General features: G+C 34.7%; 12 protein-coding genes across 17 annotated transcripts; 7 read left to right on the forward strand and 5 right to left on the reverse strand.

The window, feature by feature from the left end:
• The first annotated feature begins 22,118 nt into the window (after positions 1–22,118).
• On the forward strand, positions 22,119–27,445 carry LOC109013006 (abscisic acid 8'-hydroxylase 2). The gene is made up of 8 exons (XM_018994906.2): positions 22,119–22,434; positions 22,631–22,949; positions 23,056–23,205; positions 23,437–23,691; positions 24,059–24,148; positions 24,311–24,496; positions 25,022–25,140; positions 26,851–27,445. Exons 1-8 carry the CDS (start codon positions 22,190–22,192, stop codon positions 26,954–26,956), a joined length of 1,470 nt encoding a protein of 489 aa, XP_018850451.2. The 5' UTR covers positions 22,119–22,189; the 3' UTR covers positions 26,957–27,445.
• Positions 27,446–46,047: 18,602 nt separating this feature from the next.
• Positions 46,048–52,702, forward strand: LOC109013007 (ATP-dependent zinc metalloprotease FTSH 10, mitochondrial-like). Of its 2 annotated transcripts, none has more exons than XM_018994907.2 (9): positions 46,048–46,192; positions 46,286–46,433; positions 46,519–46,765; positions 46,937–47,008; positions 48,246–48,379; positions 49,357–49,839; positions 49,995–50,762; positions 51,504–51,731; positions 51,991–52,702. In XM_018994907.2, exons 2-9 carry the CDS (start codon positions 46,383–46,385, stop codon positions 52,471–52,473), a joined length of 2,466 nt encoding a protein of 821 aa, XP_018850452.1. In that variant the 5' UTR covers positions 46,048–46,192; positions 46,286–46,382; the 3' UTR covers positions 52,474–52,702. The 2 variants fall into 2 exon arrangements, with proteins under 2 accessions (XP_018850452.1, XP_018850454.1); XM_018994909.2 differs by having other exon boundaries at positions 49,360–49,839.
• A 421-nt stretch (positions 52,703–53,123) lies between these two features.
• On the forward strand, positions 53,124–57,196 carry LOC109013016. Its single transcript, XM_018994928.2, has 5 exons — positions 53,124–53,332; positions 54,375–55,032; positions 55,901–56,509; positions 56,602–56,660; positions 56,780–57,196. Exons 1-4 carry the CDS (start codon positions 53,327–53,329, stop codon positions 56,637–56,639), a joined length of 1,311 nt encoding a protein of 436 aa, XP_018850473.2. The 5' UTR covers positions 53,124–53,326; the 3' UTR covers positions 56,640–56,660; positions 56,780–57,196.
• Positions 57,197–65,431: 8,235 nt separating this feature from the next.
• Positions 65,432–68,058, forward strand: LOC109013008 (uncharacterized protein C24B11.05-like). The gene is made up of 9 exons (XM_018994910.2): positions 65,432–65,605; positions 65,722–65,799; positions 65,948–66,013; positions 66,140–66,237; positions 66,351–66,388; positions 66,690–66,777; positions 66,902–67,168; positions 67,573–67,638; positions 67,736–68,058. The coding sequence occupies exons 2-9, from the start codon at positions 65,739–65,741 to the stop codon at positions 67,904–67,906; spliced, it is 855 nt and encodes a 284-aa protein (XP_018850455.1). The 5' UTR covers positions 65,432–65,605; positions 65,722–65,738; the 3' UTR covers positions 67,907–68,058.
• Positions 68,059–70,667: 2,609 nt separating this feature from the next.
• On the forward strand, positions 70,668–73,579 carry LOC109013009. Its single transcript, XM_018994911.2, has 9 exons — positions 70,668–70,750; positions 71,482–71,556; positions 71,639–71,704; positions 71,855–71,952; positions 72,057–72,094; positions 72,173–72,260; positions 72,388–72,702; positions 73,054–73,119; positions 73,202–73,579. The coding sequence occupies exons 2-9, from the start codon at positions 71,496–71,498 to the stop codon at positions 73,355–73,357; spliced, it is 888 nt and encodes a 295-aa protein (XP_018850456.1). The 5' UTR covers positions 70,668–70,750; positions 71,482–71,495; the 3' UTR covers positions 73,358–73,579.
• Positions 73,580–75,168: 1,589 nt separating this feature from the next.
• Positions 75,169–78,515, reverse strand: LOC109013010 (ubiquitin fusion degradation protein 1 homolog). 3 transcript variants are annotated; one of them, XM_018994916.2, is made up of 10 exons: positions 78,408–78,515; positions 78,007–78,058; positions 77,560–77,631; positions 77,190–77,214; positions 76,779–76,811; positions 76,531–76,652; positions 76,307–76,437; positions 75,952–76,175; positions 75,616–75,860; positions 75,169–75,517 (listed from the first exon to the last, which is right to left on the reverse strand). In XM_018994916.2, the coding sequence occupies exons 2-10, from the start codon at positions 78,010–78,012 to the stop codon at positions 75,422–75,424; spliced, it is 954 nt and encodes a 317-aa protein (XP_018850461.1). In that variant the 5' UTR covers positions 78,013–78,058; positions 78,408–78,515; the 3' UTR covers positions 75,169–75,421. The 3 variants fall into 3 exon arrangements, with proteins under 3 accessions (XP_018850461.1, XP_018850458.1, XP_018850457.1); XM_018994913.2 differs by having other exon boundaries at positions 77,560–77,671; XM_018994912.2 differs by having other exon boundaries at positions 77,560–77,676.
• Positions 78,516–78,808: 293 nt separating this feature from the next.
• Positions 78,809–84,187, forward strand: LOC109013012. 2 transcript variants are annotated; one of them, XM_018994921.2, is made up of 5 exons: positions 78,809–78,962; positions 79,176–79,276; positions 82,541–82,622; positions 82,727–82,800; positions 83,816–84,187. In XM_018994921.2, exons 1-5 carry the CDS (start codon positions 78,921–78,923, stop codon positions 84,069–84,071), a joined length of 555 nt encoding a protein of 184 aa, XP_018850466.1. In that variant the 5' UTR covers positions 78,809–78,920; the 3' UTR covers positions 84,072–84,187. The 2 variants fall into 2 exon arrangements, with proteins under 2 accessions (XP_018850466.1, XP_018850467.1); XM_018994922.2 differs by having other exon boundaries at positions 78,817–78,962; positions 79,176–79,273.
• A 1,025-nt stretch (positions 84,188–85,212) lies between these two features.
• On the reverse strand, positions 85,213–88,067 carry LOC109013011 (scarecrow-like protein 14). Its single transcript, XM_018994920.2, has one exon. The coding sequence runs from the start codon at positions 87,592–87,594 to the stop codon at positions 85,477–85,479; it is 2,118 nt and encodes a 705-aa protein (XP_018850465.2). The 5' UTR covers positions 87,595–88,067; the 3' UTR covers positions 85,213–85,476.
• Positions 88,068–100,927: 12,860 nt separating this feature from the next.
• Positions 100,928–101,770, forward strand: LOC109013017. Its single transcript, XM_018994929.1, has one exon. It carries the CDS (start codon positions 100,928–100,930, stop codon positions 101,768–101,770), a length of 843 nt encoding a protein of 280 aa, XP_018850474.1.
• A 4,841-nt stretch (positions 101,771–106,611) lies between these two features.
• LOC109013019 (scarecrow-like protein 14) lies at positions 106,612–108,717 on the reverse strand. Its single transcript, XM_018994932.1, has one exon. The coding sequence runs from the start codon at positions 108,715–108,717 to the stop codon at positions 106,612–106,614; it is 2,106 nt and encodes a 701-aa protein (XP_018850477.1).
• Positions 108,718–130,157: 21,440 nt separating this feature from the next.
• On the reverse strand, positions 130,158–132,990 carry LOC109013013 (scarecrow-like protein 34). The gene has a single exon (XM_018994923.2). The coding sequence runs from the start codon at positions 132,647–132,649 to the stop codon at positions 130,364–130,366; it is 2,286 nt and encodes a 761-aa protein (XP_018850468.1). The 5' UTR covers positions 132,650–132,990; the 3' UTR covers positions 130,158–130,363.
• Positions 132,991–135,648: 2,658 nt separating this feature from the next.
• Positions 135,649–138,518, reverse strand: LOC109013014 (scarecrow-like protein 33). Of its 2 annotated transcripts, none has more exons than XM_018994926.2 (2): positions 138,400–138,518; positions 135,649–138,255 (listed from the first exon to the last, which is right to left on the reverse strand). In XM_018994926.2, exon 2 carries the CDS (start codon positions 138,193–138,195, stop codon positions 135,907–135,909), a length of 2,289 nt encoding a protein of 762 aa, XP_018850471.2. In that variant the 5' UTR covers positions 138,196–138,255; positions 138,400–138,518; the 3' UTR covers positions 135,649–135,906. The 2 variants fall into 2 exon arrangements, with proteins under 2 accessions (XP_018850471.2, XP_018850470.2); XM_018994925.2 differs by having other exon boundaries at positions 138,391–138,518.
• Between the last annotated feature and the right edge of the window lie 5,661 nt (positions 138,519–144,179).

Here is a 144,179-nt window from a genome sequence, read left to right on the forward strand (position 1 = left end):
CCCCTACTGCTTATGCCGCTTTGGGTGGCACTCCGATGTCCCTGGCCGACAGAAATGAGAAGGAGACGTCTAGTGGTCGGCTGGAAGGGTCTGGTTTTGAGAAAAGGGTCGAGTCTGAGAAGGGTGGTTTGCCGTCTGGGGTGGGGGGAGATAGGTTGTCATTTGCACAAGCTCTGCAGTGGCCACTGCCGCAGTCTAAGTTTCGGATTCCTCTGAGGAAGCCAAAGCAGATCAATGGTGAGTTGGGGTTTGTCTTCTCTGAGGTGGAGATGGACAGGGTTGCAGAGGACCTTAAGTTTGCTCTTGTGCTGAAATTTCTACTGGCAAGACCGTCGATTGATGTTTTACAGCTAAAGATTGTCAAGACTTGGGGTTTTTCTGAGGTTCTGATGGTTAGCTTTATTGATGATTACCACGTCTTATTACATTTGGCAAATGAGAAAGACTACCTTCATGCCTGGGTGAGAGAGGAGAGGATGGTGGCTGTCTGTCAATTCAGACTGTTCAATGGGATCGTGGACTTCGATGTGAAGAAGGAGCCTTCAATTGCTACTCAATGGATCTACCTACCAGGTTTGCCTCTTCATTTGTATAGGATTGATTGTCTACAAATTCTAGCTTCGAGATTTGGTAGATTTCTGAGTACAGATAATGCAACATTGTATAGAATAAGGGCTACGGGGGCGAGAATTTGTGTGGAGGTTGATCTTCAAGATGAACCGATTGGTGGGTTTCCGTTAGTGGTTGGGCAAAAACCCCCTTTATGGCGGGATGTGGTTTATGAGAAGGGGGGATTTTATTGCAATAAGTGTTTTAGGCAGGGGCATACGGCGGTCGTATGTAGGGCTAGGGTGATGAAGCCAAAGCCTTTCAAAAGATTGAGAATATGAAGTCAGGGAAGGAAGGAAAGGAAAAAACATGGAGGGAGGTTGGGTGTAAAGACATCCAAGTTAATTTGGTGGTTGTTGGGGATGGTGGTGAGAAAGGAAATGATGGCACACGAGGGGGTATGACAGAGGGTTTGCTGTTAATTGGGGAGGCAGATGGAGGTAGGGGTGGAGGGGGTTGTGAGTGTAATTCCTGAAGAACAAACGAGGGAGGCTTCCAGGGGAGATACTGAGGGGACTAGTTTGTTACTGGATGCTAGAGTTAGTGGAGGCTTTAAAGATAAGGTGATGGAGAGGGAGCACATGGAGGGTGAGGAGGAGGGGTGGAAGTGATGGGCCAAATGATAGAGTTGTTTGCAGTAACAAGTTTGAGATATTATCGAAAGGGGATATTGAGTTCGTGGAGGATAGTCTGAAAGATTATCACTCTGACCCTGGGTTGCAAATGCAGGAGGTTTCAGCAATGAGAAAGTCCAATAGGGTGAAAGCCTAACCTTAAAAATTGAATCTATGATTGATAAAATTTTAGTCTTGAGAATTTCTCAACATTATATTCACAGCCTTTTACAATTGATTTTACAATCTTTTAACGACAGGAACGCCAAATCATTTAAATTATTTCTTTCTTATTAGATATTTTTCACAAAAACATAAATTTCTATTTTTATTTCGATTGTAATTTTTTATTGATGAATTTAAAGGAAACGTAAATCTGGTTTATTGTAAATTCTTACTTTTTGAGATAACAAAAAATAATTCATCATGTCAAACTAACAGCAATGTCTTAATATGAATTTATAGATTTTTTTATTTGTTTTTGATTAATCATGTAGTTTCACTTACTGTAACATTCATAACATGAATGACACCCAACACTACGATGGTTTCATGACATGGGTATGTGAAGTTCACGTAATAACTGGTTAAGCGTGCAAGGTATGTGCTTGTAACCAATTATTACAACATTTCGGTATAAACTATAACGAGACAAAAAGGCTATCCCATTAGTTCTCAAGTTCCTTTGAGATCTTCGGACTAATCTTTGTAACAAATAGTGGCAAAGAGTCATCCATGGCCACATTAAGGAGCCGTTTAGATAATGAGTTGAAATGATATGTAAGTTAAAAATTGAATAAAATATTATTAGAATTTTATTTTTTAATATTATTATTATTTTGGGATTGAAAAATTTGAATTGTTATTATATTTCGAGTGGAAATTTAATAAAGTTGTGATGATAAGATGAGAAAAAATTAAATAATTTTTGTATCCAAACAGAACTTACAAAAGGAAGCATGATTAGCTTTCGCGAACTCGGGGATCGTGTATAGGCTAAGAAAAGAGAAATTTGTGTACGTAAATAAGCTACTCGGCTAGCTAGTGTATTTTGGACTCTATTATAGGGACTGATACATGGGACCAATAGTGTATTTTGCCTTTGTATTAAATTTAAAGTTTTTTTAAAAAAATGGACTATGGTTTAGATAAGCATTTTCCATCTTTTATTTAGTTTTTTTTTTTTATTTCCATCCAACAAAATACAAGAACAAAAGCATTTGACAATGAAATGCACGCTGAATGCTGATCAGTTAATTTAGAATAGCAGATACTTTTTATATTCTTTAAAAACTTAATAATAAAGTGTTAGTTGAAGCTACATTCTCAAGGAGTTAAATGCTACATCCAGAAACATCATTAATTTATAGTCTTTGCACCTCATTATAACAAGACATCCTTGCATGCAGAAAGTTCTAATTTTTAAACCACTGCAGCACTACTCTAACATCTTTTAACAAATGTGACAACTCTACAGCCATTTAACAAAGATAAATTGAATCAACCTTAGAAAGAACTACAACGAACATACCTCGCTCAACAAAAATGATTGCTCGAAAACCTTTTGTGTCCTGACACTTGAGAAATATTATAAACATTTGGAAATTTAAAAACTCATGGAACCAAGAAGATAAATAACAACATAAAATAAAGCCGTGTTTGCTAATGGTTGGCATAGTTCTGTTAGATGATCAGACATGCACTTAAGACACCTAAATGAGAGTTGACATTGCCTTAAATGCTTTCCGTCACAAGTAACTGCAAAGTTCTGTCCAAGTCCAATCACCTTTTACTATAGGATATAATTACCCAAAAGATGAAAAGATGAAGAGTTGGATGGGCTGGAAGCCTAGAAGTTGATGGGCCTAGGGAGTAAAGGGGAAAATTGAAGCTGAAGAGACTAGAGATTGAAGGGGTAGATGTGTAAAAGAGTGAGTAGTAGGTGGTCAAATCTTTTTTGTTTTATTTTTATTCAAATATGAGTCGATATTGGACTCTTTTTAAATTCACGAATAGTTTTTTTTAATATTTGAGTGAGTTCGAACTTGTGTTGCTTCTTTTAGATAAATAGATTATTTTATTTTATAATTTCATTTACTAATTTTGACTAAAATTTTGCTAACATCTTTATAAAGTTTCTATATACATATGTCAATCATTATATTTATAATGTGCTTAAAAAAACGATTATATTTATAATGATTTAAGTAGCATGTTTATTCAGCCTCCGAAGAGTTAATGGGTGATTCAGGTGAAATAACAATGAAAACGTTGGCGATCAGCCAATTGGAGTATCAGCTTTTGTCTTGAGATTTTCTTTTCACTCTTTTATCTCTTAAAAACAAGTATAAATCATCAACAACATTATATTCACAGCCTTTTACAATTGATTTTACAATATTTTAACGACATGAATGCCAAATCATTTAAATTATTTCTTTCTTATTAGATGTTTTTCACAAAATATAAATTTCTATTTTTATTTCTATTGTAAATTGATGAATTCAAAAGAAACGTAAATCTAGTTTATTGTAAATTCTTACTTTTTGAGATAAAAAATAATCCATCATGTCAAACTAACATCAATGCCTTAATATGAATTTATAGATTTTTTTTTATTTGTTGCCGATTAATCATGTAGTTTCACTTGCTGTAACGTTCATAACATGAATGACACCCGACACTACAATGGTTTCGTGACATGGGTACGTGAAGTTCATGTAATAAATGGTTAAGCGTGCAAGGTGTGTGCTTGTAACCAATTATTATGACCTTATGGTGTAAACTATAAAGAGAGAGAAAGGCTATCCCATTAGTCCTCAAGTTCCTTTGGGATCTTCGGACTAATCTTTGTAACAAATAGTGGTAGAGAGTCATGCATGGTCTAATATTAAGGTGTCATTTAGATAGTGAGTTGAAATGAGATGAAAGTTGAAAATTGAATAAAATATTGTTAGAATTTTATTTTTTAATATTATTATTATTTTGGGATTAAAAAAATTGAATTGTTATTATATTTCGAATGAAAATTTGAGAAAGTTATAATGATAAAATGAGATAAAATTAAATACTTTTTGTATCCAAACAGAACTTATAAAAGGAAGCATGATTAGCTTTAGCCTTTCTTTTTTAAACAGATTTGTTTATTGGGTCATTTACCTACAAGTTAACTACTCGTGAACCCGGGAATCGTGTAGCTTATTTGTGTACATAAGTAAGCTCCTCGGCTAGCTAGTGTATTTTGGACTCTATTACAACAACAACAACAACAAAAAAAAAAAAAAAAGACAGACAAAATGATAAGCATTTTCCATCTTTTTATTTAGTTTTTATTTTTTTTTCCATCCAGCAAAATACATGACCAAAAGCATTTGATAATGAAATGCATGCTAAATGCTAAGCAATTAATTTAGAAGAGCAGATACTTTTCATATTCTTTAAAAACTTAATAATAAAGTGTTAGTTGAAACTACATTCTCAAGGAGTTAAAAGCTACATCCAGAAACATCATTAATTTATAGTCTTTGCACCTCATTATAACGAGACATCCTTGTGTGCAGAAAGTTCCAATTTTTAAACCATTGCAGCACTACTCTAACATCTTTTAACAAATGTGACAACGCTATAGCCATTTAACAAAGATAAATTGAATCAACCTCATGAAGAACTACAAGGAACATACATCGATCAACAAAAATGATCGCTCGAAAATCTTTTGTGTACTGACACTTGAGAAGTATTATAAACATTTGGAAATTTAGAAACTCAGGGAACCAAGAAGATAAATAACAGCCTATGATAAAGGCGTGTTTGCTAATGGTTGGCATAGTTCAGTTAGATGATCAAACATGCACTTAAGACACCTAAATGAGAGTTGACATTGCCTTAAAGGCTTTCGGTCACAAGTGACCACAATGTTCTGTCCAAGTCCAATCACCATTTACTATAGGATATAATTACCTAAAAAAGGAAAAGATGAAGAGTTGCATGGGCTGCAAGCTAGAAGTTGATGGGCCTAGAGAGTAAAGGGGAAGATTGAAGTTGAAGGGACTAGGGATTAAAGGGATAAATGTGTAAAAGAGTGAGTAGTAGTGGTCAAATCTTATTCGTTTTATTTTTATTCGAATATGAGTTGAGATTGGACTCTCATCGAATTACATTTTTTATTCACAAATAATTTTTTTAAATATTTGAGTGAGTTCAAACGTGTGCTGCTTCATTTAGATAAATAGATTATTTTATTTTATAATTTCATTTACAAATTCTGCTAACATCTCTATAAAGTTTCTATATACATAAGTCAATCATTATATTTATAATGTGCTTCAAAAAAATGATTAAATTTATAATGATTTAAGTAGCATGTTTATGATTTGGAACTTGATTTCCTCTAATGTCTATCATTATTTAAAATATTTTTATTATAAAAATAATAAATATGAAGTTATTTGAGTTTATATAAGCTTGTATGAGTCCAATTGAATCTTATATAAATTGTATTATTTAATAATCGATCATAATTTTATACTAACGAACAACTCATGTAATAAACAAATCAAGTTAAATTCAAGTTTGACCGAATCAATCTCAAAGAACAGTACTATATATTTACAGCCTTAAGAAAATAAAGATGCAGAATGTAAATAAAAAGTAAAATTAGTGCCAGCTCCAAATATTCCTTTCTGGGACATGTAAAAAAAGAGACATATACACAATCAATGGTGTCCATTTTTTCAAACCCAGTGTTATACAAACTTCCCGCATTTTCTCCGATCTAGACTTGGCGCCAAATTTATAATTCGAAAGTAGCGGCTAAAAATTAGAAGGATAATGCTAGCAGGCCGACAGCATTTACCAGCTAGTTATAATTTTTTTATTTTTGATTATTTTTAAATATTTTTTAACATTTTAAATTATTAAAAAAATAAAAACATATATAATTTTACTAATAGTCACTTTTTTAACCATTAAATAAATTAATTAACTAAAATACATTAACAATAAATTTGAAAGACTTCACTAACATTTTCAAAGCACCTGCACCTCCACATAGATCAAAGCTTAGCATGCTTACAACACATAACCATGACACTTTTGCATAGCTGTCTTCGCAAGGACCACAAATCTGGTTTAAGGCAATAGCAACTTCCAGAACCAGCCACTGCACACATTCATCATCTTAAGGCTCTCTTTACGAAATATTGGCAAAGTTATGTATATCCTCAAACCACCATTAAAGCCAAGCTATCAGTTCTTCCCAATACTTTGAAGGACACACCTTCTCTGGGTGCACTTTTCTTGCTCTTTGGGTGTAGAGGGAGAGTGATTATTTGGCTGGAGATCATGAAGGAAGATCGGGAGGTATGTAGTGAGGCTGGTTGTTCAAAGCCCAAACACTTAGAATGTAGATACCGGTGGCAATGGTGCCACCACTACCTCTGAAGAAGAAGAGGGAACCGTCAAAGAATGGGTATTTCCAACCACCTGATACCTAGCTCTTCTTTTCCATGGCTCCTAGATGCCAAGCATGTGCTTTGTAGTGGCGAGTGGCTTTTATTCTTCTTCAATTTTCCCTTTTGTTGTATGAGTTGCTTGCTTACAACACTGTGTTGGCTTTGAATATTATTGTATGCTTTTTTTTTCTTTTCTTTTCTTTTCTGGTTTGAAGGAGTAAAGACAAGAAGAAGCACATATGTATATTTATTGAGATTCCAGGGTGTAGCTTGGTCTTATGGTGTTCTGTTGTTTGCATATAATCAATTCCAGAGTCTGTGTTAGCATGTTGAAACAGTGTTCAATCTTTTGTTGCCATTTCCTCCCTGGAAAATTTGAAACCGTGATCACATGAATGGAACCTTTTTTTTTTTTGAGTGAACCTTTTTTTTGTCACATCGTGAATGTTGGGATTGGTACAGGAAGAAGTCTATTGTACTGTTTAATTATTTTTTTATTACTATTTACTCTTTTTTATCTCATCGTCTTGTAGCTTAATAGATCGCTGGAGCAATTTTTTATCACATCCTAGCTATTGAGCAGTCCACTCTTTCCTCCAGCTCAAAGATGATACAACAAATGAACTTCACCTTAGAAGATAATCTTCCAGAAGAATCGGGTGTTACTTAGAATAGGATGTGTGCTACCTCTATGTAAATGTAATGCTTTGGCAAGATTCCCTTTGTAACAAACTTTGCCAATCTTTCCGTACAACAGTGCATATCAGCTGTATGACAATTTGTTCAAACGAATTATGTTGAGTCCAGATTGTATATATACCAACTTGTATTGCTCTGCTAATCAATGAGAATGAAATACATTTCTTCCTAAAACTCTATCATGGTACTAGAGTTGGAATACGACTAAAGTCTTCATTGGCTGGTGACCACTCCTCCACCACTTCCAACTTCTCAGTAATTTTTCCCACATAGTTTCAGTCAAACTTGGTTCCGACAACTTCCTCCTCTGGCGAGTACAAATTATCCCATATCTCCATGATCAAGAACTCTACAATTTCATTAATGGTTCTTCTCCTCCTCCCCCTCTGATCCTTCCTACCTCATCTCCCTCTCCATCACTCTCCTCCCCATCTCAAACTAATCCAACTCACCTTCAATGGTGTCGCACAGACCAGTTGCTTCTCACTGCCTTTCTTTCATCTCTCACCGAACCCATTCTTGCTCAAGTCATTACATCTCGCACATCTCGTGAGCTTTAGGTCACACTTGACACAATGTTCACTTCACAATCCCAGGCCAAAATTTTTCAAATCTGCCATCAACTCACCAACTTGAAAAAAGGTTCACTCTTGGTAACAGATTACAATCTCAAGGTTCGTTTACTTTCTGATACTATGACTGTTGTGGGGGAACCATTGAGGGATTCTGAGGTTGTTTCCTATCTTCTTGATGGCCTCACCTCTAAGTTTGAGGCCTTTGTCATTTTTGTCACCACACATCCCACGCCCATAACCTCTGCTAAACTCTTCAACCTACTTCTTACCTTTGAAAGTCGCATCTCACTCACATCTCTTCAGCCTGGTCTTCTCCCTAACCCTTCTACAAATATCACCACTGCTTCTTCCCCTCGTGGTGGTCGAGGTGACTATCGTGGTAGCCATAATGGCTATCGAGGTGGTCGTGGTTGAGGTGGCCGTCCCTTCTCATCCTCTCAACCACCTTCACATTTTGGTAAGAAGCCCACTTGTCAGGTTTGCCAAAAAGTTGGTCACGTTGCTTTACAGTGTTACCACAGATTTGATAAAGCATATCAATATGATCCTCCCTAAGCTTTGTTCACTCACTATACCAGTGCTCAATCCATCTTTCATTAGCAGTGGTACCTTGACTCAACTGCTACAAACCATCTTACTTCTGATCTGCATAACCTCAACCTCTCTGCAGAACCATATTCAGGACCTGAACAAATTAAAGTTGGTAATGTCACTAGTCTTCCCATGACCCACTTTGGTGACTCTCATTTCTCAACTTTCAATTCTAATTTTCTTATGTGCAATTTACTTTATGTTTCTCAGATTACAAAAAATCTTATCTCAGTTAATCAATTTTGTTGTGATAATTCAGTGTTTCTCGAATTTCATGACTCTCATTTATCTGCGAAGGACAAGCGGATGGGAACCCCTTTACTCAAAGGACTAACACATAATGGTCTCTATATATTTCCTTCTCCAAACACTCCCAAGTCAGATCGGGTTACCCTAGTTGGAGAAAAGACCATCGTCGCTCACTGGCATCATCGTCTTGGCCATTTATCTCTCCAGCCTGTTTCTCACATTTTGCACAACAAATGCTTTCCATTTATTCCTTCTCAACCTGGCTTGTTTCTCACATTTTGCACAACAAGTGCTTGCCATTTATTCCTTCTCAATCTAACTTTTTTTTTGCACTAGTTGTCCTCTTGCCAAGTGTCGGGAATTATCCTTTAAGAATTATGTCAATAGATCTCTTCAACCTTTGCATTTGATTTATGTAGATGTTTGGGGTCTATCCCCTCATTTATCAAGAGAAGGTTTTCGCTATTACATTTCTTTTGTTGATGACTATAGCCGTTATACGTGGTTTTATCCACTTGCCTCTAAAGGCGATGCTACCTCCACTTTCCTTCCTTTCCAAACACATGTTGAAAGGCTTTTAAGTGCTAAAATAAAAATTATTCAAAACAATTAGGGTGGCGAGTTTAACCCCTTACCCGAGTTCTCCAATATCAAGGAATTGTGCATAGACTTTCTTGCTCTCATACCCCACCAACAAAATGGTGTGGTAGAGAGAAAACACTGTCACATAGTTGAAACCGGACTTGCACTTTTAGCAACGGCTTCCCTACCTTACAAATTTTGGACGGATGCTTTTCAAACCGCTGCCTATCTCATTAATTTTCTTCCATCTCCCTCACTTAAAAATAAATCACTTTATCTTCTTCTTTTTAATCAGGAACCTGATTACTCATTTCTCAAAATTTTCGGTTCCAAATGTTAGCCAAATCTTCGTCCCTACAACAACCATAAAATGCATTTCCGTTCTCTCCCTTGTATTTTTCTTAGGTATAGTTCCATGCACAAAAGATACAAATGTCTTCATTTATCAACCAATCGCAAGTATATATCTCGAGATGTCTTCTTTAACAGAATTATTTTCCATATTCCACACTCTCCTTGTCGGCTTCTACTTCCCCTCAACAAACCTAATGTTATAGAAACTTCCTACGTTTATCTGACCTAGACTTGCCGCCAAATTTGTAATTCAAAAGTAGCAATTAAGGCCTCATTTACTTTTACAGATGAAATGAGATGAGATGAATTGAGATAAAAATTGAAAATTGAATAAAATATTATTAAAATATATTTATTTTAATATTATTATTGTTTTAGAATTTGAAAAAGTTGAATTGTTTATTTTGTTTTGTGTGAAAATTTAGAAAAGTTGTAATTATTAGATGAGATTATGGCTGTAAAAATAAACCAGCGAACCGGAAAACCGGCCTGGACCCGTTGGTTGGTCCGATTTTGGATTGGTTCGGTTCGAGACCGGTTCCTCCATTTTAAAACCTGTCATAACTAATATGGTCTCGATTTTATGTTTTCTAGGATCAGACCGGACCAGTTCGCATATTTATATATTTTTAATTAGTTTTTAATATTATATATAATTTTTATAAATTATAATTATATCTGAAATAATGTTATATTATAATTTATAACATAAAATTTTAATTTTAAACATGAACATTTATTTGATCATATGTTTTAAATATAAAATATATATTAATTACATTTTATGGCTTAATAAATTATCAACATATTCATTTTAATAAATATATTAATAATACTAATATACATTAGTATATTAATTAATATATTATCACTAAGTAATAGTATTACTATATACTAATAGTATTAGTGTATTACTAATATTTATATATATATATATATTAATATATATATAAGTATAAGAGATTAGATATTTAATATATATTACAAACCGGAAAATCAAACCGGACCAGAACTGGTAAAATCGAAAGTACCGATTTAGGAGAGTAACCGATGTGATATCGGTTCTTGAAAATGCAAAACTAGTGTATACTAGTTCATTCCCAAAATTTGTCCAAAATTGGACTGGTTACACCCCTAGATGAAATGTGTTGTGAAAATAAACGAAACCTAAAAACTAAAAGGATGATGCTAGCGGGCTGCCCAACATTTATCAGCTAGTTATAAATTTTTCTGTTTTTTATCTTTTGATTATTTTTAAATATTTTTTTAACAATTTTAATTACTACAAAAAAAATAAAAATAAAAATATACCATAAGTTTGAGAAACTTCACTAGTATTTTCAAAGCACCGTCGTACGTGCACCTCCACATAGATCAAAGCTTTAGCTGCTTACAAAACGTAGCAACGACACTTTTGATTAGTTATATTCACAAGGACCACAAATCTGGTTTAAGGCAATAGCAACTTCCAAAACCATTCATCATCTTAAGGCTCTCTTTACAAAATATTGGCAAATTTGTGTATACCCTCGAATCACCATTAAAGCCAAGCTCTCAGTTCTTCCGCCCACACACACCTTCTCTGGGTGCACTTTTCTTGTTGTTTGGGCGTAAAGGGAGAGTGATTATTTGGCTAGTGATCATGAAGGAGGATGTGGAGGGCTGTTGTGAGGTTGGTTGTTCGACGCCCAGACGCTTAGAGTGTAGGATAGCAGTGGCAATGGTATTGCCATCTCCTCTGAAGAAAAAGAAGGAGAAGAGGGAACCATAAAAAAATGGGTAGTTCCAACTCCCTGATATCAAGCTCTTCTTTGACATGGCTCCTACACACCAAGCATGTGCTTTGTAGTGGCGAGTGGCTTTTCTTCTTCAATTTCTCCTTTTGTTGTATGAGTTGCTTGCTTACAGCACTTTTTTGGCTTTGGATATTACTATATGCTTTCTACTTTTTTTTTTCTTTTCTGGTTTGAAGGAGTAAAGATAGGAAGAAGCACATATGTATATTTATTGAGATTTTAGGGTGTAGCTAACTAGTTAGAGATGCGCGGTGTGTAGCTTGGTTTTATAGTGTTCAGTTGTTTGCATATAATCAACTCCAGAGTCTGTGTTAGCAAGTTGAAACTGTTCACAGGCTTCGGGAGGGGATCTACTCTACATCTTTGCAGAAGATGGGCGACGGGGCCTTGGGAAGAGAATGGGCGATGTAGGGACTTTTGAAAGTCACTGCAATAAGTCAAAATTTTTTTAAAAAAATATAACACGCCCCAAACAAGTCTGGGGTATGTTTAAACATGCGAGATGTATTATTTCTCCCATTTGAGTTAAAGTGAGAGAGATTTAGAGTGAAAGAGAACGAGAGTGAGAGTAAGAGTGAGAGTGAGAGTGATTGTGTGTTGAAGAGAGGTAATGATTTGTTTATTTTTTATTGTGATTTTATTATTGTGTTTATTTAGATTTGTTCTTTTGTAAGGAATATTTGTTATTTATTTTTTAACTAACTAGTATTGTGTTTATTTTAAAAGAATATTTGTTGGAGCTTGTTTAATGTTGTAATTTGTGAAGGAAATTTGTGATTTTAGCTAGGTATATTTCTAAATTTGATTGTGTGTTGATATATACTAAATATTGTGATTTTTGTGATTATATTGTGATTTCTTGAAATCTATTGTGATTATTTTGTGAATATATTGTATTTTTTGTGAATATATTGTGAATTTTGTGAACATATTTTGAATATATTGTGAATTTTGCGAATATATTGTGATTTTTTGTGAATTTTTTGTGAATATATTGTCTATATATTGTGAATTTTGTGAATATATTGTGAATTTTGATAAGAAATGATAGGAAATGTAAAGAATGCATAATTAAATGATAAGAAATAATAGGAAATGTAAAGAATGCATAATTAATAAGATAATAAAATTAAAAAAGATAATAATTTTTTATATTGTGTAAGATTAAGGCAAATAACTTGTGTTATACCTTTATGTTATATATTGTAACTTCTATGTGTAACATTGCATGAATAACCTTAGATCCGCTTGGGAATTAGTGTAAACTCAGGTGTTTATTAATTCATGAATTGTCCGGTGTGAACAGTTTGAGATTATATTATCTATATTGCACATTTTTGTTACTCTTTCTTTACACATTCAAGATGGAAATTTCGGTGTCTTCTTCATTTGTTCTTCAAGTATATTATTCGCAGAGTAACAATTCCTCTATGTGACCATGTATAATTGGAGAACTATGGTATGTCGTTATGTGGGATGTCGACGAAAGCAATTAACATGGTATTTGACTTATTTAATGAAGTGCTCCTTGAAGGTTCTACACTACCGAATGATTTTTATGAAGCAAAACAATTGATAAATGGGTTAGGGTTTGAGTACAAGTTCATATATGCATGCAATAATGATTGTGTTGTTCGAAGGAGAATGAGGAAAAAAAGCTTGTCACGTATGTGGAGAGTTGAGATGGAAGGGTAAGAAAAATATTGTGTTTTTTCATCAGATGATGCTATTAGTGGTGTAATATGATACAATTTGTATGTTTTTAATTTTATAAAATTATTAGTTCTGATCAATATGTTCGAATGTAAAGAAAAAATGTTTGAACATGGCTATACGTTCGAAGTAATGTTCAAACATAATTACACGAACGTATACACTCCACAAACGTTCAAACTTATTCAGTTAATGTTCGAATGACTAAAAAAGATACATTCAAACAGACTGATTAACCATCCGAACATTAAGTCTTTAACATTCGAACAATTTTCCATTAACGTACAAATGCGACATTCAAACATCGCAACACAAATGTTTGAACATGTTCAACATTCATTAGCACGTAAAAATCAAACATGCTAATGAAAAATACCGAACGTTACTTTCTATGACGGAATTTACTGTCACAAAACTCTTCACGTTCAAACGTTATTTCTCACGTAAGACTTCAAACAATCACAAAAAAAAAAAAAAAAATAGTTGCTGGTTGCATAGTAAACCATCACAAAATATTTTCTATGATGCCTTTTTTTGTGACAGTTGTGGTGACGGTCTCAAACCGTCACAAAAAAGTTTTTGTGACCGTTTCATCCGTCACAATAGATCAAATATGTTGTGGTGACGGTTATGTCAAAGTATGTTGAGAATTGAGAATGGAATGGAAGTTTATGGGGAGTGTAATTTGTTACAAAATTTTCGATTGAAGCAATCGCATTTCATCAATAGTATGCGCAAACAGATAGGTTGAAAAAGTACTTTTATGGGTCGAAGAACCTAACTCCATTTTTTTGTTGCTCCAATTTGATTATCAGCAGTGGTGGTTTTTGAGAGAGGAAAGAAATTTCTCTAATCCTAGCAACAACCAAATGATTGAATCCAACGAACTGAGTATATTACTTTTAGGACGAGAGAAGGAACTTTCTCGTGTGTTCACTTTTGGCGTATCCCATTATAGATCCAAAACAGATAAAGAGATTATGTTACTCTACGACAAAGGATATAAATACAACATAACTTACCCAAAACAATGTATAATCTAATCCCACATGTTTCTAAGCTCCGTTTGAATAGTAAGATGAGATAGGATGGTTTTAGATAAAATATAAGAGTTGAATAAAATATTATTAGAATATTATTTTTTAATATTATTATTTTAGAATTTAAAAAAGTTGAATTGAAATTTGAAAAAATTAAATTATTTATTGTATTTTATGTGAAAATTTAAGAAAATTATAATAATGAGATAAGATGAATTGAAATGATTTTTCAATCAAAACGGGATTAAATGAAAAATATTTTTAATGTACTAGCCAAAAAAGCTTGATTTTCTTTTAAACAATAAATTGTTGATATTCAGTTATTTGATAAAATAAATGCTTTCAAGTCTCGACAAGACATTCTTGCACGGAGCTAATCTTATAGTTTGGGCCACATTCCACTCCAATGTGCCCATTGACGAAATCTGTAGGCCCAAATGAAGTTAGGTTAGAAATTAGAATTATACGAGTTTTGGGCCTGAGTTACGTACTGACCTAGAAAAACAGCATAGAGGGCATTATGATGTGGTGGGAAGGTTTTTTATTTCTCAATTATTTTTATAGAAACCAGGACTTTGTTCACAATTTTTCTCAATTCATTTCATTTTATCTCATCTAATTATTATATATTTTTTAAATTTTCAAACAAAATAAAATAAAAATTCAACTTTTTCAAATCTCAAAACAAAAATAATATTAAAAAAATATATTCTAACAATATTTTATTCAACTTTTAACTTTAGGCCTTGTTTGTTTTCACATTTCATCTCAACTCATCTCATCTAATTATTACAATTTTTTTAAATTTTCATACAAAATAAAATAAACAATTCAATTTTTTCAAATCTTAAAACAAAAATAATAATAAAAATATATATTCTAACAATATTTTATTTAGCTTTTTAATTTTAATCTCAACTCATCTCATGATTTCATCTCATGAACTCATCTCATCTACGAAAACAAACGAGACCTAAGAGTCATGCGGCACAGCATCAGGCACCAACGAGATTAAGAAATTCTTTTGGTAATAATAGAGGAATCATGAAATAAGACTATACTATAGAACTCAAGGATTTACTCGTTTGAGAACTTAAATAAAATTGTGCATTTTTGCATATATAGCTACTAGTTATGATTCATGGAATATTATATTGGGAATTTTTAGAATATGTGTTATGATCATATTGAGATTATGAGAAAAAAAAGTATTTTCATGGAAGAATTTATCATTCGTATTAAAAACTACTCTCTCCTTGTGTAGAGATGATTTGAGGAGGTCGTAGATAGGTAGATCCCCTCTCTCCATCTTATCCTAATAGCTGTACTAGATATGATCTAGTACAGCTATTAGGATGGCTCACTAGCCACACCTTTCACAGGGTGGTTCGGCCCCAACTATCTCCATGCAAAGTGATTTGTTAGCTATCTTATATACTTCCATGGCTTCGTAGGGGTCATGAGCTTTTTTCTTTTTTATTGTTTTTAATTTTTGAGTATTTCTTTCATAATTGACATGATATTTTTTTAGCCGATGTATCAAATTCTATATAAATATCATGTTTTTATTCGACATAACATGACTTTCGAGACACGTGACAATTAGCTAAAGGCCGTAGCAAAATGCATAATTTTCTAGAAGTTAAAATGAGAGCCTCAAGTAATGAGCAGATCAAGTACGTATTCTACATGGGGCAATATTAGCTAGAGGTACGTAGCAAAATACAAAAACATGATAATTCAGCTCCAAAAATATAATTCACTACAAGAAAAACAGGTATTTGTGACCATTCTTTTGCAATGAAATGAAAATAGACTCATTTTATTTGAAAATAATTATTTTGCTGAAAATAACTAGTTACAAATAAGTAATTTTCTTGTAGTAAATGCAAAAACACATTTGGTATGTGCATGGTGAGATTATAACATCCATGAATCAAGATTAGATTACTAAGTACGTTACTGAGAAGATTTATACATAAAACTATATAAATATATATATATATATATATATTAGAGAGTAGTACCCATTAATAGTCTATCTCTATCTCACATTAAACTTTAAAATTTGCATATAAACCCAAAAGAATTAATCCAAATCATCTTCAGATACTGAAAATTCTAATATATATATATATATATATATATATATATATATATATATATATATAGCTTCACTGCTTATTGAGTGATGATCTCTATGATCTTGTCTGTGTTGCATGCTTATAATTTGGATTTCACCGCGCGCTTTAATTCCCTAGTTAATTGTCGATCGGTATAGAAATCGTGCGTGCGAGAAGCCACGAGTACTACACATGAATGGAAGAAATCATTCATGTGTTCATATCCAATTTTATCAGTAATAAGCATATATATGTGTACATATATATGTATATATACAAGTATAGAACAAAGAAATGAACATATATATATATATATATATATACACAAACAACGTACGTACGTACGTACGTACGTCAGGCCAAACAACAGGCGGCCAGCCAAGTCCGGAAGACTTTCGCTCTCTATTTAATTTCTGCCATATGTTTCAGGGTTTCATAAGATCAGGTGAGGCTATCTGTCAATTAAGTATTACTTCTTTTATATTGACACTAAAAAGGAAAAAAAAATAATAATAACGACAAAATATCATCTCAAATGTCAAAAGCATGATTTGCTTAAAAAAGATTAAAAAAATTGTTTGATTGACTGGTTGCAATCGTATATATACATCTCAGCGTCGACATTTGGCATTCATAACTTTCACATGATTTGTTCCAAAAATCCAACTTGCACACTCTTATGTATATATTTATTATATAATAGATATTTACATGATATGATCTGGTGCAGCACGTCACAATTTAATAATATTATATCTCACGTTCAATTTGATGGGCTACGAACTAAAAAGTACTCTTTTTTATATGTACAATAAGGATCATCCCAATGATGAATCGATCGATGCTCAAAAGATAACTCAGCAATAATATCATCATGATTCATGATTATTGATCGATGAAATGTTATATGCATGCAATATTGCAATATTCCCTAGCTGTAAATGTCAGGGCCAGATCGATGGCACGAATGCTTGCAAATGTCTTTCGGTTTTCCTTTTTCCGTTACATGCAGGAGTTTATACTTGATATCCAAAGGAATCCTTACACGTCGACCCCGAACGCAATGAATGTCATGATCGATCGGTGATAGTCGGCGATCGATCCTCAGGGAGATTAAATTTGCTACGTGGGAAGATCATGGCCGTTACGTGTCTCGTAGGCCTTGGGAAAGTCTAACGTGTTGGGAGTTTGTAGGAGCCGCCTGATAATATAAAATTCATACGCACGTGTACTTTTGTACAAGTGTGTGGACAGCACAGCTTTAAGCTGTTCGATCGAGATAATAAATCCACTCAAGTAACGTCTCTTGCATGAGTACTTAATACGTTTCCGTCTCGTTGTAGATCAATTTTTTTTTAAGTAATCGAGGAGAGATTCGGTCGATATCATCTTTTAGTCAAAAATAAGATATATATATATATATATATTATAAATTATATAATTGGAATTTCGACTTATCTAAAAAAAATTAACTTTGGAATATAATTTATGTTGAGAGATGTTTAAATATGAATTAATAATATCAGCCGATTAATTATGAGATTATTGACTTTCATATAATTATGCGTACGTGGCAGGTAAAGTACTAGAGATCATGATGATCAGTAATATCATCATGATAGATATAAGTTCGCCAAATACATTAATGTAGGCCAGTATAGATAAAAAAAAAAAAAAAAAAAAAAACATGATAAAGATAATGGATCAAAGTCGTTATTTATATATAATCGGTACTATTTCTATCTAGCTACTGAAATGTATGACCCGTGATCACGTAGGAAGACACATCTCTCGAAAAAGGAATGTAGCAGGACACGTTTATATATAGTATGTATGGATATATTGCAAGTGTCGCGCGCAGGATCATTTATTTGTTTGTTCTTGGGAATACCCTAGCTAGGCAGAAAAGCTAGCTAGCCATATATATAAATATATATATATATATATCTGCCTATATCTAAAAGTTGTTGTTTATTACTATTGATATTACTGTTTATAAACAGTAATAAATAGTATAGAGTTTTTTTTTTTTTTTCCGCAAGTGTTTATATTACTTTTGTTACTGTTCATCAATAGTAATGAACAGTATAGAATTTTTTTTTCGCAAGTGTTTATATTACCTCTTTCTCTTTAAAGAGACTTTTTTTTGTATTCATCTAAAGAGTAAAATAAATTATTACTTCTGTCAAATGCTTGCTTTATAGTCGGATTGTTATGTAATTCTTATTTATAATTCTTAAATTTTTAGTGATTGTATTAGAATTTGTAAAAGTAATTATATATAATTGAATTTATTGGATCAAATTTGTGTGATAAGTATTTTTTAGATTTTTATTTAAGTTATTTAGACTTTTATAGAGTAACACTAAAAGTAATATATCATCTTTAATTTTTAGATTTAATCTAACGATAGAAGTTTAAATATTGATTTAAACTAACATAAAATAGATAATTAAAATATAAATATTCTATCATACACTTAAAATTAACTTCAATTTATATATATATATATACATCTGCCTATATCTTAAAAGAATCTATCATATTACTGTTCATCAACAGTAATGAACAGTAAAGAGGTTGTGTGGTTTTTTTTTTGCATATCCCTATACTGTTCATTACTGTTCATCAACAGTAATGAGCTGTAAAGATGTTTGTTTTTTTTTTTTTCACGTTTGTTTTGTTTTTCTGTTTCTTTTTGGGTTCGTCTGTGTGAATGTCAATGTGCGACGTAATACCACAATCGTGCGTGGGAAATGAGAGAGAGAGAAATGAAAAGTGGGGAAAAATATTGGTTTATAGGTTTTAAATTACAACTCTTTATCTTTAATTTTCAGATTTAATCCAACGATAGAAGTTTAAATATTGATTTAAACTAACATAAAATAGATAATTAAAATACTAATTTTTTATCGTAAAATAAATAATAAAATTTTACTGTACATTTTTAAGAAAAAAAATTATCTAATTAATTTAAATTTTTAATATAATTTAAATTTTATAATAAATGATGAATATAAATAAATAATAATTTTATTTTTATATATTAAATTATTTTAATATTCAAAGTTACATTTTATTTTTTTCTTCAATTTGATAGACGTGGTAAACGTGCACCACCGCTAATATATATATATACACGTGAAAGCGGAGTATCTAAGCGTTATGGGAAACCAAATTGACCAATATTTGATTGTAAACATGTGCAGTAAGGAAATCATTGGCAATCATCAGGCCGGCACGGATAGAATATGTATGTAAACAGTAAAAGATCATCAGACATTTCTTCCCATATATAATTTATAAACTGATAAGCTGATCAGCTCTGTATGCAGCCATGCATGCACTGCACTGCCCACTGGGTAGACGACGTGAAAAGAATGAAAACAAAAAACAGGCAATGAAGTTCGTGCACGAGGCCCTGCACCAGGATTGACGACAATAAGAGCGCGCGCTAGCTCTGCCATTCAGCCTCAAGTGGCTTACAAATAACATTATCTATATATAGCAAAAAGATGATCAGTAGTACTACTCTGTCTCAGTTAAAAGTTTTCTTCAGGTTTTGCCAAAAAACCAGAAAACTTCCATGTCTGCAGCAATGACGAGCCTGCCTTTGATTCTTACGTACACGTGTGGGGTGCGATTCCCGTTGATTTAGATCGAAAAATAATAACTTTTCCTCGGATTACCTAACATGCAGTATAGTAACATGCGCGCCCCACGCCCACGGGGCGCCAGTTGCGGGAATACAGGATTAGATCGGTGGCTTTGGATGGGTTGGGTTGGGCTGGGCTTGCCCACCATTTTTATTTTTATTTTTTTGTGCATTCACGTTAGAATGATTTCTTGCTCAATGAACAAATTTTGGACTTGAGCCATGCGTAGGATTCGACGTCGATTATTCTATACATAATAATAAATGTTTACACGTACGTATTTAAATACCTAATAGATTAAAAGATAAAACGGTGAACTTTATGATAAATTTATTGCTTATTTGTTCAAAAGATTCGAGATTCTTTTACCACGCAAGCAGTATCAGAGAGCCTTTTTTTTATTTTATTTTATTCGGCTTACAACATTTGAGATCTAACAACATTTTAGATGATAGGTTAAGTAAAATATAATAAATAGTTTCTAATCATTATCTAATGCTATATCATAGGATGATGAGATGATAATGAAAAATTAGATGATGAGTACCATTACTCGTATACATATACATATATAATAAACTAAGCAACAGTGGCAGATCTACATATTGGCCCCCTAAATTTTTTTCAAAACTCAAAATAGCTCCTAAATTTATTCATAATTCAACCCCCCTGCGCGAAATTTATAATTTTTTTATTCCCATATTCCCATATGCTTTCTAAAATTTTGTAAAATTTCAATAACAAATAAATGTCTCTCTCTAATTTTTTTTTCCCTATAACTCCTAGATTTTGTATATTATCTATATATTATCTATTTTCAAGGATTTGGCCATACTAAAATTAAATTAAAACTAAGATTAGGATAAATAATAAACTATTAACATTGACCCGCAAAGTTTTTTATTATACAATATTAAGTTTCTTAATATAGAATCCAAAGTGAAAATACCAAAAAAATCATTTAAGATTGATGATTTATATGAAAAATAATGGAGATGATTTATTCTCTAAAGTTATAGGAAAAAAGTTTATTTAAGGTCTCAGTTGTAGTACTATATACTTAATGTGACACCAAAATAGATAGATTTAACATAAATTTCATAAATTAGCTTAGATATTAGAATGAAAGATGACATTCTAAAAAATTACTTGATAGTTTATACGAAGAAAATAATTTCTAAATATTTCGTATTTACAAAAATAATAATTGATGAATATTATTCTATAAAATATTATTGTCAAAAATCTGAAATAGATATTAAGTTGTGATTTTAAAATTTTATTTCTACATTATTTGACAAATTATCGAGATTTAATTTTATATATGCTTAATTATGATTTTGCAATATTTTTCATTTTATATAACCATCTCATGCGATTGAAAAGTTGGCCCCCCAAAAAAAATTGCTGATTCCGCCACGACTAAGAGCATTCACATTGGCTTCTTCAAATAACATTTCATCTCTAAATTTAAATAACTTTATCAATAATTGGCCCACATTGAATTAGCCAAACACTTTTTATCCTAAATATCAGCTACAGTAAATTCATATTTTTCTTCAAATATGAAAAACACTATTTCACCTTCAAATACATTGTTTATTAATATTGGCTCTCTCTCTCCCCCATCTCCTTTTTCTTTCTTCTTCCCTCTTCCTCTCCCGAGTATTGAAGATTGATGAAATTATTTTGATAATATTGATATTGATTTTATTTATTAGATTGTGAAAATGAAAATGAATATGATTATTAGAAATTATAGGTGATTATAAGAAGTTATGAAAATAGAATTAATTATAAAATAAAAATTAATTATAAAATATAAAAATAAAAAATAATAATATTTTATTATTATAGAGAGTGTGATAACTAATCCAATGTAGGTTTTATATTTTGAATGATTAGTTAAAAGTGAAAAAGTTACATATTAGTCAAAATTTAAAGAGTAAAATAGTCAATCCAATACCAATGCTCTAAGCAAGGTGTTCCCATAAAAATGGTGATGTCTGTTTCAAACCCCCACCTATACAAGCCCCTCCCACTCTATAAAAGCCCCACCACCAAACCCTCCATCCTTCACTCATCACTTCTTTGTTTCAAGTTAGCCTCTGCCACCTCTCAAGGCTAAAAGCACCATGCAGCAGCTTTTCCCATTCTCAACCTTTTTTGCAAGCTTTCGTTCTCATGAGCCTGCTATTCTCATTATGCCATTGCTATTCTGCTCTTTGTTGCTGCTGCTACTGCTGCAAATGTTCCTCCGCTGGTGCCAACCCAGGCACAAACGCCTGCCCCCTGGTTCAATGGGTTGGCCCTACATAGGAGAGACCATCAAGCTCTACACTGAAAACCCAAATTCCTTCTTTTCGAACAGGCAAAAACGGTATTTCACCTCAAAATAGACACGAACCACCCTAGACCTCATTTCTCTATCGACCCCTTTTTTTGCTCAAGATTATTTCATTTCCGTACGTAATATGTAGATCGAAAGAGAGATTCTGGTTTTACTGGGAAGTTTTATATTTTGATTATATGTATAATCTTCATTTTATTTACTCAATATGGTTTATCTATTGCAGGTATGGGGATATCTTTAAGACCCACATATTAGGTTGCCCCTGTGTAATGATTTCCAGCCCAGAGGCAGCAAGAATTGTTCTAGTGAGTCAGGCTCATCTGTTCAAGCCAACTTATCCGCCAAGCAAGGAGAAAATGATAGGGCCAGAGGCTATATTCTTTCATCAGGGACCCTACCATTCAAGGCTCAAGAAGCTAGTTCAGGCTTCCTTTCTGCCCTCTGCAATTAGAGGATCAGTCTCGGAGATTGAGCGTATTGTTCTGAAACTTCTCCCCACTTGGAAGAATCGCACCATTAACACCTTGCAAGAGATGAAGAGGGTATGTTTCGATTTGCTAGCCTCTTCTTATCCTTTTCTTCATGACTCAGCACTTTCTAGGAATCTAAAAATTAAAGGATTATTCTTATTTTTGGTGTACGTCTCAGTATGCTTTTGAAGTGGCAATGATTTCGGCATTCGGAGACAAACTCGACTCAGAAATGGAAGGAATAAAAAGTTTGTATCTGTGCCTTGAGAAGGGCTACAATTCTATGCCTCTAAATCTACCGGGAACTCCCTTTCGCAAGGCAATGAAGGTAAAATATAAAATAAATAAATAAAAGGCTTCTTCTCCCCTGTAAAATTTTGGCTCTAGTAGTCTCACATTGTTTTAAGAACCTAATCATGAAGGCCTTTGTCTTCAAGTGTATACATGATTGTACAATCTTATTAATTAAGGTACTTATGTAAGATATGCTAATTAATTAATTAAGATTATGTTTTTTTTCACTTATAATAATGGATGATTATAATTAATTTTCAATTAGGCAAGGAAGCTTCTGAATGAGACATTGAGAAGATTAATCGAAAAGAGGAGAGCGGGATCAGGGAGAAATGGCGGTGGCTTGTTGGGAGTATTACTGGGAGCTGCCAAAGACGAGAAGCTCAATCAGCTTAGCGATTCTCAAATTGGAGACAATATAATTGGAGTAATCTTTGCTGCTCATGATACAACTGCAAGTGTCCTTACGTGGGTTCTTAAGTATTTGCTCGATAATGGCAACCTCCTAGATGCCGTGACGGTAATCATGATCTTATATTAATTCCTCCTTTAATTTAATTAATTAAATGAATATCCTTTTTAATCTCTGGACAGGTTTTCAAGCCAGAGCTAGCTAGCTCCTTAATTTGTTTTTATCTATCGGCTGAGACATTAAAGTTTATCCAGTCTGATCATGTATATATATTTTAATATTATTCTTGGTCAAGTATTTTTTGCTTTGTCCTTTACACAGCCAGCTTCCAAAGTCATCGTTTTAATTATTGAGTAATGCATGCAATGATTGGGGAAAATTCTGGCAGATTGAATTTCCAAAAGAAAATTATTGTTCTATATATATATATATATATATATATATCTATTAATCGGTATTCATTCGAATGTTTCAGAGGGAACAAGAAGGAATTCAACGCAAACTATTTGAGGCAAATCGTGGACTTACGTGGGAGGATACTCGGCAAATGCCGTTGACTGGCCGGGTAATATATACGTACGCTACACCATTGTTAAATAATTTAAAATACACTCGACATATAAATATATATATATGTATGTATGTATGTATGTATGTATGTATAATTGGATCAGTGCATGCATGTATTGATCAAATAATATTATTGATGAAAGCGATCGAATTTCAGGTGATTCAAGAAACACTGAGAGCTGCAAGCATACTCTCATTTACATTCAGAGAAGCTGTCCAAGATGTTGAATTTGGGGGCTACTTTATCCCCAAGGGTTGGAAGGTTCTACCTCTCTTCAGAACCATTCATCACTGTGCTGAGTTCTTCCCACAACCCGAAAAGTTTGACCCTTCAAGATTCGAGGTACCACTCGGTCCACTCCTATACAATTCCAAGCAGTACTGCATGCATGCATGCATCAAAAGTAAAAATAAAATAAAATAAATCTAAGGTTGGCTAGTTATATATATATATATATATATATATATAGAGCTAGTTTTCCTGGCCTGAAGTACCTCCTGATCCTGATGATCTGTAGCTGATCTAAACCCAAGATTCAAGAAGTGGGTCATGCACCAGTATAGTCTATCTTGTTTGGGCTGAAATATAAGGTTATCGATTGCTAGATTATCTTGGATGAAGTGTCGTTTTCAATTTTTATGTGAATCTTCTTCAACTTAGACGATCTGAGCGTGATATCTTTTAATTATCAGATCACGTGAGCTAGTTTTGTAGGGTAGTAAAAATTTTGTTGCACAATTAGTTTGGAAGTATACATCATAACACTACTGTCTGTAAAAACAGCGAATATTTTAGCTGGTGATGGAGATCAGAAGATTTTAAAAATATGTGGGTTAAGTTTGGGGGTTCGTTTATGTGATTGTGCAGGCGCCACCAAGACCTAACACGTACATGCCGTTCGGGAATGGAGTCCATGCCTGTCCAGGCAGTGAGCTGGCCAAGCTTGAGATGCTCATCCTTCTTCACCACCTCAGCACCTCTTACAGGCCAGTCTCTCTCTCTCTCTCTCTCTCTCTCTCTCCAAGTAAAAAATAGCTAACAATTTATGATAAAAACTTAAAAAAAAGGCAATTTTAAAAACAATTTTCTTGTTGTTTGTCTACTCTTAGTTGACCGGGGAGGAGTGATTGGTGGTCCTCTTGGGTGTTCCTAAGGCCGTGGAAGTGGTCCTTAGTCTCCTTGGAGGCGAGTGGACTGTGGGGGCATAGCTAGGGTTTCTCAGTGAATATAGAATAGAGGGTGCTTTTTTTATTCACTTTTTGGTAAGTTTGTGGTTGCCAACCTAACATCTAAAAATAGAATTTAATTATACACGTGGCACACATGCATCATATTATTGTCAAGCAGTACTGATCTCTACATGATGACCTACAAATCCTCACTTTATATGTCATCGATGATCATCAATTACCTCCTCACTAAGGAAAACTTGTCTCCATATAATATAATAATGCTTTACAAACTTGTGAAGATTTGTGTCCAAAAAACTGGAAGTTCCTTTTTTTTTTAAGTTTAGTCAAATCAATTTGAACAATTATAAGTACGTGAGATCAGAAATGTTCTGGAAGCTGTATCTGAAGCTCGAAGTCCTTAATTTTAATTATGAAAAATATAAATCAGCTATATATCCTTAACAGTTCTTTTTCTGCACAAAGGCGTAGGGGCTATCCGTCGTCTTTATCTTTTCCTGATCTCCTTGTGTCAAGAACCAGAGTACTGAGAATACATATATATAATATATTTCCAGGCTTAAAAAGTTATAGGATTCTAAGGATCTGGGTAGATCTTCTTTGATTCCATGGCCGTCCGAAGGTCCCTTTCATTTACTCAAAATATCAAATCCAATGCTTACGAGCATCTCCAAACTTGAACCAGATGGCTCATTTGGTATCTCTAGCTAGCTCTCTAGCCGTTGGATCTCTATGCGAGATCAGATGCTAATCACAGTAGTAGTACTATAGCAAGCGACACAATTTGCCAGCTGTTCTTTCTTTGATCAAATGGCTATGAGAGCTCTCTGAGTTGTGAGCTGTTAAGAAAACCAAGAGACAAATGTGATTATGTGTCGTGGCTGAATAAACACGTTTCGTGGCACCACAGCTTTGCTCACAGTCACAGCGTTTAACACATCAATGTTTCTTAATTTGTCCCCATCGAAAATACTAACAAAACTTCTTGTTCATCTTCTTTTGACTCGGTCCCGTTCGAGCTACTAGTAGTGTACCACTCTTTGTGTTTATGTGAATGGAAAAATGACACATTTTTCTTTAGATTCTTGTGATAGAGAAAAAAAAAAAGGGGGAAGGGTTGGGGGATATTATTTATTTAATTGCGAAGGTATATATCCTGTCAGTATGTGAGTGAGCTTCGTTTTAAACTAATCGGCCGCCTAGGTTGAAAAATGCGGTACTTATTTTTTTCTATGATTAGACTGCTAGCTCCACAAAGCAACAAGCTACTTGCTTGGATTTCCATATAAAAAATTGGTTCACGGCCATATATATACATATATTTTTTCATATAGTCAATGCTAAATATCATCTTCATGGTCAAAATTAGATCCTGCTTAATTCACAGGGAGCCATACAAGATTAGCAGAGCAACTTACTCTCTCTCTCTCTTTCTCTCTCTCTCTCTCTCTCTCTCTCTCTCTCTCTAAATTGTGATTTGGATGTTTTGGCTTTTGGCTAATTTAGGTGGGAAGCTATGGAACACGAGGATGGGATACAATATGGCCCTTTCCCGGTACCCAAACGGGGTTTACCTATAAAGGTAACCCTAAGGAACAAGAAGCAGCCATGAGTTTATCAAAAAAAAAAAAAAAAGAAGCAGCCATGAGCGTACGTGGTGTCTTAATTCTAAGTTGTTGACGACGACCGGATGTAATTGTCCAGTGGGGGACGAAAGCAACTTATCCCCATAGAGTACTTTTCCTCTTTGTGTTTTGTATATATATATATATTTTTTTTCCCAATCTTTGTCCTTTGGAATCCTGTGTTTGCAAGCTCTCTAGCTAGCTTGGACGTATTTCGTCCATGCATGCCAGTTAAACGCAGGATGATGATCAGTCGGTGTCAATGCCAATGCATTATTAATTAATAATGCATGTGTGTCGTAAGGTAAATATATATGTTTATAAATCTGCGAAGGAAAAAAAAAATGTTATCGCATTAATATATATATATATATATATGAAAGGTATATATAATATCATGATGTGTTTGCATGTGTGAATCGAAATGAACTGTCGTGGCTGGGTTTTGAGGATGAAATGTATGTGGCCTTGATTAATATGGTGGCTCAATGATTCAATTCATGTACTGCTTTCCCTGTTCCAAGATTTTATTTAAATTCCCACTATCTTTTATTCTGGTGTAGAACTTTCACAAATTAACCTGCCCTAAAATGAGGACCAGGTTAATTCTATATGCAAACTCACCGCATATTCTAAGAAGTGGTGCACAACAGATCGAGATAATCCACGTCGATCGAGCAGCATCTCATGAGCACGAGAGTAATGGCGTCCAATAATTCTCATGAGTGCTGTTGAGAGGAAGCTTGCTTTATCAAATCGATTCATGTGCAGGGAAAGAATTTGAAATTAACCACGTATTAAATGGTAAAAAAAAAAAGAGTAATGATATCTATACAACACATTGTATAACATATTACACAACAATGTTATAAAATGAGAATATTTTTATAAAATTATGTTACTTTTATAAGATGTTTTTACTAAAATATTCCTCATTTAAAACATAATTGTGTAAAGTGTTATAAAAAAATGTTGTGTAAATTGTTTTCCAAAAAGAAATAGTACTAGTCGTCTTTTTTTTAGTAATTAGATATTTATTTCATAGTAATACTAGATAAAATTATCAGTTGTGTAAGTATCATACCTCCTTTTTTTAAAAAAAATAAGATTTAGTATTAACAAATTAATTTTTTCTCATAATTTTATATTTATTTAAAAAAAAAATTAAGTGCACCCTATAATTATAAATATTATTATTTTTATTTAACGACTAGGGTATCGAGAGGAGATGATCAGAAAGTACACGAGGGAAAGAAAACTCTCATGAAGAGCATCACTTTATAAACAATTTTTCACATGTTTTTTTTTTCTTTTAAATGGAGTTTGTCAAAGACTCAAAATGAATTAAAAAAATTTAGTAATGAATATATATCACAACTGTTGTTAATATAAAGAAGTGATGGGTACGCATGATTACCAAACCGATGATAATTTAATTCACGTTTGTTTTCGCACGTAGATGAGATGAAATAAATTAAAACTGATAATTAAATAATATATTATTATAATATATTTTTTTAATATTATTATTTTAAAATTTAAAAAAATTAAATTATTTATTTTATTTTATATAAAAATTTGAAAAAATTGTAATAATTAAAATATGAGATGAGATAAAAAGTTTTGTGAAAATAAACAAGACTTAAAAGATATAAATAATTTTTTGGATAGAAATGACCATCATGATAATGCCACGTTTCGTTTGTATTTTTGTCCATCTTAATATAATATAGTACTATATATTAAATTATAGGACAAAAACTATTATTTTAAGAGTTTTACTACAATTCTAACGTTGGGAGTTTTAAAAATTACTTAAATAACCTTAAACTTAAAAAGCTCTCTAATGAAAAAATTAAGTTATTTTGATATTACATATTAAAATACTTTTTAATATCAAATAAGATAAAAATTAAGTACATTTGAAGAAAAATATTTATTAGAAGTTAAAAGCCATAAAAAAATTTTGATGTTTTTCCTCAAATATGTTTTTTCAAATAATGTGAAACGAAATTTTAATTTTAAAAACAAAATTGTCAATAGACAAAAATATTCATAAAACTTTTAAATAATTTACAACTTTCAACCTTTCAGGGATATGGTCGAAATTTTTAAAAAATCAAATAATCTTTTATGTCATTTCTACCTCAAAATGCATTTTTTTAATTTGTTTCAAAACATATATAATATATTTGAAAGTATTTTAAACGGTTATCAAACATTAATAAATAACTTAATTGCTAACAGCAAAACTTATTGTTTAAGCTATAAGTTTTAAAACTATAAGCTAAATTTTCTACCACAATCTCAAATATGCACATAAGCCAGTGTGTTGGATGTGGAAAAAAATGAGACTTGTAAATAGATTCTCTCTTCTCTCAATAGTGTAATATTAGGAGGGGGAGATGAATGCATCTTAAAAATTATTTTTGACAAGAAAAGGAAAATATATTTTTGTATTGAAAAATTCTTTTCTCAAGTTGGTGCGCAAGAGCTTGTGTGTGGAGCACACCTAATAAGATATTTATATGACATAATTTAATTTAGAAGATAAATTTTAAAATTTGAATATTATAAATTAAATCTTACTATTTAAGCGATGTGGATAATGTGTTCTACACATCGACTTAAGAATAGAATAAGTTTTATGTATTATCTCTTAAGATTCAATCATCAAAATAATTATGTTATGTCTCTATTTTTTATATTTTATGATTAAATAAGACAGCAAACACTCTATATTTTAATGTTGTATATGTCAAAGCGAAAGCTTAGGTACTAACATGTTAATTATGTGCGTAGGGATCATGTAAAGTTTATTTTCCTATTGATTCATTGAATACATGATCGTTGTCACGGGAAACAATATTGTCTGATTCCGATGTAAACATGTTGTACGATCTTGTTAACATGAAGGGACCACGATCCACACTTCGAAGCTTACCATAGGTCTTCTAAATTTTCCAGGATAAATGCGTTTTGTCACACATGACGTACGAGTACAATTACTATACACCATTCTTTTAAAATCTGTCATATCGAGAAATAATATATAAGGCAGTGCGAGTGCATGCATGCGAATAGCCATCCAATCAGAATGACATCTGCCAGCTTCTTGACGGTACTATTAATATTGGATTAATGTTCTTTTAAGTTTTTATTAATTGAATTCATGGTCTTGACTCTTGAACGAGAGAGAAATATATATATATATATATATAAGGGTTTGTATATATGGTCTTCAAATAGAGATTGTAAATAGAATTTTTTATATAAAAAATAAGTTTTACAATATTTATTGCTAGTTTAATATTATTCAAAACATATATATATATAGAAATAAATAATATAGGATCCATTTCATCTTCTATCCCTCTTGCATTTAAAATTCTTAAATTTTTATTGGGGATATTTTTCCATTAATCCCCTGATGTGTCAAATTGCAAATATTGATTCTTTTAAATTTATTCTCCTTCGGAAAATCAGAACTGTTTTCCACATGCATTCATCGTTGTCCCATTATTTGTATGTTTCCTCCTGCAGGAGGGTCCCTCTCTAAAAATGAGAGCTATGCATATGTTTTTCTCCATTTTTGTCCACTCTTTTCCTTTTGTGGATACCATCAGCTAGCCTCCTCGATCCCTTTCATATATATATATATATATATATATATATATATATATATATATACTCAGCCGTCTGACTAGCACCACTCGATGTTACTGTTAATTGTGTAAAAGTAATTTTTTTTTTAATTTTTCTATTCATATTTTTGTAATATATTTAAATATTTTTTAAATCTAAAAATAAATACATTAATACACTTAAAATTATTTCTTTCCTCGTTAAGTAAAAAAAAAAAAATTTACTGAACAGTCAAACCGAGCAGTCTTTTTCTATGGCAAAGTAGTCTTTTTCTATATATAATATTGCAATCTGCAGTTGTAAATAGTACTTTACCAAAATTTCTTCCTGACCCATCCATTATAACTTAAAAGGGCGATGCTACAGCGTCCGCTGGCTCCGTTGGGGTGTAGTGTTATTTTATATGTGTTTTATTTAAGTAATTTTTTAAATAAATTTTTTATTATTTTAAAATATTTTAAAAAAATAAAATAAATTTAAAACATCATTTAAAAAATATTTTTTTAATTAGAAAGTAAAAAAATATATATTAAAAAATACTTTCTTAATCATGAAGTAAAATAAAAAATTATAAAAAATATTTTTAAAAAAATAAAATAAATTTAGAACATCATTAAAAATACTTCCTTAATTAGAAAGTAAAAAAAATTCATTAAAATATACTTTCTTAATCACGAAGTAAAATAAAAAAATATTTAAAAAAATTTTTTTTATTTTACTTCGTGATTAAGAAAGTATTTTTTAATAATATTTTAAATTTTTTTTATTTTTTAAAAATATTTAAAATTATTAAAAAAATCTATATAAAAAATAATTTAAAAAAACACATAAAAAATACACTAATCTCCAGCGGGAGCTCCAAGCGGGAGCTCCCAGCGGGAGATATAGCATTTCCCTAACTTAAAATAACCATCGATCTCATGTCGATTAACTTGCATTTTACATTTTAAACCATCAAACTTCACAAATTATACTTTCAAATTCCCAAAAATTACAATATGCACATCCTTTTAAGATCCGGTTGTTAATATTCTATGACATGACATATTCTTCATAAGATGAATGATATTGAACAAATTTAATATGGAAAATGTTTTAGTCACAAAGAAAGTCTACAAAAATAATTCTATAAAAATAAATCTATAAACTGACATACATTGATGTGGCTCATCCAATTAGCTCAACTCACTAGGCAACGAGTAGGCCGAGTGGGCGAGAATATGTTTTGATTTGTTGGGAACCAACCTGCCCATGATTTGCTTCCTAATATAAATAAAGAAACCCTAGATCTAGTCAGCTACACACCTATCTCCTTTCTTCTCTTCTTCTTCTTATTCTTTTTAATCTACTTCTCTCTAGCCTAAAGACCCACAACTAGGCTTGTGCAAAAAATGTTAGAATCTAACTCATTCATGCGGCCTAACCAAACTCGACCAAAAAAGCAGGTTGAAGTAACTTGCGGGTCGAACCCGCTAAAATCGATATTATAAGAAATCCAAGACTAATTTCAAGTCATCGAATGATTTGAACCCCGTAGAACTCTTGAGAAAGCACTTTCTCGCCCTTTCCTATCTGCCAATCAACCACCTATTCCCATGGCCTCATCTCAAGTCTTCTCTCCTCTTTCAAGTACTCCGACAGCCTCACCGTCGTGGCCATTTCGTTCTACACTGTGATAGTCTGCAAGGCTATCTCCTGGCTCCTCATCCATCGCATCAACTCCTACAAGTCGAGGACCTCAATTGACAAGGCTGCCAAGAAGCTGGAGACAATGAAAACCGAATCCTCCACCAAGATCGCCAAGAAATCTAAGACCAAAAAGATGGGCCGCGTTGAGACAAGTCTCAAGGAGTCGAGCCGTGACCTCTCCCTCTTCAAGTTCAAGTCCGGTGCCACCGTCACCCTTGTCCTCTTCGTCGTCGTCGGTCTTCTTCACTCACTCTTCTTAGGATTTTCACCACCACACGGCGCCAGCTCGGGCCTCTTCTCCATGCCAGATCCCAAAACCAATTGATATGGTTCCCTCTCTTCTTTTTTTTTTTTGTTTTAAATTCAAATTATGATTGTTATGTTATAGATCATACAGAGTAAGGTTTTGATCGGATTGTATAGGGATAGTGGGATTTGTAATTTTTGCATGATTGTGCATTTATCCATGAATTCTCGAGAAGATGGGCTATGTTTGTATTGGTTGATGTTGGGTTTTTATCAGATTGTATAGGGATAGTGGGATTTATAAGTTTTTTTTGGATCTGTGTGTATACGATTCGGGTTCCCATTACCTGCTTCCAATCTCGGGTCGGGTCGGCCCATATCGGATTGGTTGGTGCTTGAGGTGGGTCGGGTTAGGCCCATACATGAGTCGGGTTGGTCTGGTTGCAGCCCTACCCACAACTTCAAGGATTGAACTAGAGGAAGGACATGGATTTTTATAGATCAAGCAGCTGATCTACTAAAACCCACAATAACATTGTTTGATTTGTTTGTATATAATTAATTTATATAATTTTATGCAAATTTACGGTTGAAGAGGTGAAAAATCCACTTTCCATCCAACAAGGATGGGTGGCAAAGGACTAGGGGCGGGGGGCCATATGGCCACCTTGCCTAGTCAAGGTTTTGGGATGATGGCAGCTTCTTGCCCTTATAGGGCAGGTAGCATGAGCTAGATTCATTTTTTTCTCAATTTTGAGTGAACATCATTGTATGGATGTAGAAGTATGTACCATGATCTAGGGGATGTTCATAGATTTTTTACTGTTAAATTATTTTCTGGCTACTGATATATATATATATATATATATATATATATATATATATACACACACGTACACACAAACTATATATGTGAAAAACAAATTTGGAATTGAATAAAATATATAAGTGTTGAACGGATGCAACTAATAGAAGGACCGACCGCATGACTCTTTTTCTTCGATTTGGACGAGTCGAGTAAAATGGTTCCATGCATGTTCTAGATAGACAACATCATGAAAAACCTAAAATATATGAAATTGACATGAGATATTGTTGTAGCGTCTCGTAATTGTTTATCATACTCGAAAAAGACATGACCACCAAATTCATCCAAAGAAAAGAAAAAGACAATATCTAAATAGCATGTCAAAGACTGATCAAAATCCTAATTCAGTTTAGAACTTGTCTATCATGAGGACTAGCACGTCAAAGCAAACACGTATCCAACATGTTGAAAACACACACGCGCGCGCGCGCGCACACATACACATATACGGAAACAGAGTTAATTTTTTTTTTCAAATTGGCACCAAGTAAAATCAAGTAACAGGGCAAGTTAGACACAATGATCAATCAGTACTATTAATGCTAGTCTTGTAAATAGCCTACTAGTAATTTTTCCATACTGGCCCATCTCAGTATGGAAACGGTGATAGAAATTATAAGGAGCTAGCCAAATTAAAAAGGAAAAATTAATCATTATTTTTAAGTGCAACATTAATATGTCTAAATACAATGTGCGAATTTTGCAAATTTGATCATTCATTTGTGTGTGTGTGTGTGTGTGTGTGTGTAGGGAAGAGTTTTATTGATAAAATTGTTTTGTTCAATAATCTTCTTTGTTTCAGTAAAAGTAGTAGCATTAGAATTAGTATTGGGTAATTTAAAAGGAGAATCATTTATGTCTACTCTTTTATGAAAAATAATAATTGTCTCTAAATGGGGTGATTATATCTTCTCACCTTTTTCCCTTCTTCCTTAACAAAATTGGTTTTAACAACATTAAAACCATTTGTAGAAATATAATAATTTTCAACGAAGTCAAAGCATAATATATGCTTTTGTAAGGCATACATTTTGTCTTTCCGTTTTCATTTAACACTTAGTTTTTCTGAATCAGAAAAAGTAGCATGATAAGATTTTCTCTTATCATGATTTTTAACAGACCTATATTCATTATATAAAGCAATTAAATTAATTTCAAAAGCTTTATTGATCACAGTTAATTGGCTATGATGAATAGGAGCGACTATATCTAAAGTTGTTGGAGATAAAGATTAAGCATTTTCTTCTTCTTTATCGGCTTCTTCCTTTATAGTTTTACCTTTGGATACTTCTATATCTTTGGTAGTGTAGTAAACAGAAGTAACTTGAGAGGATGTAGAAACACCTTTAAATTTATATCAGGTCTAACAGTTTTAACTGAATTTTCCATAAAGTTTATGAGATTTTGTTCTCTTCTTTTGGGATTGTCAGCAATAGATCCAGCAAAGGAACTTCTGGTTCCAACGAAAGAATTTATTCTTTCATTGTTTACCAAAGGTTGATCAAAACTAATTTTAATGGTACCATTCAAATACTGTTGATTATAATCAAGGTTAAGTTCATCAGAAATAATCTTAGTATGAAGAAATTCATGTTCTAAAGTCCATTCATTGGGAGAGTAATATCTTCCAATAAATCATTTTTGGAACCTGAATATTAGCATCAGGAATAGAACTTTGGATTAACAAAGTTTTATTTCTTAAAGTTTTCAAAATAGTTTTAGAATTTAAATTAGTTTTTAACACGTGATAATAAATAAGGTAAACTATGGGAAGAGACTTACTATCTTCTTCCATATCATAACCAGATGTCATAATATTTAAAGTTAAAGTTTAAAGGATATTAAGATCATCTAAAGCAAGAGTTAAATTAAGGAAATAATCAAAATGAACAGGAACACTAAACAGAGATGATTGAATCATACGAAGTTTGCTAGTCTCAAATGTTTTGAATCTAGCATCCCTCAAGCAAAGAAGTACCGAAGTATTGATGTATTTCCTTGTGAAAGGTTTAACAGCAACTTGAATAGAACCAATATGCAGAAATTTGAAACATTTTATCATAAATTCTTTAATAGATTTTATGTTAAATAGGCAATATTTTTCATGGGATCTTGAAATAGCATGGGTTTGTTCAATAATTTTAACATTGAACTCTGTTTTGAAAACAGTTTGAGTCCAGGTAATTTTGTGAATAGATTTAGGATCAATCTTTGGAATACTCCATTTATTGAAATCAATATTATCAATTTATTCAATAGAAAAATATTTCTCATTAATAATATCTGGATGTATACTAGATCTAGAGCTAATAGATAAATTAGATCTAAACATCTTATTCATCTTAAATTAATCAACCAAAATCTAAACTTTATACTTACTAATCATGTTTTTACTCTTGTTCCTATTGCATTGCGGAACACATACCCTAGCTAACCGTCTACCCACTTATGCCTTAAACGCTTTCTCTAGCAAAACGGGCCTTATAGACCCTGTTCTTGGGATTCACTTTACGACTGGGGTGGCGCCAACAGAGACAAGAATAGAACACAATTAACAAAGTACTAACGAAGGATTGGAAGATAATTCAATAAATAACAATGAATAGATATAAATCATCTACCATCAACCAGAATAGTGGCTCTTATACCAGAAGGAGGTAGAAGCAAGACGTAAAGCAAAGTAAGTAAAAAGACCAGATGATTAGAGTTGAAGGACCAGATAACTGGAGCTAGAAGTACTACCATATAACTGGAGGGATAGTGCAAGTAAGTAAAATAAGTAATTAAAAGTTTGGACCAGATAACTGGAATCCAATTAAATAACGACCATATGACTAGAAGAATCCTAGTCGAAAATAAATACTGAAAAGTGCAAGATAAAATATAAGAGTAGTAGAAAAGAGCAAGGACAAATACTGAAGATACTCAGATTAGTAATTGAAACAATATTATGGGATTACAACGGTGGAGCTAGGAAGTAGGGAAATAGAAGGGTTCTGGAGCTCTTAAGGATTCTTTAAAAATATGTTCTCCTTTCAACAATGCCAAGCACCCTTATATAGGCAAATGGACGGATTACAAATACAATGAACAGTAAATTTCACCATAGGAAAGTTACTAAAAAACCAAGAGTCCAATTAGAAAGAATCTCTATCTTTACAATATATATATATATATATATAAAATAAAAATGCATTTAACTATAAAGAAATTACATAAAAATACATTTACAAATTGATTTGACTTTATATATATTGTACGTTATATTATAAAATTACTTAAAGTAAATCTAACATATCATGCATATAAAGTCATATCAGTTTGTCAGTATATTTTTCTAAAATCTTTTTACAATTATAATATATATATATATCTCCTTATACTTAAAAGCCTCTATCGTCTAATGAACAGTAATGAACAGTAAGATCAACAGTACTGAACAGTAATTCTACTTTACGCTTTCCTTCCTCGTACTCTCTACATCCTCACAATACTCTTCACAAAATACCACAAATCACAGCAACAGATCCTCAAATTACCACGAAAATATTATAAAATATCACAATAGATCACAAAATTACCATAAAAATATCACAAAATCATCATAATAGATCACAAAAGCACAACACAAAATATCACAAAATCACCGCAACAGAGCATGGGGTAGTCACCGGAGGAAGGGGAGCTCGATGGTGGTGGTGCGGTGGCGTGGGGACAACGTACGAAGGCGGTATGGTTGAGAAACCATGTGAGACCCATTCGGGAGAGGGAGTTGCGGGGAGACGAGGGCTGTCATGGGGGCTTCGACGGTGGCTTGGGTCCGTGGGGGTGGTCGCCGGAGGAAGATGAGCTCGATGGTGGTGGTGCGATGGCGTGGGGATGGCGTACGATGGCGCTATGGTGGAGAAAACGTCTGACCCATTCGGCAAATTGAGTTGCAGGGAGAATAGGGCTGCCGTGGGGGCTTTAACGGTAGCTTGAGTCCATGAGAGTGGTTGTCGGCGTCAGGGGAGCAGCTGGTGGCCGAAGGTGGCTGGGTTGTTTGGAGAGGAAGAATCGACTAAAGGGCGCTGCGCACGGCTAAGAAGGGAAAAAGAAAGAGAGGGAAAGGAAAAGGGAAAGAAAGATAGAGAGAGAGAGAGGGAGAGGGAAAAAGACAGGCGGACGGGTAGATATGAAGCGCATGGGTCATGGGATAATAGCTGTAGGAGAGAGGGTTAGGCTAGAAAAGGCGTCATGATGTCCTCTCTCTCTCTCTCTTTTTTCTGACTGACTGACTGACTGATGGCATACATACAGTAACACATACATGCACAAATGATGGTACTTGCTTGTATTTTTACGCTGTTCTGAAATTTCTTTTCATTTCTTCCTTTTATATTGATTTGATCTCATGTGCAGCCATTTTGCTCATTAGATTTTCTCACTCGAAGGCGCAAAACGAGGCTGGTTGGGGTCCGTATTCATTAGTTTGCAAGGCTGTTGTTGTTTGAGTTGATGCGACCCCCCACCCACCAACTATTCACAAGACGTTACACTTTTATAAATTTTACTATATAATTTCTACCACAATTTATATTTTACATTTTTTATAAGAGTTTTACTATATAATTTCTATCACAATTTATATTTTACATTTTTTTAAATTTTTAAATTTTTTAATATTGTTTTTAAATTTTTTTTAACTTAATCTTTTTAAATTATTTGAAATTATTTATTCATTATTCATATAATAAATATTTGATAAAAAAATAATAAAAATTAAAAAAAATATAGAATATGGAGAGTGAAGAGATTGTGAAGATTTGTTCCTTCAATAGAATAATGTCACTCTGAGCACTTGTTAGATATTTTTTTTCTTTTTTTTTCATATTTTTTTAATATATATTTAAATATTTTTAACAAATAAAAAAAATACATTAATACATTAAAAGCTACTTCCTCAATCATAGTAAAAATATAAAATAAATACATGAACAATCAAAATGAAGAAGCAAACTCAGGCGGCATATTTGCATTTTCCATTAAAAATACATGTAGTACACCATGTAACTATATGTTGCAATTTGAATGAACTATATTATTCTCATTTATTTATTTTTATACATTAAATGTTTATATTTTTAAATAATTTATTTAATAGTAATACAGGGCAAACGTGCCTCGCACGTAGCTCTACCGCTAGTATATATATATATATATATTTCACATCGGATGAGTTGGCTTACATGTGCGCATGGGGTGGGGTTGGCCGTAACAACGAACCACAATTAAAGAGTCATTTCAAGCCAGCAAATGGAAAGAAAACCAAGGATGAAGGATCGAAACATATCAGATTTTAAAAAATGAGGGAATGCAATCGGGCTCAGATGGACACTTGAACCCGTTTTAATGGCCCAATAAGCAACAGAACAGATAACATATGTGTCCCTTCCCTGGCTAGACCCAGTGTATTGCCCCAAATAGTATCACATGCATGCTGTCGTTCACCAATTCTTGTTGGGTCCTTCTACATGGATCCAAGGTTTGCACCGATGCAATGTTTGATATATATTTTTGTTACGTTTTTTTAATATTTAAATATTTTAAAAAAATGTAGTTACATTTCATTGGTGCAAACCATGGATCCTTTAGCATTTTCCATTCTTGTATGGCTTTTTAGAACTGAAAAAGTTTTAAATTAATAAAATAAAATGAAAGTGAGATATCTTTTTATTATCTTTTCAATATACGACAGAAACTTAATCGTATTCCTTCTGCATTTTAATGAGCCCAATAACAACACCAAGCCTTGTGTTGATCTTTTTGGGCTCTTTGATCTGTTGCTTTTAAACTTGGAATGGTTCGAACTAGCGGTCCGAATGGTAAATGAGATGAGATGGAAATCTCTCAAAATTTCTCATAAGCTTTCTTTCTAAACATAATTTCAACGTAAAATATTTTTTAATTTTTAATTTTTAATTTTTTTATTTAATTATTATAATTTTTAAAAACTTTAAGGTGTTCTTTGGAAATATAGATGTTTCATCTCATTCCATTTCTAACATATCACTCAAACACAAACATTTTTTAATTTCAAATAGTATTCAATTTTTTCAGTTAATCATTACAATATTTTCAAACTTCTAAACAAAACATAAAAAATAATTAAGTTTTTTTCAAATTCTAAAATAAAAATAATATTAAAGTTTATATTCTGACGATATTTTAATTTTATAATATTTTTATTCAATTTTTTTCTCTTATTTCTCGTAACCCAAATAAAGCATCTTAACTCAAATTCTTTCACTATTATTTACAAAATTTTCATCTCATCTCATTTCCAAAGCATCCCCAACAAAACACAAAAATTAATACAACTTTTTCAAACTTCAAAATAAAAATTATATTCAAACATTTTTTTTTAACTTTATAATATTTTTATTTAACTTTTCTCTCTTTTACCAAAATTCAATAAAATATCTTAATTCAAATTATTTCATTATGAAAAATTCTACTCATCATCCCCTACACCACATACCAACATGTGATTTATCATTTTTGTACTTCTATTTAAACACACATATTTACACATTGTAAATATGTGTGTTTACACATCGAAGACAAAAATGACAAATCACACATCGATATGTGGTGTAAAAATGATGAATAACATTTGTCTTTCATTATTAATCAAGGACCATTTTATTACTATTTAAAGAATTCTGAAATACTCCAACAAACAATCGTAAATAGCCTGCGGAGAGAATGGTATTCCACTTCTCTTGATATAAATAAATTTGTAGCACAAGTACTACTACTAGAGGCTATTAAATGTCATTAATTAGTGAAAATTCAAACCAAAGTCTTTAGAGTTTTACTACAGATCAGCTACTGTTTCACAAATGATTTGTAGCACACTTTACGTGTCATCATCTTATTTTATTTTTTTATTTTTTTTAAACAAAACCTACTCTACTGAGATCACATTCACGCGACAGCACCACCTCCCCTACCTGATTCCCTCTCTCAGCTTACCCAACCCCGTCGTGCGCCACCTGCAATGCCATTGCCCACCACCATCGACTCCCCTCTCATGCCGACCACCTCCAGCTAGCTTCAAGCCTCCACGCGCAGCCCCTCTCTCAACATAAAATGGATTTTCCTACACTGTTTCTCCCTCTCGCCGCTGCTACCGCCGCTGTCGTCAGCCTCCAGCCCCATCTTCGAGCACCACTAAGCCCTTGACCTCCCCCTAGCCATCATCGAGCTTCCATAGCACAGAAGCCCTCCACCTTTCTTTCCTAAAATGGTTTTTTCCTCCCATGGGTTTCTCCACCCATTTGGCCTAGATCCGCCGCCCTCCAGCCACCTTGCCGCCTCCCCCTTGCCACTACCAGCTCCACTGCACCTCCATCAGCTCTCCATGCTCAGTCATACCTCCCATTTGGCTAGATGCGGGACGTAGGGGTGCAGGTGCGGGTGCGGGAGATGATGGCTATGCGGGGTGGGGGTGGAGGAGAGGATGACAACACGGGGTGGGGGTGGGGGAGAGGATGCCGACGCGGGTGGGAGTGGGGGGGTGCAGACCGAACGCAGGGTTGGGGGTGAAGATCGAACTTCAAACTAGTGAAATCTGAGAAAAGAATTTGCTTTGTTGTAGGGACAAATTAGTCATTTTGCTAGGTCACGTAAGGTGTGATGTGGCTGCTTCCAAACAATGGCTACTCCCTATATTTTTTTAAGTCTTTATGACTGCTTGGATACACATATAAGACACAAACCATCTCATTTGAATTGTAAGACTTACTTTATTTGTGTATCCAAACGCCCAAGCAACAAGTTTTAACTCATTTATGTGTATTTGTATATTCTAAAGTGATGTAACCAGATGAACTTTTGGCCACCTTTCTTACAACCCACTACTCTCCTTCATGCCTTCCCTTCCCGATCCCCATTCTCTTTTCACATCCCCATTCTACACGCCAACGCCTTCCTCATCCGAAAAAAGCAAATAACAAATTTATATATATATAATTATCTATTATAATAATCAATTTTATTCTAATATATAATTAGAAGGAAATATTTTGAATTTCCTAATACATAGAATAATAAATAGTTCATAAATAAAATAATATATTTTAACAAAAAAATTGATATTTTTGGCTCACCCAAAAAACTTTGGCCAAGTACAAAAAATAAATTTTGGGGATTTAAATATGTTTATGGGTAATATAATTAATAATAGATATTACTTAATTTTTAATATATTCAAAACTATTATCCAATAATTAAAAAATATTTTTCAATCATTGGTGGAACCCACCACTTTATCAAATCTCCAAAAAATTAAAATCATCTCATCTCATTTTATTACCCAAACATATTTAAGGACAGGTTTGGAGCATGGGATAAGACATAAAATTCTCATCTAATTTCATTTTATCTTATCTCATCTTATTCTCAAACATAATTCAAATATAAAATTTTTCAAACTAATCATTATAACTTTTTCAAATTTTCAAATAAAAAAAATTTCAACTTTTTCAAATCCTAAACTAATCAACTCAAACTATCTCACTACTATTCACAAACTATTTTATTACTATTTATAAAATTTTCATTTCATCTCACTCTTCAAACCTGCCATGACACTAAGGGCGTTCCACACAATCTCTACATCTATACCTTTTATTTTACTTTATTTTATTTTGCATTCTCTCACTCTCTCTCCCAATAAAACAGCTGAATGGATATATACATATATATATATTATTTACATTTGCATTTATTTAACTATCGAAAACAATTTTACGGAATCATCTTTCTCGTCGCTCACTAAAACTAAATATGTTGAAATTATACGTTATGATCATCCATCATCATATGATTGCGTAGAATTGTTAGCCAGTACACATCAACTTGACAAAAAGTCTCAAGGATCTTATAGAATAAAAGTAGTTTGTTAATAAGAAGATTATATCGATTTAAATCCATCTTTATATCTTAGTATATATTGTTAAAGAGTGTCATGTATATTTATCTCTTGTCATGTTTATCTTTTTGTTATGTACTGATCTTGTATGTATATTACATTGCATGCAACTACTTTCATTTAAATAGTGGTAAAATAATTGTAGACTAATTGTAAATTTATCATTTTTTTTATTTATTTAAGTGACATGTTCCCATGAGTAAGGCATGATTGAAGTTTATTCCTAAACCTTTGTATTTGAAGGAGACCTAAATTACTTCTAATACCCTACTTTTATAATTAAATACGCTCTTGTTACATACCCATGCTTTTAACAAAATACATGTTTAATGTTATATGGAAATTGCTTGGAATATGACTGTATATTTCAACTCATATTCAGTTCAAGTCAATGACGAAATCACAATTATTCATTACATTCTAAAATCAATCCCGTCATCATGGACACGTTACCTCTAAATAATCATGTGTTTCTATGTGTTAAAGCCATATGAAATCATAATCCCTAAAAAGAATACACGTTATGAATCATCTTGAAAAGTACGTTAAACATCTCTTAAAACTTCTTTTAAATTATAGGCCTTGAAATATAATTATTGATTATGTGTTTCGCACATCGAATGCTGGGTTCAATCACTTGCAATACAAAAGAAAAGGTGGTCGTCTAGGAAGGCATTTGACATCAGATCATTGCTTATAGAGTTGTCGTGTCGCACCGCCGCTGGGTCTTGTACGACCCATGCTCGGTTGCAAACAAGCTTGGCCATTGACAACTACTCCAACAGGCGAGGAACTATGTCCTAGACGTTGGCCAAGCCTAACTTCAGATCCTCGATGACCATGTCACAAGAGACCAACTCACACTCTGAGGCGACCAACTTAACCTCCAAACTTCTCCGCCCGTAGCTTTTGTGTATGTGAGTTAGCCTTGACGGTGACCACCTCAACTTCCAGGTCCCTCACCTGTCTGGCTCGGGATTCGAGGAAGGACGACTTGATCTTCTAGGACTTGAAGAAGGTCGTATAAGTCTCATGGAGCCAGTTGTATGACCGAGTGTCGGAGTCATGCTGCTTCATCAGCCATGAGATCTCATCTGGATGCTTGCAAGTCGACACCCGCAACTCGACCACCTCCTCCGTCCGACGACCTAACTGGCTCTACAAGTTGTCCCATGACTCCTCACGTAGCTTGGCCTCGAGGTGGTATTGGCCAGCCTCCTTCCGCAACTTGGCGAGGTTGGACTTGAGGTTGGCCCTCTCTTGGCAAAGCCGGACGATGTTCTTCTTCTTTCATTGTCGGCTAAAGTCCATGCCGACTGCCGAACTGTATCCCAGAGAAAAAAACCTTGAGCTTGTCAGCCATCTTTTGGATAGACTCGACGCAAGCCTTAACAAACCCATACTAGGCCCGCAGAGCCTCACTCCCTCCAGCCCCATGGGACCATCCCAACTACCAAGAGGGAGAGAAGGCCTCCCGAGGGGGGAGTCACTAGGCCTCTAAGGCAGAGGTCTGGACAAGGCCCCAGTGTTGCCCTCGGCGTCATTCCCTTGTGGCACCTCAGGTGTTCTGACAGTCGCCACGTAGCCTTCATCCACCACGGCACTATCCCCGATGTTTAACCTAGGCGCAGCGGGAGGACCATGACGTCCTCTACATCCCTTCTGGTGGTCGACTCCACAGGAACCTCCAGCTTGCCTACGGCTTTGTCTGTCAGCACTTGCCCAGACCAGCACTCCAAGTCCTTGTCGCCAGATAGTTCAATGTCCTTGGACCCTGGCGGCACCTCCTCAACTCTGCCCTCGGCCTACATCTCGGGCGACGACACGAGCATCTCACCGACCTTTGAGGGCAATGCCACACGGCCCCCTTATAGGGCTGTCGAGATCTCCAAGGCAAGAGAGTCTAGCATCCTGTACAAGGATCTCTCTCAGATCGGTAGGAGTGACGATTGATTCCCATTTATACCCCTTAAAATACTGTGAGGCACCATTGACCTCGGGGGGGGGGGACTCCCTTGGGTCTTGGAGGAGTCCATGGACAGGAAGGGCGTGCACCGCTGGAAGAAGGACGAGAAGCATTCTAGGGAACCATGGAAGAAAAGAGGAGAACTGGTTAGAAGAAAGTATGAAGGAAAGAGAACAAGAATGGAAGAATGCAAGCGGCACATAGGGAATTCAAAAAATTCGAGAGAGAGTGAAAGCAAACGGATGAAGCGTGGAAGGAGATTGAGTTAGAATAGACATCTGTGTCGTATGGACTTCTCCAAGCTATGAATTGATGCATGTTGTAGAAGGATGAATGACAGGGTGCAAATCCTACTGTTTACACTACACGAAGGGGCATGGGAGGGGAGCCATCACACGCAACCCAAGCATGGGAAGTCAGACAGGCGCACTCAAGTGCACGTCAATCAGTTGGTAACGTGCCGCTGAAACATCCTTGGAAAAGGAAGAATTCTTACCGTACACGTATCATAGACATCCTCTTGGTAGGGCTTGACCAAGAGACTAAAGCCCATCTCGACTTGAGTTGCGCCCTTTCAGCAAGCTTAGGAACCATCACCGTGACTAGCCCATGAGCTGCACATTAAGAATGAAGGTGTCTCAGCATGGGAATCTTGTCAAGGGAGACATACAAGAGTCGCCAACCCTGACGCTTCCTGCGACACCTCACATTTAAAGATCCATGCAGGTAAGTGAACGGGGGTCATAGACAACCCTCCATTCCCTTATGAAGGGAATGGAAAGTGACCGCACCGACTGCATGCTGTTAAGAAGTCACTCGGGGAGCCACGTCGCCTTAAAAACTACGGCTTGGCAACTGTGTGCAGGACACTTCCCTTGACATAGAGTACAAAATGCTCTCCTAATACTTAGTATAAAAGTTGGACACCAGATAAAAATACGGACTCTTCTCTCTGATTCTAAGAAAAATTTTTTGAGGAAAGAACAACGTCGAGCTCTTTTGTATTGTAGGTGATTGAACCTAGTATACGGTGTGCGAAACACGTCATCAACAATAATAGATATAGATATATAAGGTGTACTTTGTAATATTTATAATGTTTTTAAAACCATAATATTTATAACTCTTTGTTCTATAAATGTTGAAGGACACATTATATAATATATATATATATATATATATATCAATTTTGATCATATAAGATAAAATTAATACAAAACTTTACCTCATTTGATTACACAAACTATCTCATCTTATCTACTTATTACAAATTTATCAAACTTTCACATAAAATGTAATAAACAATTCAGATTTATCAATTATAAAACAAAAATAATATTAAAAAATAATATATATATATATTATTTGAGAAAGATTAAAATGTCATTTGGATAGTGAGTTGAGATGAAAGTTGAATAAAATATTATTAAAATAATATTTTTTAAATTATTATTATTTTAAGATTTAAAAAAATAAAATTATTTATTATATTTTATAAAAAAATTTAAAAAAAATTATAATAATAAAATGAGATGAAATAAAATAAGATAAAACGAAACGAAACACTTCTTATATCGTCCTTTTTCCGTAAACTTGAACTATAATTTTTTCCTTTTTGGATCCTAAATTTGACACGTTACCATCACTTGACCGTAGCCAAACAAATATCTACGTTGGAACTTTATTGTGTTTCTTGTTTTCCAAGTTATGAAATCCCCCGAAAAACCCAAACCAACGCTAAGCAACGTCCCTGCTGAGCTCACGACACCACCGAATCGGAGAACGCGAGCGAGCAACGAGTAAAAATCTGGCTTCGAGCCCAGACCCTCCAGGTATATATACAGCCTACCTCCATAGCCAGCAATTTTAAAACTCTCTCTCTGAGGATTTGTTCAATCTGACCCAGTGTTGATACTGTTTTATAGTAACGTTATTACAAGACTGTCTTCTCGGTAATCGTATCTTTTGAGGTTCTGTACCATAATATCGCTCATTTTTCCCGTCTCCGAGAGCGTCTAAATAATGAGATTTTCCAGACTTGGCCGTTCATTGTCACGGTCTTCTCGCTCCAGAGTAAGTTTGTTTTTGGTGCTGTTGAAAGTTTCAAGTTTTGTTTGGGGTTTTGGTCTCATTTATTTATTTAATTTGGGTGGGCTAGAATTTGTTGTGTGGTGGTGGTGGAGGGAGATCGGCGATCTTGAACGAAGAGCTTCTGCGAGTGTCACGTGTGAATGAGTATCTGGGTCGTGTGGATGGGGGCTCTGGGTTTTTGAGGGGTTATTTGACAACTACAGTTGGAGCTCACAGGGAGCTCGCCCCCAAGGCGTATTTATCCAATTTGAACCACGTTCTTGCCAACCCTAGATTACATCGGCTTTTCTCGAGTGAAGCCCCAAAGAAAAAGAGTAAGTAATTGATCTTTTTTTTTTTTTAAATTTTAATCTGTTACTATTTGGTTGGCACTTCGTGAGGACTTTTATTGCTCAAATACTAGCTGAAACCATATGTGCAATAGTTGTTTCTAAAAGAAAGAAAGTATATTTGGAATTGCTAATTTCAATGCTCTTCATTTGCAGATTATGAGAACTTTTATCCGAAGGAAAAGAAGGAAATTCCAGAGGGGAACAAGCAAAAGTCCGAGTCAAAAGGTCGAAAACTTTTTATTTTCTGTTTTATACTTTTTTCCATCATTGGATTGAGAATTTCCAATTTAAACATAGCCGTTGCTGATTGAATGATGGTAATGGAATTGCGAAACAATGCAGGATATCATTCTTGGCATAGATGTGTTTTATTATTGTTTGTCTGTGTACCGATCAAGAAAGAATTTGTGTTCCTGTGTGTTTCAGAACTTTGACATTTAAGAGATTTCTGATTTTGTGATTGTTTGTGTCTTTTTTCTTCATTATGATTATACAATTTACCCTATGTTGCTTAAAATTATGCAAAAAAAAAAAAAAAAAAAAAAACAACAACAACAACAACTATGCTGCTGAAAGTGAGGGTGCGTGTTTGAGCTGAAAGCCTGAAAGTAACATGTCCATTGTGGTTTGCAGCAATATGTTGGAGTTCTAGATGTCATTGGTGGAGTTTCATTTGTTTTCCTTTAGGGAGCTTTTGCATTGCATGGTGGATGTTGTGAATTCTGCGTGTGTTTTAATATTCTGGTTTGCTTTCATCTCACATTTCACGTTTTAAAGATGACTCTAGTTTTATTTTATATTCTCTCCAAGTAAAAAGATGCCTCTGTTTCAGATGTTTTTGATCTGGGTACAGGCTATCTTGGTCTTTACATCAAGGTGCTATGGGAATGGGTTTTCTGTGGGGTCAGGTTGTGGTAAGGTTGTCTTAGCCATGTGGGCCAGACCATGTGAAGGGTTTAAAACTAAGTATGTTAATGTTATTTTGATTTTATTGCTGGAATTCTTATACAAAAGAGAGAAAAAGAAAAGAAAAGAAAAGAACATTAAAACAATCCTGGAAAATTCCTTTCACTTTGCTAGTTTTGGTCTCTTATGCATATGGAATACTTGATGTGGAGGAATGTGGCTGTCTTACTGTACCAAAATTGCAAAAAGAGTTTGCTAAGTAAACCGTGTTTTCTATTTCCAAATATACACTCACTCCATCTCACACAAATTAATAGATTGCTTCATTGGAATACAAATATGAAATTTCTTTTGTTAAATTACCTGCCACCTTGGAAATAGTAAAATTTGATTCTCTCTACTTATGAATTTTTCGTGCATCCTTTTAATTTAATCTCCCGAGTTTTAGATATAGACCTTTAACAATTGTGTTTTCTTTTTTAATTAATTAATTTATTTAATTTTTAATTTAAGACCTTTAACAATTCTGATTACCTGATTATTCTTCTAATTTCAGATGACTCGAACACAGATGATCGTTGGAATTTTCAAGATGCTTTCATAAAGCAATTTCAGAATTTCATCACTCCTTTAGTTGTAATTGGCCTAGTTCTTTCTTCCTTACCATTTGGTTCTCGTGAACAGAAACAGGTAAGCAGATCTCTTTTAGTGATTTCAGTGGCATTCTTGATTTCACTTCGGTCAACTTGCAAAATTCAATTATGATATACTATCAAATAAAAAAGCCAAAATGTGTGGTTCTGATATGTTATTCAATATTTTTTGGGTAAATACTACTTTCCTCCCATAAACTACCATCACTTATTCATTTACACATAAACTTTAACTGGGTGCAATTCAGAGCTATTTTGAAGTTTCAGTGCTAATTTGCACACTTATCCCATCTGTGCTCTTAATAAATTTACATTATTCCCATCTACGCTTTTAATAAATTTACGTTACATAGAAGTTAGTTTGCCCTCTTTTCCTCTTAACAATTGATAGTTGGGACGAAAATATATAATATGATAAAAATGCCCTGGATATAGGTGTTTTATCAGGTATTTGTGCCATTGTATTTGCTCTTCTATTCAAGTTAATGGTTGTTATGGACAAAGGGGCAAACTGACATGATTTTCGAAATATTGTTCATGTTTAACCGAATCAAAGTTTACGAGTGCAAGGAAGGTGTAGTAATTCACAATGAGAGGGCCTCTTATCCTTATTTTTTTCACTTAACTTGTTCGGTGATTATTCCCTTTTGATGAATTTGTTCAAGTTGATATTAGGCTTGATTTGGCTTGGGACATATTGAATTCTTAGCATTGGGTATTCTTCAATGTGACTCTGCCTGTCTAATTGCAATCTTTATAGTACTGGAAATTAATCTTCTCATTGGAATAAGTGAACGAAAATATCAATTTAGTTTTAGATCAATGGAATCATTCACTGTTGTTTATCATTGTTGTTTATGTGTCAGAAGTAATTGTAATAAAGGGACTTTGTTTTCTTCTGCTCATTCTGTTCATGTTGCAACATTTCCCATATTCATATGTTCTGTGTTTTTTTTTTTACTTTCATTATGACCATGTTTTCTTTTGCTCATTCTGGAATATTCTAACTTCTAGCAGATTAGTTTTCAAGAGTTCAAAAACAAGCTTCTGGAGCCAGGCTTGGTGGATCATATAGTCGTTTCTAATAAATCAGTTGCGAAAGTTTATGTAAGGAGTTCTCCACGCAATCAAACGAGTGATGATATTGTGGAGGGACCTACTAATGGTACCCCTGCAAAAGGAAAGGGGGGGCAGTATAAATACTATTTTAACATTGGAAGTGTTGAATCTTTTGAGGAGAAGCTGGAGGAAGCCCAGGAAGCATTAGGGATAGATCCTCATGATCATATTCCTGTAACGTACATGTCTGAAATGGTTTGGTATCAAGAATTGATGAGATTTGGACCAACTGTCTTGCTTTTGGGTACCCTTTTGTTTATGGGGCGGAGAATGCAAGGTGGGCTGGGCGTTGGTGGTGGTGGTGGAAAGGGTGCCCGTGGGATATTTAACATAGGAAAAGCCCACGTTACGAAAGTGGATAAAAATGCCAAGAATAAGGTAATCTTTCTATTTCTCTGATGGTAATTGTTTTCTTTTTGCATCCAGTTTTTGCACTAATTTATCTTTCCTTGTAATATAGTTAAATGACTACATTCTGGGTTTTGGTTTTGGGTTTTTTTTTTTTTTTTAAATTCTGGGGTCGATTGGTGCAGATCTATTTCAAAGATGTTGCCGGATGTGATGAAGCAAAGCAAGAAATCATGGAATTTGTGCACTTCCTAAAGAACCCTAAGAAGTATGAGGAATTGGGAGCAAAGATTCCTAAAGGGGCTCTCTTGGTGGGCCCCCCAGGCACAGGAAAAACACTTCTAGCAAAAGCAACTGCGGGGGAATCTGGTGTGCCTTTTCTCTCCATATCTGGTTCTGATTTTATGGAGATGTTTGTTGGTGTTGGACCATCTAGGGTGAGAAACTTGTTTCAAGAAGCAAGGCAGTGTGCTCCCAGTATAGTTTTTATTGATGAGATTGACGCAATTGGTCGAGCAAGGGGGCGTGGGGGCTTTTCAGGTGCAAATGATGAGCGTGAAAGTACTCTAAATCAGTTGCTGGTTGAAATGGATGGTTTTGGAACCACTTCTGGAGTTGTTGTGCTTGCTGGAACCAATAGACCTGATATTTTAGACAATGCTCTTTTGAGGCCTGGCCGATTTGATCGCCAAATTACAATTGATAAACCTGATATTAATGGCCGTGACCAGATATTTCAGATCTACTTGAAAAAAATTAAACTTGATCATGAGCCATCGTATTACTCTCAAAGGCTTGCAGCCCTCACACCTGGGTTTGCTGGAGCAGACATTGCAAATGTCTGTAACGAAGCTGCTCTAATTGCTGCAAGGAAAGAGGGAACACAGGTCACAATGGAGCATTTTGAGGCAGCTATAGATAGGATCATTGGTGGTCTGGAGAAGAAGAATAAGGTAACTCATTTTTAGCCACTCGTGTTACATTACGTGGGAACTTTTCGAAAGCTTTTTGATAAGTAGGAAGTTTCAGATTTTAATTATATCACCATATTCTTTTTGTTTGGTGGGTTATTCTTGTTTGGTGGCTTTGTGGATGGCCGTTGTAGTTCATCTTGAACTGTTCTCTGAAACACTGCATGTTAAATTGCTGGGAAACTACATTTGACCACTTCTCAAATTTGATTTGCCAACCTCTGGTTTGAAACATTACAGTTTATCCATGTGAGGTCCAATTGTTGCGTCTTTTGGTTCATTAGTTTAATGTATTCAGATTGTAATGACTATTATATTTTTTTTCAGTTTGTTACCAATAAAAAAGAGTGTATTTCTTTTGGTTTGTTCGTTTTTCTGAGACACATGCTTATACATGCAAAATTTAAGGATTTGGGACTGAAAAATATTAGAACAATAGGTTTGCTCCTCAAACTTGACCCAAACTACAAGTAGATAAAATGAAATTAAACATAAGTTACTTCTTGACAAAGGTTAGTTATAGGATGCCTGAATGGTTTTTTTCACAGCACTGGACCTTTTCTGTGGTTTTGGTCTTTTGTTAGGTCCACATTTGTTTTGAAAATTTTGGCATGCTGAAAATATTCTTGAAACAGGGAAGACTGTCATTGTTTTTAAATTTCAGTCTGATCCTTCTCCCCCTTGATCAACATGAGAACTTCTGACATCCTTTTTTGCAAGCAGGTAATTAGCAAGCTGGAGCGCCGAACTGTTGCCTATCATGAATCAGGTCATGCTGTTGCCGGATGGTTCTTAGAACATGCGGAACCCTTGTTGAAAGTAACAATTGTGCCTCGTGGTACAGCAGCGCTTGGATTTGCTCAATATGTTCCTAATGAAAACCTTCTCATGACTAAGGAGCAGCTTTTTGATATGACATGCATGACACTCGGTGGTCGGGCAGCTGAACAGGTAACTCTGAAGTTTTGCCACTCCTATCATCTATTTGGATGGGGCCAAGCCATACAAACTAGATTGCATGTTTTTTTTTTAACTGTATTGTAGAAAGTTTGCAATTATGTTCACCTCATATTCCCCCATGTTGCACAAACTAACCCACTTTCCAATTAACATAATTGGAAATGCATGAATGAACAGAAATTCAAGCGTAATGCCTTGGGCCATTCAATTTAGAGGGTGATGAAGTGGAATATATTTCTTTTGGATGCAGGTGCTGTTGGGAAAGATCTCGACGGGTGCCCAAAATGATCTGGAGAAGGTGACAAAGATGACCTACGCACAAGTAGCTGTCTATGGTTTTAGCGAGAAGGTGGGTCTCCTTTCATTCCCTCAAAGGGATGACACAATGGAGATGTCCAAGCCCTACAGCAGCAAGACCGCGGCAATTATTGATGGTGAAGTGCGAGAGTGGGTGGGCAAGGCATACGAACACACAGTCCAGCTTATAGAGCAACACAAGGAGCAAGTGGCTCAAATTGCGGAGCTGTTGCTCGAAAAGGAAGTTCTTCACCAAGACGACCTGCTTCAAGTTTTGGGCGAGCGGCCATTCAAATCAAGTGAGCTCACAAATTATGATAGATTTAAGCAAGGCTTTCAAGAGGAAGATCAGAAGACTGTGGAGACGCCTGTTAATGGTAGGCCTGAGGAGGAGGATGGTTCTTCACCCCTAGAACCTCAAGTACTCCCTGCTTGATTACTCTGGCTGTTCTATCGTCTGTAATTGTACATGCAACGAATTATTTTTTCTCCATTTTTCCTTGATGTTGACAAAACTGTACAAGCAGTATTTTATTACTGCAGACTGCAGAGTTTCGTTATTTGCTTCAAATTTCACATTGTGTTGAATTTATTTCTCCGAATGGTCGGAATTTATGGATTCGGTATAGTGATCTGTATAGAGAAAAGATATTTGTAATCGTGAATTGTGTAACCGTCGCGTAATCGTTTTGAAAAAAGTGAATAAAATATGAGATTTACAGAATAAAAATAATTTTTTAATAGTAAATTCTACTATTTTTCTACGTAATATTTACGCACTCAATTGTATATAAAATTACTCGATATATTCTGTTCTTATTTAAATTTCGGACCAGTCCGGTCATTTTGTTTCCTTCCGGTCATTCCGGAAGGTAGACGGAATTTACATTCTGATGCGGAATGCGTTCATGTAATTTGTGAAGCCTTTCAAGCTTCAACCATAGTCTCGCATTTAATCATAAACATAACTGCAGCGCGCGGGAAAAAAAAAGTCCCCGCGCGGGGGAGAGAGAGAGAAACGGATTGTACCAGAAACGATGCCGTTTAGAATATTGTTTATACAGGTTTTTAGATTTCTGACACTTCAGCTCTCCCTCTCTCTCTCGGTTCTGGTTCATGTCTCGCTCTCTTCCACGCTGTGGTGGTTTTCACTGATCGAAACTCGAGTCTCGCTCTCGACCTCTTAGAGACACTGTTCTTTGCTGCTTGGGTTCGCAAACCAATTTTCACTACGTCCTGATGCTGCTGTACATTGCAGCCGATCCACTCGCAATAGTTTCACTCACAGCATGAAGGTATTTTCGTTACTCTCATGTAGGTAGGCTCTGTATTATAGCACTAAAACGAGGAATAATGAAAGAAATCTGAAAACTTAAGAGTCTAGTGTGTCTCGGACTCCCAGAATGGTTATAGTTCTTGAGATTTGGCCCCGGCATTTTCTCGGTTTAAGCAAACAGGTTTCACGTGGGAACATTTTATGGTTCTTGGTTATGGTTGTATGAACCAAACCCTCTGTTTGTATCGAGTTTGCTTCTTAAGTGTTTTGGAAGAAACTTCCGTTTCTTGGAAATGGCGGTTTCAAATGTAGCTTTTCAAGCTTCGACTTATGTGTTCATGGTATGGATGCTGGTGGTGGCACCAAAGTTTGAGTTAGGAATGATTTTTTGTGTATGGAGTTTCTTCTTTAGTGTTCAATTCTTTGTATAGAGAGTTTTCTTAGTTTTTTGACAGAGGTTTGGGATATTGAATTGGTTTTTTCTTTTTTGGACTATTTATACTTTTTGAAACGGAAAAGGAGATCGCGGAATGTAATTGCAACGATAATACTGTGATGAAGGTTACCTGACAGAATTGACAAGTTCACAAGCATGTGGCGTTTTGATTGTTATTCTATCTTTCTATTACTTAGTATTTAGCCCTTCCTTTACTAAAGAGGTGGGGTGGGGTTGTATAGCATTGTTTCAGGATATGCATGATCGTAGCAAAATACATTTATGGCATTTTTTTCCATTCTCTTCTTACAGATCAAATTTTGATGTTTCAATTTATCGTGTGCTGTTGCTTTGATGCTTATGAGAATCAATATAAATGTTGCTGTGATGTCAACGTAGCACTCCATTCGGTGTCTTTGCTTGAGATGTCATTCTTCAGCATGCCTATTAATGTTAGGTCCATGAAAATTTTGAGCTGGTTATATGTTTAGATGTTTTTCGCGAAATATAGTTAAGTACACATAAGTAAGGGGCTCTTGTGTTAAGGTATATCATACCTTTGAGTCTCTCATATCTTTATTCTTTATTTTCATATTGAACAATTGATAATTGCCTTTGAACTTAGTCACAGATGGAGGCAATGGAATGTAGTGATGGTGCGGTAAATGCTGGTACAACTACATCGGCAGCTGATTATGGTCTGGATTTTGATAGCCCAATGCCTCCCATAATGGAAGAATCCTCTATGAAAGATGGTGATAGTCGAGGCACTTCTTGTGGTCACCCACCATTGAAATCAAAAGCATGGGCTCATTTTACTAGAGTTAAAGATGGTGATCCCAATAGCCCTAAAGCTAGTTGCAATTATTGTGGGAGGTCGTACAAATGCCATTCAAAAAAGCAAGGCACTTCATCCATGTTGTACCATTTAACAATTTGCAAACACTACCGTGCTAGACAGAATCGCTTGGCTGCATCAAAATCAAAGTTGATTTGTGAACTGAAGAAAGATGGAGATAGCACCACTGGGAGTCTTGCAATTGATAAGTGTGTTGAAAAGAAAATAGGGGTGGCAATTGCTAGGATGATAATAGTGGATGGGTTACCTTTTAGGTTTGTTGAAGGCCAAGGTTTTAGGGACTTTATGAGGACAATTGATTCTAAATTCCCAATCCCTTCTTGCATCACTGTGATGCGGGATTGTGTTAAGCTCTACCTACTGGAGAAGGAGAAGTTAAGGAATTTGTTCACTACATCAGGTCAAAGGGTTTGCCTAACTACTAGTATGTGGACCTCAACACAAAACCTTAACTATATTTGTATAACTGGCCATTTCATTGATAATGATTGGAACTTAAATAAAAGAATTATGAACTTTTGCAAAGTTCCTGATTATGAAGGTGTGACTACTGGAAGGGTGATTGAGTCATGCTTGCTTGATTTTGGCATTGATAATATCTTTACCATCACAGTTGACAGTACTACCTCTAATGATACTGCTATTGACTATATAAGGAGGAGAACCAAATATAAGGTGGGTACCATATTAGACAATGAGTTTATTCACATGAGGTGTTGTGCACATATGTTGAATCTTATCATGACTGAAGGTATAAAAGATGTTAATGAATCAATTGTGAAGGTTCGAAATGCAGTGGCATATGTGAAGTCTTCCCCTTCAAGGTTTGATAAGTTTAAGTCTTGTATGGAGATGCAAAAAATTCAGAGTAAGGATCTTTGTCTTGATGTTCCAAATAGGTGGAACTCAACATCTATGATGTTGGATGTGGCAGAAAAGTGTCAAAGTGCCTTTGAACTTTTGCAAGAAAGTGATGGACAGTTTGTCCATCACTTGAGTGGGGATGAGCAAGGGAGACCAGGCTTGGGTCCTCCTGATTGTAATGATTGGGATAATGTTCGTGTCATTGTGAAGTTTTTAAAGATATTTTATGATGTAGCATTGCGTATTTCTGGATCTTTACATGCTAATTCTAATTTATATTTTCATGAACTTTCTGTGGTTCATCAACATTTGCAAGCACTTTGTGAAAGTGGTGATAATCTCTTGCGTAGCATGGCTGAAAGATTTAAGGCGAATTTTGAAAAATATTGGATGGATTTTGAGAAAGTTTAACTTAATGTTATTTGTAGCTGCTGTGCTTGACCCAAGATACAAGTTGGATGCTTTAGAGTTTTGGTTCACAGAAGTTGTTGGCATCGAACAGGCAACTGAACTTGTAGCAAAGCTAAGGAGAGTCATTGACCGGCTATATGATCAATACACTAAATTTGGTGGTGATGTATGTGGGGTTGAGTTAAGTGGTGCTGAGCCTCAAAGTTCCTCAATATCAATTAATTCTAGTAAGCAAGGATTCTTGAATTTCATGAGTAGGTACTACAAGATTCGAACATCGCAAAATAATGTAGGGTGCAAGTCAGAGTTGGATCAGTATTTGACGGATGATATTGAAGCACCAAATGAGAATTTTGATATTTTAAATTGGTGGAAGGTGAAGTCAACAAAATTTCCGATCCTTGCCCATATAGCAAAAGTTGTGTTGGCTGTTCCCATTTCAACTATTGACTCTGAGTCTAGTTTTAGTGCTGATGGTCAGGTGTTGGATCATTTTCGGAGTTCATTATCTCCAACAGCAGTTGAGGCAATTATATGCGCACAAAATTGGCTAAAAGAGGCTCCACCCATTGCTTATGACACTCGAGATGTAATGGTAGATGCTGAAAGCTATAAGCTAGAATCAGGTCATCTCATTATAATTTATTTTTATTTGACTAAATATTGAAATTATTGGTATTATAGTTATATACTAAGTTTTCAGTTATTCTTTTTGTAGAGATATCTTTAAGGAACATTTTACACGATGACGATTGATTGAATCTTGGCTCTACTGAGGTAATCTTAGTCATATAACTGTTGGTTGCTGAAATCTTGTCAGAAATTAGATAATTATCGGTTCCATTTAATGGGGCTGTTGTTTTAATTTGGACGGTGCTTGTTGGTTCCTTTTACAGGTGAGGGAAGTGGTAATTCTTGGTGTTGTGAAAAGAAAGCTTGGAGATGGCTAGGGTGTGAGAGATCGCTGTCTTTTGGTTGCTATCTGTTTGCTGGTTCATTTTTTCTATGGCTTATGTGATTCTCTAAAAGAAAATTGACTGTAGCTCTTTTTTGATTTTGTAGCTATGATTATGATGTAAAATACTTAAACTTTGCTGGCTGAATGTCAATATTATGGTCTGTAAGAAAACACATTGCTGGCTGGAGAGGAATATATTGTCGGTTGGAGCTGGATGGATGGGAAATTATTTTAGTTTCTCTTTATCCGAGTTCTAATATTCTCTGCATGTATATTAATGTTCTAATCTTGAGATGAGTTTAGAATAGAGACAAGCTTTTGATCGTACATTCAACCTGTTATTGTTAGCAACTTAACACTGTTTGATAGTTAGTAGTCATAATTTGTAACTCGATAAGCTGACTGAGTTGGATGGAATAGGTTTTAAGAGAACTGCAATGCTGTAACTTGATAAGCTCCATGGTCCTTTTTTCTGTTTCTTTTGATATGCTGATTCACAGCATTGCAGTAGACTTTTCAAGGACCATGGGGCATGGTTTCTCGACTTCAAACTGCGGGAGTATATGTAGTATTTCCGAAATTATCAATCGCCGAAACTAAACCAAACCATATGCCCCTGCTGACCTCTGTAACTATTGTCCAAATCAGAAAACATGAGCACCAAATATCTCACTATACCTCAGCCTCCATACCTATCACTCCCAACATTACTTCCTCTCTGAAGTTGTTGGACTTGACCAGTTGTGGTAATTATTTTTAGTAATGTTAATTCAAAGTCTTTGTTAGTATCATACGCGAGGTTTATGAATAAAATTGGGTACCGTCTTTTTTCTTTAAAAAAAATGGTTTTTACCATTACATCACAGTTTTGTCTTTGAGATCAAAATAGTGATCTTTTTCGGACTCGGCTGCTGCTTGCCTTCCGGACTCATCTTGTTCCAACGTAAGGCTTCCTCTTCTTTTAGATTTATTTATTTTTTGTGCTATTGAATTGTCAACTTATATTTGTTATTTATTTATTGTTTAATTAATTTTTGGTGGGCTAGACATTGTTGCTTGGTGGGAGTGGTGGTTGTGGAGGGAATTTGCAATCCTGAACGAAGGGCTTCTGTGAGTGCCACATGTGAATGAGTATTTAGATTGTGGATGGGGGATTATGGCTAATGAGGGGGTATTTAGTGACAATTGCCCATATGGAGTTCACTTTGAAGGCATGTTTGTATGAGTTAAATCATGTTTTTGCACGTTGGCTTTGTTGTGCAAAACGAGAAGAGAAAAGTAAAGTAAAAACAGAAATTAGTCACATACGATACAAATTTATGTGGTTCGATAATGTGTCTACAACTACGGAGATTTTATTCTTTTAAGAAAAGTCAAAATACATTGTGGGGCAAAAATACAATGATTTGACAATTGTATTGTTCACAATGTACATATATATAGGTTATGCGGTGGAAACCCTAGTAGATTTAATTATCGGGTTATTCACTTGAGTGAGTGATGAGTGAATATCGAGCAAACTCTTTGCCTAAGTCTCGCTAGAGCCAACTGATAAGTGAGTGTCGAGCGAACTCTCTATTTGAAGTTTGCTTGAGCGAAAGTCGAGTAAACTTTCGGCTTGTCTCCGCTCAAGTCACAAACCAGGCTCCACAATCTAACAATTCTCCCACTTGGATACTGATACAATTAATGTATAAACTCCTGCCTCTAAAATTGAAACCCTCCACTCTACAACTCATAGCTCCTATCTTCAAGCTAGAAGACCAGCTAATTAAGTTTTGCACAGCTTCGATTTCTCAAATGTAACAACATTATCTGCAGGGTTTTTGCTTCCACAGATCTTCTCAAATATCAACTGGCTATCATCAAGAAGAGATCGAATAAAATGATATATAATCTGAATATGTTTAGTCTTGAAATAAAATACAATATTCTTACAAGGAATATGTTACTCTAATTGTCACTATAAAGAGTACCCTATCTTTTTTTTTTTTACCTAATTCCTCTAAGAAACTCTGTAACTAAATCATTCCCTTTTAGGCTTTTGATACAACGACATACTCAACTTCTGAGGTAGACAACACAACAGTCTTCTGCAAGTTTGAACCCCAAGACATGGTAGTACCATGTAGTACCACCCAAAGTGTATATAAAATATGTGGTACTCTTTCGGCTATCACGACAATACCACGCAGTGCCACTAGCTAAGTCAGCATCAACATAACCCTGTAGTTTCATACCTGCTCCAGTAAAGCAAAGACACATCTGAGGAACCTCTCAAGTACCTCAAAATCTACTTTACTACCTCCCAATGCTGCTTTCTCGGGTTATTCATATACCTACTCACAACTCTCACTGCATAGACAATATATAGTCTTGACCAAGGCTTTCTATTTCTTGAATATTTCAAACACATCATATTTCAGTTTCAAGAAATAGACTCATATCTTTTTGTTGTGGTCGTCGATGAAGGTGAGGTAGCATCAAGAAACATCCAAGAGATGAGACTGGGGAAGGCCCCCACAAATCCGTGTGCACAAGTTTCCCCTTTCTTGACCTCAGTGCTCTACTGCCCCTCAAGAAGCTAACAATTTTCTGCTTCCCCAAAATACAACTCTCATACATGTTCAGATCAACTAACTTCAGCTCAGGTAGCTTTCCTTTCGATAAAAGTTCCTTCATCCCTTTTTGACTCATGTGACCAAGCCTGCAGTGCCACAACTCTGCAGTGCTCTCAGCTTTAGTGGTTGCAATTGTGTCGCTTCGATCCCAATGTCATGTACAAAGTTTCAGTTTTCTAATCACTATCCAACATCATCTCTCCTTTTGTGACCTTCCATATGCCGCCTAAGAAAACTATTGAATGACCAACATCATCAAGATGTCCTACAGAGATCAGGTTTTTCTTCTGCTTGGGAATATATTTGACTTTGTGCAAAGTCCACACATTCATATTTGGAAGTACAATGTCTACATCTCCCACTCCCACTACATTCAGCGCTTCTCCATCAGCCATGTATATTTTACCGAAGTCACCAATAATGTAGTTCTGCATGATTTATAGGTGTGAAGTGGTGTGAAAAGAAACTCCTGCTTCCAAGATCCAATCATCAACTGGATTGTGAACTGCAACAAGAGAGCATCCTGTATTTCCCCAGTTACCAGGTTTGCAGCGTCATTCTTTGTCTTTTTTGAATTTTTGCAGTTCCTTTTAAAGTGGTCAGTCTTGCCATAGTTCCAGCAAGTGCTTTGTTGCTCACACATTGACTTGCTCTTGCCCTTATTCCTCAATTTTGATTTGCCCTTATTTGAGTTTCTATCATGTCCTCTGACTCAAGTGTCAACATTCAGAGTAGAAACTGAACCGAGGTCTCACCAAAATCTCTCATGCATACCTCCTTAACAAGAATCAAATCTTGGATATCGTCATATTTTAACTTCATCTTACTGGTAGAATTACTCACAACTATTCTCATGGCCTCCCGGCTATTTGACAATGACGCCAACGAAATCAATGTCCAAATCTCATCATCAAACTCAATTTTGACTGACCATAATTGATTTGTGATTGTAGTAAATTCATTCAGATATTGAGCAACCGATGTACCTTTTGCCATCTTTAGGTTGAATAGTTTATTCATCAGACGTACCTTGTTATTTGCTGACAGCTTTTCATACATGCAAGACAAAGTCGTTATAAGATTCACCGTGGTTTCTTCCTTTATTACGTTGTGTGCAACTGATCTTGAGAATGCTAACTGTATAAGCCCTGGGACCTGTTGATATAACAGGTTCCAATCGGCATCCTCCATGTTGTCTGGCTTCTTCCCTAGTAGAGAAAGATAGAATCTCTTCCCATAGAAATAGTCCTCGATATGCATTCTCCAATATCCAAAGTTTGTGCCGTCAAACTTCTCGATTCCAAACACCTTCATTTCTTCTCCGGCCATCGTTCTTCTCCTTTAGAACCCAACCTAGGCCTTTGATACCAGTTGTTATGAAAAACAATGAGAAAAAAGTAAAGTAAAAACAAAAATTAATCACAATCGACTCAAATTTATATGGTTCAGCAATGTGCATACATTCGCGGAGCTGCAAAGGATCTTCTTCTCTTGGGGAATGTCAAAATACACTATGGGGATGTAAATACAATGATCTGACGGCCATACTATTAACAATGTACACACACACACACATATAGGTTTTGCGGCGGAAACCCTAGTAAATTCAATTATCGGGTTATTCACTCGAGCGAGTATTGTGCGAGCCTTGAGCAAACTTTCTGTCTGAAGCTCGTTCAAGCCAACTGACGAGTGAGTATTGAGCAAACTCTTTGATTGATATTTGCTCAAGCTAACTGTCAAGTGGGTGTAAAGCAAACTTTTTATCTAAAATTCATTCGAGTGTTATGTCAAGCGAAAGTTGAGAGAACTTTCAGCTTGGCTCCGCTCAAGTTACAAACCAGGCTCCACAAACACACCATGCTTATATGGAGTGAAGCCATAAAGGAAAAAAAGAAGTAATCACAATGTGTTTTCGTGTTTTGAATTTGAAGTTGTTTGGATAACACTATTGGAAATATTTGTAATGTTAAATATTAGTAAAATCAAGTGCGAAATGGTTGCTTCTGCAAGCATGAAGAGTACTTTTTTGAGATGCTAATGAAATGGTCTCTATTTGCAGATTATGAGAAGCTTTATATATATATATATATATATATATATATATATAGATTATAAGAAGCTTTATCTGAAGGAAAATAAGGAAATTCCAAAGAAATATGAGCAATTTTCGAAGTAAAAGAGTACAACTATTTGCCTTGAAGCTTTAAAATAGTTATTGTTTTGGACGTGTTTTGTACATACCGGAAGGACTCTTTGGACAGCTGAGAGGTGGACCAAAGGACCTGCAAACATACAAATAAAAAAGGGAGCTCGGGGGTGGTTAGGTGACCCTCCGATGCTTAAGTTAGTTTTTCCCTTTAGGAAGTGTTTTCTTTGCCCTTCAATTCCATGAGTTTGATCATACCTTGAGCGGGCTTTTATACTAGGTAGTTTAGAGTGTTGTTGCTTCCATTTCCAAAGAGTTGTCCCATCGTGCCTCATGCTTCGGGCACGTGAATCAGTTAGGGGGCGTAATACTCTAAAGGAAATAATTAATGCGGCGTTGAGCTTTGACTCACGTCTTGGTGCCCCCTTAAACAGGTCCGACTAGTCCCTCTCTCTCTTTGCAGGGAGAGCCATGGCTGTTCTTTTGACACGCATTCTCACAGCTACTACTTCACGACCATCATTTCGGTTGAATCTCAGCCTGCTGCAACGACGCCCATTTTTCTTTCCTTAGTGCAAGAGTCATGGTTACTCCTCCCACACGCTTCCTAGCGGTTGTTTTCTAAAGACTTGAGGAGTTGGCGTCCCCTCGGCCTGTCTTGGTGGCGCCCACCTTCCTTTTCCTAGGTGAATGGTGGTTATAACTTCTCCCACACGCTTCCTGGTGGCCACGTGCTGATGATGATTCAAGGCGGCTGACAAGTCGGCATATGTCACCCCTGGCCACCTCTGTCGACGTCTCATTACTCTTGGGCTGGGCTGAACAAGCCTCTCACTTAGTGGGACAAGCCCACCACAAGTCGTTATCTTCGCTTTGCTAGACTGATGGGTCTCCTTTAGGTCGTGGGATCTTGGACTCTTGGGCTGGGTCTTTTTACCCTCTCCAGTTATTCTTTGAACCTTTTTCAGTCATTAGATTGGGAATTTCAAATTCAGACAACGCTGTTTCTTGTTAAATGTTGGTTATTGAAATGTGAAACAATGTAGGAGTATCATCCTTAACTCTTGAGACATTTTTTCAGAGCTTCTGTGTGTTCCAAGGCACTAACTAACATGTAATAGATTTTCGTGTCTTTAATTTTTCCTTGTTATGATTATACATTTTAAATTATGTTGCTTATAGTCGTGCTGCTGAAAAGGAGGATGTGTGTAAACTGAAAGTAGCACGTCCTTTGCGGTAGCAATATGTTGGAGTTTTAGATGCAATGGTGGGTTTTTCATTTATTTTCTTTTAGAGAGTTTTAACATTGCAATGGTGGATGCTGTGAATTCTGGGTAGTTTTAATATTCTGGTTTACTTTCAGCTCACCCTTGAATACCCTTGAATGATTTCTCTAGTTCAGCTAGCACAGATCATGGTATGGCAGGTTCTATTTTTGAATGAAAAGTCTAGCTTGCTTCTCTGTACTTCTAGCTGCCATGGAATGTTTTGGTGGGGGTGGACTGAGGTGAGGCTTTTCTAATCCTGTGGTCTAAACTGTATTAAGGGCTCAAGGCTATGGATTCAAGCTTTACTGTGATTTCATTTCGGGTTCTTACGCAACTGAAACAAAAAAGCATTAGAAAAACCTCCAAAGAATTCTATTAATTCACAAGTTTTTGTGCCTAGTGCACATGGATCAGTACTTGAAGTGGAGGAATGAATCTATCTTACTGCACTGAAGATTAAAGAGAATGCAGATCAAACTTTGCCAAGTAAACCATGTTCTGTATTCCCAATATATGCTACCTCCCTTCCAAAAACTCAAGTATAACTTGGATTGAAAAAAAATAAAAATTAAGACGTTTCTTGTGTTAAATTAACCTTGGCATATCCTATGAACTTGTATTCTCTCTATGGTGTTTTTTTAGGGAAATTCTATATATAGATTACACCCTCATCCCACTATAATGAAGTGACATTGTCCATTAATTAATCTTTATATTTTTTCTTTAAAAAAATAAAAAATGATCCGACGGTGATGAGCGTGCCACATTTTTTCTTGTCATTTTAAGCTGTTTAAACCCATGGTTTATCTGATCATTTTTTCTTAGTCACTACGATTTTTGAAGCTTTGTAATTTGTATTATCATGATTTTCATATCCATTGGTTCTTGTTGAACAGCTTGGTCTTTTGTCATGTGGTATTTGAGAACTAAAAGACCGTTTTGGTTAAAAAAAAAAAAAAAAAAAGAAAGATGAGAAAACAAGCCTCCGATGTTTTATTGACCTTGAATTAGTCTAGCAAACAAGTTTTGAGTATTTGATTTGACCCTACTAATGTCAATTCAATCCGCACCATCATCACGCGGTAAGAGGTAATTGTTAGCCTTTGAAGTTTGAAATCTAAAAATTTGAATCGTCAGACGTTGGTTGCTTTTGATTTTGAGAGCTTTAAAAGGTACTTCTAACAATTTAAAAACTCTTTTAAATAATAATAAAAAAATATTATGTTTGCTAAATTTATAGAAAGTATTTTAATTAAACACCTAAAATAAGTTGAAAATTCACCTTTTTAACAATTTCATAAGTTTTTTATTAATTAGAAAGCTCATGCGTTGATAGCCACCGTAACAATTATAAAAGCGTTTCAAGAGTATGTTTATCAAATTGTGAACAACTTTTCAATAGTTTTGATAAAATTTTACAATTAAAAACTCTATTATCTATGGAAATTCTAAACATGCACGAAATCCTTCCGGTACCAAGATCATAAACGATGAATTCTATGCATCAGTTACTATTTATTTTCATATTCTATATGATCTATAATTTTTTTTTTATAGGGTGTGAGGAGTGTTTTTCATAGGATGCGAGGATGTTTTCATAAGATGCGAGGTATGAGATAGTGAATAGTGACTGATGAAAAGAATTTTTTATTAAATATATTTATATTTATATATATAAGCACTTATTACCATATGCACGCATTGTGGTAGTTAATTACAAGATTATGTAGGATAATTCCCTATAGTTTTATTGGAACTCTCAAGAGATATTGGTCTTTGGAATAAGTGGATGCAGGTTATTGGTAGAACAATAGATTAATTAAAATCCAGGTGCATGCCAAACTTAAAAATATTGCAAAGATTCTTTGATCACGTTTGTCTATTGTTTTCTTCCCAAAAGAAAATACTCTCTCCCAAAAACATTGCAAGATTATTCAGCATGTCACGCAGGCATCTATAATAGTCAAAGACAACAAATGTAAAAGGAAGGGTCGAAACGCGTGGTGTTATAATTTAATAACATTGGATCGTTTTCCCTCTTGTTTAACACAATTCCAAATTGCACGTTGTTGGATAAGCTCGTATAAAATATGCACGAAACAGATTCTTTGTGATTTTGGCTAATTTCTAAAAAATAATGTTACATATAATCATGGAGTGCATAAGTGTCGTATAATTATTTTTAAAAAAAAGTAAGGTCTATTATTAAAATATTAAATTTTTTTATATAAATTTTAAATTTACTCATTTTTTTTTTAAAAAGTTACGTAACACTTACACGTTCACATGTACAAATACATTTCTCCTCTCAAAATATGAACACAAAAATGTCGTCTGGAAGAACATGATGTACATATATATTAAAGTGGCGACCGGTGTGACAGTGACACTGACCCTGACCTCCATTATTGGCTTTGGTTATCTATTTTCAATATATGCTTCAAGCCTTCAATTCAATTATGAAGAGAGTCAAAAAGGTAGATGACTAAATTCTTTATAAAATAAAATTAAAAAAAAAAAGAAAAAAAAAGAAGAGAGACTTATTTTGGGGGTTGGGAGACTGCTTCTTGAGAGGTTAGAACCAATGAGGAAGAATATGTGACTTTCCTCTTGGTTTCCATTTTGCACAGGCATCTTCTCGATATAACCCAACATCTCCACCTTCTTCTTTGTCCAATCTCCTTCCTCAGTCGACCTTTGCATCTCTCTCTCTCTCTCTCTTTCTGGTACTGTCTCGTCTCCAAAATATATTATACTTCATGTATTGATCTCTCCTCTCATTTTATTTTATTTTTCATGTTGGTTTCCTTAAATGATCACTGACAGTACTGGCTTTTCTTAGTTAATTTATAGATTGACATGGAACATAAGGACCAGTACCAGAAGGCCCTAATGGCAAAGTACGAGTGTCTTCTCTTTGGTAAGCTTTCTTGCTTGCCTGCTTGGATCGTTTTGAACCCTCATGTTTTTTTCTTTTGATTTTTTTTTTTTATCCGAGTGAATAATCTCAGGGGCATACAAAGCTCACTTAATTAACGGGTAAATATTAATGCGCGCGTTGCTTGCAGATCTTGACGACACTCTTTATCCCCTGAGTTCTGGTTTGTCAAAAGCATGCACCAAGAATATTGAAGGTTATTACTACTGAATGCATTCGTTGATATTCTGATCTAGTTCCTGTTGCGTTTGCAAATTATTTATCTTTAATCATATTCTTACATTACAGTACTGCACCCTGTTCTTTGAATTACCCTCTACAGATTACATGGTTCAGAAACTTGGCGTAGAGGAAAAGCAAGTCCCTGAGATGAATCATGTACTGTACAAGAATTATGGAACAACACTGGCGGGTCTAAAGGTAGGTATATATATATATATATATATAGTGATCTTATTCTCCTCTTTTCAAAAAGAAGAAAATTTTCTCAAACAGTTGCATTATTCTATATATTAATTATATTCCCTTTCCAGGCAATTGGTTTCAACTTCGATTATGATGACTATCATAGGTACCAACATGGAAATTTCCACCTTTCCTTTTTACTTTTGTATCTTTTCGTAAAGAACTCGTTTGTTTTTATAATTATTTTTATCTCATTTTATTTTTATAATTTTTTTAAATTTTTACATAAAATAAAATAAATAATTCAATTTTTTCAAATTCTAAAATAAAAATAATATTAAAAAAATATATTCTAACAATAATTTATTCAAATTTTAATTTTTATTCCAATTCATCTCATCTTATCTGTAAAAACAAACGAGGCAAGTTGTGTTAATCTCAGACATCCCATGATTCCCGTTTTGCAGTTTTGTTCATGGGAGATTACCGTATGAAATACTAAAACCTGACCATGTTCTGAGGAGTTCGTTGCTTAGCTTGCCTATTCGGAAAGTTGTAAGTACTTGGCTAATTTCTTTCTGGCCGATACATTAATGAAGAAAAAACTTAGATAGATTATATAGCATGCATTGAGCTTAATTTCCTGTGACAAATGTTTTCGGATTGTTCAAATGTGTAGATTTTCTCAAATGCGAATAAGGCCCATGTCGCCAAAACTCTCAGCAAGCTTGGATTGGATGAGTGTTTCGACGTGATTGTATGCTTTGAGACTCTGAACCCGACCACCAACGAGAAGATCAATGAATGCCATAATATCATTGACGTTCCTTCAGATCAATCCAAGAATGCTGAGTCGGAGCTTCCGAAGACTCCAATCATCTGCAAACCATTCGAAAATGCATTTGAACTTGCATTCAATAAAGCCAACATCAATCCTCAAAGAACAGTAAGAAATCAAATTAACGCTCTGTATTTTAAATTATAAGGTATTGATCATCAAAGAAAGCTAGGATTGATAAAAAGAACCCAAATAAATAGCCAGAACACATCATGTATTGCAAGCATTTTCCTAATTCACATGCTGGCAAAGTGTAGTTTTTCTAAAGGAATTTACTATACATCATCCACTATTCACTCTCACACCTCACACCTATAGCTTTTTTATAACTGGGTACTTATAAGGTGTCGGGTGTTTTTATAGGGTATGAGTGTGTTTTTCATAGAATGTGGAGTGGTAAATAGTGACTGATGAGAAAAAAATTTTTTACTAAAAGATATTTTCCTTAAAGAATATGTTTCATTGTAATATTGATGCTATCAGCTTCTTGCATGCTTTTCTTCCATTTTCAGCTCTTCTTCGATGACAGTATCCGAAACATACAAACTGGGAAGCTTATGGGCCTTGACACCGTTCTGGTAAGCCATTAATTAGTACATCTGAATGTAAACCTGCTAATTACATTATTCTGATCACTATATCGAATGTAATATATACGTATGTATATATATATAGGTGGGAGCATCTCAACGAGTAGATGGTGCAGATTATGCTTTAGAAAGCATACACAATATTAAAGAAGCATTGCCTGTGCTCTGGGAAGATCAAGCCATTGATGAAGATCATCAGTCAGGAAGCATCGTTTATCCAAGAAACAATACAATCGAGACACCTGTAAAAGCCTAGCTAGCTAGCTAGCATTTGAATACATATATAGTTTGTGTGGATAATATCATCCGAATAAAGTAGTATATCTGTTTAAGCATTTCAGCATATAATATAGCTGTATATGTATCTTTGAATGTGAGCATCACGTGGTCGATGAATTTGTTAATTAATTAAGTTTTTTATTGCTAGTTAATTAACCACGAGATCCTCGTGAAATATAATAGTATTCATGTAGTACTACTAGGTCGGTATGAATTAATCTTTATTTGGAATTATCAAGTACTGTGCCTGAACACGTTGAAACTTAATTCAAATAATATAACTTCGGTAAAGAAATCGTGTTCATCATCTTGATAAGAAATTCCATCAATTATATACTCACAAATTGACATGATTTTATATGATCCGTTATATTTATTTTATAATAAAAATAATTATTTTACAATCTAACCTATTACATCAAGTCATCACGTCAGTTTATAAATTTAGTTCTGACCAGGACATTTCTCCTCAAAATAATATATATATATATTCCACGTATAGATGTGTAAGAAATGGAAATGCATTAAATCTCCTCGAATTAACTCAATTGATCAAAGATTTGGTAAAGGTTCAGACACAATAACATGCAGATTTACAAATAAATAGTGTAATTATATTTTTTTTTCTCTTTTGTGTACCAAAAATTATAGTATTTTCACTTCTATAATGTGAGATAAGTGTTCCATAGCAACCGTTTCAATCGGGATTTTATACAAGAGTAGTTCAACTTTAGATTGCATCATAAATCATTCGAGTAGTGAGATCTGGACGCCAATATACCATTAACCATAAGACTAGACTATTGAAGAAGCCGATTTGGAAAGACTATTGAAGTTATTTCTTATTTTATGTTTCATTACTTATTACTTCATACCAATTTATTTGGAGTATTTGAACTCATGACGTGCTTCTCTTCTATTATTGTCCATATATATATATATATATATATATATATATATTATATATATATATTTATGTAGATCTAATCCAGACCGGCTCTTTCATTAGGCGAGTTAGGCAATTGCCTAAAGTTCCTAATGGAAGAAGGCCCCCCCCCAAAATAATAATATATAAAGTAAAATTTTAAAATATATATATATACCCAATAAAAAACTTTAATTAATTTAATGAGAATGCGAATATAAACAAGATCAAATAGATATTATATCATTATTAGTTTTTAAAAGTATAACATATAATAATTATTTTACATATTTTTCTTTTAAGAATACATTTCTTTTTTACCATTATTAGTTTAATATATAATTAATGTAAAAATTATAAATAATAAAATTTAATTTTCCAACGTTCATAAAAGGTTTTTGTATAATCATTTGAAAATGCAAGGGGCCACTTTTTTTCAAATGTGTAAGTTGTTTATAAAACTTAATTGACAATAATTATTATAATTGTGTCTAAAAGTTTAAAGTACTTGTAAAACTACGTTTGATAAAATTCACTCTGCATCAAAAATTTTCTAATAAAGATTAAGTCAATTATTAATTGAAAATGTAGTATAAAATCTTAATCAATAATTTTACTTTACAAAACAATAGGAATTATTTTTAAATAAAAATATAATATAAAAAATAAATTTATTTAATTTTACTTAAAAGAAAAAAAAAAAAAAAAGCCTCACTCAAAATTTTAACCTTAGTCCCGGAAAGTATTGAGCCGATTCTAAACTTAACCAAATGAATCATTCAGGAAATCTCATACTACGGTAGTTCTAGAGATGTGAGTCTAGTCCAACTGTTGGTGTGAGTTCAAGTTTGACTATAAGATCTCATTTATTTTCATAATTTTTCTCAATTCATTTCATCTTATCTAATCATTATAAATTTTTTAAATTCTCACATAAAATAAAATAAATAATTTAACTTTTTCAAATTTTAAAATAAAAATATTATTAAATCTCAGCCATTATTAAATTTTTAACTTTAATTTCAATTCATTTGATTTTATTTATAAAAACCATCGAGATAAAATTTAAAAAATTGAAAGACATGAAGTAGAATCATTTTATATTTTAATTAGAACAATCTGGTAGGGGAAAGAAAAGAAGAAGAAATCTTGACGTTATTTGAAAATATTTTGCATTTGAAACAGTATAAAGACGTCATTGCTGATTTTAATTACAAGTAAAAAAAATAAAATTTGAAAACTTTTCCGTTTTCTCGCCGCGTTTCCCTCAGGGCCTCGGGCTGTAGCCTGTGGGGGCGTGGCCAAGTTGCCAACCTTGTATCCCCGAGCGGTCTCCAATTTACGAGGAAAAGTGAGAGTGCGATGTTACGTACAGTGTTCAAATTGTTCAAATGAAAATAAATCTCTTTTTTTTAATATCCTTATAATAATATCGTTATCGAAAAGATATTTCAAATGGGTTTACGTATATGAGAAGAGTTTTGCTATTTATAAATCTATACACCATATATCAAATTTTTTTTATTTTTTTAAATTTTTTTTAAAGTTTTTTTTATTTTATTATTCTTAAAATAATTAAATTATTTTACTCATAATTCATATACCATACATTTAATAAAAAAATAAAATTAAAGAAATTATAAAAAAGATAGTGTGTGGTGTATAAAGTTTAAGAATAAAATTTTTCATATGAGAAATGACACGACAAAAAACTCACGCGGGTATGTGACCTGTCATAATATAATAGGTCCACGTAAGACTTGGTCAAAAAGCTGTTTCTTCTACTTTTCTCCCAACGCTTCTACGGCTTCTTATTTAAAGCCATCAACTCCACTACCTTCTTCTTCTTCTCCTCTCTCTCTCTCTCTCTGTCATCTGTCGGCCGCTTTTGATCTGGTAAATGCTTGCTCTCCTTGGTTTTTTTTTCCTTTTTCTTTTCAAAAGAATTCGTTTGTCACTTATTTTCGTAGCAGTTTCCAGTAATGTGGGTTAAATGCCTAGCAGTTTGAAACTTGAACTGCGATCTGTTGTCTGTTTGATGAGTTAATCTGGCTAGTGATTTTGGGTGCTATTTTATTTATCAGTGCTTATTTCCTTTCCGTTCATACGTGCGGTTTTCTCTCCTGAAGTAGATTGGTGAATACTTGGCGTTTTTTGATGATTCGAATCTCCCATGTCTTGTTTTATATAACAGTGCTTTTTAGGTTTTGGGCTGTTGATCGGAGTTTTTGAGCGTTTTAGATGTTGTTTTGGAAGACGTTGTTTAGTTTTCTGAATTTGAGATGTCATTCTTCTCCGTTCGATGTTAGAACATCGGTTCAAATTCTTCTTTTAATGTGGATCTGATTACTTTAGTCAATGTCTAGTCCATGGTTTTCTATTTAATAAATATACAAGCCCAATCTTGCATTTCTATTTAATTGTAGAGTTTCCTCTTATTGCTCTTTTTTCTTTGAGCAATGGCTCTTTTTATTATAAACTATTTCTATCTTTCTCTTATTTTCAGAATAATTTTATTTAGGTAATGTAAATGGAGTTAAGATACAAAGTTCGTACTTCAGTTATATTTTTAACATTATTTGGTTTAGTTCCTACATTAATGCTTATGCGATTTTTTAAATTTGAAGCCTTCGAGAACAGAATGGAAAATGAGGATCAGCTCGAACAAGCTTTGAAGCCAAAATACGAGTGTCTTGTATTCGGTAAGCCTTGATTTACAACTTCCTTTTGGTTCTGAAACTTACCATGTTGGAAATCATAACAATTAGATATATCTAATTTCAGATCTGGATGACACTCTTTATCCTTTAAGCTCTGGTTTGTCGGCACAAATCACCAAGAACATCCAAGGTAATGCATGACCTTTTTTATTTCAAAGAAGTCATTTTTAACTCATTCTATTTATTGTTGGGTTAATTTAGAAAACAGATCAATGATTTTAATTATTTTATATATAATGAAAATCATATGTTCATAACCCCTCCAAATGGCCTATCATAGAATACATGCTTCAAAAACTTGGCATAGAGGAGAATAAGGTTCCCCAATTATGTGTTGCGTTGTACAAGGATTATGGAACAACACTGGCTGGTCTCAAGGTATTATCTGGTATTCTATTTCACAACTTGTTTCTGAGAATATATATATACGATTTAGAGCAGTTTGATAACGAATCCACTATGATGATCTTTCTTCTCTTCAGGCTATTGGCTACAACTTTGAATATGATGACTTCCATAGGTACCAACTCCTGGTTTCCACAAACTGTCTTTTGATGTAAGACATTAGTCTTTTCGTCTCATGCGTCCTATTTTACAGTTATGTTCATGGGAGATTGCCCTACCATATGCTAAAAACTGACCCTGTTCTGAGGGGTCTTTTGCTTAGCCTGCCTATTCGGAAAGTTGTAAGTTTCTTCCTCTCATTATATACATACAGAGTGCTCCTTTAAATAGGATCCAGGGTTGGGTTGTTTAGAGAGTGGCTAGCGCTGACGTTTTCTCCTCATGTTGATGTATGGTCTTTTCGTATAGATTTTTACGAATTCAGACAAGGCCCATACTGTTAGAGCGCTTAGCAGGCTTGGATTGGAGGACTGCTTTGAAGGGATCATATCCTTTGAAACCCTAAATCCAACCCTCAAAAAGGGGTTTCCTGTTGAAGCGGATGACAAGGATGGAGACCCAAGACCAAGTGGCATTTCAAGCACTGAAGCTTTTGACATTAATGAGTATTTGAGCCATCCTAATGCTAGTTTGGAACTTCCAAGGACCCCAGTTGTCTGCAAACCATTTGAACAGGCATATGATGAAGTTTTCAAGATGGCCAACATCGACCCTCAAAGAACAGTGAGAATATTAATCCACTTTCGTGGACAATGGTGGTGCCAGATTGAATCTGCCGCTGCATTAGCCCTTTTTTCTTTTCTTTTTTTGGCATCTTTCTGGTCATAAGTGGTTATCTGATAAAGTAAATATTATGAAGCATTAATACTCTGTATATGTCCTGTATACTTGGGCTTTTACCTATTCTTTTGATCAATAAAATCTTACTTGTGGATAAAAAAAAACTTTCTGACCAAAACTAGCCTGCCTGATAATGATTTTCACCATTTTTTTCTCACCATGATCTGTAACTCTTCTGCATATTTTGTTCGGCCATTTTTTTTTTATTAACATTATAACTTCTTGGTTTCGCAGCTATTTTTTGATGATAGCCTTCGTAATATACAAGTTGGGAAACGCGTGGGCCTTCACACTGTGTTGGTAAATTCCTCTATCGGGGTTATTGTGACAGTGCTTGTGCATAGAATATGATTATAATCTAATTTTACGTAAATGGCTGTAGGTGGGCACTCCTCACCGCACTCAAGGCGTGGATTATGCACTGGAGAGCATACATAACATTAGAGAAGCATTGCCAGAGCTCTGGGAAGCTGAAGAGAAGTCTGAGAGCGTTAGCTATTCTGGAAAGGTTGCAATTGAGACATCTGTGCAGGCTTAGCTTGTATGTCCTTGCAATAAGGTTGGGCAATTTCCATCTAGGCAATGCCCTTGGTACCTTTTTTTTTTTTTAATGTACTATTTTATGCTACAGCCCTTTCCAAAGCAAGTTTGCCATTGTAATATCGAAACCCCAACTTCACATTTATCTCGTCTACTTTTGGTTGCTTTAACACTTCTTGGTCTGGTAGTGGACTATCTTTAACATGTCTCTCATTCTATATATCTCCATCCCCAAACCATGTTACTCTAGACAATCTGACTTTACTTGGCAAATACATTTCAATATGGTAAGATGGGAAAAATACAGTTTGCACCCCGACTGCGGGATGTTTTATACGTGTCATCTCAACCTATCGAGACTAACACATTACATCTTTCTTTTACAAAAAAAAAAAATAAAAGAGGTCGACACTTCAATTTTATTGATAAAACATTAGATACTAAATTATCAAAAGGTTGTAATATATATGCACTCTCCGTTAAGATTCAGTTAAAATTGTGTCATGATCCCTGTTTTATGAAAATGTTTTATCCATCTATGGCATGTGTTAGACGAGAGTGATGCTTAAGTTTGAGTCAATAGTTTGTCAATTTTAATAGATTGGAGTGTTCAAATAGTTTGAGGGTGTAAATTCTATCATTATTTTTTTTTCGTGATACGATTGTAGCGAGGAGAGTATACGATGAATGAAACATAAACACTGAACTGCATGTGCGTTGACACCGACTAAAAAGCTGCAAATCTGATGACAAATTGAGAGAACCATACCTTGTAATGTATTTTGTATTCATCCTTCTGTAGTTTACACAGGAATGACAACCAATTAGGTTTTCTCCAGCTATGTGGTAACTACTCATAGTCCACACTTCTGGTAGACGATCTATTAAGACAAATATTTGTTCAATAAAAAGATTTCATACAATTAAGGTCACAACTTTAGGTAGCTTATTTTGCTACATTAGATTGCAAAAAAGTCTTTGCAATATATATGTAGATCCAACGTATTACATCTAGTCGCGTCATTTTATGAACTTGTTTTTGTGAAATCTATTCGTGAACCGAACACTTCTTATTTATTAATGCTTATCTATCAACTCTACGGCCACAAAGAGAATATATCGAAACCGATTGATTTGGGATATCTTGGCATAGTTCCAATTACAGGGTCTTTTCTTAACCCTTCCCTTACATTCTCCTGAAATTCATATCCATTAGCAGAATGCGTTCCAGTTCAAATATTTGCACTGGGGTTAGCACTATTGTAAGTAATATCCACAAGCAGGTCAATCAGGCAGCCATGGCCCTTGCCCATGGGGGTTGTAGTTGCAAACTTACTAACGATGTTGTTCGGATATTCAAGTGACAGACGTGTTGTAAATTGCATAGCAAGGCTCTAAAGAAACTAACGAACTGATGGTATTATCATTTTATTACTCTGCTTGAAAAATAAGTCTTTTACGTACTGCCCATATATACATTTATACAAGAAAAGGAAAGAAACAAGTAGAAGTTTCGGTGCAAAGTTCATAAATCTCGTTTAGGAAACGTTGTGCCGTTGGAGAGCTGTTTGGTTGGTGCTCTGCCTGCTTTGGAAGGTTGGTGCCTTTAAGGTTTTGGTTTGGAAACATGGTGACGTTGGAGCCTCTTGGTTGACCAGATTTTATTACAATGTTATTTTCAGTAGAAATTATGTGCGACACTGCGAAGCTGAATTTGTGTTCTATTACTAGTGACTCGTCGTATGTCTGTCAGCTTTGGTTTGTGCATTAGGGAAAGTAAAGAATCCTCACCATGTTGAAGACATTCAATTAGTCAAAATCAATAAATGCTTAATATAAAATAACCTCTAGTCTTCTATACAGTATGCACATAATATTTGAATCGTCAGAGTCCATCTCAACTCCAGAGCAATAAATTTTTGTTCATATGAACACATATGAGTCCTGAAAAGAAGCAAATGCAGGAGACCTACTGGGTTAGGAATTTAGGATATTCCATTTCCAAACTGGCCAGATTTTATCTCCTATCTGTTGAGACGAGTGGAAAAGCTTTTCATTACGATTAGCCTTTCAGAGAATACTTTTTCCCTGTGAATGCTTGAAACTTTGGCTCTTCCACCTTTTGAGGCTGCTCTTGACTGTTGTTCTCTGGGGCAACCTGACATTACAGAAGTCAAAATGAAGACCAGGTTTAGCCCCAGTTTCGCAATAAATAAGCAACAGATAGATATGAAATAAAATAAGGGCTAGACATACTTTTGGTGCTGCTTTTTGTGGTTGGTTGACATTTGAACCAAACACAAGCTTTCCAGCAGGTTGTTGCGAGGCAGGCTTAGATGACTTAGAATCCTCGGTTCCATTATGAGCCTCTGGTTGATGTTGCTTAAGCTTGGGAGAAGCAGCTGGTGCAACCGGTTGGGTTGAGGGTTTCCCATCCAAACGTCTGCCAAAACCGGTGAATGGGCTGAACTTGGGTATCTTTCTGGCAGGCTCTTCTTGATCTAACATTGCATTAGAAAAAATGAGTAAGAAATGCTCTGATCAAACCTTGTGTGCAAACGTCAAAAAAGGGAGAAAAAGGAGGCAAAGAACCTTCTAGGCGTGTCTTTTTCAACGGAGCTGATGGTGCTGGTTTTTCAGGTTCTTTATAATCAAGAGGAGGGGCAAAGTCAACCTCGCAGTCAGTTTCAATAATACTGACTGCGGAAGAGGGTTTTGTTTCAACTATATCAATGTAATACTTCTTATTGTTATAAGCAACCATGATAGTATCACCAGTTGTCAAACAAGAGTAGCTCCTTAAAGAAGTTTCCAAGCTGCAAATGAACATAGGGATAAGATCACCAAGATATAAATAATATAAATATACGTGCTATTGTGCATATGTAAGTGTAGAGATCAAGGCCATTGCTAAGGCACAGATGAAAGTGGAAATTAATCAACTAACATTGCTTTGGGGTTGGAGATATCTAAGAAGTCCTTGGTGTGTGGCTGCAGCTTCACATATGTTCCCTTTGCTAGGCTGGCATTCTTCACTTGCACTATCTGTCCCTCTTGCAGGAGCATGTTTTCCATCATCTAACAGTATAAAAAGAAAAGGTCGTAGTAAGAAGCAAATCTTGAGTAGAACCACAGCACTTTTTCAAAGAATAAAAGAGATAAAAGGCATACCCAGTATGGTAAATATATCAGTCCTTCATCAGCAACAAATTCTAGGACTCCACAATGAGTGACTCGTCCAGCAGAAAGATTGCTAAGCTCAAATAACATAGGGTATTCTATGCGTAAATATGCTGGAGGAAAAAAAATCAAATGTTGACGTTTCCTGAATAGAAGGCACTCCCTTAAAGGCAAACCCAGCTTGCATAAGAAGAAGGAAATAAAAAGAAGGCAAGGTTTGAAATAGTTTTTTCACTTACATAGGCGATCAAGAGCTGAGGGAGGCATAATTACTGGAAGCAAAAAGAAATCCCATTAGTAATTTTTAAGCCTTAAGAACTACCACAACTTCGAGTGTGTGTATTAAACCCATAGGGGTTGGCTCAAGTGGTAAAGGCCTTGAGCTTAGGGGTATGCTCCCCTAGGTCTAAAGTTCAAATCCCCTTAGGTGCAAACAATCTTTAGGGGCCATCGAATTGGAGGATTTTCCCCTTGAATTACCAGAGATGCACTTGCGGAAAACTCCTTGCCGAGGGCCTATACACCCCCGGGATTAGTCAGGACGTTGTTCCGAACACCCGGTGCTAATAAAAAAACAACTTTGAGTGTGAGTGTGTGTGTGTGTATAGACTAGGGATATCATCACATAATTGGGCAAGCAGTAGACGTACTTTTATCACCCTTTTCCAGATGTGACTGCAAAAATTCAGAAAATAAGAAGTCTGGAATCAGAAACTTAGAAACAATCAAGGGACTGACAAAAGAGTATCTGCACCAACTAATGTCACAATTCTCAAACTAATTATGGATACAAACCAGTATTTTCTTCTGTTGTATGCCTTATTATAAATATTACACGGTGAACAATGCAAGTTGGCTAGCTTACAAATCAAATTACCTATTTCAACAGATTTTATAATTGGAATATAATGTCGTATATTTGGTTCAAGTCCAATGGCGATGATTCTACCATTTCCTGCTTGAACAACGGAATTTCTTATAGAAAAGTAAATAAACTTTGTCAAGAGGTAATTCTCAAACCTTATCAATGAAAGAGAGAGGGTAACAACGATAACTCTGTTGAAAGGTTGAACTACGGACTTCTTGGAAAGCCTTTAACATTAGAACAACTGATCAGATTTGAAATCAAAACCTGAGCTAGAAACAACATATAAAATCGAGAAGTTAGAGAGAGAAGATATATAAGCCAATCAATTGCCACCTACCAACTGTTGCTATTACCAAACCATCTCAAAGCATAAATCTTACTTATTCCACACAAGATATATATGCAAAGGGTTACTATTTTCTTTTCCTTTGTTTGCATTAATGCTAATCGGTTGGATTGACCAATATACAATGAATAAAATAAAATCCATTTCTCAATCCATTTCGGATTCCACCATTTTTTTTTTCCTTCTCTTTCTTCAAGAGATCAATCCAGCAAAAATAAATCACAAAGAATACAAGCATGGGTAATTTAGATACCATCATTACTGGGCCTGACAAGTTCCCAAGCCACTATAATAGTTCCTTGAGCCTGAAAAATCCAAAAAAAACAAAAAATTAGACAATGACAAACACAAAACCCAATTTAAATAATAACCAATCCGAACCAAAACTAATAAAAGACATAAAAGTTTAAGCTCGTTATGAAGATCCCATCAACCATATATGATCCATTCCATTGCCAATCCAATCCCATACAAAAATGAAAACTTACCCACCAAAAAAAATTAAGATTAAAAGTGAAAACAGAAAACCCAGAGAAGAAATCGACAGTGTAGCGTACAGAAGTAAAAGCTGATTATATCCGATTGTATCAATATATAAGAAAACAAAGTTGGGGTTTAGATCAGAAAAAGGATAAAAAAAAAACTGCTTAGAACCTTTGAGATTGTGATGGACAACCAAGGTATTGGAAGGTTTTGCCAAATTGCAGGCTCACCAATGCAGGCTGAGTGCAGCGAAATCCGGTAGCGGTTTGGAAAGGTGGCTCTGGCTTTTTATAGGTAAAGAGGACTGTATAGAAAAACTGGGCGAACAGTGGCTATTGGTTGGCCCAGTAAAGTTAAGGTCGGGCCGATTGCTACGTTTTCATCAAGCCCATTAGAGGCATTAGTTTAAATCTTAGGCTGGGCCAATTAGAGGTGAAACAAGCCAACTGTGGGCCGCCTGTAGTTCACACTCTTGAATTAATGCATCGTTTCGAGTTGGGTCGATATGGGCCTAAACTAGACCCAATACAGCCTAATAGTACTTCATTAAGGGGATTCATACTCAGCTTCCCTCCGTTCCATAATGTTTCTTTCTTGCGCCGAGAGAGGACCGAGCGACAGAGACGGAGAGAGGTTGGTTAAAGTTTTTCTTTGAGCTTTAGTGGCTGAAACCCGGACGCGTAAATGGCCAAGCGGGAGCTTTCTAGCACTCTGAGGAACCTGAAGGTGACACAAAAAATACAAACTTTCTCTTATTTCCATTATTGATAGTTCATGCTAGCTTCTGTGTGCAAAATCTAGATATATTCGTTTGAGATTTGAACTAGGGTTTTCTTGAACTTCTACGGTAATTATGTAATTTTTGGCATATCTGCTACAAATTTCGAGCCCGTAAGCTTGCGCTATCTTACGGGACTATTCTCTTCTTCTTTTGAATAGTTCATGCAAAGGGCGGCTTCGAGAGAGGAAAATAAGAAGAAAGAGGAAGAGTTCAAATCTGATGGGAATTTCTGTTCTCCTAATACCATTAATCGAAAGTGGTATTTTTTCTTTTGTCCATATTTTCCCTTTCAATTACTATGAAGTCTACAAAGTTGTAGAATTGAAATTTTATTCCACGTACAGTTTCCGAGTTTTTTAAGTTAATATGCGACTGCCCTCCGGCATACCTTAGCATGAGTGTAAAAGTAGAATTATTGATTGATTACTTGATTTCTTGGCTGTGTGATATTACGTGGTTACTTTGACGATTGCTTGATATCGAGTGGTTACTCTGAAGACTGATATTCAAGCAACTTTTGGCTCCTGTGCATAAGCTATCTCTTTGGAGTATGATTTATTTATTTATTATTTTGTATTTTACTCTCAGTAGGAACGAACCGTTTTCTTCAAGTTGGAAGCCTTTTGTCTAACGACTCCAGGGCCTTCACAATTTGTATTTGATGCAATTCAGATATATTTAACACTAAAGCCAGAGGTCAATGTCATTTTAGGATCCTTAATGTTGTTCTTTAGAATCTTGTTTTGTGTACCACTAATGAAGCAATTATTGATCAATGTCTGATAAAGAGAATACTTATCCATAGGAGCAGAGAGATAAAGCCAACATCCACCAATGGTATATTTAACATTGTGGCTTGGAAACGTGGAAATGCAGGGTGATAGTGGTGGAATGGTGTTGTATGTGTAACAAAGTGGTGAGACTGTGGACCATCTTCTACTACATTGCGAGATTACTAGAACATTATGCGTTGATGTATTCAAACGGGTAGGGCTAGTCTGGGTTATGCCTGCTACAGTGGTCAAACTTCTGGCATGTTGGTCAAACCTTGGCGGTATTCCACAAATCTTAGTTGTGTAGAAGATGGTTCCTATCTATGTACTATGTTGCATTTGGTAGGAACGAAATGACCGGACGTTCGAAGACATGGAGCATTTATTGGACGAGATTAGATTACTTTTTTATTAGAACTCTGTTTTTTGGGCCAAAGCTGTAGATTTCAATGGCCTCGATTTTCATGATTTTCTTATTTCTATTTCCTCAACCTAAATAGGTGTTATTTCTTGTATACCCCCTGTTTACTTGGGCTATGACTATTCGTATTAATATAATATAATCGTTTACCTATTGTGGCTTGACAGATCCACCAGTGGGTAGAATGGAGTAGATGTAAAGCCACCATGACCATGCGTCTTTGCTCGGGAGCGTCCACCAGCTTGATAAGCAACAAGGGAAAAATTTCCTGAGTTGTGATGGCCACCCTTTTCTCAAAAACCATGACCATGGTTGGGGTTGTGTTGCCAGATTTGCTGAATAGGTGCAAAAGCGTTTGTAACATTGTGCTGCTCAAGTCTCATTTCATGAGTTATAATAGATAACTAGATAGGTCCTCTAATGAGATTGGATCCACCCAGGCAGTTACTGATGTTACTAAGGAATTAAAATTAGAACTCAAACCAGCTAAAGTTAAGAAATTGTTTCAAAATATGAAAAGGTGGACCAGTTGCAGAGGGTTTAACAATATGGTTTTTCACCTTTTGGAAGTGGTCAACGGGTTATGTTTTTCACCCTTTTTTATTTAGGATGTGCATGGCTTGAGCTTGAGAGCTGGTGGACAACATTTTCTCCAATGTGATCCAAACCTCACGGTAGGTGTTGAGATTAAGGCCTAGTTTGGTTACACAGATGAGATGAGATGAAAGTTGAATAAAATATTGTTTGAATATAATTTTTTAATATTATTTTTGTTTTGAGATTTGAAAATTTTGAATTGTTTATTATATTTTGTATGGAAATTTGGGAAAGTTGTAATGATTCGATGAGATCTACCAAACCAAGCAAGGCCTAACAACTTGAGCTGAGATGTTTTTGGAACAGGAGGTAGTTAGAATGCTAAGATGATTTGGTCTTGCTGGACCCAAAATGCATTCTGGATTATCAGTTGAAAAAGAAGAGAGTCAGGAGAAGTAGTTGGTGAGGGAGGAGGGATGATTCTATCAATGTAGCCATAATTCTTGACCACATCGTAGGGTACAAGTTGAGCTTTTCCACGGGATATGTTGTGGGCTGAGACATGTTAGATTGTGAGATTGGAGAATTAGTATAGGATGAGTTGTTGAAGGCCATACAAAGGATGTGAATCAACTTGATGCTCCTCTACCATTAATAAACCAGCATATTAGTGTGGATGGAATTTAATTGGATAGGCTTTACATCCTAATGGATTTGATGAGTGCATTGATTTTCAGTTAAATCTCCTTAGCCAGTTTTAGCTTATGTCAGTTCAGCATCACCTGTTTTATCCTTTTGTTGTTAGTTACACACCATGAGCGTCTATGTATCCCATCACCATCACCACTAGTTCTCAAGAGTTTGCTGTAGCTATTTTTGTCGATAAAATTATAATGGCATGTCACAAATTTAGCCATCAAGCAGGAGAGTGGGGAAACAGGTAAAAATGAGCATGTTCTCATTTTTCAATCCCCAGATTTTTGCCACAAAAAGACACTCGGTAGTTATTTGCCAACAATAAATTCTCTTGTATATAATTAGACAACAACACTGGTGTATGAATTTACTTCACCATCTAGAATTTGTTGCACAAATGTACTTATCAGCATTAGAACCAATTGTATCCTTTTGAAGTAGAGTTCTTGTTTTTCTAAATAAAAGGGTAGGAGGGCGCAACTGAAGGTGGCTTCCCTACTTGGGTGTGACTATAGTAGCACTCTACCCGCTGGGAACTGGATAAGAGGGGCCTAGACGGCGGGAAACCGTAGTCACTTCCTTGAGTCGAGTTTGAGCCCTAGCTTAGACTCTAGCCTCACTAGGGAATTTAGTGAATCCTTAGGTGGCTAATACTGATAGTCTAAGGTGAATGCATATTTGGATTCGAACCTAGGACCTAGTACATGTCAAACCACTTGGTAGTAACCCAAGGACGTCCCACCACCCTTGGTGGTTCTTGAAGTAGAGTTCACATGTGCTATATTGGTTGCGCTCTTTGTGGCTGGTGTAGAATGACAATAGGAATTGGTTCCTTGATGTTGGTCTAATATGATCTCCCCTGAAAGCCTTTTAAAGTCAATAGTAATGAAGAAAATAATTTATCAGTAACAAGTACAATAGTTCAGTAAAGTAGGTGCCTATTGTGCATTTGAACAGTTTCATATTGTACAAATATCATCTTGATGTTGTTCAATATTATATTTCTGTGTATGGTAGAATTGGTGCGAACCTTTCTGACATGCTTTTGTCCATGTTTTGACTTGTTTTTCATGGATGGCTGTCTGCATACTTGCAGTGTGGTTATAATGGAAGGTGATCCTCATCCTGGTGCAATTAAAGGCCGCATGTCATTTCAAAGTTTCAATCCTTCTATTGATGTGAGTATAAGGGTCAAGTGACCTGAAAAATTTTCCAGTGATTATTCACCTACTGTACTTCCCTTTGGCTTCTGTTCTCCTCATGCAACGCCTTGTCATGGTAGAAACTGACTGAAGCAGCTGAAGACACAGTGTCTGCCTCTTCTTTTGATGGTAAAAGTGGAGGACTATCTTTTCGGTGGGTTGACTTTCAAATTATCCCATGTCCTAGTTTTCCTAGTTCCTAACACATGTTGTAGATGATATATTGAGCTGCTTTTAAACTACCCATTTTTTAACTTGAGAGATTATTGTCATGAAAAATGATATCACTGTCGTCGATACATGCTGCAATTGGCCGACCATTGAGGTTGTGTATTAACCACCAGAATATGAATATTGGAATTTTCTATGGTAGGGCCACACTGAAAAGAAACTGAACTTACCAATAAAAATTAATTTATAGAAAGCATAGCCACAGCTAAGATGGAACACAATAGTTCTTGAGAAGGAGGGCATAAGGCTTTGTTGAGCGAATTTGGGATTGTTGATTGATTTTGATAAAATATTTGAATGACTGGGTGAAGTGAATTATCAGACAACCCTTTATACTGGGAATTTTTTTTCAATACTAAATAATAGCTTTTGTTTGCAATGGAGCTGGAAATTGTGGCATATGCGGTTTTTACCCCCTTGAGAATGCTCAGCTTGTTGTATTTTAGGAATTTTAGTTTTCTGCATATTATCTGTCTGTGTTTTGTAAAATCACATTTAAAGTTTACTGGTTTGTAGGTCTGAAAATAATTAAGGATGTGTCTCTTTTTACCACATCTTTATTCACTTGCAGAATGCAGTACCTTCTAACAATGATACAGGGAAAATCTTGGTGCTGGTTATTTTACCTACAGACTAGTTAAGTTGAGAAATTTGTGAATTGAACATGAAAAATTAAACATGGGTAAGAGAATATGAGGGATCTTTATATAAAATTTGAAGACCATGTGGCCAATGGGTTTTGGACTCAAATGGCGGTTCCAACCCCTGTAATGGAGGGTTAACTTGTGCATTCAGAATCCAGTTGGTTTGCATTTAACTTACCACACGTGTACTCAACTAGGTGCTTGGCCGCATTCCCATTGGAAAACGTTTTTTCTGATATATCCTTTTGTACTGATGAGACATCTAATTTTTTTCCTTCTGTTTGCATTTTACAGAGAAGATGAATCCTCAACGGATGGAGCAGGGTGCTCAAACATTGAAAAATCTAATTGCAAGGCTAATGGAGATCTTAAAAGAAAGCAACCTGAAGTAGTGTATGACACAAAAAACCCGAATAAATTACCGAAAGATGTTCAAGGTAGTCAACAATCATCGCCAAATAACAGTAAAGGCTCCTTCAAGAAGCCAAAAGATAAAAAACTTGATTGGAGTGTTCTTAGACCATCGAGGGGTCAAAACAAAAGAGGGTGATTATATTAGATGATTGATATACACAATTGTGTCAATTTCTCTTTGATTTGCTTTGACGTCCGAAAACTTGAATCTATAGTCTCTTAATGTGTTATTGATCCTAGTTTTGTTAGCCAGTTAATAGTTTTAGAAAGTATGATATCGTTTATGATTGCCTTTCGACTAAATCGGCTAGCTAGAGTCCTGCACTCAAGAGAGCAAGTCTGAACTCCGTAACTAGAGGAAGCCGGACAGACTTACAGAGCTTATCTGGAATGAAGAATCGTAGGCTCTTGTCAAAGCCTTTCTGGGGATCTAGTGTGTAATGTTTAGGTAATAATTTCATTTAATAATTCTAGTCTTTCGCTAATGGCTACAGTAAAATATTTAGATACAGATGAATTTTACCTGTTTGCCTTTTCTATTTCTTAATTGCCTCTTTAGTGCTTAAGGAGAGGTTTGGATTCAAAATTCGCTTTAACTCATCTCATCTTATCATTACAATTTTTTCAAATTTTCACACAAAATATAATAAACAATTCAATTTTTTCAAATCTCAAAATAATTTTCTCAAATTCCTACATAAAATATAATAAATAATTTAACTTTTATTTTACTATTTACAAACCATCTTAATCCATTTCAACTCATATCTGAATCCAAACATCTCTTAAATCTTATCACCCTCTCGCCCGCGAGGCGGTAGTATATAATTTTGATTTTGTTTCGGATTATGACACTCTAGTGGGTGGCTTTACAAGATGGCTTTGAGGCAATTTCTAGTTTTCTTGGGATTTTGACCAAATGAACTTGGTGCTACTTGATTCAATATAGATGGCAACCTGTTTGCCTTTTCTATTTCTTAATTGCCTCTTTAGTGCTTAAATCTTATCACCCCCGCCCTGCCCCGCCCCTAGGCGGTAGTATATAATTTTGATTTTGTTTAGGATTATGACACTATATAGTGGGTGGCTTTTCAAAGATGGCTTTGGGGCAATTTCTAGTTTTCTTGGGATTTTGACCAGATGAACTTGGCTGCTACTTGACTCCATATAGATGGCAACCTGGTTTGTCGAGAGATGAGAAGCAACTATGCTTATCAATGCCGTGTTCTTTATGCTAATAGAACATGTTTACAAATAAATCTTTTCTGTATTCAACGTTTAAAATCTAAATTTTTATATTCAAACATGGGAAATTAAAGAAAGGTTGGTTTATGAACAATGAACCATATAACGATCAAACTCGGAACTCTAAAAAAAAGTGACTGTAATTGCTACGCAATCAAACTCCCTAGTCATATCTTAGCTCCTCAGGGAGCTAATCAAATTATCGAACACCAGTGCTTTTACATCCAAATCTAATCTGAAGTGACTATGCCACTAGACAATCAAAACCTTGCCTCAACATTTACTATTCTGAACTTCTAAGCAGGTCTCCAACAAGAAAGAGCATAGATAACCCGCCCCTTCCACCCCTGCAGCATCCAGTGTCCATCCACGTCCACCACAAAATCCTTATGATACTCCGATTTCACTGTCCGCTTCACTCTCTGCAAGACGTCCTGGTCCAAGGGAAGCTGCCTTAAGCCGGCCCTCAGATTCCGGACCTGCCACTGCTTGTATGTCTCTGGCCTTTCAACCCTTTCCAAACCTTCACACGCTATGACATTCATGGCATCCCTTCCAAATATCTCTTTCTCAAACATGAACCTCTGCTCATCTTCACGGGCAACGTTGGCATCAAACATATCAAAAAATGCAGAGAAGTGGAAGAGCGCCTCCCGGAACCGTGTGGCGAAGAAGGGTGCATTGTACGTTCCATTAACAACCCCATGGACGAACAAATCTGGGTTTATTCTCTTGATCAAGTTTAGAACAGTGTCCCGAGGACTGTTTATTGCCAATGTTTCATCCGGCAGGTTCCTCAACCGGTACAAACAGTTAACAATCACTAATTCATCCCTGTCAATCTTGAGATCCTCAAGTTGAATGGTTTCCCATTTTTGTGCAATGACACTGTATTCAAAAGGGACATTGAATCTCTTGCAATAGTTTTCCAAGCGACGCCCGGTCTCTTCAACCCTTTCCGCAGGCCGAAAACCCGGTTGGGGAAGCTCAATCCCAGTTATACGAAGCTTGGGAGGGCCACCAGGTCTTTCAGAGAGACGTTGGATGAGACAGGGCCATTGGAAACCATAGAGAATGCCGAAATCAATGATATGCACTCTTGTTGCTTTCTGGGATAGCACCAGTTTCCTAATTGTTCGATTAGCAAAGAAATTTGACATCCTTTTGAAAGGGCATGCTGTGACATATACCTGGTAAGCTTTCAAGATATCAGCTGCTGATGTCCCATTGCTCACAAGGGGTGTGTAAACAGGTGTCCTGGTACCCGCCAACCGCACCTCGAGGGCGTTTGCAAAGTAATGGGATAGTCTCTGGGTTCCGTCTCCAAAGGGAGAAGAGTGTTGCCTGATTTGCTTGAGCAGTTCGTTTGCAGTTCTTTGGTCACCGCTCGCCACAGTATGTGCACACTGTGTTAGCAGGGTCCATAAATCTACTACTTCCCCCTTGTTGCCTTGCTTCTTCGAGCGGGTTGTTTTGCTATTCTCTCCACTACTCCTATTTCCACCATGCTGAAATCTTCTGCTTCCTCCATTTCCTGTAGATTCAGGAAGACCACATGATGAAGACTCATCACCAACACCACGACAAAGCAATACGTCGTCATACATCTCTAGTGACTCAGAGTCTCCAGCATAAACCGCTGACTGCTTGTTGCTTCTCCCTTCTTCTAGATAGTCCTGACTGTCCTCCCGATGATGGTTTTTCTTTTCCCTGGATCCATTTGGTGAGGGGTTCCTACGATTCTTCTCTGCCATGGCCGCCACATCTCTGGTTTGCTCTGCAGGTGCTGATCGGGTGCTCTCTAAATCAAAGGTTTCGCGATTTCCATTTGTAAGGGACTTGATTGTTCTCCCACCCCTAGCCGTCCTAATTGGCTCTATCTCTCCCAATGCGACCGGCCGGTGACTTTGTACACAAGAGGATTCGGATTCCCATTTGGACTCCACCGAGTTGTCAGCAGCATGGCTGTTACTGCTATCAACGCTGCTTCCCCCAGCAAAACTATCATCTGGGCGCTGTTCGAAACCAGGGGGACGTTGATTAGAGGATGGAGGAGACTCCTGAACAAGCGCTTCGTAGAATGATTTCTCAGCAGCCTGGAGGGCCAGACAGTCCTGCAACATGCAGGGTTTAGTCTCCAGGTCTTCTTCCAGGAGCATCTCGTTCAAGTACTTGAAAAAAACATTGGGGAAATCACCACTGTCCGGTGAATCTCCCTCCGAGCTCGTGCCCGAAGATGGACTTGAATCACTTGGATGGTGTGGAGGATCGGTTGAAAGGAAAGGCGGATCAACAAATCCATGGTTGACTTTAAGCCCATTTACAAGATTTTCATTTAAACGAAGTGGAACCGAGCCACGGCTGAATATGAATCCATTCATGGATCCGGGAAATCCTTCAAGAATGGCATCCATAAACAATGAAAGATTAATCTAAACTACTGGCCGTCACTGGCAAGAAAGCCAAGTACCTACAGAAATGAGATATTCCGGCGGTCTGAAGTATGATTCTTCTTTTGGTCGGAGACGAAAAGAGAGCGCCTAAGAGGGATCGAGGTAATGGAATAAAGAATATCTTAAGGTTTAGAAAGATAGTAGGGGATGATGGGCTCCTATTAAACGAAGATAAAAGAATCATATCTCTTGGATTTGAACCTTCTAGGAAACACACTGGACTCCAGACAAAGTCAGCCGCCAGCACTTTTCATCAGTGACCGAGAATCATGTTAAAACTTACTTAAGTATGTTGGAGCCAAGTGGAACAAGTCGTCGTGTTGTACACTCGGCAGAGAAATAGTGTATCTTGATCCGCAAGACATTTGACCAAGTTTGTGGAGTATGTGAACGCAGGATTTCTTAACGATGGTGATGAAAATGTTGGGTTGTCCTTTCTCGTCCCAGAAAAAGTAGATGCGCCTCTGCCCTATGGCGCTATCATGGTGCATTAATTCAATCCTAGAAAAATGTACAAAAACAAGAAGATTGTAAAGTACATTAAGGTGCTGTTTGATATTAGTCTTATTTAAATTCAATCAAATATTTAAATATTAAATTTTAAAATTATTAAATTGATCTTAATTTAAAATTTCTTTACACATATAAGTCGTAAATTTTTTAATTTAATACTTCTTTATAACCAAGACCTATAATTTTTTATAACTTTTTATAAAAATATTTAAATTCAACTATATTTAAATACATCTGCATTAATATTTAATAAAATTTAATCTTTATCTCAATTTATTAATATTTATAAAAAATTTAATTCATCTCAAATCAAACTCGTTACAGCTAACCTTTGATTCTGATTCTGTACGTAAAGGGTTAAATCTCCTTTTGCCACCAAACCTGTCTCGATTCATCATTTTGCAGTCAAATTATTTTATTCTTTTTTAATTTAAAACGATGAAGCTATGGAGTCGTGCAAGCGTGCGTTTCTGGGGGGAAAGTGTTTGTTAGTTGGTTTAAGGCAAAGATTTGACTAATAATCTCCAAATTAATATCAGCTTTGACTTCAACCAAGACGCCCGCTGAATCCAGTTTAGTTGCCGGACAAGTTTCCCACCACGGACTGCAAGTGGGTTCTCGTTAAAGTTGAGTGGAGTTATTGGGGCTATTAATTGCTGATCAATGCTACACAATTTTTTTAATTTTTATATATTATATTTTTAAAAAATTTTAAAACTTTTGAATTTATTTTTTTTTAAATTAATTCAATTCTTATATTTATTATTTATATATTAAATATTTTATAAAAGAAAAAAAATTATGTATAAAAATTGTGTAAATAATATGAAGTTGTATAGATAAAAAATATGTTTGGTCAGTGAGATAATTTAAAGCTATCGCATTACTATTTATTATTATTTATTATTTATAAATTTAAATAATTAAATTTATTTCTTTATACAACTTAAACATTTTGCAAAATGATAGTTCAGAGATGGTGTGATCGAGCCACCAACATAGCGTACTGTTATTGATCTATAAAATTTATATTATAAAGTTATAAGTATGGAGTGTGAGATATCTGATTGATCTATAAAATTACAAAAGTTTTTTATCATTACACTTTCGTTTTTGAGACGAAAACAAGCGCTGAAATGTCCACGATCTGCTTGACATAAAAAAAATTGGAGAATTTGAATGAGAAAAGAGAAACAAAGAAAAGAGGACAAGTTTACAAGGCCCTACCAAGAAGAGAAAGTCGCTGGTTTGCATATGTGATCGAGACCAGCACACTTGAAAAGTAAATATTGTATCGATATTACCAGCAAACACGGATTGAAGACAGACAGACAGACCCCTGGCTGATTGAAGAGTTTTTGGCACATTTGCTGGCGGCTACATCCAGCTCTACCAATTGACAGAGGCCTCCAAAAATTAACATTAATTACTGAAAGATTCGTTTTATCGACACAATCTACTTTAGAGACCCATATATCGGTCCAAATTCATCCCATGTAGCATGAATCTTTCCCTTTCCCAACAGACCTAAAACGTTAAAAACCTAATTTTCTAATACGTGGCTGCCCCCACCAACACCACCTTCTAGGAACCTTCCTGTACCACTGTCATAATGCCATTGTATCAATTAAGGCCCGATTTGAATACAAACAAAATGCTTACTCTCACCGATTGGATTTCGATATATATATATATATATATAGATTTTTACTTAGTAATTAAAAAAATATTTATTAATAATATTGTAAATTATTTTTTAAAAAAAAAAATTAAGGGTATACAAAAAATGAATAAAAAAATAAAAAATTATTTTACTCCTATCAGGACCAATCTTGTGCTCGAATATAAAAGTTATTTTAATTCATCTCATCTAATCATTATAATTTTTAAAATTTTTATACAAAATATTATAAATAATTTAATTTTTTAAAATCTTAAAATAATAATAATATTATTAAAAAATATTATTATAATATTATTTTATTCAACTTTCATTTCAATTCATCTCTTTTCAATTCACTATCTAAACATTCCCTAAATATTGAAATAATTTCAAATATATATCTACTTATATATAAAGTGCGAATCGGTTATGAACAGTGTTTCTTCTAACATTTTTTTTTTTCCATTTTACCCTTGGTCTTCTTCCCATTTTGCCTCTCATTCTATTCTCAATTTTTCGTTTTGCCCCTCTTCCCCCCTCCCCCATCTGTTTCTTCGTTTCCTACAGTGCGCCACCGCACGCCGACGTGGCCAACACCACCTCGGTCATTATCTTCCCCTCCGGCCGGCATCCCTCCCCATCCAATCTCAGCTCCTGTCGTGTCGTCGTTAACCGCCACGAGGAAATCCAAGGCGCAGCTCGTCCGTTTCTTCGTCCCCTCCAGTGCGCCGCCGCACGCCATCGTGGCCAACACCACCCCGGTCATTATCTTCCCCTCTGGCTGGCGTCCCTCCCCATCCAATCTCAGCCCCTGTCGTGCCGCCGTTAATCGCCACGAGGAAATCCAAGGCGCAGCCCGTCCGTTTCCTCGTCCCCTCCAGTGCGCCGCCGCACACTGGCGTGGCCAACACCACTGGGCCCATTCTCTTCCCCTCCGTCCAGCATCCTCAGCCCCACTCGTCCCGCCATTAACTGCCACAAGCGAATCAAAGCGTAGGCTGTGCAAATAGGGCATAAACAATGTTTTCGTTCAATAAAATTTTTCCTATTTTGCCCCTGATTTTATCACGAATATTGCTTATGGTTTGTCTTCTTTCTTGCTTCTGCCGACTTTTGGTTTATGTCTTTTTATAGTAATTTTCATTGAGCTTATCTCTTTGTATTGTATTTATTTCATCTCAACTTCTTACAAACATTTTCTTTGCTTTTTTTTTCATTTTCTCATTTAGGTCCTGTTTAAATATAGAAATATTATCATCTCATTTCATTATTATAAGAAAATATTTTTAATGATATTGTAAATTTTTTTTAATATTTAAGGGTATAAAAAATTGAATAAAAAATAAATTTTTTTGTCCTTATCGAAACCCATCCCGGAGGGTGTAGCATTGCTCTTAGGCTTTAGATGTGAAAAATGAGTAATGTTACAAATCGGTTTGAACTTTACAATTGGACTATAGTACTTTTATTTATTTTCCAAAATGATGCCAACTCTTCATAAAATTTTAATAAAAAACCAAAATGTTGAAAATTAAACTTTAATGTTGTGCAGCATTTTATTTCCTTTAATTTTGAATTATGTAAATATCGAATTGAATTGTTACATTTTTGTATAAATCTAATTTTTTCCTTTTATTAATGATTTTTGTTTAATGATTTATTAAGAAATAAACTTAAATATTTTTTTTCATAATGGATAAATTGAATAGTTTATTAATTAATCTGAAATTAATTACACTATTTGAGGTAGATCTACAGTTTCTAATGTACTATAGCTTGTTTAATTTTTTTTAAATGTAAAGGATGAGACTTTATAAAATATATGATTAAATTATTTAATATTTACCACTGTAGTTTTGAATTTTAAAATTGACACATTTTATATTTATTTTGGAAATAACAAATATACAACATGCGCATCCAACTATAACTATTAAGAGTAATATTAGTAGGTTGGTTAGTATAATTACAAATTTTCATAAGGAAATAAATTATAACTTCTTAATAATTTAAAAATATAATATGTCATTATTACTATTTTATTTAGCAAAGTGTGAAAATGTTAAATAAATTAATGTTTTTCATTGTTATTATTTCTTATAGTGCTTTTGTTTTAGTAATATTAAAAAGGGTTATGAAAACTTTTGAAATAAATTAAGATGATCTGGTTTACATTCTTAAATTAAGAGCTAAATTGCCTTTGAACTAATGGAATGATTTAACATTAGTTGTAGTGCTGAATAATATGGTCTAGAATATGTTAATATATATTAGAACATTTTTAATTTTTTTCCTTCTCTGAAAATTTATATAATGTTGGAGAGAGTTAGATGAGATAAAATTTTATAAAAAATAATTGAAAGAGAGAAAGAGTTAAATAAAAAATATAATAAAATTAAAATATTATCATACGCTTAGATTATAATTTTATAATATTATTTTTGTTTTGAAATTTAAAAAAATAAATTATTTGAAATTTGAAATTTTGAGAAAGTTATAATGATTATTTTTAAAATTTTGTATTTCAGTTATGTTTAAAAATGAGATGGGATATGATATGAAAATTTTGAAATAAGATCTATTTTCAAATAGACCTTTATTTGAAAATAAGTAAGGGATGAATAGTATTCTCATCAATCTCTCTCTTTTTTTTTTCCCTATTTTTCTCATCAAATCTGATTCTCTTATGTTTTTGCTCTTTTGCTGATTATGTGAGTTTGGATACTAAGGTTTTTTTTTTTTTTTTGATAGGTTAGATCCTAATTGAGATGAGATTATTTCATCTGTTAGTTAGAATATTTTTTCTAATGTTTTTTTTTTACTACAGATTAGTTGTTTTTGCTCTTATTTTATTGTTCGTCAATCCGATTGTTATCAATTTCTTCTATTTGCACTTTTTTTTTGTTTGTCTTCTACTTACTGGTATGTTCTCTTCTATCTCATCTGAAAAATATTATTCAATTTTTTTATATTTATATAAATGCACATGTAGTCAAGATAAATTGTTGATATTATATGTTTGTTGTATGAATATTTCATTTCCTCATGATGTTGATTTCTTTTAATATATTTATTCTATTCTAAGATCTACTATTTCATTTGGTTCACTTAATATGATTTGTATAAAATTATTTCGAATTAATTATTTTCTTTTTTTGCTTTTACTATAAATGCTTATAGTATTTGTTATGCATATATGTTGCCATATATACATATTTACCCACATCTTTGATATGTTTTCAAATGTGTTTTAGATTACGCCTGAAATCAACTCAGAATTTATAAGCTTCCTTAACTTTATGCCAACTGCTAAGACGACATTATTAAATGCAAAAATATATTTAAACATTATTAACACCAATTCTTTTCAATTTTATATAACATCTTCTATGAATAAACCTTGAAGAGCGTGAAAAACATCCGGCAATAAGAAATTAGTATAGTGCTCAATCAGAAGAGAAAAAATAAGAGATTCACCGGAAAAAAAGAGAGATATATGCTGAGTTGAAAAATTTTTCAAGTAATAAAATGCGAAGGCAAACAGAGTCTCAGCATGCTCTCTTTTTATTCGAATAACAATGAAGCCATTTATATAAGAGAGATTGAATCATCTTCGAATATCAATTATTCTAAAACTATCGTCCATAACAAACTTCCACTTCAATGTTGAGCGATCATGTTTATTCATAACCATTTCTTATTAAAAAACATTTCCTTCAAGTTTTTTCTCATTCTATTCAATAAATATTAAAAAAAAATTATTCCATAGATTAATTATCTGAATATTTTAAATATCTCTTTCCAAACTTATCGCTCTTGTAATATATATTTTAAAAATATCTGTACATAGTTGTGACTTGATTTTTATAAGTCATTATATTATAGTTATAAATATTCTACAGATTGTGTGTATAATGTGTTGTAAATAGAAAAAAAAAAATTTAAAATATAGATAAAATTATATCTAATTTATAGTTAAAATTTTGAAAAATAACAAAAATGATCTACGGGACAAACGTGCAGTTATTAGTGTATATATATATATATATATATATGCGCGCGCAAAGAAGTGTGCTTATCATTGTTATTAGGGGTGCAACCGGTCCAGTTTGGTTTTGGATAAAATTTAGGACCGAACCGTTACGTACCGGTTTTGTATTTTTCAAAACCGATTACGCACCAGTTACCCTCCTAAACCGATACTTTCGATTTTACCGGTTTCCGGTCCGGTCCGGTCCGGTTTTCCGGTTTTTTTAAAATGTAAATTTCATAATTTTTTATTAAAAATTTGTTTATAAAAAAAAATTAATTTAAAAAAAACTATTTTATACTTTTATTAATATATTAGACTATATAATAGTATTAATATTAGACTATTGGTATAGTTATAAGTTATATATTAGTATTAGTTATAAACTTTTAGTGATTTAGTATTAACATTTTATATAATAATTTATAAATTATAATAAGAATATATGAATATATATGTTATATATAAAATTTTACATAAAAATTTATAATTATACATTATATATAAACCTTATATATATTAATACTTAATATATATAAAATATTTTATATAAAACTTATATATAAAAATATTATTTTTTTTTTAATCAACCGGTCCGGTCCGGTCCAAAAAATTCCGGAACCGGAACCGGCCGGTTTTTATGTTTTGAAAACCGGTTCCGGACCGGACCGGTTCAAAACTGGTAAAATCGGTCCGGTTTGGTCCGGTCCGGTCTGATTTTCCGGTTTTTTGGTTTGAATTTACACCCCTAATTGTTATCAATCACCTTTCAATTTTGTGTTCTTTTTTTCCTCCTTACTTTTCTTAAATTTTTTAATTTTATTTTAAGTTTTAACATGTACATATTGCAGTTGTGGTCCTAATTTAAAAAAAAAATCAATTTTTTTTGTAAAACACATTTAATAAAATATTTGCACCACATAATTTTATTTAAAAAATAAATTTTAAAATTTAGATATTATAAATAAAATTTTATAATTCAAATAATATAGATAATATATTCTACCTACCGACTTTAAAATATAATTATACTTTCTAAATAGAATTAGTTTGAACGGAATTTACCTTCAAAACCTGATCGAAAATCCTAAACAATGTTAATTAATTAGTCTGCCTAGCTTACCGGTTGAGCATGAGAGGTTATAGTGGGATCAGTACTGTGTAAAAGTTATATAAATTCAGCCGACACCTTATAATTAATTGATCAACCTATGCCCGCGCTACCTCCAGTCGCCCTCGGACAGTCCGAGAATCGAGATTAGTCTGTCGTGGTAAGTAATGGTATCCTTGCCCGCAAGTTTTTGTTTGAATTTTCAAGTGATCTCAATTTATTTTATTTTATTATTTTTTTTAATTTTATATAAAATATAATAAATAATTTAATTTTTTAAATCATAAAATAATAATAATATTAAAAAATAATATTTTAAAATTATTTTATTCAACTCTTCTAAAACTATCTTATCGCATCTCATCTTAATTCACTATCCAAATAGCACTTTTATTTATTATTACTTTACTATTCAGTTTTTGTTTTTTACTCTTTAAATCTAAATTAAGAATTTCAGAATATGACATTCTTGTATAATTTAGAAGAAAATAAATTTAATCATCAAACATAATCATGTAATTTAATTAAAAATAATAATTTTATAAAATTAGCCAAAATTTTTAATCTAGATTTAAATAATAAAATACAAAAATAAATAATAAAATAAGAATAATAAATAAAGTGTAAGAATATCAGCAAACCGTATAGCAATATATATCCTAAACATCGGAAAAAGACAAGCATCCCGATCGATACGACATTGACTACATTTAGGTTACATTTGGAAACTATGTTTTAAGCTATGTTTTGAAGCATCATGCTTAATCTTTTCTTAAATTTTTTAATTCAAATTTTTTTGAATTAATACTCCTTTAAACTATTATTAGACCATGTTAATAGTCTAACTAAACCATTCCACATGTCATTAAGAAAAATAACATAACAAACCCAAACTATGTTTCAATCAATTTTTTGCATTGCCCTTTGTAATGCTTGGACTATTTTGCCCTTGGGCCCAACATTTTTGTAGTTTATCCTCAAGGATAATATGATTCTTAAACACCTTATGAAACCCTCCCAAACTCAATTTGAGTTATGGACAAAATTAGTTGCATCAACCAACTCAAAGAACCAAACTAGGTGCACCTTGGTTTAGTTTGTATAGGAACAATTTGGATTGAATTTGAACCAGCCTTTTGCCATGGTTTGCACCATCACCCCACGCTACCGCCTTCTCCACCCAATCACCAAGAAGTCCCATGACCATCATGAAAGATTTTGACTCATTTTTGCTGCCCAAAAAAATTCAAAGCCGAACTCATTTTCTGTCAGCACAAAACCACATTCATCCACCTGTCTTCAAGGGTGATTTGAGGGATCTTCTACCATCCAAATGATGCCCCACAACTTAGAGTCATTTACAGGACCCTTGCAGCTACTTTGGAGAGGAAATGATGGTGGTTTAGGGTACTATTTCATTCTGCACAATTGACCTAAGCTCATGCAAGCAAATATGAAAATATTTCAGATTTGAGCACCTCCCACTTCACCCAATCACCAAGCACCCAAGCCAACGTCCCTCACCCCTTGGCCACATATAAATACTTCCCTCCCCTTATCATTTCACCCATGCCACAACTCCAAGTATTATCTTGAACCTTGAGAGTATTTCCCCTCTTAGAGATTAAAAAAGTGTAAACCGAGTGAGTTTTGGTGAGTGTTCTTGTGTAAGGCAGTCTAGAGTGCTTGGAAGACCACGAAATTTAAAAGTTTTCTTCATTCGGATCTTAGCTAGCATGTAAAGCTTTGTTCCCAAGTGTTGGTACAAAATTTGATTGAGTTTTGAGAAGGTTATGATGCTTAATGCAAAATCGGGTCAATTAAAGGAATGTTTGAATGATTGAATGTTTTTAATTGGAAATTTAGCTATGGCATGTCCTAATCATGATTTGATATGATATATCATTATCCTAACATGATTATGAAAGGTTAAATTTGTGATTAGAAGCATGTCATGATAGATTTTAAATCTATCTTGTTTTGATTATCAAGCATGAATCGGTTTTAAGCATATTGGTGATTAAAGATTTCTTAGTTTTGATTAAGTGTTGGGATGAACTTGATTACTCAAGGATTAGACTTCATAATGTCCCTAAAGACGTTGGTGATCATTAGTGATTAACTAAAATATGATATGCATGCATTCATAGGGATCAATAGTTGAAAATACACATAGGCATCAACTAGGGTGCATGCCTCGAGTTGGGACAAATTGGACAAGTTCCACTTTGAATTTTGAAAATATTAGGGCATATATGGTTTTAGAATGCCAAAACTATAAAATCCATGCAATTTGGTTAAATTTAGAGTTTGTTTGCAATTAGTAAAAATTTAAGGCATAAATGACAATTTTTGAAAGTTTAGGGGTATTTTTGTGAATACCCATTTTTTTTGAAACTTTTGATTTTGAACCTATCCATAAAAGTTTTAACTCTAACTTAGTATGCATACGATTTACAGAGCTGCGACGCTAATTTCAAATTTTCTCGGAAGTTTGTAAATTTGCCTCTAACTTATACCTTGATAAATTTATTATGAATTATTGATAAATGCTTTATTTATTCTTCAATTATCATGTCCCAAAGCTCGAGTGATGGTGAGATAAATCAATCATCCGACAAGGCAACGGTAGCAACTAGGATCGTACAAGAGGACACCATCATGATCAGTGAGTTTGATATGTTGCTCCATGGGAAAAGATGTCGGACGAGCGCCAAGATGTCCATTGTCAGTCAAGATGTCGAGAGCATACTCTTGTTGGCTAAGAAAATGCCATCAGGAGGCTGAGCCACTTCCAAGCCAAGGAAATATTTGAGGGTGCTAAGATCTTTGATGTGAAACTTCTGAGATAAAAACTGCTTGAATGTGAAGATTGCATGTGAATCATTACCTGTAAGAAGAATATCATTGACATAAACAAATATTATGGTAAAAGAGGAACCATGAGAACGAGTAAATAGGGAGTGATCGGCATGGGATTGAGTAAAACCAGCCAATTGAATAACTGAGGAAGTTTGGAAAACCAATTCCGAGAGGCTTGCTTAAATCCATAAAGGGACTTGTTCAACTGGAAAACCTGGTTGTCCCCCTTTGGGGAATATCTCGAAAGAAGAGTGATGTAGACTTTTTCATCTAGATCACCATGAAGGAAGGCATTGTGAACGGTGTAATGATCATTGACATGTAACAGCAATAGCGAGGACACATCGGACTGTGACAAGTTTGGCCACGGGAGCGAAGGTATCGTGATAATCAAGTCCTTCAACCTGAGTGTACCCTTCAGCGACTAAGTGGGCCTTGTGTCTCTCAATAGAGCCGTCGGCCTTGAGTTTAGTCTTGAAGATCCATTTGCAACCAATGGAATTTTTGCCGTGAGGTAATGATTGAAGAGTCCAAGTGTTATTGGCTTCCAATGCTTGAATTTCAAAAGCCATGACATCACGCTAGTGAGAATGTCCCATGGACTTGGAGTAGCTCATGGGTTCATTTTGCTATAACAAAACTGGAAATTCATATTCGAAAAAGTAACATCACGAGATATAAAATTGCGATAGATATGAAGGACATAAACACGATAGGCTTTGTGACCATGAGGATAGCCTGAAAAAGTATATTTGACAGCTATAGCGGAAACTTTATCACGATTGGAGCGAGAGGTTTGAGCATAGCAAAAACACCCAAAGACACGAAGATGAGCATAAGATGGAGGTTTGTGGTATAAGAGTTCGTATTGAGATTTGTTGTCCAAGGTGGTCGGGATTTAGTTACTGAAATAAGTAGTAGTGGGGATGCATTCTCCAAAAAAAGAGATCGGAAGGTTAGCTTGTAAACGTAAGCATTGGGAAACATTGAGAAGATGGCGATGCTTACGTTCAACAACATCATTTTGTTGTAGGGTGTTGTTAACACAAGTGCGTTCATGAATAATCCCGTGTTGGGAGAAAAATTGTTGCATGTTGTGAGATAGAAATTCTTGGCCATTATTGGTGTGAATGTGACGAATGGAAGTTTGAAATTGATTTTGTACTAAGGCATCAAAATGTTGAAGATATGTGAAAGTTTCAGATTTAAATCGCATAAATTATATCCACGCGGTATGTGAAAAATCATCCACTATAGTTAAAAAATAATGTGCTTCAAATGTGGAAGGAGTGACATAACCACCAAAATGTCACAATAAATACGATTAAAGGAAAAATTACTTTTATTGCAATTTGTTTGAAATGAGAGTCGGGTTTGTTTTCCCCAAGTACAAACATCACAATGAAAAGGGCTACTAGAGAAATCTATGGCCTTATTCAAACATGAAACCGATGGGTGGCCTAACTGTTGATGCCATAAAGAAGGGATGGTTTGGTGAGTTTGAAATGCAGAGGAAAAATTAGGGTGGATGGGCTTGTAGTAGTAGAGTCCATAGCAAAGTTTACCCATTCCAATCAACTTTCTCATATGTAGGTCCTAGAAGACACAAAATGAAGGAAAAAATAGGGCAACACAATTCAAAGATTGGGTTAGTTTGCTAATTGAGAGATTAAAATTAAAATCAGGAACATAAAGGACATTATCCAAAGATAAATTTTCAGATATGTGAACACGACCAATTTGAGTGATTGGAACAATCTTACCTGTGGGAAGTTGAATAGGATTAGCATGACCAATAGGTTGAGAATTGAGGAAAATAGAAGATAATAAAGCCGTATGTTCACTGGCACCACTATAAATTACCCACTCAGAGGTGGTGGACGATAAATGGGATTTACAAGATAGTGAAGAAACAATACCAACAAAATTAGCCGATGTAGGTGCGGATGGAGTGAGTAAGTGCAGCAATTGACGATATTGAGCAGCAGTGAGGCCAGGAATGGAACTCTCACTAGGAGCACTTGAACTTGGAACGTTCATGGCGTTGGTGGCAATGTGAGAGGACCCTAAGTTTCCATTATGAGTGTGATGAGTGCCACAAAAATGATCCCAATTGTCAGGATAATCGATCAATTTATAACATGTATCCTTCCAATGATCGAGATTGTCGCAATGCTCGCACTTGGGTCGACCACATCCACGTCCCTTTGACTCTGTAGAAAGGGAAGAGTATCCAGGATGATGGGTAGCCATGGTGATGGAGCCGGTAGGAGGTGGAAGGTGAAGGAGCCGTTGGCGTTCTTCTTGATTGAGAATGGATTAAGCATTGCTGACATTAAGGAGTTTCTGAATGGCAAGTATTTGATTGCGTATGGAGGCATAAGAATCGTTGAGCCTCGTTAGGAACTGGAAAACACATTCAGTTTCTTGATGTTGTTAATGGGATTTCGTGGCACCACAAGTGCATTCAGGGAGTTATATGAGATTTGTTAATTCATCCCAATAAGATTTTATGGTGTTATAATAAGTAGCAATTGGCATACTTCCTTGAGTTAGCAGATCGACATCGTGTTTAAGTTTGAAGATATGAAGGTTGGAACTTTGAGAAAACTAAGCTTCAAGATCAAGTCATACCTCTCGAGGGTTGTTGCAGTAGAGAATACTGGAGATAAGAGACTTATCAATGCATTGAGGAGCCAAGACAAAACCATGTTATTGCAACATTCCCAAAGAGAGAACTCATGACGATCGGTAGGTGCGGAAAGAGTGCCATTGAAAAAACAGAGTTTGTGCTTGGCATTGAGAGCTATAGAGACAGCTACAAATCCGGCACAAAATCATCTTTAGGATTGTAACTGTTATACTATAGCTGTCATGACCATTTAATTCATTCCTTATTTGTTGATTTGTACAGATCAATAGTGATATACGGTAGCTTAAGTTTAGGAGCAAATATCTTACTTTCGACTTGTATATATTCTGTAATTCCTTCTCTAATAAAGCGTGTGAGCCTACCTTCAAGTTTGTGCATTTTCTCTATATGGTATTAGTCTAAAAGTCACCAAACCTCTACCGAGTAATTTTCCTGGTTTTTCCCTCTCCTTCCGCTTCCACCATGGCCAATCCTTCTTCTGAAAACACTCCCATAGCCATTAATGCTTCTCAACAAATCACTGCAAGGCTCACACCAACCAATTTCCCTTCCTGGCATGCTCAGTTTGAGTCACTCCTCCTCGGTTATAACCTCTATGGTTACATCGCTGGAACTCATACGTGTCCACCCCAACCAATGACAACTGATGCAGCTACCTCTGCAGCTTATCAGCTTTGGCTCCGTCAGGATAAACTTATTTTAAGTGCTATCCTGACCTCTGTCTCTCCAATTGTGATACCGCTCATAGCAACATCAAAGACATCTCATCAAGCTTGGACTAAACTCACCAAGCTCTATGCTAGTCGATCAAGGACTCGTGTGATGCAGCTCAAAGAGGATCTCACCCTCTCACAGCGTGGCACTCACACAATCACAAAGTATCTCCACTCTGTCAAAACAATTGCTAATGAACTTGCTCTTATTGATGCTCCTCTATCTCAGGATAACATCATGTTGTATGTTTTGCATGGATTAGGCTCTGAATATCATGACATTGTTGCCCCCATTCGAGCTCGTGAATCCTCTCTTTCCTTTGAAGAGTTACATGATCTTTTAATTGGTCATGAGGCATATCTCAGGAGGCTTGATTCTACTGCACAATCCTTGGTACTAACAGCAAATACTGCTCAACGTCGAGCTCTCATGCTTCAAAACCACAGAACTCACAATCATCAAAGAATGACTCCAAGTCCAAACCTAGGCAGTTCAAGCTGTATAAATACCCACCAAAATGCCAATTCTGTGATCAACAAGGACATGTTGCAAAATACTGCCCAAAACTGCAGCACCCAGAACCACATGTGAACTGCACTACTGTTGTTTCCAGCCCAAACAAGCGCTGGCTTCTTGACTTAGCAGCCTCTCATAACCTCACCTCTCATGTTTCCAATCTCCAACTTCACTCTGAATATGATGGTACTAATGAGGTTATTATTGGCGATGGCTCAGGTTTGCCAATTACTCACTCTGGCTCCCTCAATTTATCTTTTCCAAAAAGAAATTTTCATGTTCAAGATACACTTTGTGTGCCTGCTATAAATAAGAACCTGATTTATGTTCATCACTTCACCAAGCAAAATAATGTTTCCCTCGAATTTCATCCCAACTTTTTTCTTGTGAAGGATCAGAGAACGGGGTAGATAATTCTTCAAGGACCGTGTGAGCATGGCATCTATCCTCTACCTTCATCATCTGTTGCTACACTCGTTGCACTCATTCATGAAAGAACTTCCGCCACTGGTTGGCACCAGAGACTAGGCCACCCATCTTCAAAAGTTGTTAACCGAATTCTTAATTGCTTTTCTCTCCCAACTAGTTCTTCTAATTCTTCTAATTCTACTTATTGTCATTCGTGTCTCATTAATAAAGCTCATCAGTTGCCTTTCCATAAGCATGGTTTAACTAGTAAAGCTCCATTTGATTTGATATACACGGATGTATGGGGACCTTCACCCACTGCCAGTCTCAATGGTCATCGATTTTATGTCATTTTTGTAGATCACTTCACAAAATATGTATGGTTCTTTCCATTACATCAAAAATCTGATGTGAAAAGTATCTTTCACCAATTCTACAAAATGATTGAAACAAGATTTCAAATGAAAATTAAAGGAGTGTATTCGGACAATGGGGGAGAATTTGTTGCCTTAAGATCATTCTTTATTCAGAATGGCATTAGCCATTACACAACAGCCCCCCATACACCCGAACAAAATGGAGTGTCCGAAAGGAGACATAGGCATATTGTCGAGACAGGCAAAACTCTTCTCACTCATGCTTCTCTTCCCTAAGAATACTGGGCCTATGCCTTTGCAACAGCCACGTATTTGATCAATAGGCTTTCTTCACCTGTTCTTCAACACAAAACACCACTTGAAGCTCTTTTTAATCAAGCCCCTCGATATGAGAAATTGAGATCCTTTGGCTACCTTTGTTTTCCATGGCTTAAGCCTTATAACACCAATAAACTTCAAGAAAAATATGTCCCATGTATCTTTGTTGGCTACTCAACTAGTCAAAGTGCCTACTTGTGCCTACATCTTCTAACTCAGCGCCTCTATACTTCTAGGCATGTCATCTTTGATGAAAATGTCTATCCTTTCCAACAAGAGACGGCTAACCCACCCAATATCTCATCCACTTCAGAAAATGATTTCATCTCGGGACCAATTCTGTAGCTTGTCTCCAAGGATAGCATACATGTCTCACGGCCTCAAGAAGACATCTCTCCTGCTTCTTCCCCTTCAACTGAAGTCCAAGAGCCAACCATTCCAATTTCAAATCAGGTAACTCCAGAAAACCCACCTCCTTCATTGACACAGCCCACACGCACCATCATCACAAGGTCCATGAATAATATTTTTTGGCCTAAACAAATTCATCACACATCTAAGCATCCAATACCTGAATCCCAAGACCCTACATGTGTTAGTCAAGCTCTAAAGGATCCAAACTGGCGAAAGGCAATGTTAGATGAAGTCACAGCACTTCTTAACCATGGGACCTGGGAATTGGTTCTTCCTGCTCAAGATCAAAATCTAGTTAGATGTAAGTTTGTGTTTCGAATTAAGAGGAATCCTGATAGCACAATAACTCGATACAAAGCCCGACTTGTTGCTAAATGCTTTCATCAAAGACTTGGGATTGACTACTCTCAAACATTCAGTCCAGTTGTAAAACCATTCACTATTAGGCTTATTCTAACCATTGTTGTCATGCATGGTTGGTCAATACGACAACTAGACATCAACAATGCTTTTCTGCATGGTTCTCTTGAAGAAACTGTTTTCATGCATCAACCCCCAGGGTTTGAGGACTTATCTAAACCTCATCATGTATGCAAGTTAAAAAAGAGTATCTATGGGCTAAAGCAAGCACCACGGCAGTGGTACAAGGCTCTAAGAGACGCACTACTCAATTTTGGCTTTATCCACTCAGCAACTGACACCTCCTTGTTCATTTTCAAGTCTAAGGAAATTTTGTGTTATTGTCTTGTTTATGTTGATGATATAATTGTCACAGGCAATAATCTCAAGTTTACAAATGAGGTTATTGAGAAGCTTGGCAGTGCTTTCTCAGTCAAAGATATGAGCAACTTGAACTTCTTAGGCATAGAGGTCCTTCACACAGCAAAAGGACTCTTCTTGTCTCAACACAAATATATTTGAGAACGTTAACAAAAACCTCAATGGATAATGCAAAGGAAGTCCAAACTCCAATGTCTATTACAGCAAAGCTAACAACTACACAATCTTCTGAAGCTGTCAATGGCGTTGAGTACAGAAAAGTAATTGGAGACCTTCAATATTTGGGACTCACACACCCAGATATTGCTTTTTCTATCAATAGATTAGCTCAGTTCATGCAAAATCCGAAATCAACTCATTGGGCAGCAGCTAAAATGCTTCTAAGGTACCTCAAACAAATAATGTTTTATGGTATTCCATTACAAAAAAATGCAAAATTCAAACTGCAAACATATAGTGATGCGGACTAGGCATCAAACACAGACACTCGAGTCTCCACAACTGCTTTCATAAAATTCCTTGGTTCAAATCCTATTTCTTGGTCAGCCCGAAAGCAAAGAGCAGTCTCAAGATCATCAATTGAAGCAGAATTTCGAGCACTTGCCACTGCCATTTTCATGGCTCGCTTCTATGTGAGATAGTTGTCTCCAGTGAGTGGTGTGGAGACAAGAAGGGCACCTGGATGGTTTGATGAGTGAAGAAATTATGGAGGATAATCGAGATGATTGGAAGAGGTTGCAAACATGGTGGATGGCAGAGAATAAAATGAAAGAAAGAATCGAATGTCTCTGATACCATGTTAGGAAACCAGAGACATGGTATTGAACATAAAAACTTTGTTAACTCTTCATTGTTTACATGTAAATTTATAATACAAAGCAATGAGCAAAATCCCATCAATGGTGGGTTTAAGAAGGAAAGTGTAAACGGTAATATCAATCAAGAAACTATATAGCTATACATGAGATGTTAGTGGTACGAGAAGCAGATATATGTGCGAGATTTGTGTAACTCTAATAAATTACCTTACTTTATTTGTGAATGTTGGTCGAAAAAGCCAAGAGATTGTGGCGTGTCAGATGGATCAGGTGCATCAATGAATTTCTCGACAAGAGCAAGTCATGTCCTGATTTGCTGTATGTAAAATGACTAATTATATATGATGGCCAAATCGAACCGAAAGAAAACAGATGAAGGGAAAGAAAACTCGTATATGAACCTCTTTTTTACCTTATCCAGGTTTCCTACCATTGGATCCGCTTTTGGAACAAGATATTGACTTTATGACAATTAACGTATGGTATTGTACAGCCTCCAAGGACCAGAAAATAACCTCAAAAAATAATGTTAGTACCACAGCTCCCAGCTCCTATTGGAGTTACTGCTGGTATTTTTTTATTTTTTATTTATTTTTACTTCTTGATTAAAGAAATGCATTTTAATGATGTTGTGAATTTTTTCAAAAAAATATTTAAAACTTAAAAAAAAAAAAACATACCAAAATTATTAACGATAGTTCTAGCTACCGGCTATGGTTGGAGTGCCACCCTAACCACTCATGATTATGTTTTTGACACAATGGATGGCTGCTGGCCTACCTCATCAATTTCTAATAATGGATTCACATTTAGGTATCGTTTGGTTATTAAACTTCTCTCAATTTATTATTATAATTTTTTTAAATCTCAACACAAAATATAATAAATAATTCAATTTTTTTAAATCTTAAAATAATAATAATATTAAAAAATAATATTTTAATAATATTTTATCATCTCAACTCAACTATCTTCTACATCCAAATGCAACCTATTAAAATTTTTCCAATTTTTTAAAAATACATTCCTTAAAATGGACCGTATTCATCCCATCTAGCTAGATGGATGTGACTTGTAAACAAAAGAGGCTTCCCCACCATCCGAGTACTTCATTTCTCGGTGCATTAATTTTTGAAAAATGATATTTATAATTATAAAATATATAAGTATCGTTTATTTTTTTAAAAAAATAAATATATATAATTTATATGAAAAAGATTAATTTTTTAATGATAATTTTAAAAAATATACGATATTTGTACCATGCTGTATCTAATATTATTATTTTAATTTATTTTTATATATAAAATTATTCATTATTTAAAAGAACTTTAAAATTTTAACTCTCGTCAGTTATCTCTTTGAAATTATATTTCTTTTTTTTTTTTTCCATTGCTTATCATAATTTTTTAGACTTGCGCGATCGAAAACTACTAGCGCCTATATTGACGGTGGTTTTGAGGTTGGCCTTATTCAGAGACTGCTAAAGAGTACTCCAGAACCCACTGTAGACAAAATAGAACTCTCGTATTATAACGCAGCATACGAAAAAAGAAAAACGTGTGTATATTACACAAAACGTCAATAACTACACGTTCTTGCTACGATGAAAGTCCAAGGGACTGAGCCAGAGCAACGTCCTACGGGCACGTAGTACGAAACAAAGAAAATGGTCAATCCATTGATCAAGATGTCACAGTGCGATGACACAAACTGCAGACTTGTTATTACACAAAGAAAACTCGAAGACATATAGATTAATATGATCCGGCCTGAAAGGATGAAAAAATAAATAAACATGTTAGGCAGTTTTCCAACAGGAGAGAGCACAGAGGATTCGACCTTTCCATCCCTGTAGCATCCAATGCCTATCTTCATCCACTAAGAAATCCTTGTGGTAACACAGCTTCACTTGCGTCTCCACTTTCTTCATGATCTCCTGGTTCAATGGAAGTTGCCTCAACCCAGCTCTCAGATTCCGAACCTGCCATTGCTTATATGTCTCCGGCCTTTCAACCCTCTTTTCTCCTTCACACGCTATGACGTTCAAAACCTCCTTCCCATATATCTCTTGCTCAAATACCATCCTGTCCTGATCTTCTCGGCGTAAATTGGCATCAAGCATATCGAATAATGCAGAAAAGTAGTGCAGTGCCTCCCGGAACCGTGACGTGAAAAATGGAGCATTATAGGATCCATTAACGATTCCATGGATAAAAACATCTGGTTTTATCATCTTAATCAACTTCAAAACAGTGTCACGATGACTGCTCAACACTACTGTCTCATCCTGCAAGTACCTAAACTGGTATAAACAGTTGACGACTATCACCTCATCTCTGTTAATCTTGAGGTCTTCCAACTGGATAGTTTCCCATTTCTGTGCTATGGCATTGTACTCGAAAGGGACTTTAAACCTCTCACAATAACTTGCTAAGCGACGCCCTGTTTCCTCAATCCTTGCTGCTGGCCTGGAACCAGGTTGGGGAAAGTCTATACCAGTAATGCGCAGCACGGGAGGCCCACCAGGTCTTTCGGAGAGATTCTGGATAAGTTCAGGCCATTGGAAACCATACAGAATACCGAAATGAATGATGTGGAGCTTAGTTGCTTTCTGTGATAGGTCCATGATCGTTTGGGTTGCAAAGAAAGTGGACATCCTCATGAAGGGGCAAGCTGAAAGCAATAACCTGAAAGCTTGGAATATATAAAGAGAAGATATATTTTTAGCAGCGAGTGCTGCATATACCTCGCTTCCACTGCCTACCAAGCGTGCCTCAAGAGCGTTAGCAAAGCAATGGGCCAGCCTCTGGGACCCGTCACCGGAAGGAGAAGAATGCTGTCTAATCTGCGATAGTAGTTCATTTGCTCCCTTGAGATCGTTGCCTCCCACTGCTTCTGCACAGTGCATGAGAAGACTCCTCAGGTCAACCAAATCCCTTTTATTCGCCCGTTCTTTCTTGCCAGTAGTTCTGCCATTTCTGGCTCCCTTCTGTTTTCCAGCCTGATGTAACATCGTTCCTCGTCCATTTTGCATTAAGGCTTGAAGAGTATAGGTTTCAAACTCATCTTCTTCAGTACTGCTAAATAGCAGTAGTTTCTCAAACATCTCTGATCGCTCAGGTGCCTCATTATTTAGTGCCAAATGCTTATTTCTCCAGCTTCTTGGCTCGTCGACACTCGAGTTGATAATAGTACTGGTGATCATTTCTTTCCATTCCATTCCACCTGGTGAGTGATCCCTCTTACCTTTCTCCGCTGCATGCACCACTGATTCTGGATTTTTTTCCATGAGCTCTAGAGGGAATAATCTGTTATTCTCGAAACTTAAAATCGAATCATGCTTACGGCCATGTGGAAGAAATCCCCAAGTTTCCTTTATCACATCTTTAGGTTGCAGAAACAATTGGCTCCCCCTAATCGAACCTGGAGCTAGGGGTGTACATAGAGGAGGGGCCGAGCCATTAATGTTATTTCCAAAGTTGCTTGGAAGGCTGATTGACTGCAAACAGGACAGGGAGTTGGATTGGAAGTTGGACTGGAAGGGGAATTCAGCCGGAGAAGCTATAACACAAGAGGACTTCTGCTGAGAAAGATCACAAATCAAGCTGGATTCAATAGCTTTGTTAGCATGGACAATGCTCTTGCAACCATAATAATTGCAAAAGCAATTACACTTGTTCACTGTGCTCACTCTATTTTGATGGGAAGGGATTTGATTGATTAAGGATGGATATTTCTCACCGAGTACATCATAAAAGGGTTTTTCAGCAGCTTGAAGAGCAGCATCAGGGAACCTGCAGGTCGCACCCTCCAGGCCTTCTTCCATAAGAATCTGGCTTATGTAGTTCAAAACAGCAACGGGAGAGTCACTTTGTTCTGAATGATGCCCTCTAGTTGAGCTCATGTTTGAAGGTAGATATAAATTCACTAGGGCCTGTATCAGTGAAAAGAATAAAAGAAAGAGCCATGGAACTATTATTTTAAGGAGTTTCAATAAATTGGCAAAATATAGCCTCAGGAAACAAAAAAATAATCGGCAAAATATAGACTTGACAGAATACAGATTCATATAAACTCAGAAAAACGAGGACTATATTTGAATATTAGATATACATCTGCCTGCAAAACGTACACCATAAACTGCAAATGAAGATTTAAGTTGGAAAACCAGAAGCTGAAATATAATAAGAATGAAAGGATATGCCATGTTAATTAAGTTCAGTACTTTGTACGTTTCTATGTCTCAAGATCAATCCTAACTGCAACAGTTCGATTGCATCAGGAAGTAAAACTTTGAGGTTGAGGAACAACCCTATCTTCTATTGAACAATGGCGGTTTTAGAGACCTGTTTTATATAGTAGAGCTAAGAATAGCAATGGACCTTCAAATAAAGGAGAGATCGAAGTTATAAAACGAACATATTAGACTTCTTGTAATGAGATGAAGATCATATGTGATATAACTCAAAACACATGAATTGCATGAATATCATGCTTTATAGAAAGAAAGCACAATCAATAAGTTAAAGAGACAAAAGATCAGAACGCCATACCTCAGAGAAACCTGAGGGTATGGCCAGTGCATGTGCTCTGGCTCGTAGGAGCAAAGCTCTAGCTTCTTTAAAAAGACATGAGTCGTCCACCAAAATTGACTGCAACAGAACATCGTTTTAACCTGTACGTACGTGCAGACAGAACAGTAGTAAGTCCTAGGGCCTCGCTGAATATATAATATTGCAGAAAGGTGAAAGTCAGAGCATCCACACCAACTAATTACGTCTAAAACTAGAGCTTAAAACCAAGTCATTTTTTAGTTAGGAGGCGTACACGAATACCATGCGACGGCTAGAGTTCCTGTTTAATTTTTATATACTTTCTTTCGCTATCATATTGTAAGAATCAATGCCGGTTTTTGCTGATCGTGGTCATGTTGGCAAGTGATTAAAGTTTTTAAGTTATCATTCGATTGAATAATTATAATATGTATATAAAAACTTGTAATAATAAGATCATAAACAAGCAAGCAGGAGACAAAAACAAACTAATTACATTAGAGAAAATTTATTTTGCCTCCCTCATTTGACCGCTCATGTTGACTGATGGTGATTTTTTTTTTTTTTTTTAACTTTGTGATTAAGAAAGTGATTTTAAGTATATTGGTATCTTTTTTTTAAAAAAAAAATATTTAAATATATTAAAAAATATGAAAAAAAAACTAACACCCAGGGGTAAAGGTGGGACGGCATAGTAGCCCCACTCATTATATTAATATCTGCATTAATGGCTACTCATTTTCTGGAGTTGTGCAACCAATTATAATATGAGCAATGATACGTACAGTCTCTATTTGGAGACTGTAATGCAAGTCTAGTTAATTTTATCTTTAAAATTACAAAAATATTCCTCTTATAATGCTACTTTTTCTCATTTAATAAAGGACTTGCACATACAGTCTCCAAGTGAGGATTGCAAAAAGAATTTCTTTTATAATATACATGACTGACTAATTTATTCGTGACTAGCTAACGCATGCACGTCCGTTGAGTTGGCAATAAGCATATTGTAAAAGAGGACTGATACATCTATAAAAGAATTATACAAAATAATTTTATAAATTGACGTAGTTTCATTTGATCTGTTAGATCTACTTTATAATAAAAGTAATTTTACAATCTGGTAAACCACATTAAGGTACATCAGTTTGTGAAATTGATTTTGTATAATTATTTTGTGGCTAGAGTATTTTCCATTATAAAATGGAAGCCCCCACATTATATGTATACTAGCAGTGGTAAACGTGCAAATCACGTTTGCCACATCTGCCAAATTGAAGAAAAAAATAAAATGTAATTTTGAATATTAAAATAGTTTAATGTATAAGAATAAAATTATTATTTATTTATGTTCATCATTTATTATGAAATTTAAATTATATTAAAAATTTAAATTAATTAGATAGTTTTTTTCTCTTAAAAATGTTCAATAAAATTTCATCATTTATTTAATAATGAAAAATTAGTATTTTATAAATTAAAGTTAATTTTTAGTGTATGATATAATATTATTCTCTTAAAAATGTTCAATAAAACTTTATCTTTTATTTAATGATGAAAAATTAGTATTTTATAAATTGAAGTTAATTTTAAGTGTATGCTAGAATATTTATATTTTAATTATCTATTTTATGTTAGTTTAAATCAATATTTAAACTTCAACCGTTAAATTAAATCTGAAGATTAAAGATGAATAGTTAAATTTAAAATCCAAAAACTAATATTTTTCTCCACTTTTCCTTTCTCCCTCTCTCTCATTCTCCATGCATGATTGTGGTATTATGTTGAGCACTGACATTCACACGGTCGAACCCAAAAAGAAACAGAAAAACCAAACAAACATGCGAGAAAAAAAAAGGCTCTTTACTGTTTATTACTATTGATGAACAGTAATGAACAGTAATAGGGATATGTGAAAAAAACAGCGATAAACAGTAATAAACAGTAATAGGGATAACCTCTTTTAAGTTATAGAAAGATATATATATATATATATATATAGGTTTTGAGCTAAATTTGCTTTTGGTGTTTGACGTCGGTGCCCTAGAAATTCCAAAAGTATCATAATCTGACAATCTGTGAAGAGAAAAAGCATTCAAAAAGCATTATAGACAACATCAATCTGACAATCTGTGAAGAGAAAAAGTAGGCAGCATGCAAGTAAAAAAAGTATTATAACCTGAAGGATAAAAGAATTTCAAGCTGGCGCAATAACCTAACGTTCATTTAACAGAAAGTAAACAGAAAACAAGATTTTCCGTTTACTCCGTCTCATAGCCATTTATTATATATAAAGATATTATATTATATATATATAGTACTGATTCTAGCTATAAGGCATAAATAATCAAATGACTAAATTCTCTTTCTTCTTATATATTAAACTTTTGAGATAATTAATTATCCGTAAAGCTAGGTTTATTAAATGAAAAAAGCGAGCTTTATGTAATTTAGTTAGCATGTTTTGATGCATTATACAATAATTAGAACCTTTAATAATTGTAATGTATGTTAGCATGATTAATATTTCAGTCTCCAAAACTTTGGCTATGCAACTTAAAGACCGCATATATATGTTGCAACACACAAACACATACACACACACACACACACACATATATATATATATATATATAATATGTTGAGAAAGTTAAAAAAAAAATATGGTGGGAAAACTTATAAAAAGAATGGAAATTTTAAATTAACTGGATATGCATTTTGTATTCACAAAATCTAAATTAGTGGAATATAGTGGTTGGGATATATAGTTAATCATGATATGGATTCAATTCATAGGAACAAAGCTCGATCAATGCCTTGGAAATTATACAGAGTACCACTACAACAAATAAGGTCTTTTGCAATGAAAAGTTTTATCTCAAAAAACTGAAATTTTGTCCAAAAATATATTTTAGGATGAAAATCACAATTTCGTCCCAAAAATATCTTTTGAGACAAAATTAAGCTGGACCGTTTGATCATGTTCAAACAGAATTTTTTTCTAGAATGATTTAAATTCGGCTCGGAAAGTCGTTCGAACGACGTAAATAACGTTCGAACAATATTTTTGTTCGAACGGATACTTCATGGCCGATCGATTGATACCAGTCCATTTGATCAAATACACATGAAGAAATGTTCGAACAAACAAATTAATGATCGAACCTAAATAGTGAATTGCACGTTCGAACGGGGCGCAACTTTTTTTACCGTTAGAACTCTAACTTGTGAGGTTCGAACGGTTGTGTTTGATTTATATATGTTCAAACGTTTGATGAGAGTTCGAACGGTTATTATTTTCATGGACAATACTAATTTAAAATTAAATAGATATTTATATTTCAAAAATACATTACAAATTGTTCCATATAAATAAAACTAATCTAATAAGTCAGAATTAAATAAATAAAATACTAATAATATTATCAGTACATGATATATATAATTGTTCAATATGTAAAACACTTCTAACGAAAATTAATTGCTTGGAGACCTGAATTGTTACATAAGCATTAGCATTTGAAGTTGCATCTATCTTTGTTGATCTTCTTGTTGTTTTATGCGCATCATATATATTAGTAATATATATTATCATATATATAGTAATCTATATTATATATCATATATTTAGTATCATATATATTATACTATACTAAAATATAAAGGAAAATGTAAGATGATATATATTAGTAATATATACTACCATATATATAGTAATCTATACTATATATCATATATATAGTATCATATATATTATAATATACTAAAGTATAAATGAAAATATAAGATCATATGTATTAGTATATACTCACATATATATAGCCTCAAATATACTAAGATCATATATTACAGTATAGAGAAATTTATAAGATCATATATATTAGTAATCTATACTCTATATATGTTGTATAGTATCATATATAACATATATAGTAAAGTATAATGGAATATATAATATGATATATATTAGTTAAGTATAAACTCATATATATAGTACTATAGACTATCATATATATTATCATATATAATAATTTGATAGTAAAGTATTATAATATATTACTATTATACTATAATAAAATATATATAAATTATTATGTTTTCATTTAAAGTATTATACTATCATAATATATATTATAATATACTATAATATTACATATATATTATAGTATATATAATCTACTATAATAGTATATATATTATATTAAATTATAGTATTATAAATATAATATACTATAATATACATTTTTACTAAACTTGAAACAAATACCGTTCGAACGGTAAATACTAACGTTTGAACAGTAATGGTTAAATACAACATTCGAACGATTCTGCACATATAAGTTATTGCAGGCAGATTTGTCTCGAATGCCGTCGTCTCCACCGTTTGAAAACAAGAGAAAATGTTTGAACGCTCAACAATCACCATAATCACCACCTACGTCAAACACTCTTCCTCCTAAGTGAAGGTATGCACTTTACAAGTTATTTTACCGTTTATTTTCATAGTTTTATTCGTTTTCTCTCGAAAAATATATTTTTCATCAAAAGTCACCATAGAACACCACAAATTCACCGTATGATGTTTAGAAATGAAGAGTAGTATGTGTTTTGTAGAATAAACCCATAGAATTGAGGTATTTTTACGTGTTTTCATGGCCTCTGAGTTGACTCAGGCTTCAGCCATGGGCGAGCTCGATCTATTTTCGTTTCGAACATGTTCGAACGAGTTTAACATTGTCGTGCGAACACTTTTGTAAATGTTCGAACAGTTTGAACCAAAGAAGTTGTTTTCCGTTTGACCACTTTTTCGTCGTTCGAAAGTAAAAATTGTTGTTTGACCACTATATATTCTGTTTGAACCATTTACTTTATATTAACTTATTAAATTGTTTTCATCGTTTTATGAAATTGTTCTATCAATTATTTTATTAAATTGCTTTTAGTATATAATTTTGTAAATCTTTTCTCATATTAGATTTTATCACTAATGTTGAATATATATTTTATTTTTTAAATTTTAGGTTCTTAATAACGTCTTATAATGACTATAAACGTGGTACATTAGGAGAACGTCCTAATATACTACAGTTCGAAAGTGGACTGTTTTATTTGAGCGGCAGGTAAAACTGTCTGATTTTGTAACTCTTATATACGAGGGTCATTCCCTCCTATCAGTATTCAATGATCGTAGTTGGGTACTAATCTTAGATCAACGAGAAGAATGAATGAAACTCATTTCCTACATTGACATCGTTGATGAGTTCTATAAAGAGCTCGGTGGTGCCAATTGAGATGATGGAGGGGCATACAGGATCTGTGTCCAAGGAGCTCCTGTTATATTTTTAGTCGACGAACTCGCTGCATATCTCGGTATTCCTAGACTGATTGATGTCTATCTGAACCTGCAGCCTAGAAAGTCTGATCTTTTAGGTGATGTAGAGATGTCTCAGGACGAAGGACCAGTTTACGCAGATGAGATTGATACACTTGCTGAGCATGAGGTCAAAGACTTGATTATTAGTTCAGATGCTCCAATGTACGATGGGACGAAGAGCACTAGGCAGGCAAATTTATCTTCTTTCTTCAAGATCATGAATTTGATCTCACCAACAATATTTACCATCGGCAGCACAAGACCAAGGTTTTCATGGATCGAGTGAAATTTATAGTACGGGTCACTCGTGGCATTCCAATCGACCTCGTGGGTATATATTTGAGAGGATCTGATCAGAGGTCTGGTACATTACGCCAGATATACTGCCATTTAGGATCCTGATCACTCGATTTTTACTACATTCTGGGGTCATGTTAGAAGTTACCGAGTGTGCACGGGAGCCGATAGGACCGATCAACAGCACCACCCTGTTATGGAGCACGGGACACTCGAGATTTCATTTTCATGGACTTGTTCCTGACAGGGCTGATATTCAGAGAAATGCACAGCTGGGAGATACTGGAGTATCGGCTGGTGAGGCATCTACACAGGCCGAGGCATCACGCACGTCTACTCGCGAGCAGATGACCGACATACTGTGTGTTGAGATCGGCATACACACATCAGCGATGATCGATGCAGTACATACTGCCATCTCTGAGTTACGTACAGAGATTACTGCTAGCGTCTCTGAGTTACGTACAGAGATCAATTAATTACGTACAAAGATTATTGTCAATAATGCAACTCTGGTCACGCTCAGTACTCGACTGACACAGGTAGAGACACGATTAACTGCAGTCGAGGATGTGTGCAGAGACCTCGCATCACAGTAGTTATGACATTATATATGGTGTTTTGATAATTTGTTTTAGTTGTAAATTAAGTATTTTGTCTTTTCTATAATAGTTATTGATTTATATTATGTGGTGTATAGCTGATAATATTTATTTAACTAAAAATATTATTTAACATAAAAGAAATCATTAAAATATTTTTAAATTAATTACATAAAATTAATTAATGAATTTTTATATATGACATATATATTTTTTATATTTTGAGTTACGTACCTAGATTAATATTATACGTTCGAATGTATAAATGTGGTGTTTGAATATGTTCGAACTAAATATATTCCATTCAAATGGTTCACAAACCTTCCTGTCAGGTTTTACCATCAAATATTTTCTGTTTGAATGGTTTTGAACTTTTTTCGATATAATAAATTACTCCCTCAAATGAAAAAAAAAAAAAATTTAAGGCGGGTTTTGAATGTAAATAACTCTTAAATTTTATTCCTAAATAATTTTGTCTCTAAAAATCAAATTTATTGCAGTGAACTGCATGTATGGTATTGATGAGATTTTGGTAATCCAAACGATGGTCTGGTACCTTTCAACTTTGGATTGGCACAGACTGGCGGACCACCAATTATTTCTTCAGTGGACAAAATAAAACGAAGCCGTTTGCTAGCTTTTGGTAGGAAGAATGTTCCATGGCTCTTTTCAGAGAAAAAAATGTAATTAGTTTATTTGGCATTTTGGCCAGCCAGAGAATTAGATTCCTTTCATCTGAAATTAAAAGAGCGGGCTCCAAAAAAAAAAAAAAAAAATCGAAAAACAAAAAAGAAAAGAAAAAAAGATCGAGGTTGAGGGACCCGATCGAGGAAGGAGCTAGCTAGCTAGGAGCCGCGAATGAGACAATATTGGAGTTGAAGTTGAAGATCAGCAGATTTGACTGTGTAAGGACCTGGTTTCACCTGCGTTTCATTGGCACCAATTTTCCATAAGAAAATCAACCTCATACCAAATACGCGTTGACATATATATCAACTAACTCACTTACTTTAAATTAAATGGCTTGAATGCACATCCTGCATAAGGAACGAGCTAGATTTGATGTCCACATGATGATCAACATATATATGTGAATCCAACTTTCCCCCCAATTTTGCTAGCTAGCTAGCTAGCTAGCTAGCCATGGTATGATTGGTATCTAGGGGCCGGTTGATCTACTTCCGGTTCAGGTATATATGTACATGACCAAAATTCTATATTCATCAGCGTTGATTAGTGCATGTTATGTATTTGTTAGAATGTAAACTTTTTTTTTTTTGACTGATGAGATGAAATAAAAGTTAAAAATTAAATAAAATATTATAAAAAAAAATCAAATCTTAATTTTTTGGTCTAAGATCAGTTTAATTCATTTAATTAAATAGATCGAATTAAGAAGGAACTACATAGTTGCATGCCCATAACATCTCGGCATGACAAGACAACTAAATCCGGTCCGCCCAATAAATTAATTAGCTGAATAATTACCACCAATTAAACCCGTCTGATCGGGTTTAGTTTTTTCTAAACCAACATGCAGTTGGCCACTTGGTGTGCGAAAGGTTAATTGGTGCTAGAAGTTGTTTTGTGCTACAATCACTTTGTCAAAGAACCTAACCAAGATCAGGAGCATCATGAATTTCATCAGCCAAGAAAACCAGATTATGTCCAACGTCTGACTCGATCCCCCCATGTATGAAACAAACCGAGCTAGCATATGCGAATGTTTGAAATGAACACGCATGCCGGCCAAAATACTGCACCAGCTTAGACATGGCTTTGAAATTTAGGGACACGGGCAAATTAACCAAATTCATTTAATGATAAACAGTAGTGGGCGGCTGCATGCTAGCTAGCTCTATGAGTAATCAAATTAACATGTTTCAACCGAATGATTTTAGTAATTAATTGCATATATATATATATATATATATGTATTGTTTCATCACCCCTAGCTAGCTAGCTGGTTCAAAAAGTCTAAAAGTACACAAGTCATCAAGCTGGCCGGCATCATCTCAGTATTATTATTATCAAGCCGATGATTAACTAAGGACGCCATCCCTCCACTGAGAAAAGTCCGTCCGTTTTCTCCAAGTCATCACATCCAATTCATCCAGGACAAAAATTAAAAGGCCTTCAACCATTATTGGTATAGAAGAAATTAATTAAAGAAGTGGATCATCAGTTGGTGTAGAACTATATATACATGTGTGTGGGGTTAAAAGAGGTTTGAGAGTGTGTAATATAAAGAGTGTTGCTAGGTTGTCGGCCAGCAGTGATCGTTGAGTATGCCGTTTAGATAAAATTTATATTTTTTTATTTTTTTACTTTTTATATTTTTTTAACATATTTAAATATTTAAAAAAATATCAATACACTAATAGTCATTTTCTTAATCAGTAAGTATAAAAAATTAAAAAATTTAAATATATATATATGTGGTTAAAAGGGATTTGAGATTGTGTAATATAAATCATGATCACATGAAATTCAATGGGTTTCTCCCGGAAAGGCTGCTAGCTTACCACAAATGAACAGGAAACATGGAGAAGTAATCGGATCTCATGACTTTTGGCATGCATTTGGTCAGTCGTGCGTTAATTTTCGCGTATGTACGTAATTAAGTGCCAATGACTATTGTTGGCCAAAGGCTAATGAGATTAGTCGGTTGATAGGTATTAACGACTAGTGATCCTTTTTCTACATGATCCATGACAATTAGGTGCGATCGCTAGCTTAAATTAATATATATATATATATATATATATATATATATATATATACCGGCAATCTCAAGTACTTATACTCTCAAATACATGAATTTCTTTTATAAAATAATCATGAAAAGGAGTGGTTAAACTACAAAAGAAGTGACCATTTGGAGGATAAAATAATAACTCAATTAATTTGATAGACAAATAAATGATAGTTTCAAAGTTAAAAGCGTAATTACAATAACCCTAGCTAGTTAGTCGTGTTTCCAGTCATGTATCTCATGGCATCCACATGATGACGAAGTACTATCCTATGTTCAATCTTGATCAAACTATATCAAAACAATAATACTAGCTATATATTCTTCTGATGTTGGGCAGAATAATAATTATTATGACGGCTAGCTAGTTAATCAACATGAGAAACTAGAGACTGAAAATGAGAAAGGATGCGAGATAGGCGAGCGCTATCAACGTGGAATCTGCCAACTCAACATTATCATACATGGATCCCCCTACATCATCTTTGTTCTAAAATTTGTCGTCCCAATTGCCTGTGATGTCACATTTCAAATTATTTCTTCTATAGAAAATTTAAAGGATAAATAAAACTCACTTCAAATGTGCAACATTACCAACAAGACATACTAGGTTTGACCTCCTTATAAGCCACAAGCCCACAACAACCTGCAAGAGCACATAAGGGTTCTCCATGCTTTCATTTCAACTATGCTAGTGTCAAACTAAGAATTAAGAACAAAACCTCCCTTACTAGACAAGGAAATGGAAGACGATCGAAGTTTGAGGGTGAACATGTCTGAGAAAAGGGATACTTTGGACCTAGAACACTCAATGCCACCTTCACTCAACGAAGGGGTCCACAACACCATAAAGGAATAAAGTTTCAGTTTGATGGGTTAATGAGGCCAAATCAGATTCCAACCTAGTCGATCGACCCTTGAACCATGGCATCCGGTGCAACAATGAGCGCTTTTTTGTCAAAGACCAGGCCATTCATCCAAAAGCCTTGGAACCTACTCTTTCAACATTGATCTAATAGTAATCCCTTCCCTTTTGGCGGCTTCGCTCATCTACTAATATTCAATGACTTAACATCTAGCTCATATATGGTATCAAGGTATTTTAATACAACCTATACATTGCTCCTATGTGACTTGAGCTTGTGATGTGATCACTGCTTTGAAACCAATTATTTAAGACCTAACGATTGATCCAAAAGTCATAGAACTAGTGTTAGATACTAATCTAGATAAATCTTTAGCCTTTAGGATCATATATAATATTTTCACAAATTGAAGAGAATGAGGCATACATTAGGCGTTCGGTGAGAAGCCATTGAAAGGATTATTATGAAAATTTTAATTCTTTTTCTCTTTTCTTTTTATAAGTGCAAAGAAAAAGGGGCAAGTCGAATGTTGGTAAAGCAAACAGGCAAGAAGGGGAAAGAAGCCCTGCTAGTCATTGTCTGCAAAGTTACAAACTTGACTTAGTCTGTTTTGCAAATAATGGCAAAACCACTTTAAGCTCCCTAAGATTATTTTTAAAATTCAAAATACCTCTCAAATTTTTTCATAATTCTATATATATAGAAAATGCGCCCCCCCCCCGTCCCAAAAAAAAAATCATAATTTCCATATGCTCTCCAAAATTTTGTAAAACTCTTATATACATATAAATGTCTCTCCCTCTGTAATTTTATATGATATGTTATCTATGACGTGGCCCCTCCTGAATTATATTAGAGTTAAGTTTACAAGAAATAACAAACTTATTAATTTGTATCTCAAAGTCTTTTATTTTACAATATTAGGCTCCTTTGTTCCTATTCATATCCTTTCAGTCCTCAATCCTCCCAAAAAAGTCATTGATTCCATTCACAAAGCCTTTGTCAATTTCTTTTGAGGTGACATTAATGGTAACAATAACATTAGATTTCTTGGGATCACATATGATGTCCTTCATCGGAAGGTGGTCTTGGTATTAGAAACTTACATGACATTGTTGATGTTCTTCACTGTAAATTGGCTTGGACATTCGTTAACTCGAACTCTCATTCGGCTAACTTTCTTTACCAAAAATAATGGTGGCCCCTCCTTAGATCTTATTTTCGCCAAAGCCTACGTCTCTCATTCCTGGAAATCCATTTACAACCATAGAGTCAATGGAATGTTCGTGATGGCTCTATTAATTTCTGGCATGACAATTGGGCAGTCAATAGTTCCCTTATCCAAAAAGGTTTCATTATTTCTAACACTTGTTTACAAATAAAAAATGTTTGTTCTCAAAATGGTTGGAACCTTAATTTGATCCACAACCTCGGTGACCAGCCCCTTGTCAATGAGGTCAATCTCTTCCCTATATTAAAAAAAGGCCCTGATATCCGTCTTTGGAAACACAAAAACAATGGCATCTTCTCCTCCAAATCTGCCTGGAGTTTTCTTAGGGAGCACTATCCTACCTTTTTCTTTAGTCCCATTCATTTGAAATAAAACCCTCTCTATTAATATTTCTATTTTTCTTTGGAAGTTATGGTTTAATGGTGTTCCTTTTGATGACAGGATCCAACATTGTGGGATCTATATGGCTTCTAGATGCAATAACTACATAGAGAGGAATGGTGATACCTCTGATCATGTCTTCTCCAATTGTAAGCTTGCCAAAGAGGTATGACAACATTTCTCTACTATCTTTGGCTACACAAACACAATCTATCACAATTGGAAACTTAATGCCACTCATTGGTGGTCCTCCTTTAGAGGTATAGATCAACTCCATTCACTCGCTCACCTTCTTCCCCTCCTTATCTTTTGGGAACTTTGTCTTGCTAGAAATACATTTCCTTCATCATCTACACATTCCCCCAATCACCATCTGGAGAAAAAAACTCATCTTGTTCGGTGGTTAGCCCTCCTCGAGGATCTCTCAAGCTTAACATCGATCGTATCTCTGAAGGTAATCTAGGGCCTGCCGGTTGTGGAGGGGGTTATTCAGTCCCATGATTGCTCTTTTGTTGCTAGTTTTTCTTGCTATCTTGGTATGGGTACTAACACTTTTGTAGAGTTGTCTGCTTTAAAAATTGGGCTTGCTTTGTGCTATCAATTGAGTGTTTATGACCTTCTTGTGAAAATTGAATCTCTACTTGTGGTGATTTGGTTTAATAAGAATTCTCATCCCCCTTAGAAATATGCTGATCTTTGGAATAATATCTTACATTTCAATCATTTGCTTTTTTAGCATTACTCATGTTTACAAAAAGAAAAATGATAAACACACAACACTTTATACAACACTTTCTACAACAATGTTTTAAAAGGAGGGATATTTTTGTAAAATACCTTATAAAACTAACATCACTTTACAAAAATACCCTTATTTTATAACATGTGTTGTGAAAAGTGTTGTACAAAGTGTTGTGTGTTTATCACTACTTATTTTTAAACTTCCCAAACATATTGTTGGACTTTTTCTTTTGGATCTTGCAGGTATTCCCAACTTCAAGCATTAATTTTGACATTCTTAGCTTCTTCTTGTATCTCCATTTTTCTTTCATTCCTAATAATGGTTTTCTTTTTTCTTAAGATCCTGGTTTTGAGATTTCAGATGTTGCAACCGCCTTATTCTTTTTGTATAAAGTATTCTTCTGCCATAAGTGAGGGTTTATCAATAAAATTTAGGTCTCATCCTCTTCCTTAAAAAAAAGGCTTCTTAATATGAAACTCAAAGTGAAATAAACTCAAGAAAATTATTTTAATTTTGATGATCTATAAGAAAAATAATTGAGAAGTTTTGTTCCCTAGACTTCATTGAGCAAGAAGAAATTTATTTAAGATCTCAATTGTAGCATTATATTCTTAATGTGACACCAAAATATCTTAATTTTACATTAAACTTGATAAATTAACTTACATACTAGAATAAAAGATAAGCTTCTAAAAGACCACTTAATAGTTTTTATTAAAAAATAATAATTCAAGATATTTCGTTGCAAAAATTATAATGGACAAATATATATCTATGAAACATTGTGGTCATAAATTTGAAAGAGATGTTAAGTTATATTTTTAGAATGTTATCTCTACATGTATATGGCAAATTATAGAGATCTATTTTTATATATAGTTATATTTTTATGATTTTTCGTGAAATTAAGATTAAGATTTGTCTTTTGTTATTTTACATAAACGTGTCATATGTTAGAAAAGTTGACCCCCTTCTAGGAAAAAATCGAAATGGTTTATTAGGTGGTTTATTTGACGAAACAATATAAATGTTAAAATAGTGTCTTTGGGTGGAGACTTTAATCGGTTTATATCTTTATATGTAAAAAAAGAAATGAAACTTAAAAGTTACAACAATTTATAGTTAAACATTACTTTTAAAATAATTACCGCTCCATAAACATGACACTTCAAGTTTAATGGGTATAATGTCATATCATGACTCCGCTTAAAATACAAAATAATATAAAAGTTGAATTAGTTCTTTTGGGTGGAGTCTTGAATCGGTTTATATTTTTATATGTAAGAAAAGAAATGAAACTTAAAAATTATAATGGTTCATAATGAAATATTTTTTTTTAAAGGTTTACCGCTTCATAAACATAATATTTCAAATTTAATAGATAGAATACCTACTTTTATGAGTAGAATGCCACATCGAAATTATATGACTCTGCTTTTATATATTGCAATAGAAGTCACTTGTAAAAATTATTGAAAGCCGGAGTACTACTACTGAACTTGTGGTAAAAAAAATATTTTCTTATATTTGCCCCAGATACAAAGATTCTATATAATAATTAAAATCATTCTTTATTAAAAAGTACTAAGATCATAAGAAATAATACGCGAAAGCATTTATTAAAATTTTTAAAAATTTGTGCCATAAAAATCATAACTTAAAATCTCTATACATGATCTAAGCCACTATCACGCCTCCCTAGATTAAGCCTCGTCCTACAACTCTAAATTCATAAACATTCTGACTTGGGTGATTTAAAAACATAAAAACAAACTAAAATGACTCGATAACTCAATAATAAATTCATCATAACGTAAAAATACTTAACATAAGGTTTTCATAAAATATTTCAAACTGAGAATTAAAATCATGACTAATCATACTGATGCTTACGCTATGCACAACTAATTTATCTGAATTAACTGACTGATATGATTTATCTGACTTATCTAACCTACTTGGTTGGCCAACCCACTTAACCTTATGTGCAAGATTGTGCACTGACATCTCCTGCTACAGTAAATGAAGTAGACTGTGCAGCACTCTGACATACTACGGTGGACCACGCTTGAGTCTGTACCTTGCACACCCACCTTGAAACTGCATTGGTACCATATATCTAAATGGTTATCTGATTAACTATTATGAGTTTATCTTACATTTAATCTTATAAAAGCTTATTTGTCTTATACAACGTGAGATGCATATGATATATAATCCAAACATAACTATAAGAGCACTCCCAATGGATAATTCATCCTATCCTTTAAAATATATCACCAAAATCCATTTTTTCTATTTTATATACTGACTTTTACAATATGTCATATATCAGCTTATCTATTTTTTCTTCATATCATTTAAATATTATACTTTTTAATATTATTTATTCATTTCAAATATTTTCTCTAACTATCAATAATATCTTCATATCTTTTAATATTTACAATATCTCCTCACATACAATCTCATATCATTATGTTCTATTTTAAATCAAACTAAACATTGATTCAAAATATAACAAAAAAAAAAAAAAGAGAAAAAATTATGTCTTATTTTAAATTACTTAAAAAAAAAACATAGAAAAACTGAGAAATCTAGTTCCAGTTTTCAATACAGTTTAGTGGATTCTCTAGCATATAAATCCAAATAGATAAGCAACTATGACTGGCCAATACCACTGAAATGAAATTAGAATAAAGGAAAAAAAGAAATTCAAAGCTGAGAGAAATATTTAAAAATGTTTAACATGTATGAATAGTAATTTATAAATATAGTGGGATTACTATAGCCACTTGGAAAATAAAGATGGTTTACAACATCCATTGGATCCTTATTTTGACCAACATTCTTCATATTTTAAAGAAAACTCTATTTTAAAACATCCATTGGGAGTGCTCTAATATGTTGAATGAAACATGATGAATATATTTATAGAGAGATTTGGGAGAGGGTGCCGACGAGTTTGAGTTAGACTCAATTAATATATGTAGTGACACTAATCTGTTGAACACTCAGTCGTGATCATCTAATAAGAGAGTTTAAATTTAAAAACATGATCTAGTAGTTCATTCAATGTAGGATTGACAGTGACTAAGACTGCTTAGAGGACTTCGAAGAATCAGTGATCCTTTTAAATTGAAATAAAATTTTAATGGCTGATCTTTAAATTCTAAAAAGAGTCGAACTCCTTCAATAAATAATAAATGAGATTTAACCTAGTTATTGAATCTAATTAAAACTCTTAATCAACCTCAATAATTTATCACTCATGGACTTATCCAATATGGCCTACTAAATGTAATTTAAGCCTAATAAAAATTATCAATATTCTAACCTTAAAATTATTCGGCCGGATCGTTACAATTAACTATAGAGACTTGGTGAGCAAATGTTGCAAGGCGATAAACACTTCAACTCAGATTTGAAACGAGACCATAATTGAAAGGCTAAATCACAAAGGAAAATGAAAGTTGGGAAACGGTGATTATATTTCTTAATTGGTGGTGGCAGAGTTGGTGGTAGTTATGTGGCAACATCCAATACAGGTGACTAGTGAGCAGGTTGCATGAGGCAGCACTTCAAAATCTCTCCATTCTAGAAAGAATTGCAACATGCTCGATCTCCTTTGCCAGTGTACTAACTTATGAATCTAAATAGTTTCTAAAAAAATTAGAGAGGCAATCCCCCACCAAGCATGCATCCCACAACCAAAAAATAGGCATTAGGCAAGCATTAGTTTGTATTAGGCCTGTTCCTCCGAGCTGGGTATTTTCCCGCTCTGTCCGGAACCTGCAACTGGAATAGTCCGAAACCCGAATAACTGGATTTCGGTTAGGGTTCCGGCCGGAAACAAATCCGAGCTGATACCCGCATAGAAAAATTCAAGTACACCCGATACCAGATTTTTTTTCAATTTAATGACAATGCCTGATATGATTCCTCAAGGTGCAAAGTGAATCGTGGATCAGCAAGATCCAAATGCAAGGGAAGGGTTAATGAAGATGGTCCAGAGAATGATCAGGTGTTAACCTCACCAGGATCTGGTAGTCGATTGGGACATGGGCGGAGTACAAAAGATATGAGTTTTTCAAAACATTTAGATGTGAAAAAATTGCAGGATGCTAGAAAGACTTTTGGCAAGATCACATATGATGTTTTAGCTGTCGAAAGAGATGATAATGATGAATACTTCCAGGAATGTAGAGTTGGAAGTAAAGACATCTCTAATATGGTAAAGAAAGCAGTTATAGTTGTCGAAGCTGAAGCAAGAGCAGCCAATGCACCTGAAGAAGCTATCAAAGCAGCGGGTGATGCTACTGCTAAAGTTGTCAAAAGTGCAACTTTTGAGGTATGAAACATACTCTCTAATTCTTTCATTTGCCATATATTATATGGAGTAATGGAATCTTCTACTTCTTAATGCTTTGTTACTCTATATGCTAAGGAATTTAAAAGCACAAGTGATGAATAAGCTACAATTTTGGCTGTTTCTAGAGCTACATCCACTGTTATTGATGCTTCTAATTCAATTGAAGTTTCAAGATATGTACTTCCATATCCAAGCATGTAATACAAATATTGAATAACAATGTGCTGCTTTTGATTGCTAGCATCATTTGTTAGTTTGACAATAGTCTAATAATACTTTCATGTGATGGTTTCAGGAGTTCTAGTAGCATCATTGATGAGATAATGAATCCACACTGTACAGAGATAGATACTAATGAGGATGTTGAAGAATATTTCGTCCTGGATTCTGAATCTCTAGCATAGCTGAGAGAAAAATATTGTATTCAGTGTCTTGATGTGTATTGGAGTTTGATTAAAGCAATGTATATATTTTGTAATATTTTTAGCAAATTAATTCAAACAATGTAATATGTAGTTGATTGAATCATGTATGTCGCATGCTTTTTTATTTTATTTTATTTTATTTTATAAAATCATTCTAATGCTACATCAATACCATATAAACACTGTAGACTTTTATGTATAAAAAACAAACAAACAAACATGCAAACAAACAAACAAACAAACAAACAAATAAACAAACAAACAAAAAAATTGGGTTCAACCCGAAACCCAGAATCTGGGTTTTAAAAAAAATCCGAATTCATCCGGGTTCTGGATCGGGTCTGCCAGAACCCAAATGAACAGTCATAGTTTGGATCATCACTACCAACACAAGCATTTTCCAAAGATATTAAGCAAAACATAGTACTACTTTACAATCGAGTTGTAACACCCGGCCCAGCACCAAGTCGAGGCCAAGCCGCAATCTAAAAACTTTTTTTAGATTATTATTTATGGGAAGCCCATTTGATATTTATTAGGTAATTTTTTAATAGGTATGGGCCCAAAATATCATTATGGCGGAATATGAATTTTATTGAGTTTGATAATTAGATTAAAGTTCATTTACTATTTATGGACCAAGTAAGCCCTAAATAATTAAAAATTGACCCAAGAAATTCTTCTAAAAGCTCAGAGATATTATTGGAGGATGGATTTATTTTGGACATGAAGATTAAGGCCGGTTTAAATATTTGTGTTCAATTTCAAACAGATTATGGTTACAACTCTAGAGTCCCCTCCTCATTAAAATTTTTAAATCGACTACTGCTATATATATTCATCCCCATGCATCGTGGGTGGATCTTATTCTTCTTCAAAACCCTATTTTAGTTTTTTGGTTACTTCACCCACTTTCACCACTCCATTAGCACGATTCTCTCCCATGTCAAAAACTCCACCGTGATGCACTGCAGTTGCACCACACTAGCGCACGTCAAAACGAGCTGTCAAAAATCCCCTCAATGTGAGAGCAACAAAAATCAACACAGCTCAAGCCCCAAGCACAGCCGGCCACTCCTAGTTTAGGCACTACCTCAAGTACTCAAACGGAAACCACTACCACCTTTACTTGGAAGCAGAAACAAAAACCACCCCCCAATAGACAACACAACTTCGGTCAAGCTTCATGAGTTGCTGCCAACCACCATCACAAAAGCCCAAAAACCCACCATCACCACTACCTTCCACCGAAGTGCACTGCGATGAAGCAGCACCACCTTCACTCCCTCCCATAAACAGCAGCCACCCAAACACACTTGCACAAGCCCCCAGGCCAACATCCGTTGAGCCATACTCGGCACTGCGGCACCTGGACAGGTCGAGAGAAAAGAAACCCACCCACCACGAAGTTTCCCACCATGGCCAAACAAGCCCCCACGTCTCACGATGTTGCAACCTCATGGACTTCCCTCCACCCCTGTAGCATGGAATAGCAACAAGCCGTTGCAACGTGAAATGACCCCATTGCTACAGTCTGTTCCTGACGGTAGAACAATCACACCATGAGCCCTTTCCTCCATATAAAACCGATGTCATAGCTCCGCCATGAGCCACCCAGTTGCACCACCACAAAAGCCCATGTTGCACCATATGAAAACAGAGCACGGCCAAGGGAAAACAAAACCCCACGTCCCTCAGTTTCAGCCACCCTTTCTCACTGGAAACAGCCACTACCTGTCGGAAGTTCTGCACCGGCCAACCCGTATAGATCGGTCGTGCTACTCCCCTCTCCACCATGCTCCACCACGCGTAAGTCTTTTTCTCTCTCCACATTATTTCTCTCACAACTCTCTCTTCGTCACGGTGGTTATTCCTTAGTAAGTGTATGTCTATCAATTCATTTCTCCAGTGGATCTGTTTTTCTTAGAATTTGCATGGGGCCTTCAAGCTTTTACTTCCTTTCGATCTAGCATGTCTAAAACCCACTAAACCTTTCTATCGTGTAGTCTTCCCGTGAAACCATAAATTTTTATGTAATTACTTGTATGTCCTTAGTTATAGTCCATGGCAGAGTTATATTTCCATTGAGCTCAATTTTTAAGTTAAAATATGTTTTGAGTTGGGTTTTGGTTTGGTGAGCATTAGAAATTTAATGAATATATTTTGGTAGCAAGTTCATACATTTTCATGGACGATATTATAATACCAATTTTCGAAGTAATATGATCTTAGGATTTGACCATGAAATCGTTTGGGAAATTATATGAAAATTAGAATATTTGGAGACACGAGATTTTTAGGGTTTTGAGGATTTTAGGTTTTGAATAATTAAAATAGATTATTTAAGTATTTCAAATTTAATTATGAAGTACGTGTTCAATTGAAAATTTACGCAAGTTACGTAAATATTTTAAAGGTGACGATTGATATTCGTTTCGCACTATTGTACAAAAATTCAGAGAAATTAAGAAGTCCAAGTAAACGAATTTCCTATGCTAAATTTTGTATAAAAATAAATGAACTGAAGTTGATTTTATGAAAAATGTGCACGATATGTTTTGAAAAGAAATGTAAAAACAACCTCAATTACTTATTTTGCATTACTCATGAAATCTTAAAAAAAAAAAACTTTTTTGACATGACTGGTGTAGACATGAGCAATATTTTGATATGTTGTTTCTTAAATGTACAAAAGAGCAAATATGAAATTTGTAAATTTCGTACATATTATAGGAAGATGCTCTAAGTCCGTTTTGATTATGTGAAATGATATGAAAATGTTTAGTACTATATTTGATATGATATGGCGTCTGAAAAACCGTTGGCATAACTTTCTGATTCTATTTTTAGTTTTGATAAAATGACTCTGATTATGTTATATAGTCGGTACCAACATTTTATATATGAGTGCACCCACTTTAGAATCAAAATGGTTTTTTTGCGTTTTCTTTCCTATGTGAACACTCGGGACTCCAAGAATGAATAAGGAAAAATCTCACATTATGATATTGTCTGGTTTGGCCACTGGGGATAATAAAACCCTACCACGAGAGTTAAACATTATATATAATATAATATGGTGATATAATATGATAAGATGAAGATGTTTAGTCATGTCATGCCAAAAGGTCTTTGAATATGAACAGCTGATTTTTGATTATGAACAATTTGAAATGTCACTAAAGTTCAAGAATAGGGAGCATGGGTAAGGCTATGTGAGCATAATGGATCAAGTACAAAGAGACAGTACTTTGGTTATTTGAAGATTTTATTCAGTAATTTTGTTTTGTTATGTTGACTTGACATTTTGAAAGGTTGATATTTATTTTGAGACTCAGTGGCGTTTGTTTTCACAACTCTTCTCAACTCAGCTCATCTTATCTCATCTAACAATTACAACTTTATCAATTTTCTATACAAAATAAAATAAACAATTCAAAATTTTTAAATCTAAAAATAAAAATAATATTAAAAAAATATGTTCTAACACTATTTTATTCAATTTTTAATTTTAATCTCAACTCATCTCATCTCATCCCATCTGCAAAAACAAACGAGGCAGATTTATGTGTAATTGAGAAGTTGGAGTTTATATATATACTGTCAGATACGATATTAAGTGACAAGAAGTAACTCTCCGACCCACCCGGGATCGGAGTGTTACACAAGTACTGAATTAATTTTGGAAATATAAAATTTTTCTAAGATAATTCATAACCAAGTTGAGGTTCTCTGTATAAACATCTATGTAATAACTTCAAATAATAATTTATAAATTATAAAAATAACATTTTTTAAAACTACGCGCAATTTTTTATATGGTTGCATGGTAAACTTGCAAGAGAGGAAAACATTGAAAATTGTACGAGAATTATCATTTGCAAAGTACTTAATTAGAAGAATGATCACCGGCTCAGCACTTGATTTTTCACAAACACCCACTGCAAGATTCCTAAGCCGGCACCCAGCAAGAGGAAGCATAGACAATCCGACCCTTCCATCCCTGAAGCATCCAGTGGTTGTCTTCATCAAGTACAAAATCCTTGTGGTGCCATTCCTTCAACTTAGACCTTAATATGTTCACAATGTCCTTGTCCAACGGAAGTTGCCTGAAGCCAGCCCTCATCGTCCGGACTTGCCACTGCCTGTATGTCTCCGGCCGCTCAACCCTCTCCAAGCCCTCAGACGCTATGACATTCATTGCCTCCCTCCCATAGAACTCTCTCTCAAACAACAACCTCTCTTTGTTTTCCCGGGGTAGTGTAACTTCAAATATGTCATACAGCGCAGAGAAGTGGAAGAGTGCCTCTCGGAACCTTGTGACAAAGAAGGGAGCATTGTAGGCTCCATTACAAACTGAATATACAAAAATATTGGGATTCATCCTCCTGATTAAGTTCAAAACTGCATTCCGAGGACTGGTCTCTACTTCAAATGTCTCATCAAGCAAGTTTTTAAACCGGTACAAACAGTTCACTGCTAGCATCTCATTCCTGTCAATCTTGAGGTCCTCAATTTGGATAGTCTCCCAGCTCTGTGATGCAATGACATGGTACTCGAAAGGAACATTAAACCGCTCACAATACTTTCCCAAGCGACGACCAGTCTCCTCGAGTGTCTCTGTTGGACGGAATCCAGGTTGGGGAAGCTCTATGCCTGTAATCCGTAGTTTGGGAGGTCCACCAGATCTTTTAGAGAGTTTCTGTATCAGAATTGGCCACTGGAAACCATATTGGATACCAAAGTCTATTATATGAAGACTTGTTGCTTTCTCTGCTACTTTATAAATCATTTGGTCAGCAAAGAATACTGAGATCCTCTTGAAAGGGCAGACAGAAAGATGAACTTTATAAGAGTTTATTATTTCATAAGTTGAGATCTTCTTAGAGACTAAAGCAGTGTAAAAAATCTGAGTTCCAGTGCCAGTACCAGCCAAGCGTGCCTCAAGGCCATTAGCAAAGAAATGGGCCAACCTCTGAGACCCAACACCGAAAGGGGATGAGTGCTCCCTAATCTGCTTTAGTAACTCATTAGCAGTTCTATTGTCACCTGCTGAAACAGCTTGCGCACATAGATTCAAAAGAGTCCTCAAATCAACTGTATCCTTCTTCTTTCTCTGTTTCTTTGTTCGATTCTTACCACCATTAGCTTCTTGTGGCTGTTGATATGTATATGAGGCATTGCTTGCTTCATTCTGCTCGACCTTATTGTCACTCCCTAATGTAGAAAGTGCATCAGTAGAAAGCAAAACCTCATCGAACAAGTCGGATAATTCATTCTCTTCTGCAGAAACCGCGGGCTGCTTATTAATCCTCCCTTCTTCTAAACCTACATCTTCCCTCTCATGATTCTTCCTTCCCCTAGACCCAATCAGCAAATTTCCCCTCTCACTCTTCACCACCATTTGACCCTCTCCCTCCCACTGTTGTGACACCTTGCTGAAACTTCCAGGGTTGTCTCTATGTCTTATATTGCTTCTCTCCAAATCAATAACCATCTGATTACTCCTAGGAAGGAACTTACTAGCTTCTTCTAACCCTCTCCTAAATTGCAACATAGATTCAGTATCAGTAAAAAAGTTCCGAGTCAAAAGCTCTAGCCCATCACCAATGGTAGACACACCATTCGACGGATTGGCGAAAGGCTGTGACTCCCTATTGGACTGCAAATCGGGCTGGGAAACATACTGACCAGGGAGAGTAGCTTGTGAAAAAGAGGAGTTGTACTCCCCAAGATGACCAAGCCACTGAGGATCAGTGTTTGTAAAATTACTTTTGGGACCATTGTGACTCCTGTTTTTAGTATCAGGATTGTGATTGATATAAGATGGCAGCTTGTATTGATTGGGAGAAGGAGGATATTTCTTACCGAGAGCATCATAGAACGATTTCTCGGTGATTTGCAGACCCAAAGGATCGAAAAACATGCAGGGCTTGTCCTCTATGTTATCTTCCATAAGTATCTGGGTCATGAACTTAAGAACCGTTTCCGAGTACTCGCTTTCGTCCGAGGACGAGTCCGAGGGAGGACTCGCACCCATAGACGTCGGCCTCAAGCTACCAGCAGCAGCGGACGGAGCATATGGCTCTGCCGCCGGGGGAAGAGCAGGTGGAGGAAATGCATTTCCGAGGAAATAAAGGTCCCGGGAGTAATTGGAATTGGGTAAGATTGTATGGCCAGGGACCATGATATCTTTTACGAAGTCGGGTAATCCAGAAAAGCTTGGATCCACAACCATATACAGAGAAGAAAATAAACGGTAAACTACCTAAATCAGATAATATACTAGGATGTGTTTATCTAAAGCATGAATAAAAGGATCAGTAGATGAAGCTAGAGAAGAACGAAAGGAAATAAAAAAATAAAGAAGGGGGTGAAAATCAGGAACCTTTATAGATATCCATTTCTGCAATGTGACGCAGAGAAGCTCAGAAGGGATATGGAAGAGAAAGGGAAGATATCATGGTCAGATATCTATATCTGACGCAGAGAAGGATCGGATATAGATATCCATTAAGAGGAAGAGCTTAAAGGAGGCTGTTGTAACGCTCCCCAAGTTTTTAAGAAACTCAGGTTGGAGTCCAAACTCCTGTGGTCTAAGGCCTCGACTAGTCTTCTGAAACAAATTATTCGAATCTGGAGGGTTTGACCTCATTCTGAGAAGACTATTCCTTCACTCAATAATTAACGTTTCGTAGATAATGTTTATGGTTATGTTGTTAATCTAACCAAAAAAACACAACCGTTGAAAAATTAGTGAGAGACTTTTTTGAAATCTGTTATAACATGGCCAGACTTGTATCACTCCACCGGTTCATCGAGACGATTGGCAGCCAAGCCACTCCTTTTGGTCTAAAAATAAACAGTTTTTAATTCTTTTGCAATTATTTTAGGCCTCGTAATTTCATTTTGTCTTTATAAATTATAAAATAAGCACAAAATAAGTTATAAAATAAATTAAAAAAAGTTGTAGGTGTATAAATGTCATTTTGTCCTTATAATATCAAAATCTTGAATAGTAACTTTGATGTGAATGAAAATGCAAAAATTTAAGTAGAACAACTATATTTCTCAAAAAGATAAAAAAGTTGAGGAGTGCTACAGCCATAAAGTGATTACATAAAAAGTAATCTCACAAACTGACGTAGTTTCATGTGATCCGTCGGATTTGCTTTACAATAAAAATAATTTCACAATCTAGCAAACTACATCAAGTCACATCAGTTTGTGGGATTACTTTTATATAATCATTTTGTAACTAAATTATTTCTCAAAAAAATTATCTTTTCCCATCTTACAAGTGTGTATAATATTATCATTAATTATTTTGTCACGAAGATAAAAGCTTTGATCAACTTCTAATTAATTATTTGAACGAGGGTTTTTTCTATGTTATGCTATGGAATCACAAAGCTCAGAGGCACTCACAACTGGGCTCTATCCTTGAAGCTATGGGAAGATGACTCGAGTAAAAATGTTACTGCCTTGGACCAAAATTTGGAATCTAGATATCTCTCCAGTCACAAAGATTTTTCTGTAGAGAGCTTGTCTCAATATTCTTCCCACTAAAGAAAATCTCTGTAAAAAGAAGGTCTTATCATAAAATAATTGTCTCATGTGTTTATCAGCACCAGAAACTACAATACACATTCTATGGCAATGTATTTCTACTACTGATATTTTGGGACAGTGCTCAAAAAAGATTAAGAAGTGTAACAATACATGTCAGAATATGAAGGAACTTCTTGCATAAATGTTCAACAAATTACTGCAGGATGAAATGGAAGAATTAGCTTTGACTCTATGGAATCTGTGAAAAAGAAGAAATGAAAAGGTGTTCAACAATGTTATGATTGATCCTAAAACATCTCTACATCGAGTTCAACAAATGCAACTTGATCTTGCAGTAATTGAAGCCAACACAGAGAATCAACATCACAGCAGAAGTTTATTGAGAACTCAAATATGGGAAACCCCTCCATCAGGTATTTCCAAAGTAAATTGGGATGTGGTAGTGGACAAAAAGCATTTCAAGATTGGTATTGACATTGCAGTTAGAGATGAGGAAGGCAATTACTTAGCCACCAGGAGAAAGAACCAGCTTCTTAATCCTGACCCTTTAATTGCTGAGGCATTAGGTGCATTGACAACAAATAATTTTGTTCTTAAACTAGGTATGAAAAGATCATATTGGAGGGAGATTCTGAGACAGCAGTAGTAAGGATCCATAAACATGCACCAGATGAAAGTTATTTTGGAATGATCGTGTCTGATATAAGGTCAAAAATTAGTATGTTTAATATTTGTATCACTAAGCATGTTAATAGAGAGGCCAATATAATATAGCTCACACTCTTGTTAAAAATGCTCTTCTAATTTCAGATTGCATAGTAAATTTGGAGGAAACTGTGTTGAATAGTATGTATTAGTTTCAATTCAACAAAATGAGTCTGGTTTAAAAATAAATAAAATAAAATATTTTACTTGGAAAAAAAAGTAAGTTAAATTCCAATAAGATAATAAATGTAAATCTAAACAGGTGGCCAACTCTAGACGGGACCAATGCACAAGGACAAGTCCTTGAACTACTTGCACGGGCATGTCGTGAATTGCCGCCGTAGATAAGTACACATCAAGTGACGACTTATTCATGTAATCATTTCCCAGGAAGATATGTGCATATGCCCAGATTAAGGGCGTTAGGAATGTAGACCGATCCTATTTCATTTGGTTAACAGCGACGTGGAGAGATGGGCATGAATAACATGTAACCATTTTCTGCAGATCTGATTTCTGCATCTCATGTCGTCTGCCCTTTTTCTGCGCAATTTCTGCATCTTTCATCATCTTTGCCTTTATGACCCTTTACGTAAGGTAATGTTACATGTAAAATATACAAACATTATACAGTTATTTAAAAAAAATATTATTATTATTAAAAAATTAATTATTTTATTTAAAATTAATATTTATTCATATTTTAAAAATAATTACAGTACGCTTATACATTCACCAGACTTTAACTATAATTTCTCATATATAAACTCTTTGCAAAAAGCTGATCCACACTTGATTTTTGCATTAGGTAGGAGCTGTGTGTTAGGGTTTACTGTTTGACATTTCTCAGTTTTTTCATTACGTAGGAACTGTGTTTCGTGGTCCACATTATCCGTTTTTTATTTTTATTTTTGAAGAAAATGAGTCGAGTTCATGTTATCCGTTTAATTCATATGAAATTTTGAACTGTCAAATAGAGAAAAGTTCTATTATTTTACCGCTGCAATTAAGTATCCAACATATTATACAAACACCTATAGATAGTTGAAGAATGTAAGCATACACGGATACTTCGGTACATAAAAAGTGAAGTTACAACACAGAGAGGATAACACTAAAACTAGAACGAAGATGATCCCTTGCACACTACCTGATGTTTCATAGCCGGCTGAGCCCTCCCTCGATTATGAGCTTTCAAAAACATCCAGCGCAAGATTCCTAAGCCGGCACCCAACAAGAACAAGCATAGACAATCCGGCCCTTCCATCCCAGAAGCAACCAGCGGTTGTCTTCATCAAGTACAAAGTCCTTGTGGTACCATTCCATCGTTATAGACTTGAACATGTTCACGAGCTCTTGGTTCAACGGGAGCGGCTTGAAACCGGCCCTCGTAGTACGGACGTGCCACTGCTTGTATGTCTCCGGCCTCTCAACCCTCTGTAAGCCCTCACATGCTATAGCATTCATAGCCTCCCTCCCATAGAACTCTCTCTCAAACATCAACCTCTCCTGGCTTTCATGTTTTATATTATTCTCCAACGCATCATACAATGCAGAGAAGTGGAAGAGTGCCTCTCGGAACCTTGTAACGAAGAAGGGGGCATTGTATGCTCCATTAACAATTGAATGGACAAAAACATCAGGATTCATCCTCCTGATTAAGTTCAAAACCGCATTCCGCGGACTGGTCCCTTCATCAGTCTCATCAAGCAAGTTCTTAAACCGGTACAGACAGTTCACAGCAAGCATCTCATTCCTATCAATCTTGAGGTCCTCAATTTGGATAGTCTCCCAGTTCTGTGAAGCTATGGCATGGTACTCAAAAGGAACATTGAACCGCTCACAATACTTTGCCAAGCGACGACCGGTCTCCTCAATTCTCTCTGTTGGCCGGAATCCAGGTAGGGGGCAATCTATCCCGGTAATACGTAGCTTGGGAGGTCCACCAGGTCTTTTAGAGAGTTTGTGGATGAGAATTGGCCACTGGAAACCATATCCAACACCAAAGTCTATAATATGAATGCTTGCTGCTTTCTCTGATAACCTATAAATCATTTTGTTAGTAAAGTATAGAGAGATCCTCTTGAAAGGGCAGGCTGAAAGGAGCACGTTGTAAGCTTTCAACATTTCAAAAGCTGACATCTTCTTGGAGGTTAAAGAACTATAAAAAATTTGAGTTCCAGTGCCAGTACCAGCCAGGCGTGCCTCAAGGCCATTTGCCATGAAATGGGCCAACCTCTGACACCCATCACCATAAGGGGAAGAGTGCTGCCTAATCTGCTTCAGTAACTCGTTAGCAGTTCTATTGTCACCTGTCGAAACAGCTTGTGCACATAAAATCAAGAGACTCCTCAAATCAACTGTATCCTTCGTCTTTCCCTGTTTCTTTGCACGACTCTTCCCACCACCATTACCTCCTTGTGGCTGCTCATTTCTCTGTGAGGGCTTTGTTGCTCCATTTTTCGGGGGTTCACCATTACTACATTGCAAAGCAAGTCCATCAGTAGAAAGCAACACCTTATCGAATATCTCCGAAAGTTCTTCATTATCCACATAAATCGCGGATTGCTTATTACTCCTCCCTTCTTCAATATCTATAGCTTCCCTCTCATGATTCTTCCTTCCCCTAGACCCATCCGGGGAATTCTTCGTCTGACCCTTCTCCACCTTATGATCATCTCCCTTCCACTGTGGTTGCACCATGCTACTATTCAAGTCAATACCCAACTGATTACCACTAGGAAGGAACTTACTAGCTTCCTCTAACCCTCTCCTAAATTGCAACATAGTTTCAGTGTCGGTAAAAATGTTCTCAGCCAAAAGCTCCACCCCATCACCAGTATTAGACAGAGTGTTCGACGAATTGACCAAAAACTGTGATCCGTCATTGGACTGCGAATTGGGTTGGAAAACATACTCACTAGGAAGAGTAGCTTGGGGAAAAGATGACTTGTACTCCACAATATCACCGAACCACTGAGGATCTGTGCTGGTACTGCTATTAGTACCGTAATCACTACTACTACCAGAAAAAACATCATCAGGACTCTCGACGAGTCGGTGCTGATTTGGAGGAGGGTATTCCCGACCGAGAGCATCATAGAACGATTTCTCGGTACTTTGGAGACCCAGGGGGTCGTAAAACATACAGGGTTTTTCCTCTATGTTCTCCTCCATAAGTATCTGGCTCATGAACTTCAGAACCGTTTCCGAGAACTCACTGTCATCGGAGGGGGAGCTCCCCCCTGGACTCGTAATCACAGACGCTGGACTCAAGCTTCCAGCAGCAGCGGACGGAGCATATGCCTCCGCCGCAGAGCCTAATGACATCGGTGGAGCGAAACCAGTGGATTCCGCGTCAGGTATAAGAAGAGGACTTTCGAGGAAGGTAAGGTCCGGGGAGGGTACATTGAAAGCGTAGTCGTTTAGAAGATTTGGGTGCTGATTGAAATCAGTAAGGTCATCGACATGTATGAAATTGGGCGAACCATGAGAACTTTGATCCATGGCGACTTACAGGGTTACGACTAATAAGGCGAATCCGGGACTAATTAAGCATTAAACTACCTAAATCAGATAAAAAACAAGAATTTATCAGAACCGTGAACATCCAACAAAATAAAAATAATTTACCCAAAAAAAGACAGCTCAAAGGAAGAAAAAGGGGATGACAAAAGAGAAAAAGAAGCAAAATTCAAGAACCTTAGATACCCATCAAGTTTTTTGTTTTTCACGCGGGAAGCAATAGACGAGCAGATAACGATCAGATGAGACCGAGACTGAAAAGAGAATACTCAGAGCAGAGACGCACCAAATGTGTTGGGAGTAAAATCGAATCCTCTGGATACGGTTCCTCTTATATATATATATATACACGCACAAAGCAAGCAGTAAGTGCAGGTTTGAAAATAAGATGAAAATTTTGTATTTTATTTTAATGTTTAAAATATTATATTTTGATATTATTATTATATTAAAATTTTAAAAAATTAAATTAAAATTTGAAAAAATTAAATTATTTATTATATTTTATATAAAAAATTTAAAAAATTTTAATAATAAAATAAAATAAAAATAAAATTTTATTTCTCCTCCCACTCCAAACCCGCCTACCTTTCGGAAATTTCGAAGAACGCTCGGGAGGTGGCACGGGAATGACTCATGAGAGGATGTCATAGGGTAATGTCACCGGCAACAAGCAGTCTGCCAGGTTCAATTCCCTGATTCGTCTGTGAGCTACTCACTTTCAATATCGATTGTTTGCATTTGACTCGTCAACGGGCTCAACAAATCTTCTCTACTCTGACTTTTTATTATTATTATTATTATTTTTGAAATTTTGCTGTAAAGATGAAATTTGCATCAAGGCAAAATAAAAGTAAAATATTTTATTTCATTTTATCTTAATATATATTTTTTAAATTTTTATATAAAATTTAATAAATAATTTAATTTTTAAAATTTTAAAATTTTAAAATAATAATAATATTAAAAAATAATATTTTAAACTTTTATCTAAAATAAAAAATTTTCATCTCATCTTCAAACCAATTCGATCTATAAATTTGAATATGTAGAAGAGAAATATATTTTGAGAAAATAAACATGATTAATCAACTATATTATCTCTTTTTTAAATATATTTAAACTCTTCTCTGTGTAAATTGAGTAATGTTGAATATAATAAAATATATATAAATTTCACGTAATCTTTTTTAAGATTTTTTTAAAAAAAGTGAAATTTATATAAAAGAAATTATAAAATTTAGATTTATTCACTTTTTTTAAAATGAGTGTACAAAATTTACACAACTTATAACTATTATTATCATTTCTATAAAAATAATTCTACATATAATTATGAAAAACGTAAATATCGCATAATCGATTTAAAAAAGAATAGAGTTCATTATTAAAAAAATAATTTTTTTATATGAATCTTATATTTTATTTATTTTTTTAAAACGATTATATAATAATTACATAATTTACAATTATAAATATATTTTCTCTTTTTATAAATTTAAATCGCACGTCACACTAACTTAGAAAGTAGAATTCCTCACTAATTAATTTGGTAAAAGATTTGTCTTTTGTATAACCAAATCATTTAAATTTATTAAAATAGTCTCAGTGGTAATTTTGAGGTGAAAATTATAAATTTCCTTTAAAAAGAAAAGGGTAATATCACATGCATCCACAATTAATGGAAAATTGAAATGTTATAATTAAATGAGATCCAAAAAGTTTTTGGCAAAAACATATTTCCTGATTGAGTAATGCTACATACAGTCGTGGAATGCGCAAACGTCGTGTAGTCGCTTTGAAAAAGAATGGGGTCTATTATTAAAAAATTAATTTATTTTCATGTGGGTCCTTTATTTATTCACTTTTTTCAAAACGACTGCACGACGACTGCACGCTCATTACTGCAAGTATCATTTCTCGTCCAGATTATGATGGCAGACCATTATTAGAGATAAGGAACCAGCCTTCCTTATCTTTAATACAGTCAATGTGGTAGGCCCACAACGTGGTAGAGGAACACGACCACACGTGTACTTTTCGCTTGGTGGCTTTCAGATGGTCAAATCATGTGACGCACGCCGCGGTGACCTTTGCAGGCTGCCGATTCTTCGAAGAGCTTTGTTACACAACCTCCACTATACTTCACACTTCACATTTTTTTAAATTTTTTTAATTTTTAATATTTTTTTAAATTTTTTTTTTGAGTTTATTCTTTTTAAATTATTTCAAATTTTTTATTCATTATTCATATAATAAATATTTAATAAAAGAAAAAAATAATAAAAATTAAAAATAATATAAAATGTAAAAATTATGTGAATAATAAGAAGTTAAGTAGATTTTTTATTCTTCGAGATGCTTGGGAGCCAAGCAACTCCTTTTGGTCCCTGTAATGCCTGTCTATCTTGGGGAACAAGTCTCCATAGATTAGCTTATATTTTAATCGGTCTTACTATCAATTATATGATCTTATCATAATTAAGGTTAGCCTTTAGTCTTATATCACATGACTGTCCTGAGTTGAATTGGTCTTATTGTATTTCCTTTTCGATTTAGATTGTGAATAATGATAAAAAAAAAATATTAGAATAAAGAATAGTAATAAAAAATAGATAAAATATAATAATAAAATAATAAATAATAATGAGATATTGTCAATACCAGTTTTCTTTTTCCCACTCTCGTTTTGTATTTTTTTCCTTCGTAATGGGTCAACATCTTGGCATTACCCTTTTTTCTACAAAAATATTATTTGTATTTATAATTTTTATTCACAGAATAATACAAGCTAATGTGTTAGATATTGATATGTAAAAAATATAAAATTTTAAATTTAAAAAAAAATGATCAAATGAGTTTTGTAAATAAAATTACAAATAAAATTATAAATACATTTAACACTATTTCTTAGTTGAGCACATGATAAGTAATGAGAAAATGACCATATAATAAACATCTACAGACGGAAAGACGATCGATCATACACTATTAATTAATTTATGATATGCTTAGGTACGTATGTATGTATATATAATATTACAAGAAAATGATTGATTGTTCTAAATATCACCGTTTAAAACCCATAAAGCTCACTCCTCATTATCTTCTGATTATAATTCGTTAATCCAACATAATGCTACAGTATTTCAACCATTGAAGCATCATCATTTGTTATTATTTTAATATATTAAACCTTCATTTCTTCTTTTCAACAGTTACTCGTGATGACTGTTGAAAATAAGGTAATAAAAATAATAAGAAATAAGATTTTTTTAAGTTTACAATGAAAACAAAGTAAACTAAAATAAAATAGAGAATATTATTGTAGATGATGCTTTATCAAGTGGACCCGATTCACGTGTGCATGCGATTCTAATCATAAAGATTTCAATATTATTAAAGTCCACTAAGAAATATGTTGTTTAGATATTGAATTAAGATGAAATAAAATGAGTTAAAATAAAAATTAAAAGTTTAATTAAATTTTATAAGAATATTATTTTTTAATATTATTATTATTTAAAAAATTAAAAAAATTAAATTTTTTATTATATTTTATATAAAAATTTAATAAAATTATAATAATAAAATAAAATGAAAACGCGCCTAAAATTACCATACACAATAAAAGAGTTGATGGCTTATGGAGTACTAAAATCATTACTTACTATAATATATATATATATATATATATATATATATATATATATATTTACGGACCCCCCAAAGATTTTGAAAACAACATTAAAGAAGGGTGCACGACTTTTGAACCACAACACGTGCTTCTCTTTTTATAAATTTTCTTGTTACCTGCTCATAGGAAAAAAATATGAAAAATTATGTTCATTATTTTGACATAACATATTATAAGTAATTTTTTATTTATTTTTATTTTTTTCTTATAAAATATGTGATATATAGATGATGAGTAGAAAAACTCAATTAATTTAAAAAGAATAAAAAAAATACAAATAAATACAAATAAGTGTTATGTGTGATCAATGAGTAATAAAGTAAAAAAAAAAATAAAGATGAACATGCCAAAACTAGATATTTTATTTTACTATTTTCTTTTTCTTAGTTTATGGATATCAAGGCTTCTTTGTTGTTTTTATTGCTCGTGTGAAAAATATAAAATAAATTTATAAATTAATATGATTTGAAATGATACGTTATATTATAAAATTAATTTTATTATAAATTAGATATTTTGTATCATTCTTTTTTACCATCAATTTATTTAGTATTTTCTTAATATTTCACACTCATGTCATACCCTCGGATCCCTACATCCTCTTGACGAGAGAGAAATCCCGTAGTCTGACTAGTGGCTGCTCACCGTCGGCACAGACTTCTTCGCTGGGCTCAGGCGACTTTGTCGAGGGTCTTCTGGCACTGTTGAGACCTATTTTGCCTAACATCTTTTGGGATTTGATCGCTTCAAAGATCTTCACCCAACGGCTCTACTTCGACTTTGGGAGGCGACCATCTCGTTGGTAGAAACAGAGTTGTCGTAGCCTCGAGAGAGCAAATACTCGTCGAAAAGTTGGTGATTGTCCCTTCTCGACTAGCTAAGGATTTGAGCGTCAGATTTTTTTCTTCTAGTTATTTAATCGAATCATATGGGTTGTTCTCTTTTTGCCGTATAACAGAGTAGTTACAGAGTAGTAAGGTCTTGTGCTAGGGTTGTGCTAGGGCCCCGATGGTGGCTGCTGAGGCCTCCCTAGTAGAGAGGATCCCTCCTGCAGGCCACCGATCCTTTGTTGACATGCTCCAAACAATTCCTTAACCTCTCCCAGAGGTTGAGATAGCTATGAGACCTCCAAGAACCATTGATGGAGAGCTTTGTTTTCTCTTTTCTCGGGAAGAGATCGACAAAGCGGTTTCATCTTTTCGGTTATCCATGGTCATCAAATTCCTTTGTAAGGGGCCTTTTTTAGGCACGATAAAAGCTTTTATCCCGGCAAGATGGGGTCTTTCTAGTACGTGCTTGGTTTCTTCTGTGAGGAGATTTCGAAATGTCTTCATGAGGATGACAAATGAAGAAGACTTTAACAAGGCCTTCTCGAGAGAGTCTTGCGAGATAGAGGGGGTTCCTTACCATGCTTTCCAATGGACTCTAGATTTCAATGAGGACTCTGAACCCCCTTTGGTCCCTATTTGGGTCTTTTTACCAAGTTTGTTGCCATATTTCTATCACAACTCGATGTTCAAGATCCTCACGGCAGGTATTGGGACATTTACTAGATGGGATAATATAATACATTTACTAGATGGGATAATGCTACAAAATATGTCAAACGCACCGATGGGGCAAGAGTCTGTGTGGAAATGGATGCTTCCAAGTCACCACTTCAATCATTTTGGATTGGTCACCCAGGAAGGCCATCGAGCCGTTTGCAAGAAGTGGGTCTACAAGACCTTGCCAGCCTATTGCACAAAATGAAACCAACAGGGTCACAATCATTCCACTTGCAAGAAAAACGAAAAGAACCTAAACAAGACAAAGGGTGGGAAAGTCCAGAAACGTGTCCGGCAAGAATACCGCATCAAACACAATGACAACGTTTTGCTAAAGGAGAAAGGAGGGGGGAAGGAAAAAGCTCTCACTCCAGAGCAAGAAGGGGTCTTGGTTATTTTTTTAGAGGATGTAGGAAAGCTTTTAACCCAGACTGCTGACAAGCGCAGTTAGGATTGGTTGATAACCATGAGCCTAATGGACAGAGAGGCCCCCAGAAGCTCCAGGTCAAGGACAGGACAATTCTTGTATTTAGGCTCAGCTAAACGACAATCAACCAGAGAAACCACTTTCTCCCTCTACACTAGCACTTGAAGATTTGGTTGTTGAGGACACAACGAAAGTTTTATATGAGCAAGAGAGCCCGCAAATCATAAAATCAACTTATCCTATGCCAGATTCACAAGAGGTAAGCACAGAAGTTATTAATCTGGTTGCAAACAAA

The sequence above is a fragment of the Juglans regia genome, chromosome 14 (genome assembly GCF_001411555.2).
Source record: "Juglans regia cultivar Chandler chromosome 14, Walnut 2.0, whole genome shotgun sequence".
NCBI lineage: Eukaryota > Viridiplantae > Streptophyta > Magnoliopsida > Fagales > Juglandaceae > Juglans > Juglans regia.

Excerpts from the sequence above, each read along its gene's own strand:
- LOC109013019 (XM_018994932.1), bottom strand. The coding sequence starts at position 108,717 with ATGAGCTCAACTAGAGGGCATCATTCAGAACAAAGTGACTCTCCCGTT.
- LOC109013010 (XM_018994913.2), bottom strand. The coding sequence starts at position 77,640 with ATGTTAAAGGCTTTCCAAGAAGTCCGTAGTTCAACCTTTCAACAGAGT. Across the intron at positions 76,812-77,189 it reads TCTGGAAAAGGGTGATAAAA|TAATTATGCCTCCCTCAGCT; the intron begins GTACGTCTACTG and ends TTTTGCTTCCAG. Across the intron at positions 76,176-76,306 it reads ATCTCCAACCCCAAAGCAAT|CTTGGAAACTTCTTTAAGGA; the intron begins GTTAGTTGATTA and ends GTTCATTTGCAG.
- LOC109013013 (XM_018994923.2), bottom strand. The coding sequence starts at position 132,649 with ATGGTTGTGGATCCAAGCTTTTCTGGATTACCCGACTTCGTAAAAGAT.
- LOC109013017 (XM_018994929.1), top strand. The coding sequence starts at position 100,928 with ATGGCCAATCCTTCTTCTGAAAACACTCCCATAGCCATTAATGCTTCT.
- LOC109013012 (XM_018994921.2), top strand. The coding sequence starts at position 78,921 with ATGGCCAAGCGGGAGCTTTCTAGCACTCTGAGGAACCTGAAG. Across the intron at positions 78,963-79,175 it reads GCACTCTGAGGAACCTGAAG|TTCATGCAAAGGGCGGCTTC; the intron begins GTGACACAAAAA and ends TCTTTTGAATAG. Across the intron at positions 82,623-82,726 it reads GTTTCAATCCTTCTATTGAT|AAACTGACTGAAGCAGCTGA; the intron begins GTGAGTATAAGG and ends TTGTCATGGTAG.
- LOC109013009 (XM_018994911.2), top strand. The coding sequence starts at position 71,496 with ATGGAAAATGAGGATCAGCTCGAACAAGCTTTGAAGCCAAAATACGAG. Across the intron at positions 71,557-71,638 it reads ATACGAGTGTCTTGTATTCG|ATCTGGATGACACTCTTTAT; the intron begins GTAAGCCTTGAT and ends ATCTAATTTCAG. Across the intron at positions 71,705-71,854 it reads AATCACCAAGAACATCCAAG|AATACATGCTTCAAAAACTT; the intron begins GTAATGCATGAC and ends GGCCTATCATAG.
- LOC109013008 (XM_018994910.2), top strand. The coding sequence starts at position 65,739 with ATGGAACATAAGGACCAGTACCAGAAGGCCCTAATGGCAAAGTACGAG. Across the intron at positions 66,014-66,139 it reads ATGCACCAAGAATATTGAAG|ATTACATGGTTCAGAAACTT; the intron begins GTTATTACTACT and ends TACCCTCTACAG. Across the intron at positions 67,169-67,572 it reads ACATCAATCCTCAAAGAACA|CTCTTCTTCGATGACAGTAT; the intron begins GTAAGAAATCAA and ends TTCCATTTTCAG.
- LOC109013006 (XM_018994906.2), top strand. The coding sequence starts at position 22,190 with ATGCAGCAGCTTTTCCCATTCTCAACCTTTTTTGCAAGCTTTCGTTCT. Across the intron at positions 23,206-23,436 it reads CCTTTCGCAAGGCAATGAAG|GCAAGGAAGCTTCTGAATGA; the intron begins GTAAAATATAAA and ends ATTTTCAATTAG. Across the intron at positions 25,141-26,850 it reads CACCTCAGCACCTCTTACAG|GTGGGAAGCTATGGAACACG; the intron begins GCCAGTCTCTCT and ends TGGCTAATTTAG.
- LOC109013007 (XM_018994907.2), top strand. The coding sequence starts at position 46,383 with ATGAGATTTTCCAGACTTGGCCGTTCATTGTCACGGTCTTCTCGCTCC. Across the intron at positions 47,009-48,245 it reads GCAAAAGTCCGAGTCAAAAG|ATGACTCGAACACAGATGAT; the intron begins GTCGAAAACTTT and ends TTCTAATTTCAG. Across the intron at positions 50,763-51,503 it reads GTCTGGAGAAGAAGAATAAG|GTAATTAGCAAGCTGGAGCG; the intron begins GTAACTCATTTT and ends TTTTGCAAGCAG.
- LOC109013011 (XM_018994920.2), bottom strand. The coding sequence starts at position 87,594 with ATGGATGCCATTCTTGAAGGATTTCCCGGATCCATGAATGGATTCATA.
- LOC109013016 (XM_018994928.2), top strand. Across the intron at positions 55,033-55,900 it reads AAGGGTTTGCCTAACTACTA|CTGCTGTGCTTGACCCAAGA; the intron begins GTATGTGGACCT and ends TGTTATTTGTAG. Across the intron at positions 56,510-56,601 it reads AAGCTATAAGCTAGAATCAG|AGATATCTTTAAGGAACATT; the intron begins GTCATCTCATTA and ends TTCTTTTTGTAG.
- LOC109013014 (XM_018994926.2), bottom strand. The coding sequence starts at position 138,195 with ATGGATCAAAGTTCTCATGGTTCGCCCAATTTCATACATGTCGATGAC.